The 144,179-nt window shown below is 38.7% G+C and overlaps 2 protein-coding genes and 1 pseudogene across 6 annotated transcripts; 2 read left to right on the top strand and 1 right to left on the bottom strand.

Moving 5' to 3' along the window:
- Nucleotides 1-42,182: 42,182 nt before the first annotated feature.
- Nucleotides 42,183-47,305, bottom strand: AARD (alanine and arginine rich domain containing protein). The gene is made up of 2 exons (XM_059042832.2): nt 46,963-47,305; nt 42,183-43,357 (listed from the first exon to the last, which is right to left on the bottom strand). Exons 1-2 carry the CDS (start codon nt 47,287-47,289, stop codon nt 43,217-43,219), a joined length of 468 nt encoding a protein of 155 aa, XP_058898815.1. The 5' UTR covers nt 47,290-47,305; the 3' UTR covers nt 42,183-43,216.
- Nucleotides 47,052-131,801, top strand: RAD21 (RAD21 cohesin complex component). 5 transcript variants are annotated; one of them, XM_067017425.1, is made up of 19 exons: nt 47,052-47,318; nt 47,491-47,598; nt 69,923-70,031; nt 76,105-76,979; nt 78,285-78,372; nt 82,154-82,232; nt 110,506-110,680; nt 115,802-115,931; nt 117,316-117,415; nt 119,393-119,499; nt 119,800-120,006; nt 120,455-120,580; nt 120,912-121,034; nt 122,809-123,032; nt 124,448-124,607; nt 125,043-125,188; nt 127,894-128,043; nt 129,344-129,427; nt 130,142-131,801. In XM_067017425.1, exons 7-19 carry the CDS (start codon nt 110,537-110,539, stop codon nt 130,331-130,333), a joined length of 1,893 nt encoding a protein of 630 aa, XP_066873526.1. In that variant the 5' UTR covers nt 47,052-47,318; nt 47,491-47,598; nt 69,923-70,031; nt 76,105-76,979; nt 78,285-78,372; nt 82,154-82,232; nt 110,506-110,536; the 3' UTR covers nt 130,334-131,801. The 5 variants fall into 5 exon arrangements, with proteins under 5 accessions (XP_066873526.1, XP_066873527.1, XP_058899571.1 ...); XM_067017426.1 differs by lacking the exon at nt 69,923-70,031 and having other exon boundaries at nt 47,127-47,318; XM_059043588.2 differs by lacking the exons at nt 47,052-47,318; nt 47,491-47,598; nt 69,923-70,031; ... (1 more) ...; nt 78,285-78,372; nt 82,154-82,232 and adding an exon at nt 103,416-103,727.
- LOC136792888 (tigger transposable element-derived protein 1-like) lies at nt 62,864-66,059 on the top strand (annotated as a pseudogene).
- Nucleotides 131,802-144,179: the final 12,378 nt, after the last annotated feature.

Raw genomic sequence — 144,179 nt, 5'->3', positions numbered from 1 at the left:
ATGCTCTCTCCTAAGAGAAGCTGAAAGGGTGAGCAAGTAAACTGATGGCAGGAAATATATCTTGTTCACTCTTCTAGCCCCAGCATCCAGCACAGGGTCTGGTTCACGATGATGCACAAGATTGTCTGAACGATTAACATATAAATCTTCATTTATTCATTGAGTTCCAGGTCAGAGATGAGATGCTCCATGAGTATTTCTGGAATCACTCCCCCAAGTCTCCCCAACCTGTGCACTTCTAGCTTATCTGTCTGCTATTTTAGCTGCCACTACCTTGTCTTCATCAATGGCAGTTTCAAATACTCTACAACCATGCTTGAAAAGTCCTGAAAGCCAAGAATGATTTCTAATACTTCCTCAGAGATCCCTTCAACCACAAGAGCAAAATGCTGGTGGAGTGATTGCAGTGACCGAATAACCTGCTGTCTTTTAGTTTAAGATCATTTGATTCACTGTACAGGGAAATTGTCTTGAAAAAATACAGAAGATGCAGAAAGAAAATAATTCTGGTCCATTGGGACAAAGTCATTTAAGGTTGGAAAACGTGTAGACCTTCATTCTCAAACATGATTGATAGAATAGCTTCATCATCCTGTTGCGAAGTTTTACTACAACTACTACAAATTTAAATTCATATGCCTTTTCATATTTCCACTTCTAGGAATTTTTTCTACAGTTATGCCCATGTGTGCAGTGATCTATGGACAAAGATAGCTATTGCAGCATTGCTTGTGGTAGCAAAATACTACATGTGCATTACTAAATGTGCATTAAGTAAATCAAAGTAAACTAAATGTGCATTACTATGAGAATGATTCAATGAGGTCTGGTATATTCATCTAGTAAAAGATGATGCAATCAAGAAAAGGAAGAAAACGAGCTCCAAGACACACTGTTAAATGAAAAGAAGTCAGAGTACAGAGCAGTAGACATCATTGATGGTTTCAAAGGAATGTTTGCAATACATAACTAATTATATGTGCATAGAATCTCTTTTAAAAGATGTACAATAAACTGGAAACAATAGTTGCCTCTTGTAAGGGAAACTTGGGAGTAATAGACACCCTTAAATTATCATGGAGACTTTTCTGTACCATTTGTATAGTTTTTTCCATGTAACCACTTTGGTTTTTAAAGTAAATTTTATAAAATTACTGTTTAGGAAAACAGAACAGCTTAAGGGTATTCCGATACTACAGTAGGTGCCAAATCAGGCTACGAACACTCCGGCAATACTCCAATCACTGTTTCTTAGCATTCTGCCTCAGGATGGCAGTCTAGTTCTTCCATTTTTTCTTTCTCCAGCAAAAATTTAATTTGGTTTCCTGTGTTCTCTGGCTTCACCTGCAACTTCGGAGTACACAGTGAATTGAATTATTAAGGAGCTCCTTCCCCCGAAAAGAAGACTTTGGTTTTATTATATTTAATTCACCTGATCTTTTTCTTGTCTAACTTTCTTTCTCTCTTAAATTCTCACCACACAGTCTGGCCTCCCCCCACCACAGAATGTGCAGTGGTGTTTTCCCCTTACCAGCTTGATAGGTGGTCAGCTTCCAGAATCTTGCCGTAGCTAAGGAATAACATTTAGATGCCCACCTTAGATGGTTTGTTTTCCTATTATTCTAAGTGATGTTTTTATTTTATTCCCTTCTAACCCCAGTTTCTCTGGTTCTATGTATTCTTCTTTACCCAATATGGTATTTTTTTCTTAATAAAATATTTTCTTCCTACAAAATACTGTGGGAAAATCTGTAGGGTCAACGTGGGCTTCTCTGGGTTAAGGAGAGATGCGGACGCGGACCCACCTGCATGTCTTTTCTTCCCCTTTTGCCCATTTGTCCCTGACTATCCACTCTCCTCACCCCCAAACCCTTCAGACAATTTTGAAATGTCACCAAGGGGACCTAAGGTTGCCCAGTAGAGTTTGAAAACCTCTCTGTAGAACAAGGAAAGCCAGCAGTAAGGGAAACTTAAGCTCAAGTCAATATTGTCAGAAAGAAGGCAAAGTTACTCTGGTGTGGTTGGAGAAGGAGTAGCTCCAGGACCCAGGTCTTCTAGTCTGAGCTACAGAAAATGCCTAAAAACACTTTGTGTGCCAGCCTTCCAGGAAAACCACAACACAAACAGTTAAAGGGCAGCTGAACAGATTTCTGCTTTCCAAAACCCTATATTTTTAAAGAGAAAATAAAAAGGATTTTAATTTTTTATGACTCCAAGAAAATACATTATCAAAAAAAATTAGACCTATAAAACCTGTTTTTCTGATATATTTTTTTAAGAACACATTTTTTTTTTAAATGATGTGCTAGAAAGCTCTGGTTTTTGTTTTTGTTTTTTCTAGAAAGCTCTAGAAAAAAAAAGCTCCAACTCTCCCTCACTAGTCCAAGGCAGGGTTAAGACAGCCATGGGTCCTATTCCTTCAGTGGACAGCCCCCTTCTGAGGCAAAAGATTCAGCAGAAAGCACCAGAGCCTTGGAGCCTAGCTGGGCTCAGATCCCAGCTTGGCCATGAACGTGGGCATATGCTGCTTGGCCACAGTGAGCCTCTTACAACAGAGCTAGTGTGGTGTCGTAGTTAACAGCATAGAGTCTGAGCCACGTGGTCCTAAATCCCAGTTCCAGCACCTTCTAGGTGTGTTATGTTGGGCAAGTCTTAACCACTCCATGCCTCAGTTTCCCCACCCGTAAAGTAGAGCAAATGCTAGTACCTACCTCATGGGGTTGTTATAAAGATTCAATGAGTTATTTTTGTAAAGCACTTGAGAAGTACCATATAAGTATTTGTTAAATATCAGTGCATAGTAACATTATACAGTAATATTTAAGGTATACCAGAAAGGGAAGAGGAACTAATAAGTGCAGTGGATCAGGACTGGGTTTGAGGTATATTAGAAGTGGATGGTTTTCATCGTAAGTCCTTCTGTCCTCTATGATGTGATTTTTTATTATTGTTCATGTGCCTTCATTACTTTGATATTTTTTAAATACTTAAGCAAAGAAAACTCACAGTATTAGATATGAAATGTTGGTCAAGTTACTTAATTTTAGTGAGTCTGTTTCTTCTCATAAAATTAGGACAGTAACCCCATTCAGTGTTTGTTCTCTTCCTATCTACTTTCGGAAGGAAACACTGTTTTTGAAGTAAATAGGACAACTAGCTATGTGATCTTGGAAAGGCGTGCAATCTTCCTCACCCTATTTTCATCATGATTGAACTAGAAGATCTCAGAAGTTCTTTGCAGCTGTGAAGCCAAGGCATGATATTTTGTTACCTTTTTTAGCTTTGAAAAATACAAACGTATTATTTTACAGTTCTGTAGGTTACAAGTCCAACACTGGTCTCACTGGGCTAAAATCAAGGTGATGACAGATCTGCATTCCTTCTTGGAGGCTCTCGGGGGGAAATTGTTACTTGCCTTTTCCAGCTTCTAGAGGCTGCTCTCATTCCTTGCCTCTGATCTTCCTACATCTTCAAAACCAGTATTATCTGGGCAAGCCCTTCTCACAGCATAACACTCTGACCTCCTTTTCTACCATTTTTTTTTTCTTTAACCCCCTCCCACTTTATTTCTTTTAATTGAGGTCAAATTCATGTCATGTAAGCTTAACCATTTGGGGTGTTTTTTAATTGAAGTATAGTTGATTTACAATGTTTCAGGTGTCCAGCAGAGTAATTTAGATATAGACATACTCTTTTTCACATTCTTTTCCATTATAGGTTTTTATAAGATATTAACTATAGTTACCTGTGCTATACAATAGGTCCTTGTTGTTTATCTATTTTATATATAGTAGTGTGTATCTGTTAACCCCAAATTCCTAATTATCCTCGCCACCCCAGGGTGTTTTTTTTAAAATATTATTGAAGTATAGTTGATTTACAATGTTGTGTTAATTTCTTCTGTACGGCAGAGTGACTCAGTTATACATATATATTCTTTTTCATATTCATTTCCATTATGTTTTGTCATAGGATATTGAATATAGTTCCCTGTGCTATACGGTAGGACCTTGTTATTTATCCATCCTATATAGAATAGTTTACCTCTGCTAATCCCAACTCCCAATCCTTCCCTCGCCTACCCACCCATCTTGCCAACCACTAAAATTAACCATTTTAATGTAAACAATTCAGTGGCATTTCATGCATTCACAATGTTTTGCAATCACCACTTCTATCTAGTTCCAAAACATTTCATCCCCCAAAAGGAAATCCCATGCTTATTGAGCGGTTGCTTCCCACTTTCTGCTCTCTCTACCCTTTGCAACCATCAGTCTGGTTTCTATCTCTATGGATTTACCTATACTGATACTTCATATAAATGGCATCATATAATATTTGACCTTTTGTGTCTGGCTTCTTTCACTTAATATTTTTGAGCTTCATCCTGTATTACCATGTACAAGCATTAATTCCTTTTCCTGGTTGAATAATATTTCATTGCATGAGTATACTACAGTTTGTTTACCCATTTTTCAATTGATGGACATTTGGACTGTTTCCACCTTTTAGCTATTGTGAATAATGCTGCTGTGAAAATACTTGTGCATGTGTTTGAGTACCTGTCTTCAGTTCTTTCGGATAGCTACCAAGGAGTAGAATTGTTGGGTCACATGGTAATTATATGTTTAACTTTTTAATGAACCACCAAACTGTTTTGCACAGCAGCTGAACCAAGTTACCCTTAATTTTAATACATCTCCAGAGAACTACACTCCCTCGCTTTCATGGGACCCCCTTCAGCTAACACCTCCCAGGATTGCAGGGGTTCCTCTGACATTTACTAAAGCAGGAAGCCACCTAAAGAACGTTCTGCATGTTAAAAACTGCCAGAAACTCCCAGGAGACTGGCAAGGCTTTCTAAAGAGCTGTAGACCTTTGGAAACTCTGATGAAGCTGCCCTATGCTGTCACAGACACAGGCTCAAAATATGGTAGATGTTTTGTAAATGTGAGAAGTAGTGTAAGGTCAAATGAGCCAGATGGCTTTTAGAAGTTGGAAAGAAAAGCAATTGCAATTCCACTGTCTTCATAAAGTATTTCTTTATATCGACCTTTTATTCATTTGAGAAAAGCATGTTAACTGCCTGCTATGTGCCTAGCAACATGCCCTGATTAAATAACGTGATCCCTGTTATCAGAGAGCCTGTGAGCTGGCTAGGAAAACAGATGGTAAACAAATAATCATGTTAGAGCCTGACAAGTGCTAAGAACAGGGCTGGGCAAAGTATAATGGAGATGGAAGAGTTAATCATACCTAAGAAGGTGAAAAAGACTTGACAGGAAAAATTTTCAGCTCAGCCATCAGGCATGAGTAGGAAGGTGGTCCTCAGAGATGGGCTGAGGCCTAGGCTGCTATGATCAAAGGCTTGGGAGTACGCAACTGCAGGACACAGTTAAGGGAATCTTTAAACAATCAAGTATATCTAAAAATAATAGGGTGTGTGAGGGTGGGTATGAGAGGGTGAAATTGGAAAGTAAATTTGTCTTATTCCCAGCCAAAATGAAGTGACCCTGCCAGCATGAGACTGACCCCTTAGAAAGCAGCCCACTCCTGGCAATGGGAGTCCTCTGGGGTACCACTTAGCCACACTGGCTAAGTGTTAGCATCAAGCACATGCAGCGATGTGTGCCTTACTTCTGGGGGTACCATTTAGACGATTTCAAGACCTCAGAAGGGCATTTCTCTGAATTTCTAAATGTATTTGTCAAAATCCTAGAGAGCTCTATTGTATAGTATATAAGCATATAAGCTTTGCAATAAAATAGCCTTGGGTGACTGTTTTTTCCCTCTAAGTATCAGTTTTCTTACCTATAAAATGGGCCTCATGAAAATATCTGCCTTGTGAAGTTTTGAGAGGATTAAATGACCAAAATGTGCGTGCAGTTCTTAATATAGTACTAAGTACATAGTAAGCATTTATAAATGTGACTTAAGATTATTCTTAATGAGAAGCTCTAGGGATTCAAACTGACTTGGTATCTAAGGAAAACTGTATACTTCAGCTTCCTCTTATGAAACATTTGGGTCAAGGGGTCAGTTAAAGCGACAAAATCTTTATCACCAAAATCCTGAAAAGATCTGGACTTTTTTGTTAGTTGGCTTGGAAAGGAAAAAAGTGTATGCTTTCTGGTTCTTGGTTGTACCCTAAACGGATTGCTTCTCTTGGGAATTTCCCAAGAAGTGATCTCAGCAGAGACAGCACACATCTCTGTGATGATATTTCCCTATACTTCTTGAACATGTCCCTGGGAAAAAAGGTCAAGAGTGACTAAGGGAGAGAACTCAAGATTTTAATAACAGTAGTCTCCTACTGGCTGACAGCATTTCATGTATATTACATGAGTGCTTGCTATTCAAAACCTTGCAACTTCTCCAAGTTTTACATTCCGGACTGTCTATATAACTCAGCAAAAGCTGAACCTACCTTGACGATGCTCTATCCTGAGGTGAAATTACGTTTAGAGAAATGGAGATTATTCTGACACAGCTTAAAGACTTTTCTTCGAAATCTGTCGCATTTAACAACTGTGTCCGGGCAGATGTTTACACTTTTCAGCATGACAAAGAGGAAGACAGACCAAAGTGATCAGACATTGAGCATGCCTTGGCTTCACTCAAAAAAAAAAAGAACTGGTAAGAACATTGGAAATATTATTAAATGTACATAAAGAGAAATATGGGAGGCAACATAAACAGATCAGGGAAACCATACCTGGGAATTTGGAAACATGCCTGGTGAAGAATTCACAATAAGTTTGAGAGAGCAGAAAACACTGTATTTTTACATGCAGAGCATCTTTTCCTAAGGAAAGGTTTTTCTCTTTTTTTTTTTTTTTTTGGTCTTTGTTTTGTTTTTAACAAAAGCAAGAAATGCCTACCATAATGGCAGTGTATGACTGATTTGCTTAAAATCTGACAATTTATATAGTCATTAGCAATTATTTGCCATATAACTACATTTCCTCTGATAAACCAATGAGTGACTCAGGATCACTTCTTCATGTGCTCTACTGCTGCTTCTAGGCTATTCTTAGGTCTGTAATCTGTAGGGAACTTCCTGTGCTCTGAAAATGTCTAAGATCTGCCCTTATTAGATGCTGCATTTTCATCAAACTTAAAAAAATGAGGCATATGGACTTCAGTTTAGAAATCAAACAAACGTTGTAACCTTCTGGAACTTCCCTACTTTAAATCTTGCCATTGTATTTGGAAAATCATCGCCTTCATCTTGTTTAATGATTGGTTTCCAAATGACTGCTCAAAGAGTGATTTTTTTCCTTCAATGTCAAATACTCTTGACATTGGACTGGGTCATTTTGAATCTGTTTGTGGTGTTAGGTGACTCCAAACAAACAAAAAAAACTTTGTACAGAAGAAAAACTGTGTCCTAAAGTTGGTTTTCCATTCCATTCCAATAATTTACTTCTTTATAATTATCGTTCCATTACATCGGCTCTTTGTCTTTATGTGAGAGACACTGAACTTCATTAGCTATCACAGTGAGTAAAGAAAATGTAGGACTATTGATCCACCAGCAAAGCATCGGAGTGCTGAGGGGGGTGTTATGACTGTGGGTTGATGAATCTTTAAACTTTCACTTTAGTTTTCAAAGCAAGTCAAAAATTGTTAAATGCAATAGTTTCTGTGGTTGTCTTTTTTTTTTAAGCTTTGCTCTGATGTCCTAACCTTGAATATTTATCTCTGACACTAAATTTCTGATCATACTCTAATTCTCTTTTTAAAAAACTAAAATAGTCTATGCGCTAGGTGCACTGAAATCTCACAACTGAAAGGAGAATAGATTACCAGAATACAGCGTTAAATTTCCTATGACAATTGCAAGGGCCTGAGTATCAGAAATCTGTAATATGTCCACCTTTTAGCTGATAGAAACATTCATGTCTTATCTATAATTCTTATCTATCTTATAAAGGTTCACATCTTATAATTAAGATAATTAAATCATTGGATGTTGCTACCTGTAAATAAATGGAGAAAACAGTAATTGTGGCAGAGCCAATGCAATTTACCTTAGAAAAATGAATAAGCTCAACACCACGGGCAAAGGATACCCACCCCATTTAAAAATGTTGGAAATAGCAGTTTTGCCCTTACTTGGCATTGCTATCTGGTATTCCTTGAAACGAATGTGTTTTTTCCATCAACACTGATTTCTTTTCCAGTAGGTTATAGGGGATAAAATAAAACAATACTGACATTATTTTCTCAAGAGGAAGTAATGAGGCAAATGAAAACTAGTTCTGATTATCTTCTAAGTTGATACTATGTCAGCTTGTCCTTAACAATGTCCTCTACTATTACCTTAGACAAAGTTACCAGTAATTTATAACCTTTATCTATTAATTATATTTGTTCTTTATTATTTATAAACACATATCATCTGCATCTTTCTTTATATATGTCTATATAAAGACATGTCTATCATGTATAATTCTTTCACCTGCTGATTTAAGCGAAGAGAAAAGGATTCAGACGCTCAAAGACTTGAGGTTTTTATAGGTTCAATGTTGGAAGAATTATCATTTTTCTACTTCAACAAAAAGAACATCTCTCTCTTTAATAGTCTTCCTAATCTAGTACTACGTACAGGAAAAACAAACAATGTGTTAGGAAGACGCAGAGATCCATACGTGTCAGAAAACCCCAGGAAAGCATTAAAACTGGCTCAAGTTTTTTGTTTAAGTTTTATCAAGGTATAATTGATATACAAAAAATATTGTATGCATGTAATGTATGTATCTTGATGAGTTTGGACATATGCATATACCTGTGATACCTAATTCCAAGGTTTCCAGTACTATACAGCAACCCTTTGGGATCTAAAGACTGTCCCCCAAAACTGGGAACAGTAATGCTGTGTTTGTACTTCTTAAGCTTTTTTTTGAAGCCATTTCATAAAATCTTTGTTGTATTCATATTTTAGGGCAGCAGTTTAAGTGGTTCCTTACACAAAAGATTTGAAATTTTAAGGGTTTAAAAAAAAATCACTATCTAAATCTCTCACTGTCTATTTTTCCATAACTACTAATAGCCTAAGTGGTATCGGAGATGTTGATATGAGGGCAGACAAAAAACCTTGCCCTCGGGCTTCCCTGGTGGCGCAGTGGTTGAGAGTCCGCCTGCCGATGCAGGGGACACGGGTTCGTGCCCCGGTCCGGGAAGATCCCACGTGCCGCGGAGCGGCTGGGCCCGTGAGCCATGGCCGCTGCGCCTGTGCATCCGGAGCCTGTGCTCCGCGGCGGGAGAGGCCACAACAGTTGAGAGGCCCGCGTACCACCAAAAAAAAAAAAAAAAAAAAAAAACCTTGCCCTCCAGAAGATCATGGTATCATCTAAAATTATTCATCTGCTCTTCCTCCACTTTTTGTTCCCCTCCAACATTAACAAATTAAACAGTAGCCAACTAACAGGCAGCATCCTTCAAGATCAAAATTTATTTTCAAGCAAGTTAAATTCATTGGGAAAAAGAAGAAAAAAAACGGTTTGCCAGACACCATTATGATTGCTTTGCAAACATCTTATTTAAGCAAAAATATTCCTATGAAGTATTTTATACATGAAGAAACTTAGGCTCAAAGAACTTGAGTGACATACCCAAGTTCACACACGGTCAAGGATAGAATTAGGATTTGACCCCAGTTCCATGTAACTTCAAAGACCCTACTACTCTCTCCTATAACTTACACCTGCTCCAAGGACAGTGGCAGGAAGCAGGTGGCACGTGAACATTAGAACGGAAGGAGAATCTATTCAGAAGTGAAGAAATGAGAATTCCTTATCTTGTTCTTCAAATAGAAATGACGAGTAGGAATCCCAGTGAGACTGAAGAGTACAGGTTAGCGTGCCCCAGGCCCCAGGTTTCACTGGTCTCCTCTAAAGCGGTCATTAATTTCTGCACTCAACACTAGTTTACCGGGTGCCTAATAAAGGCCTAACACTGTGCAGGTCACCAATGTAGCACAGTGAACAAGAGTCTCTGTTCAGAATACCCAAACAATTAGCAGGTAGACAAACAAAACGTAAACAAAATAATTGGGTTATCTGGGTTTCTCTATGAAGTTGACTTTTTTTTTTTTTGCGGTACGCGGGCCTCTGACTGTTGTGGCCTCTCCCGTTGCAGAGCACAGGCTCCGGACGCGCAGGCTCAGTGGCCATGGCTCACGGGCCTAGCCGCTCCGCGGCCTGTGGGATCCTCCCGGACCGGGGCACGAATGCGCGTCCCCTGCATCGGCAGGCACACTCTCAACCACTGCGCCACCAGGGAAGCCCTATGAAGTTGACTTTTGGTTTGAGATCCGAAGACTGGGAAGGAACAGCTGTAGGTAGAATTTCCTGGGCAGAAAGAAGAGCAAATGCAAAGGCCCTGGGGCAGGAAAGAGCTTGACTTAGAAGAAACTGAAAAGCAGGCTACTAATGTAGCCGTGTGAGCACCAGGGTGGGTGATACGAGATGGTGCTGGAGTGAAAGATGGGTGCTGACTAGGCAGGGCTTCAGGCTAAGATGAGGGTGTTGTTCCTCTCCCTGTATTCTACTGTCTTCCTTTTGTCAACAGCCAAGCACAAAGCTCTTTATTCTGTACAATGCCCCCAGTCAGGAAGCACACTGTACTCATTCTTAATACCTCCTGTAGGACCAAGCCCTCAGTAACCACTATGAATGCTACTCAGTGATAATGCCTCATATTTTGTTGGATTTGTAAATTTCAGTGAACTTCCTGGCATCCTTTTTTCTTCCTCATGACAAACAGAACATTAGTGTAGTGTAGGAGCCATGCACCTGGCTGTCACACCTGGGCACAAAGCAAAGTTCTGCTACTTCATAGCTGTGTGACTTCAGACACGTCACCTCACCTTTCTAGGTCCCAGGTTCCTCATTTCAAAAAAGGAAACAACTATCTTGAGGCATTCATTCTGTGAGGAGGAAGCAAGATAAAGTATCAAGATTGCATGGTGTAGGGCCTGGCAGGTAGTCAGTGCACAATACTTGTACATATTTCCACTCCATCCCACCCCATCTGCAGATAGTGACTTGTCTAAGCTTGCACACTTAGGAGATGCTAGAACCAAAACTTTGGATACTTCATCTAAGTGCTTTTTTCCCCTCTACTGCCGTGAATCACTGCAAAGTGAAAGAAGGTTAATAAAGCTTTTTTCACCCTATAGGAGAAGGTATCATGTACAGCGAGAGGAAGGTCAATTTCTGGAAGCATGGGATTAGTTTGAGCATTGATCTAAAAACTCTTACACAAGAACTTCTTAAGGGCATACTTCTATTAAACATTTCTCTTTGCTATTTCTGCTGAGCAAAAGAAGAAGAAAAAGAAAAAAAATCCTGCCCTATGCTTCCTTAAAAGGAAAAAACAAATGGAAGTTTGATGAAATCATGTGGGTGCCCTTGACTTATCTTTATCCATCACCGTAAAATGTGCCCACGTGGAAGATAAATAGTGTTATTATATCCAGTGCTCAGTACCAAGTTCCAGAAATGCCGACAAGACACTAATCCCAACAAAATGTATGGAAGTTAATTATAACTGGAGCACACAGAAGTCAGCCAGAAGATTGCAGTCACCGAGATTCACTGAATGAACACTTTGTTCTTTGCTGTGAAGGAGATGTGCACATCTCTCTCCTCATTCCCTTTCTGCATCTCCCTTCTGCCTTGCCTACATAACTCCTAAAGTGCACCTCCATGCTGGGAACAAGTGTGCTGTAAGCCTGAGAAGGAAAGGAAACCGTCTCAGTGGCTCATGCCCAGGGGACATTTGGAAAGCCCAGGGACTGCAGAGAGCCTGGTGCTATCTCTGTAACCTTAAGCTTGAGGCTGTTCACTGATACTTTCTTCTCCCAAGAAGGGTATCCATCAGGCATTCAGCATAGTACCATCTTTCCCTGAAATATGATTGGCTGTAAGGCCACCAGAAGCTCAGGTTTGCTATTAAAGCCTTATTAGGAAAGCTAGTCAGATTTCAGAGGCTGTGGTTCTTGTGAAAAGGTAACTAAATTTTCTGCCATAGAGAGATAGGGTCAATCAGCCCTACATCAAAGAAAAGTATGGGCCCAGAAAATGTGAATGGAACTGGAAGTAGGTATTTGAGTTTCTGCTGCTTATTCCCTTTGACCCTCTGGAGGGAGAATAGTGATGCCATTGTCCCTAACTCACTATCAATTCATTCATTCATTCACTCAAAGTACATTTTATTACACGCCTAACTGTGCAAGGGTATCACAAAGAACATTAGTCATTCAAGAAATTCATTGAGAAATCTATTATTGTCATTTAAAAAATAAACTTGGCAATGCCGACTAGTCTCCTGTAGAGACTGGCGCAGTGGTTGAGAATCCACCTGCCCATGCAAGGGACGCGGGTTCGAGCCCTGGTCCGGGAAGATCCCACATGCCGTGGAGCAGCTAAGCCCGTGCGCCACAACTACTGAGTCTGTGCTCTAGAGCCCGTGAGCCGCAACTACTGAGCCCACATGCCACAACTACTGAAGCCCGCGTGCCTAGAGCCTGTGCTCCGCAACAAGAGAAACCACTGCAATGAGAAGCCCGTGCACCACAATGAAGACCCAACGCAGCCAAAAATTAAAAATAAAGAAAGAAATTTTTAAAAAACAAAAAACAAACCCTTATCTTTTCTGCATTCCCTCCGCAACCAAGAATCTTCTTAGCAAAGTTTTCCCTAGCCTGGGAAGCCAATCAAATTTGAACTTCTCTCTGTGGTTCAGTAACTGTCATATCATGTTTCTTTATTTTCTTCACAGATATTTCTGGAATTTTCATATTTTGGGGTTCCTTACTTATTCTCGGCCTCCCTGAATTAGAATGTCAATTCCACAAGACAATCTTTTTCACTATGGTTTTTCACTTTCCAATCTTCTTCACTATGGTTCCAGGTCAGGTTGGCCATCTGGTAATGCCTTTTGCCTTGCTTGCATTAGGTCTAAAACAATGCCAGAACAGAGTAAGTGTTTAGTAAATATTTTGATTGAATGAAAGAACTATAAACGTGGCAAATACAGAAATGAGATGCTGTTGAAGAGACTGAGATTAAAAATTAAGGGGAGGCATGAGGAAACCTTGCTTTCTAGTTATTATTTGGCAGCTTCAGAAACTGAAGCAAAGAGCTTGCAAGCAACTCGATATTAGAACACAAGACAAAGTTTACCCAAGCCATTGATCCTTATGACTATGTTCTTTAATAATAATAATAATAATAAAAAGCAACAACAACATTAGTACTCTGGCACATTTATTTTCTGCCAGACACAGTTCTAAGTGCTTTTCCTATGTTAAATAATTTAACCCCTAAACTATCCTGTAAGAGAGACACTATTATTACCTTCTTTTCACAGATGAAGTAACTGAGGCATAGAAAATGAAGTGATATTGTACAGCACAGGGAAATATAGCCATTAATTTGTAATAATGTTAAATAGAGTGTAATCTATAAAAATACTGAATCACTGTGTTGTACACCTGAAACTAACGTAATACTGTAAATCAACTATACTTCAACAAGAAAGTAAATAATAAATTGAAAAATAATTTTTAAAAGAGAAAGAAAGTAAAGTGACTTACCAAAGGTCACACAGCTTACACGTGTCAGAGGCAAGGTGTAAACCCAGGCACTCTGATTCTCTTAACCATCTGACTATACATTAAACCTCACTGTGTTTCCCTGATTGTATTGGCTTTATCCTATTGTGACCATGCTAAAAGAGTATTGCATAGCGTGGATTAGAAACATAGATCTTTTACAAATCTGTTTAAAAAGTGGATGGTACTATTATTGTAACAATGAACAGTAAAACTTCAGAATAAATGGAGAAAGAAGAATAACTGTTTTTCATATTGTCTTAAGCAGCCACCCTCATGACAGGGAGAAAATGAGGCACATTTTTTCTGTTTAGCCTTAAGTGTATTTATACACTTTAATCTCTTGCCTTGTATGCTCATCAGAGCAATTTGTCAGTTGGTTGTAAGCTTTCTACATAAATATATGTGAAACTTGTGGTATCTACAGATATCCCCTATTAAAATAATGAATATATCTGTTTTAAGTCTACCCAAAGTAGAAATTAAACTAGAGCTGCTGAGGCACATTTCAAGAGGAGAGAGGAGAGATTTATGCATTTGCAGGTACTTCAGCCTTGACGTTCAGTTGAGAGCCTCCTTGCTCCCTTCCCCTTTCCTCCCCGACTCAGTTGAGATAACCTGATTGTCCTCTTCCTGTAGAGCCCAGCCCACCCACAGTCTCATATCGACAGATGAATGGGTAAAGAAGATGTGGCACATATATACAGTGGAATATTACTCAGCCATAAAAAGAAATGAAATTGAGTTATTTGTAGTGAGGTGGATGGACCTGGAGTCTTTCATACAGAGTAAAGTAAGTCAGAAAGAGAAAGACAAATACCGTATGCTAACACATATATATCGAATCTAAAAAAAAAAAAAAAGGTTCTGAAGAACCTAGGGGCAGGACAGGAATAAAGACGCAGACGTAGAGAATGGACTTGAGGACAAGGGGAGGGAGAAGTGTAAGCTGGGACAAAGTGAGAGAGTGGCATGGACATATATACACTACCAAACGTAAAATCGATAGCTAGTGGGAAGCAGCCACATAGCACAGGGAGATCAGCTCGGTGCTTTGTGACCACCTAGAGGGTGGGATAGGGAGGGTGGGAGGGAGATGCAAGAGGGAGGAGATATGGGGATATATGTATATGGATAGCTGATTCACTTGTTATAAAGCAGAAACTAACACACCATTGTAGAGCAATTATACTCCAGTAAAGATGTTAAAAAAAAAAAAAAAAAAGCCTTCAGTTAAATATCAACTTCCATTAGCCGTCGGTGCCCATCCATTCAATGAATATACACTTAGCATGTGCTGTGCATGAGACTAAATTTGTTGCCTAGATTCTTAATCCCCAAACTATTTTCCTTGGCACCTATTCCTTTCTTTCTTCAGTATCCCAGCTTGGATTTCTGGTTTCTTCTCCCTGATCTGGACAGACAGCCTTGGGGGACTTCTCCAGGATGACTTTACCTGATTTAAGATGGTCTATACTCCCGGTATCATCTCCCTTCTCTTCCTGATGTCTGCTCCCGGTCCTTCTTTTTTCACCAATTTTTATTATTATTTTTTTTGCGGTACGCGGGCCTCTCACTGCTGTGGCCTCTCCCGTTGCGGAGCAGAGGCTCCGGACGCGCAGGCTCAGCGGCCATGTCTCACGGGCCCAGCCGCTCTGCGGCACGTGGGATCCTCCCGGACCGGGGCACGAACCCGCGTCCCCCGCATCGGCAGGCGGACTCTCAACCACTGCGCCACCAGGGAAGCCCCTCCCGGTCCTTCTTAACCAAGTGCATTCCATTTTCCTCCTTCCTCTTCACCAAAATCGTTACTCACCCATCACTTGGGCCCAAAGTTGACTTACTAAACAGTAAATATTTCTGTGTACTGTTCTGAATATTCTATTAACGACCCCATGGCTCCTCCAAATGTACCCATTTCTAGAACACCAGTGAAATAAAACGTAATACCAGTTAGGACCATTTGAGGAGAAGAATGTGGCTTAGAATCATCTGTGATCTTTAATATTTCCTGCTTAATGCAAATTATTCTACTTTAGGCATGTGTCCCAAAGTATATCCCAAGAAACTGATCCTAAGAGAGGTACCACATGAAAAAAAAAAAGGTCTGTGCAGGAAATCCTGTGTTCTACATTCCCGTCTTGTTTCACAAACTGATTTGACACAGGAAACCCATTTTTTAAAATAACATCCATAATGTCCCCATTGAATCCACTTTAGGAAATGCAGCTTTCCTAAAAGGAGACAAAGATGAACCAGAAATATTTTCCACCTTCAAAGGAACTTTACCTTGGAATGGTGCAGAGAGAAAGGTGCACAGCACAAAACAGAAGTAAACAAAGCACAAATGTGTGTGTTTGTATTTTTGAGTAGAAGGTAAAAAATAAGTATGAGCTGATTGCTTAGTTTCATGGTAAGGTGATGGGCCTTTCGTTGCAATAATGATGTAATATGTCCTGAATCCATATCCGGCCTAGGACATATAAAGAAAGTCAGATGCAGGGCAATTTTTTAGACGTTTTATGTGTGATAGAGAGATCCTTACTTCTGTTTGTGCTGCTCGCAGCTCCCCTAAGCTCCCCTCACTAACTTCTGATCCTTTTAATTGTTCCCAAGAATTTGTAGCTTCCTCCCAAAGTCTGGCTCCACGTCAGTATCTGTATGGTTGTGATACTGAATATTTATTTTGCAACCCATCCTCTCATAGACATGTGTTTTACTCTTAAGTCTGAAATGGCTTAAAAGACCATCCCATACTTGTATTTTATAGGCTCATCGTATTTATGTGACGTGGTCATGTTTAAACAGCTAAATCATGGCAGGTGAGGGAATAGGATGAAAGCATAGGGACTCCCAGCCATAGAGCTAGGCAAACATCGTCCTTCCTTGGCCAGCCCAGTGAGGATGTCCTCAAAGCTGATAGGCTGATTCTGTTTAAAGACTTCATTTGTCACACCCTCCTTACCCTCACCCACACTCTGGGAGCTAAGAAGGACTGGCCAGGAGCAAAAGGTCAATATGATCACACACATTCACTTCCAAAAAGAGCCCCACCAAGCTATCAATGTAGATATCAACTTATTCTAGCGGTCTGACCGCCTCTTCAGAATCATTCCTGGCCCCTGCATGCCCAGCTCTCACAAGCTCAGGTACAAGCTCAGGTACAGGTAGCAGTGCTTGAGCTCACCAGGAGGCAAATGAAAACATTGCTAGTCTGTACCATCCTTTTTTTCCCCAAATATTCTAGGCTAGAGATTCTGTAGCTATGAAGGCCCAAGGGTTTCATGAACTTAATTGCTAACAATTTATGCTTCCATCTACTGTCATGGAAAAATGGTGGATAATGAACTAATTCTCACGTGAACTTCAGTGAGGATTTGTTCTTTTTACACATCTATATAAAACTAAAATCTTTTAAAAATGAAACTAGGGCTTCCCTGGTGGCGCAGTGGTTGAGAGTCCGCCTGCCGATTCAGGGGACACGGGTTCGTGCCCCGGTCCGGGAAGATCCCACATGCCGCGGAGTGGCTGGGCCCGTGAGCCATGGCCGCTGAGCTTGCGCGTCCGGAGCCTGTGCTCCGCAACGGGAGAGGCCACAACAGTGAGAGGCCCGCGTAACGCAAAAAAAAAAAAAAATGAAACTAGATTAGGAAAGAAAAATTTAAAAAAGATTCAGGTTGGTTGGAAAGACAACGCTTCTCGTCTCCTCACCTCTATCCTTCCTTCCTAAGACAATTCTTATGTCTTTTTAATCTCCCCTAAGAAGGATTTCCAGTTTTACCAAAAAGTCTGGCTCCAACTCTAGGTATATTTATGATTGTAATTTTCAAGCTGTAAAGTGCTGTATAATACGCCTACCACATTATGGGCGACAGGTAAATATTTATGTAATGAAAAAAATGGGTGAACAGTATTATTATTTTCCTTCTTTACTTGTGTAATTTCTTCTTTTATCCTACCTAGAACAAGACTAGGGGCTGTTCAAAAAGGGAGACCTAAATGATTTGGTCATATTTCCTACTTAATGCCTCTGCTGCTCATTCCTTGTGTCCCAATTTTTGTTACTAAATACTTTGTGCTTTGCAAAAACTATGTCAGGTGTGGAAATGAGAAGGCATCATGCAGTGGAGACACTGCTTACTGAGTTCCTACAAAGTGCAAAGTCCATTTTTTGGCACTGGAGAGCCAAACGGTTACATGAAATCTGTGATTTCTGCCATCAAAGGTTTACAGTCTATTTGAGGATGGATCTTGTGTATATATAAGCGTATTATTATATTTAATTATATAATTATAATTATATAATTGGGATATATATGTGTGTGTGTATACGTGATGATAATTGGGAAAATTAAGTTTGGAATTAGAAAATTAGATTGGGAAGATTAACTAGTAAAATATTACAATAAGCTATCATTTTAAAAATAATATTAACAGAAAATACACAACAAAACAGTCTGTACAAATTAGAAATAAGAAATAAAGGAGCGGGCTTCCCTGGTGGCGCAGTGGTTGAGAGTCCGCCCGCCGATGCGGGGGACGCAGGTTCGTGCCCCGGTGCGGGAGGATCCCACATGCCGCAGAGCGGCCGGGCCCGTGAGCCATGGCCTCTGAGCCTGCGCGTCCGGAGCCTGTGCTCCGCAACGGGAAAGGCTGCAGCAGTGAGGGGCCCGCGTACCACAAAAAAAAAAAAAAAAAAAAAAAGAAATAAAGGAACTTATAGGAAAGGAACTCTATGTGTTTTCTGACTGCCTTTAATTTTATATATATTTTTCTTCACTATATACCCTTCAAATTTTTAAAAATAAGTTAAAAATGTAAGAAGCATATGCCAAATATAAAATGAGTGATACGTGTACAGGCAACTAGTACAAAAGTTCAGAAGAGAAAGCAGCCTGGGAATTATTCTTGATTCTCTCCAAAGTAAGCTAAGTACATACAATTTCTGCATGTTTTACAGAGAATGAAACTGTTTACTCCATACTTAGCCACTATGGAACCAGAAAACCTTCTGTTTTATTGAAATCTACATTGTACATAATCTTTTGAAATTATTCAATCTTAATACTTCCATAAATGTACATAAGCTAGAAGCTTTAAATATATTTACAAATGGTATCCTGTTTGTTTTATTGAATATTCAAAAAACATTTGCCATTAGATGATTATTAATATGCAACAAAATGCCATAAAACTTCTTTAAGAAGCTTTAGAGGATTGGGTATTTTATTTCTCCCAAAGAAGTCCAATATCAACATCATCCCTAGTTTTTTTCCCCCTCAATAAAATTGGGTACTGTTTTTTGCCCCAGGATAGTGCAGAGTTATCCACAATCCATCCCAAAGCTACACAGAGTCCACCCCAGACTCTGAATCAACAAGTCTGAAGCCCTGAGGCTGGCAAGGAGTGACTTCTGCTGTCAGCTCTTCAGACTTTTCTCTGTCCCAAACTTGGAATGTAGAGCAGGGTGGAAGTGTTTAATTTGGAAGCTATCTACTTCTTAGGAAGTTTACCTCGGGGGTCTCAGAAATATTGAGCTGCTTGGCACTCGAAGGAACTTCCCAGTAAGAGGGCAGACTAAAAAGATTAGTTTCATTCAGACAAGGAGGACAGAATCTGAAACATGAGACACTGGTCAAGACTCTTGATCTCAAGTGACAGAAACCCAATTAAAACTCATTTAATCACAGAAGGAAATAAAACAGCAAACCTTCATAAAACTTTCATTTCTTTTTAATCTCACAGAAAAAATATTTAATTATTTGTATAAAAAATAAAAACATTGCAAGTAAGAAAAAAAAAAAAAAAAGAAACTTGTTGAATCAGAAAGAGAACTGGTTCATGTCACTGAAAAGTCCAGGAGAGAATTTGGCTTCAGAGTCTCCAGATCATCAAAACTTTTGGCTCTCATTCTCTCTGGCTCTTTTCTTGCTCCTGTTCTCATAGCTATTTCTCCATATGAATTACCCACGTTCTCTTAGACCATAGCCTGAGGATAGAGTAGATAAAGAGTTGAGTATACGAGAGTGGAGTTTGAAGAAACTGTGGCACAACCAGATATAAGAAGTCAGTCAGTGATCCAATATATGAGTACAGAGCTCAAGACAAAGGGCTCAATTAATAATTTTCATAGAGTTCCATGAACTAATGATAGCAACATTTATGAGCATCACCTGTATGCCAGGCAGTTTACTAAGCAGTAAACCTCATTGAACCTTCAGAATTCTGTGAGAGAGTCTCAGAGATCTAAATGACTTGCCCAAATTCACATAACTACTAAACCATGGCGCTGCCATATTTGAAAACCCAGGTCAGTACATATGACTCCTGTGCAGGACACTCTGGACATTAACCAAAGTGTTGGCTGCTGGGGACACATAACTGTCCTCTCCCAAAATCTCCCTTCAGAAAGGGAGCTCCCTCAAGAAAGGGAGATGCTTCATCCAAGGTTGTGCCCCCTTCATAAAAGGTACCAAGACCCAATCACCTTGCCTCAGTTTAGGAGACGGCAGAGAACTTCCCATGGGATCGTTCGATGCCTCTGTTACAACTGCGTCACAGTTAAACTTGAGCTTCTGCCCAATTTTACTTCCCCCGCTTCCTTACATGTGTTGTTCCCAAGTGTACCCATGGCAAAACTCACAGGCACAAAACTCCATTTCATGTTCTGTTTCAAACAAACTCAAAGCCTGAGCTGTTGACCTTTATCATAAACTACCTCTTCAAATCAAGTTTGTTGGCTTTGCCTGCTTAACTCCAAAGAGATATTGTGAAATGATTCATGAAGTTTTGAAAATGAGCAATTTCCTAACAGGGAACAAAACGTATTCCCACGACATACTCAAAAAGGTAGCTTAATTTTATGTGAATTGCGGACCCAGTCAACAATTTTTCATGTTCTCTATTACAATATTTTATGTTCTCTATTACAAAGCTGAGCAGAATATTGTCTTACTCTTTCCTGTCTTCCTGGCAAATTCAACTGTTTGATGAACAGCCTGCATTTAGCAGTTTCTCCTTTATGGAGTTTTACAACGTGGAGCTTGCTTGCATGTGGGACACGGTTTAGATACAAATTGTTTCCTTGAGGAGTAACCATGGAGTCCTGCACTCCTAGGTCACCGGGAATTTGTTAATATTCATTGAGGCCTGTGGTGTGTCAAATAGACACAAAGTTGCCAATCCTCACCTTCAATTTGAGTTACAACAGAAACCACAGTAAGAAAGACAAGAAACAAAGACCACTTTGTCCATCCTTGAAGGATGCCTTAACTTCATCTAGTCCTTCTAGAAAATGGTAATATTTTTTCCTTCTCTCTCAATGTTTTTCAGTAGGAAAGACTGGCACCCATGTTACAGTTTCTGGAATTCCAGAAAGGCCCCCATGCTCTCCCAAATACATCCCCTCATTGACTTGAGGATATTTGCAATTCCACCATTAGAAATTCTTTCTCTAGTATCAGTCAAAGGTGGCCAAGGCAATAGCAAGCCTTAAACCTTTTCAGTCCACTGCAGTTCAGTATACGTATGACTGAGTTTGCCAACAACTTCTGAAAGCAGGTGGTTTTGATGACTAAGTTGTTGGGTAGGGAGATGGGGTAGGAAACCAGCGCTGGTAGAACAGTTATTTGTTCAAGACACTTTACAGGTACAACCTCATTTGGTCCTCATTTAACCCTATATTAGTCCTGTATCATCCCTCCTTTGTTGGTAAGGAAACTGAGTTTTAGAAAAGTAGATAGATCGTCCGATATCATGTACCTAGAAGGTACCAGACGTGGGCTCCACGTGTGGGCCTGCCCAACGGAACAGCACCACCCTCTAAAAACACCGGACTCATCAGGGGAGAAGGTCATGTCATTAGGGTAGAAAAGTGAAGAATGAAGAGGAAAAAGGAACGAAAACACAAGTGCTTAGCCTCACGATCATCACTGCACTAGGCCATGGGACCTAAGGTAACATGGTACTACACAAAGCATGACATGACCCTGAAGGGGCCCTGGGATAAAGGGCTCCTCCGCAACAAATAGATGAAGAGTCCCCGTGAAGTAGAAGGGCCACCTCCTCTGCAAACAAGGCCAAGAGCAGCTGTAAACTCATTACAACCTTTGGCGCCGGAGAACGTCCGCTCTGGACTGTAGCTTCTTAGCTGTTTGGTACACCAGTCTGACCAACGGTGTCCTCAGCCCACACTCAGATAGAGTCGGGTGGCTCTGAACAGGGCTTTTGGAGACCAGCAGAGAGCGGAGTCACCTGAATGTACTGTATATGTAGTTCTCTTTGTGAGGCTACAGATTGATTCCCCAATAAACCAGCATTCTCTTTGGGATTATCCACTGCTATAGATTGTCCACAGTGCTTCTCCCTGCAATACCAACAACTCTTAGGAGTTTGAAGTAGGAAATGTACTTCCAGGTACAACAATTTTAGGTCTCCAAGTATAACAGGGCTGCATTTGTATCACTGGGCTTAGACAAAGTTGATCCAAGTCCCCCCCCAGATTTATACTAAGTTATCTATTCATTAACCACAATTCTAGTACTAACCTTTTCTCATCTTGGAATGTTAGACATGGAGCTCAAAAGTATTATGATGTACTGGGAAAACAGCATAAGGTTAAGAACATGGATTTTGGAACCAGATAGTCTTTGATTCAAGTCCTAGTTCTAGTATTTTCTAGTGCATGGCCTTGAACAAGTGACTTACTCTCTCTGCACCTCAGTTTTAGTAAGGGTAAAATGGAGATCTATCCAGTAAGGCTGCTGTGAGGGTCAAATGAGATAACGTATGTAAAACCCTTATTGTTATCTCTTTATTAAGTTTCACATTATGACCCTGTATTTGAAGGAAGTCATTGAAAATGACTTACCATGAGATTTTGCCCATCTGCCAGGTGAACACATGGCTGTTTAGAAGGAAAATACATTAGTTTGGCTGAAAAAAAATACTAAAATCAACAACTTGTTGAAGTCAAGTGTTCAGAGAAGGATGGTATTTGGTGCTATTATATAGTTTGGCCAGAAAAATTACAGCAAAAAGAACATGAAAAGCAGTCAACATTCTTGTTTTAATTAGTACAGAGATTCATAACCTTCACTGTATTAGATGTAAGAGAAAACTCCCTTATTCACATAATTTTTGATCTCTGTTTAAAAATAACATTTCAATCAAACCTTTTGATGATTGATGATTGCTTATTCACCATCAAATATCGGTACCTTGTGAAATGGATTTGCTTTTAGAGCTCCTTTTCTGGCACCAGTTTTCCTCGGAAAAGAAGGAGTTTCTGTCCACTGAGATGGAGACGTATTTGTGGATGCTGTCAAAAGCTCTTTTACATTTGATGTCTCATGTCAGAGAAATCAAGGATCCTGAGAAGAATTACTTTCTACCAAGCGTCATATGTGCTCAGCTTAGTATATATTTTCCAGGACTTTCTTCAAAGACTGGGCATTATAATGGAACTATTTTGAAGAGGACTGAAAAAGATCCATTCAAAATGTATCTCCTAGCTCCTTGTCTAGTTAGCTTTATCGTACAATACCTTTTTTGACATTTTAAATCGCATATCCTTTAGCTGTGATGGGAATTTCATGAGGAAATCTCTCGAAGAACAAAGAAATGAGTATGTGTGACAATTGAAGAGGCAATTTAAAGGGCTATTGTGACCATGAATATCCCACTGAACTGGATACAGCTGTGTAAACCCAGGATGGGTTTCAATTCCCTGTAAACAGGGATTTGACAATGCTATGCCGCTGAGTTTGGCTAGAGCTCAGATCACACATGTCAGTCTTAATTATCAATATCTCCCACCATGTCTTTGACCTAAACAAAATATATAGTTGTCTCTTCAAACACATCTGTGTAAAGTCATGTTGGATAAAGCGGGTATTTTAACATACAACAACTGAAATTTTGGCTTTAATGGAGGCATTCTTCTAAGGCTCAAAGATTAACAAGAGGGGAAAAAAACTTGTAGAGAAGAGTGAGCAAAGGCAGAGATGCCGTAAATTTTCCTTCTGGTCCACTAATCGATACGAGCACTCTACCAGTGAATTACTGTAAATAACTTAATAGGGAAGCCCATTTGTCATCACTTTGTATGCTAGTGGAATTCTAAAGAGCCTGGAGGATAAAGTGCTGATTGATTTCATTTATAAAAATCCTACTCGTCCTTTAAGACCCAGATCAAACATCATCCCTTCCACGAAGCCCTGAAGGTCCATGCCCAGGGATGGGTTTCGCCTGCCCCAGATCCACCATGCCAGTTTTCTCTGTCATACGTAAGAAAATTGGCTGAATACAAAGGATATCTTAGGAGACTTTACAGCAGAGCTTGAGTCCTGGCTCTGCCACTCCTAGCTAAGTGACGTTAGGCAAATAAGTTTGCCTTTCAGATCTAATAATGACAACAAGGATGACATTTATTGAAACCTTACCATACACAATGTATGCGATCCAGTATTTCTAATCCTCACCACAACCTACAATGTGGTTATGATTGTTCCCCACTGTAAAGCCGAGGAAACTGAAGAGTTAAATAACTCAAGACAGCACATTTAATAAGCTAGTCTTCAAGCGTCAACAAATATGCATATTCCATTTCATTATCCTACCTTTCTCACTTCATCTACCACTTAGGAAGCACTTAACAGATAGTAGTTCTTATTACATACATGCCGACAATACCAGTTTATTGATTGACCATATAGGCCCTAATGGGAAGTTTTAAAGACCACATTAACCCCTGTGGCCTCAGAGGGCCTGGGTTTTTCATTTACTGTAGACAACCTGGACCTTGAATTTTACACTGAGCAGCAAAAGCTACAGCATAAAGTATCAAAGGCTATAAAATTCAACAAGATTTGATATATGCCATTTCTCTTTTTTTTTCTTGACAAAAATAAGGGCCACTCTCCGTAGACACAGAACACTTTTGACCATAATTTACTGTACGAGTTCCAAGTTGATTAATCTGAGCATGATAATATATTTCAAAATATTGCAGTCTCACAATGGATGCTAAAAAATAGAATATATCAATATCAACATTTATTAAAATGTTATAAATTGAATATTTTTATTCTAGATAATTTTTTTTTATTTTAAGAAAAATTGAAAGAAGAATTATATTTTTATAGTCATTTCAAAGTTGGGTAAGTATTCCAAAACTTTATTTGGAATAACCACTCTTCGGTCTGGAATACAAGTTTTCAGCTCTTTTGAGGACACGGGAGGGGTAAGGGTAAGCTGGGTCGAAGTGAGAGAGTGGCATGACATATAGACACTACCAAATGTAAAATAGCTAGCTAGTGGGAAGCAGCTGTATAGCACAGGGAGATCAGCTCGGTGCTTTGTGACCACCTAGAGGGGTGGGAGGGAGACGCAAGAGGGAAGAGATATGGGGATATATGTATATGTATAGCTGATTCACTTTGTTATACAGCAGAAACTAACACAACATTGTAAAGCAATTATACTCCAATAAAAATGTTAAAGTCTTTGGGGCAAGGTGTGAATGTCAATTTAAGACATGTAATTTGTAACAAAGAATTCCTTTGAGGGCTACAAAGTACTTGAGCTTAGCAACCTGGAGTTTATATATCTTATCTTGCTCTTGGCGATGATCTAAGAGTCTAGCTTCTGAAAAGGAGGTAAATGTGTTCAAATTAGGAATTGACCCTGATGAAGCTAAACTTTCTCAATTGACAGATACTTGCCTTAGGTACCAATCCAGTAAATTAGACCAGTAGACACACTTTTACTAATAACAGGACAGAACTGTTGATGCATGGAAGCAACGTGGTACAGTGACAGGAGCAAAGACTTTGAAAGAAAGAAGACAGGGGTCTGCACCCTGGCTTTACATGTACTTGGACAGTTAATTAGCATGCCACAGTGATTTATTGAGAGCTTGTCTTGTGCTGGGTACTATTTTAGGTGTTAGGCACTGAAACCACTCTCTAAGCTTCTGTTTTCTCACATTAAATCTAAGAAAGAATGAAAGAAAATATAAGCAAAGCACTTAGCAGGGTTTCTGGAATACAGTAGGTGACTGATACATAGTGGCTGATATAATATTATTGTTTCTATGTCAATGGAGTTTGGATAAATCTGACCTTTACAGTTTGATTTTCACTCTTCTTAAACTCCCAATCAATGTGGCTAAAGCTCAGTTTTATTATTTCAGAAATATGACTTTATTATTAAATTTAAATGCTCACATGAAAAAGGAAAAATTAGTCACCTGAATATTTTTCCAACAATATTAATCTGAAATAATATTTTGCCAATAGTTACCATCATTTTAGAATGAGTCAGTTATACGTCATGTTGCAATAATAATACTTGGATCAGGATGCTTTCAATTGCAATTAAGAGAAAAACTCCACTCAGAACAAACAATAAAGGAAATTTATTAGCTCATATCATTGAAAGGTAGAGACTAAACACTATATATTACTATCACATATAATTCTTACAATGTATCTATTATCATCTCCATTTTATATGAAATAAATGAAGCCTAGAGAGGTTAAATAACTTATCCAAAGTTCACACAGACACTGTGTGAGGAGTCAATATTTGAAACCAGGCCATCAGACTCCAAAGTCCATTCTACTTTTTAAACCATTTAGAACAATTCCTGGCATAGATTACCCAACCAACATCTACTTTTCACAATAACCACTAGGCTTTTTTACTTTCCAAAATATGGTGACTTTTTATTCCATTCTTCCATTTTCTATTTTAACATGAGAGTGTCATATAGATATAGCCAACGAATTTGGATTAATATACTACATCACAATCAGTTTCATTTTTCAGGTCACCAAATGCCTAGATCCAGGCACAAAGCCAAGTGCATTGAAGGAGATAAAATACTTGCTCTTCACTTTAAGTTTACAATGTATATAGTTCTATAGTTCTTCAGGGTTGACAAAGGTGTAGGGCCTGCATTAGCTCCCTTGGTCCTATAACAAACCTGGTCAGAATTTCTATAAGCCTCACCTGGACTGTCAGGGGTCAGGGCCCACCATAAGCATGGATGGCTAGAAATCCTTACACAAAATATGAATAGGTGCCGGAGCCCAGGACCAGTCCCCTGGGTCAGGGTAATTAATTTGAGCCAGTTTCCCTCACGCTACCCACCCCGCCTCATCGGCCCCACTCCTGTCTCTAAGGCTAGTGCTAAGTTCAAGAAATGCCAAGTGCTATCTGTTAACACAAGAGTAAAGCTAACACTCCTTGGGTCTGAGACAGACAGTTAAAATACAGCAACGTGTTCATGCAGCTTTAAATGGAAGCTTGTTTCATCATTTCTTTGCGTTGCTATGAAACCTTAGTTTGTCTCTTTAAGCATCCTAAACATAATTATTTTAAAGTCTAGATCAATATAAACGATCCCAGAATTTATGGTGTAAATGTGGAAAACCTCATATGTTAACAAGATAAATATAAGTAATGTCTTTGTCAGATACAGCTCTTGAATTCATTGCATCTGGAGTACATTGATGTCTCCATAGTTGATTCTGTTGCTGTTTTTCTTTTCTCTTTGCGGTACGCGGGCCTCTCACTGTCGCGGTCTCTCCCGTTGCGGAGCACAGGCTCCGGACGCGCAGGCTCAGCGGCCATGGCTCACGGGCCCAGCCGCTCCGCGGCACGTGGGATCTTCCCGGACCGGGGCGCGAACCCGCGTCCTCTGCATCGGCAGGCGGACTGTCAACCACTGCGCCACCAGGGAAGGGAAGCCCTGTTGCTGTTTTTCTTAAAGCTAGTTTTCTTCATGTGTGTATGGATTGGGGCTTGCAGGCACATTTTGAACGGAAGCCGTTTGGGTTTGGGTTTGGGTTTGGGCTTCGGTTCCCTGACATCTGCCTGTGAACACGCTCTTACCTTCCGTCTGTAGCCCCTGCTCTTGCTTCCTGTGCGCATCTCTCCACATGCCCCCCACGTGCCTCCCTCTGCAGTTGCCTCCATATGCCCCCCACACCCAGCCCACAGTCCAGAACCAGGTCTTTTAAGGTTTGGCAATTTGGGGTATTTATTCGTTTCCTCAGCGTGCCATAATAAATTACCACAAGCTTGCTGCCCTCAGACAACAGAAATTTACACTCTCATGGTTCTGGAGGCCAAAAGCCTGAAATCAAGGTGTCAGCAAGTCCATGCACCTTCTGAAGAGTTAGGCAAGAATCCTGCCTTGCCTCTTCCCAGCTTCTGGTGGCTCCTGGCATTCCTGGGCTTGTAGTAGCTGCGTCACTCCAGTCTCTGCCTCTGGCTTCACGTGGCCTTCTCCCCAGTTTGTCTCTACGTGTCCTGCTCATTTTATAAGGACATCTCGGTCATTGGGTTTAGGGACCACCCTAAATGCAGGATGATTTAGTGTCCAGATTCTTAACTAATTACATCTGCAAAGACCTTATTTCCAAATAAGGTCACATTCTGAGGTTCTGGATGGCCATGGATTTTTGCAGCGTTGGTGGGGGGGGGGGTGTCTATTCAACCCAAGGCAAGTCACAGACCCTATGATTATATGGAGGACAACAAAGACACAGTTACCAAGCCATTGGATGGTTTCATTCAGCTCCCAGTCACAAGGCTGTTTCTAAGTACCTTGACTCAGACAGTAATCTGCAGTATTTTTTCCCGCTTTATAAAAATGGTGTTGGAGGGACGTCTTCTCTCATGTAGAAGACCCTCAGTCCCTTGAAGAAACAAAATTCCTGGCCATCACTGCCAGTTGAGGGCACAGTGCATCTTCACTCTAGCCCTACCACCTGTTCATGTGTCTGTTTCATTTCTAGTTCTTAAAGATGTTTGCATTGTTTTTGAACCCAGCTATGCCTGCTGAGCTTTCTATTTTTACATTTTATCTCTCATTGCTATATGTTTGGGTACATCAAAGCATCAGTTGACTACATCATCTTGATGGGTTTCCACTTCCTTTTTTTTTTTAATGCATACTGTGTAAGTCAAACAAAGTAAGCATCTGTCACTTTGCAACATTTGCTTAGGTCAAGCGTCCCTATAAAATGGTAATGGGGCTGCATAGTTCTGACTTGGTAGACAGTGCAAAACAGTTTTCCAAAGCAATTGCATCAATTTACACTCCCACAAGCAGTATATAAGAGATCTAGCTGCTCTATATTCCCTCTATTTTATGTTCTCTTGAATAATTTCTGTAAGGTTAGTTTTATTTCTTCTTTAAAAGTTCTGAAGAATTCACTAGGGAAGCTATCTGGGCCTGGAGGATTTTTGCCTTGTTGTCTGAGGAAGATTTTTAATTACAGATTCAAGTTATTTAACAGATGTGGGGCTGTTAAGATTTTCTGTTTCTTCTATCAGTTTTGGCACATGGTGTTTTTCAAGAGATTTTTCCATTAACTCTAAATTTTAAATGTATTGGTACTACATTTTACACAATATCCTCTTATTATCTTGGTATTATCTGTAGGTTCTCTACTAATGTCCCTTCTTATTTCTGCTGTTCTAATTAGTTTTTTCTTATCAGTCTCAATTATTAATAAGATTTTCTGATTAAATTTTTACTTTATTGATATTCTCAGTTATGTGCCTTTTTTCTAGTACATTGATTTCTGCTCTTATTTTTATTATAGTCTATACTTATTTGCATTTAATTTATTATTTTCTAATTTCTCAAGTTGGATAATAGATGATTGGTTTTATGTTTCCTCTTTTATACTATGTACATTTAAAGCTATTCATTTCTCTTCATCACTGCTTTAGCTACATACTACTAGTTTTTATATATTGAGTTTGCATCATTATTTAGTTAAAACTCTTTTTCATTTCATTAATTTTTTTTTAAACATCTTTATTGGAATATAACTGTTTTACAATAGTGTGTTAGTTTTTCCTTTACAACAAAGTGAATCAGTTATACATATACATATGTTCCATATCTCTTCCCTCTTGCATCACCCTCTCTCCCACCCTCCCTATCCCACCCCTCTAGGTGGTCACAAAGCACAGAGGTGATCTCCCTGTGCTATGTGGCAGCTTCCCACTAGCTATCTAATTTACATTTGATAGTGTATGTATGTCCCTGCCACTCTCTCACTTCATCACAGCTTACCCTTCCCCCTCCCCATATCCTCAAGTCCATGCTCTAATAAGTCTGTGTTTTATTCCTGTCCTACCACTAATCTCTTCATGACATTTTTTTTTCTCAGAGTCCATATATATGTGTTAGCATAGGGTATTTGTTTTTCTCCTTCTGACTTACTTCACTCTGTATGACAGACTCCAGGTCTATCCACCTCATTACACATAACTCAGTTTCATTTCTTTTTATGGCTGAGTAATATTCCATTGTATATATGTGCCACATCTTCTTTATCCATTCATCTGTCAGTGGACACAGGTGGCTTCCATGTCCTGGCTATCATAAATAGAGCTGCAATGAACATTTTGGTACATGACTCTTTTTGAATTATGGTTTTCTGAGGGTATATGCCCAGTAGTGGGATTGCTGGGTCATATGGTAGTTCTATTTTTAGTTTTTTAAGGAACCTTCGTACTGTTCTCCATAGTGGCTGTATCAATTTACATTCCCACCAGCAGTGCAAGAGGGTTCCCTTTTCTCCACACCCTCTGCAGCATTTGGTTAATTTTTAACTTCATGTATTTTGAAGCTGTGTTATTAGGTGCATTCACATTTAACATGATTACATCTTTCTGTGAGTCAACTCTCTATTATTATCAAATATCTTTTATAATTTCTTATATTTCTCTGCCTTAAAGTCTACTTTGAGTGATATAAATGTAGACATAATATCTTTCTTCTGCTTAGTGTACTATATGTTTTTCCATGCTTTTAAACACAATCTATGTCCTGATTTTATGTGTGGTTCTTGTAAACTACATGTAGTTTGTCTTTTTCTTTCTTTTTGTTACTCAAATCTGACAATTTTTGTCGTTTAATTGGTGTGTCTTAGTCCATATACATTTAATGTAGTTACTGATATAGTTGAATTTATGTCTATCATATTGTTCTTTGTTCCTTTAGTTCTGCATGCTGTGTATTAATCAAGTCTTTTATGTGTTCTATTGTCTCATCTATTAGCTATTTTATTATACCTTCTAGTAGCATTCTTATAGTTGTAACACTAAAATTACAGTATACTTTCTTATTCTATTATAATATACTTTAAATTGTTACCTTTACCACTGCCCAAACAACACAAGAAATGTAAAGAGACTATCTCCATTTTTCTGTTCTCATGTCCTTTGTGCTATTGTTGTCACATATTTTACTTTTATTGATGTTATGAGTTGCAGAAGACTTTATTGTTTTATTGTTTTAAACAGTCAACATTCATTTATACTCACATTTTACCTTTTATGATATACTTTATTCCTTTCTGCACTTTTGTGCTTTCATCTGGGATCATTTTCCTTCAGCAAGAAGAATTCTCATAATATTTCTTGCAGTGTGAGTCTGCTGCTAATGAGGTTTTCAGTTTCACTTTGCCTAAAAATATGTTTATTTTGCTTTCAATTTTTCAGAAATATTTTCCCACATATGGCATTGTAGGTGATTTTTCCAGTACTTTACAAATGTTATTTGATTGTTTTCTGTCTTCTGTTATTTTCATTAGGAATTTAGCTATTAATTGTGATCTATTTTTTTCTCTCTGGCTGCTTTTAATATCTTCTCTTTGTTTTTGGATTTTAATATCTTGACTATAGTTTGCCAGGTGTGGTTTTTTTTGTATTTGTTCTGCTTGGTATTCACTCCATTTCTTAAATTAATGGGATAGTCTTTTTATCAGATTTGGGAAATTCTGGTCATTATTTCTTCAAGTATTGTTTCTGTTCTATTTTCTCTCTCTCCTCTTTTGGGGACTATTAGTACAGTTATGTAAACTTTTTTATTATATTCTCATTAATTTTATGTTTTATTCTTTTTTTACATACTGTCTTTTATTTCTATTTTTATTTTTTTTCTTTTTGTGGTACGCGGGCCTCTCACTGTTGTGGCCTCTCCCGTTGCGGAGCACAGGCTCCGGACACGCAGGCTCAGCGGCCATGGCTCACAGGCCCAGCCACTCCGCGGCATGTGGGATCTTCCCAGACCGGGGCACGAACCCGTGTCCCCTGCATCGGCAGGCGGATTCTCAACCACTGTGCCACCAGGGAAGCCCCATACTGTCTTTGAAATTGGGCGTTATCTGTTAACATGTCTTTGAGTTCTGTCCATTCTGCTTTTTAAAAAATTTTATTTTGTTGAAGTATAGTTGATTTACAATTTTGTGTTAACTTCTGCTGTACAGCAAAGTGATTCAGTTATACATATATATACATTATCTTTCATATTCTTTTCTGTTATGGTTTAACACAAGATGTTGAATTTAGTTCCTTGTGCTATACAGTGGGACCTTGTTGTTTATTCATTCTCTACATAATAGTTTGCATCTGCTAATCCCAAACTCCCAATCCATCCCTCCCCCATCTCCCCTCCCCCTTGGCAACCACAAGGCTCTTCTCTATGTCTGTGAGTCTGTTTCTGTTTTGTAGATAAGTTCATTTGCGCATATTTTAGATTCCACATATAAGTGATATCATATGGTATTTTGTCTTTCTCTTTCTGACTTGCTTCACTTAATATGATAATCCCTAGGTCCATCCATGTTGCTGCACATTCTGCTTTTAAATTCATTTAGTGAGTTCTCAATTTCAGATATCATGTTTTGCAGTTCTAGAATGTCAATTTGATTCCTTCTTTTATAGATTCTGATTATTTGTTTATAGTCTCCATATTGTCATACATTTTCCATCTTTTCTTCTATTTTTAACATAATATTTATAGCCATTTGATATGTTCAAATGCTAACTACAACATCTGGATTATTTCTGGTTCTAGTTCTGTCTTTTCTCTTGATTATTGATCACTTTTCATGCTTTTTTGCATGTCAGTAATTTTTTAGACATTGTAGATACTTTGAATTATGTTCTTTTCCTTTCAAGAGTATTAAGTTTTTTGGGTGTAGACAGTTACATGACAAGCAAATCATATAGATCTTATCAAGCTTAGTTTTAGGCTTCATCAGTGGGGGTCTTAGGTTTTAGTTTTGCCCATACTCTTAGGGCACTGTCCTTACTCTAAAATTTGACCTTCCTGATATCTAAACTGAAGTTCCAAGGTGCTCCTAAGGTCTCTCCACTCTGTCTCGGTTTTGACTCCAAACTCTGTCTCCATAGCGCTGAACAGCTTCTGAAAGTCTTTGCTGGGCTGTCAGCCTCACAACAAGTATTCTCAGCTAAGCATCGTAGAGTTGTACCCTGTGCCTGTAGTTTAGCTTCAACCCAAAGATACAAGGGGGTTTATTTACTCAGATTTGGGGAGCTTTCCCCCTAACAACTTGGCTGCCTTTCCTCTGGATCCATGTTCCCAAATCACAGTCACCTTGGCAGTCTAAAATTTCAATCTCTGTCTGTTTTTACTTAGCAATACCACAATTCTCTATTCAGGCTCCATGTTCTTGCTCTGTAAATTGGAAACTACTGTCAGGGAGAAAGCATCAGGAATATGGAGATTACCTCTTATGCTTTCCTTCTCTCAAGGATTAAAGCCCTATGTTGGTTGCTCTCCAATGGCTGCAAATAGTTATTTTACATACTTTATCCACCTTTTATATGCATTTATAACAATAGGGTGAGTCCAATACCAGATAAGAGATGTCTCTTCTCCTTAGGTATTAGCCTCTTAGCTGCCTCTCTTCTAGTTTCTGAGCATCTTGCCCCATGCATGCATCCTTTTATAACTAGTAGATGCTTCATGAGGAGACTGCATACATCTTTTGGGGCTCACATTTGTGTGACTGCCCTGGTAGGCTTGTTCTCCAATTTTTGTCTTCCCTACCTATGAGATTGACACAAGTTCTAGGACACCACTTTTTCTTAGCTTCTAAAGCTCATATTAAGTATAAGCAAATGCTCTTATGAGAGGATAAGACCATGATAAACTTAGGGCTTATAATGTATGTTCATTCTCTATTGAATCATGGCCCCATATTTCTTCTGGTCATCTTAGTTGATTTCTAATACTTACTTTCAAACATCTGCTTTTTCCTTTGTTTTGTGCTTTAACTCAACTTACGTAGTTATTCTCAGCAGAAGAGTTAGTCTGATAACAAGTTACTGTCAATGCAGAAATCCCTCGCTTGCATTTTCATTTTGACTGTCTACCAGAACCATTTTCTAGTTCTGGCCTGGAAGTTAAAATAAACTAAAATCAAATCAAGGGAAGAGATGGCGTGACTGGTTTTTCTAATCTTTGTCCTTTTGTTATTTTTGAATCTCCTCCTACATAATTTATACCGAGTTTCACCTATAATACAGTTCATTGATGCAAGTAATTTCAATGCATTTTAGTCAAATAAATCTCCCCAGTGAAATATTCTTAGTTAATAACTAACATATTAAAAGCCAGAAATACTTGCCAGAACCATAAATTTTGAATTAATTTTATAGCTGTTGAAGAGCAGGATGTTATTCTAGGCTATAGACCCTGCACTGCCAGTCTGCAGGGCCACAGGACACTTACTGTGGAATTAAATAGACTTTGATAAGCATTATCAAATGTGGCCTTTGTGTTCTCCTTTTTCCACATCAGCAGCAGACCCTTGAATGATTTCTCAGGCTACAAGTCAGAGGGAATATATTTTCTAGTCAGGGAAAGTCATTTAAATTCCAATATTATGAATCTGTACCAACAAATATCTGGAGGAAAATAAAGGATAAAAGGGCTGAATTTACATATCTGTTGTCCCACCAAATCTTTTATTTTGCTTAAAGATTAAGATTCACATCTGATGCCATGAGTGATAAAAGTGTGTCTGAGTTTTGCAAGTAAATTGGAAGAAAATAGAAAGTAAAGCAGTTCAGAAAAACATAAAAATTCAGGTAAACATCCAAAAAAGAGAAATTTTTTTTGAATTTAATTTATTTTTTTATACAGCAGGTTCTCATTAATTACCCATTTTATACATATGAGTGTACATTTGTCTATCCCAATCTCCCAGTTCATCCCACCACCACCAGCACCACCACCTCCCGCCACTTTCCCCCCTTGGTGTCCATACGTTTGTTCTCTACTTTTGTGTCTCAATTTCTGCCCTGCAAACCGGTTCATCTATACCATTTTTCTAGGTTCCACATATATGCATTAATATACGATATTTGTTTTTCTCTTTCTGACTTACTTCACTCTGTATGACAGTCTCTAGGTCCATCCATTCTCTACAAATGACCCAATTTCGTTCCTTTATATGGCTGAGTAATATTCCATTGTATATATGTACCACATCTTCTTTATCCATTTGTCTGTCGATGGGCACTTAAGTTGCTTCCATGTCCTGGCTATTGTAAATAATGCTGCAATGAACATTGGGTTGCATGTGTCTTTTTAAATTGTGGATTTCTCTGGGTATATGCTCAGTAGTGAGATTGCTGGGTCATATGGTAGTTCTATTTTTAGTTTTTTAAGGAAACTCCATACCATTCTCCATAGTGGCTGTATCAATTTACATTCCCACCAACAGTGCAAGAGGGTTCCCTCTTCTCCACACCCTCTCCAGCATTTGTTGTTTGTAGATTTTCTGATGATGCCCATTCTAACTGGTGTGAGGTGATACCTCATTGTAGTTTTGATTTGTATTTCTCTAATAACTAGTGATGTTGAGCAGGTTTTCATGTGCTTCTTGGCCATCTGTATATCTTCTTTCAAGAAATGTCTGTTTAGGTCTTCTGCCCATTTTTGGATTGGGTTGTTTGTTTTTTTAATATTGAGCAGCATGAGCTGTTTATGTATTTTGGAGATTAATCCTTTTTCCATTGATTCGTTTGCAAATAGTTTCCCCCATTCTGAGGGTTGTCTTCTCGTCTTCTTTGAAGTTTCCTTTGCTGTGCAAAAGCTTTTAAGTTTCATTAGGTCCCATTTGTTTATTTTTGTTTTTATTTCCATGACTCTAGCAGGTGGGTCAAAAAAGATCTAAGAGCAATCTAAGTGTCCATCGACAGATGAATGAATAAAGAAGATGTGGCACATATATAAAGTGGAATATTACTCAGCCGTAAAAAGAAACGAAATTGAGTTATTTGTAGTGAGGTGGAGGGACCTAGAGTCTGTCATACAGAGTGAAGTAAGTCAGAAAGAGAAAAACAAATACCGTATGCTAACACATATATATGGAATCTGAAAAAAAAAAAAAAAAAGGCATGAAGAACCTAGGGGCAAGATGGGAATAAAGACACAGGCCTACTAGGGATGGATTTGAGGATATGGGGAGGGGGAAGGGTAAGCTGTGACAAAGTGAGAGAGTGGCATGGACATATATACACTACCAAACATAAAATAGATAGCTAGTGGGAAGCAGCCGCATAGCACAGGGAGATCAGCTGTGTGCTTTGTGACCACCTAGAGGGGTGGGATAGGGAGGGTGGGAGGGAGGGAGATGCAAGAGGGAAGAGATATAGGAACATATGTATATGTATAACTGATTTACTTTGTTATAAAGCAGAAACTAATACACCATTGTAAAGCAATTATACTCCAATAAAGATGTTTAAAAAAAAGACAGGTTAGTAAAAAAAAGACTTGTGTCTAAAATAATACATGCAAATAATTTTATAATTTTGGGATAGAGAGGCCTTCCAGTGGAACCATAAATGAAAAGATAAGCATATTTGACCACACACATTTTATTTTAAAATTTTAATACAAGAAGAAAAAATTATAAAGTATTGTCCAAGTCTGGGTGAAGAGTTTTTAGAGATGACACCAAGAGAAAGATTCACAAAAGAAAAAAATGATAAATTGGTTTATATCAAGATTAAAAACTTCCTCTGTAAAACACCCAATGAAGATGAAAAGATTAGCAGTAGACTTGGAGGAAACATTTTCAAATTACATATAGGACAGAGATTGTATGTAGAACATATAAACGACCCTCCAAGCTCAACAGTTTTTTTTTAAGAAGAAAACACATAATCCAATTAGAAAATGAGCAAAAGATATAAACATATATTTCTCTGAAGAACTTACACATGAAAATAAATGCATGGAATATGTTCAACATCACTAGCCATTAGGGAATGCAAATTAGAACTGCAGTGAGATATCACTACATACCTATCAGAATGGCTAAAATAAAACATAGTGACAATACCAAAGTTGGTGAGGGCATGATGAAACTGAATTACTCTATTTCTAGTAGGAATGGAAAATGGGACTGCCATTATGTATGCCTCCATATTGTTTTCCATAGTGGCTACACCAATTTACATTCCCACCAAAAATGTAGGAGGGTCCCTTTTTCTCCACATCTTCACCAACATTTCGTATTTCTGGTCTTTTCGATGATAGCCATTCTGACATGTGTGAGGTGCTATATCATTGTGGTTTTGATTTTCATTTCTCTGATGGTTAGCAATGTTGAGCATCTTTTCATGTGCCTGTTGGCTATCTGTGTATCTTCTTGGAAAACTGTCTTTTCAGGTCTTCTGCCCGTTCCTTAATCCAGTTGTTTATTTTTTTTGATATTGAGTTGATAGCTAATTATATATTTTGAATATTAACCCATTATTGCAAATATTTTCTCTCATTCAATAGGCTGCCATTTCATTTTGTCAATGGTGTCCTTTGCAGTGCAAAAGGTTTTAAGTTTAATTAAGCTGCATTTGTTTATTTCTGCTTTTGTTTCCTTTGTCTTGGGAGGCAGATCCAAAAAAAATACTGCTACAATTTATGTCAAAGAGTGTTCTGCCTGTGTTATTGTTTCTGGTCTTACATTTAGGCCTTTAATCCATTTTGAGTTTCTTTTTGTATTCAGTTTGAGAAAATGTTCAAATTTCATTCTTTTACATATAACTGTCAAGTTTTCCCAGCACCACTTGTTGAGAAGAATATCTTTTCTCCATTGTGTATTCTTGCCTCCTTTGTCATAGATGAATTGACCATAAGTGTGTGAGTTTATTTCTGTTCCATTGATCTATGTGTCTGGGTGTTTTTTTTTGCCAGTGCCATACTGATTTGATTACTATAGCTTTGTAGTATAATCTGAAGTCAGGGCGCATGATACCTCCAGCTTTGTTTTCTTTCTCAAGATTGCTTTGGCTATTCAGGGTCTTTTGTGGTTCCATATAAATTTTAGGGTTGTTCTATTTATGTGAAAATGTCATAGGTATTTTGATAAGGATTGCAATTAATTTGTAGATTGCTTTGGGTAGTATGGACATTTTAACAATATTAATTCTTTCAGTCCATGAACATGAGATATCTTTCCATTTCTTTGTATCATCTTCAGTTTCCTTCATCAGTGTTTTATTGTTTTCAGAGTATAGGTCTTTCACCTCCTTGGTTAATTTTATTCCTAGATATTTTATTCTTTTTGATGTGATATTAAATGAGATTTATTACTTGCCTCTCTTTATGATAGTTCATTATTAGTGCATAGAAAAGCAACAGATTTCTGCACATTAATCCTGCATCCTGCAACTTTATTGAATTCATATATTAGTTTTGACAGTTTTTTGGTGGAGAGTTTAAGGGGTTTTCTTGATATAGTATCACGTCAACTGCAAATAGTGACAGTGTTACTTGTTCCCTTCCACCTTGGATGCCTTTTATTTCTTTTTCTTATCTGATTGCTGTGTTTAGGACTTCCAATACTGTCTTAAGAGAGTGGGCATTCTTGTCTTGTTCCTGATTTTAGAGGAAAATCTTTCAGTTTTTCACCATTGAGTATGATGTAAGCTGTGGGTTTGTCATAAATGGGCTTTATTATGTTGAGATATGTTCCCTCTATACCCACTTTAATGACAGTTTTTATCATGAATGGATGTTGATTTTGTCATTCGTGTGCCTCCTGTTTGCCCCCTTAGCACTCTGAATTTCCCCCCACTACAGCATTGATCACATTATATTAGAGTATCTTATTGACTTATCTGCCCCTCCTCCCATCCAGGGCATAAACACCATGAGAGCTAGAACCCCATCTTTCATGTTCATTGCAAGATGTTCACTTCAAAGTTGATGCTCAACACATGCCTAGAATATGCCTGACACCCAGGAGGCACAATAATAAAGCTGAATAAAAAGGGGAAGAAAAAAAGGGAAGGAGGAAGTGTGGGGAGAGGGGGCGGAGAGAGGAAGAAAGAGAGAAACAAAGAATGTTTGGGCTGTTAGATTCATGCTGCTAATTGAACTTAAGTCAGAGGTGAGCGATGGAGAGTCCAGTTACAAGCAGGCAGGATTGGAGTAGAATAGAGTTTCCAAGTTAGAGGAATGTTTTAGAGGCCACTCCACTCTTTCTCTCATTTTCAAATGAGTAAAATCAGGACCAAATAGAGTGGAGTAATGTGTTCCAGATCACCCAACTTGTCTACGTAGAATGTGAGGCACAAAATGAGGGCTTTTTTCCAGGTGAAACAGAAAGAACCTGGGGTCAGGTCCTCAAGGAAGCCTTCTTTGTCTGACGCTTGTAGAAAGCATCACTAGTGCTTCATACAGGCTTCTGTTACACTTTCTGTTATAATATCAAATTTATTCACTTATGTCTGGGTCTCCCTGATTACCTTGGGAGGGTCTCAAAAGCCAGACTACACTCAGCTCTGGACAAGAATCTTGACAGCTCCACTTGCATGGCCCCTTTGATTATCACTTCCTCCTTGATAAAATGGAAAAAGCAATAGTTCCAACCTCGCAGTGTTGCTGGGATGATGGAGTTTTAAGCGCACATGGCACTGTGTGCCAGGCAGATTCAGCGGTTGTTAAGTAGCAGTTACTGGCCATTTCATATCTCCCTGGTGCCTCCTCCCACGTTTAGTAAATCAATTTATCAACCAGCAGAAGAGTCAACATCACAACAGAGAGCAGGTGGCAGAACGTTAGAGAGACATAAAGACGCGATGAAGAGAGAAGCAGGCACAGGAAAGGTCTGAGTCCAGAAGTGTAGTGAGATCACATAGAACCGAAGGTGTAAAAGAAACACACAGAAAGTAGAAGAGCCTTCACCACGAACTCCGTCTCCCAAACCTGCTTCGAGGTTCTTCAGCTTGGGCTCCTCAAGATTTCAATAAGATGGGTACCATTTTGACTAGCTTCTTTACACAGATCTCAAGAGATTGAAGCAATTTGCTTTAGGTTATAAAGCTGGCAAGTGGCCAAGCCAGGACTAAATACGAATACAGATGACTTCAAAAGCATGTTCTACATGCATACAAATCATCATGGGATTAAATAAGCTAGTACATGTGGCATTCTTGGCTGAACATGGGGCACAGGAGAGGTGGCTCATGTCATTGCTGGTTTATCATTACGTTCCAAGGGTCCCCCCCCTTCACTGGTCCCAGAAGAGAAGGATGGTGTCACTGTGGTTCCTAAGGAAGAAGTGGAGCCTCGTAAGCCCCAGCATTTATTGGAGGCAGGACCCAGAAGCACTGATGGTACCTGGCCCCCTTGCTCCAGGTGAAACAAGAGGCTGCCAGACCCAGATGTAGGCAGAGTGGCATAGGTTCAACCCGAAACCTCCCCATATTTCTAATCCTTCCCTAACCCTCATTAATAATACAGCCAAAGAGGCAGGAGAGGCAGTGGCAGTTATGGCAGCAGCCAAAATGAAAGAGAGGAAGCAGCTGGCACCGGAGGGCCTCGTGCCAGACTCACGGCCGGGAGGGACTCCAGCAGTGATGACAGAGGTAAATAAACAGAATTGATGGCTGCAGTGGGGCCCCGTTCCCTGCCTGGGAAGGGACCAGGGGAGATGGGATTCTTGTGCCTCCCACCCCACTGGTGCAGGCTCAGCCATCACGGGTTTACCCACATCAGACTCTGATCCGTCCCCCGGCTGGGCGCTCCAGAATCACCTGTTACAGCAGAAGTGGTTTGGCAGGCCAAACAAAACGTGGATTCCTCCAGGCCCCCTGTAAAGGGATGTAAAGCCTCACAACCTGTGCAAAGCTCCTAGTTGTCATAATTAATTTGGCACCTCTTCAGTGGTAGATGCTAACCAAGTGAAAGCCCATTCCCTGCTAACATGGTTAGCCCCCCTCATAATTAAAGCTGTGAGAAATCGTCATTTGAAAAACCTAAATGCATATTTTCCTCGCTAAACTGTTTTTGTCATTTTCTCTCCTTTGGTCCTCTCTGTCCACTACCAGGGTGAACATTTTACTTTCTTCCACTTATCCAGTTACTGCTTCCCTCTTGCATACTTTAGGTTATAATTATTTTCTCATTTTCCCCTCCAGCTGGCAGTAGTTTGGTCCCTTCTACCTCGTATTTCTTTAAAATGTCACACTGTTGCTCTAGCTTATTTAAACACTCTAGAAAGTGAAGAAGTGTAGCCATTGGAAGTGCATTCCCACATCCCTTAGAAGAGAGTCCTGTTCTCTTTCCGTGTGCAGCAGACAGGACCAGGATCCAGCAAACTAACAAAAACAGCTGATTGCAGTCGCGGAAAAAAAAAAAAAAAAAAAAAAAAAAACCACAGTCTGGCTTCTACTTAAAAAAAAAAAAAAAAAAAAAAAAGATGAGGGATATGGTATGAGAGCAGAATTCACTTTATGAGGGGAAACAAAGCAAAAACATTTAATAGCAGTAGTGTCCCATGTATCAAGTTCTCACTGTATCTCTGTATAAACAGCTAATATCACAGGCCACCTCCACCGATGAGGGCTTCCAAACAAAGACTTTCTTATTCTGTTTCTCCATTTGTCACTCCTAAAAGATACAGTGATCCAAAGTTTATCGCTGAAAGATAGGACAAAAAACTGGTAACAAAAACTTTACGATAAATGGTGGACTTTTTTTTTTTTCGTCTGAAAAAGGGGAAAAATAATGCGTCCATTTTCAGAAGTTCTTTTGTTTCTTTTGAGTCCCAAGAGAGCACATTTTTAGTAGAATTGAATTATTCACATGAATGCTAACCAATGTCAGCTACTCTGTATTCTGTAAGGAATTGAGCTTATAAAATGAATCATCTTCAGTATTTGCTATACACAATATCACAAGAATTTGTAAATAATAAATTGTAAAATGTACTTTAGAATGACTGCTCCAACATTTGAGTAGACTCTTTTTCGAAGAACAGATCACAGGAATTCCACTGCCTCTTTCCTCAGAATTTCTATAACTTTGAGGAAGAGACTTATAGGAAATCTCTTTTACAAGTATAAGTTAAGAAACCAGTCTGTATGTTTATAAGCCAAGGGCTTATATGCAGAATTTCTCAAAAAACCCAGGGGTTAGATATCAGGATATCGCCAACAGCTCATTGACAATGTCCTGTAAGTTGAACATAGTGATACCTCCGTTGTACAGAGGGAAGAAATTAAGTACCAAAGAGCTGAAATAATTCACTTAGAGTGATCAAAAAAAGTTAAGGACAAACTAAACTTGGTTCAGATAATCCTCAAACCCTCACACACATAAAACAACTTGTATTTAAGAGAAAGACCATGTCCATTCTGTTCTCCTTTGTCTTCCAGAGCTAATTTTTCTTGTTAATTAAATATGCAAATGACTTATTTTATAAATTAATATTTATTTTTACAGACAATGACCATTATGAATATCGCTGAGATCTGCAACTATTTTTTTATGAACTTTATTTTTTACATTAAGAAGGAACCACTTTTAAGGTAGAGGTAGATATTCTAATTCAACATGAACCACTGTAACTCCTAAAAGCTTAGCAAAGGAATTGTGTTAGTTGGGAACCTTTTGAGTACAAGTCATAAAACTCCAACTCAATTGACTTAGGCAAAAGGAGATGGTATTAGGAGACTATTAGAGGATTTTCATGTATCCAAATGACAGCAAGGGCTGGGGATTTAAGCAGCTGCACCCCTGAGACAAGGAAGAGCAGCTCCCTCCCTCTCCTTTTGGGCTCTCAGTAGTGCTGTTTCTGCCTCTTGTATTAGAGATTCCATTCTCTCACATGGTGGCCACCAGCAGCTTCCAAGCCCCTCTGTTCCACAGCTTCTACCATCAGCTTCTAATACTCATCTGCTCCCTTAGTTCCAGTTCAAAAACTCCTGAGGACAAGTTGATCAAACTGCCTCGATCTGCGTGACTATATCCAATGAGGTGAGCCACCCTTAATAGTAGACTCTACCTGAAGGGTATGGTTGGAATCTAGGCAGAAGTAATTCTCCAAAAAGGGGATAGGGCGGGAAGGAAAGGCTACTGAACAGCTAACTGGGCAGACAAACCAAGAATAATCAAGCAGAACAAACACAGATTCTGAAAGTTCAGATAACATCAGAAAGTTAAGATGGCACAAGATAGAATGCTGGAAATTGGCCTTAAGGCATTCTTCAGTACATTCTTTTTACTTCTATTTCTCAGCCAAAACAACGAATATGTAACTTTAAAACTTGACAACGTACCATCTTCTCTCCCCCTCTTGTAGATGTTTTCTGTCACTTCCCCATGGCATCGGAGTTTTTGGCCTAAAAATTGCCCCTAAAGTCTTACACAAAGCATCCATAATGTTACTGTCAGAACTGTTTCGGAGCTGTCTATGTTATTTTTAGGGTTCAGATCTTCTTCTGTGCGTTTCCTCATTCCATATTCACGACATTATCTTCCGAGCTTTGCAATTCTGATGCAATTTCCAGTTCATACTTTTTCAATTGCTGCATTTTCATGTTTAAATCCAGCAAAGTTCTGGCCAGCTGGCAATTTTGGAAACGCATTTCCAGCTAAAAGTTAGAAAAAAATAAGGATTTTTATTAGCCTGAGATATGGATCAAATAAAACTGCTCTCTGCACAGGAAAAATAAGAACTTTGTAGGAAAGGAAAATAAGATATCAAGAAAGATGTATTTCTCATCTTATTCTCCAGTTCTGTTTGGCCTGACTATAAAACTGACTTTCTATACTACAAGGTAAAATCCAGATATGCAAATAGCTTTTGAAATGGCCTTGCAATGAAAACAAAAAAAAGCTCATGCACAGAGCTGTCCATTTGAAAAATTCCTGTGCATAGAAGGCTGTTTCCAAGCAATGACATGTGATCTGCGAGGAAATCATTTATCTTTATGAGCTTTCTGAGCTCCAGGATAACTGCACAGAGCCACCTGAGCTTTCAGGACCTGGGCCTATTTACTTGATCACTGGTCATTTCAAGTTTTTAGGATTTTAAATGGTCTCCCTGCTGAGCAAAACATTTAACGACACCTTTATGTGTACTTATAGAATCTAACAATTTTCACTGTAGGGTGAAATCTGTTATACAGCAAGGCTGATTTATACCCTCCCTCCAGTGGCAGTTTATGAAGGTCCTCGTGTATTAAGAAATAGATCGATCTCTCGGGCAATGTAGCTAAGAGGCAGTCCGACAAAGCTTAGTCCAACATAATCTTTGCATTATAGTTGAAAACTAGTAATCAGCTATTTGCATATTTCTTCAATTAGGGTCTTGTTTAATGCAGTTCATGAGAACCCTCTTCTCTCTGCTGAAAACCCCTCATCAACTCAGCAAAAGAAACCACCCCAGGGTGAACCAGGACATTCCCCTGGTAAAAAGCAAATATGGGTGGTCCCCTCCTAATTTGCAAAACAAAGTCACTGGATAACATTTCTTTCAGTTCTCCCCTGACATATTCTTCTTCATCCTTCAGCACCTGGAACCCTTTCTTTGATAGCAAGAATTTGAAAAGAATAAAGTAAATGAACATCCAGCAAACAGACAGTAACAACACAGCCACTAGCACAAGAAGCCCTGGCACCTTGCCTGCAGGAAGCTTCTGTTCTCCGTGTGGCATGGACGCCCTATAAACCCGCGCTACTCTTCCAGCTTTACTTCCTGGCCCTCCTCCCACACCAGCTCCCACTGCAGCTGGTCAGAAACGTGGCCTGTCCCGGAATAAACAGGTCGTACTGAGCCACATCTTCTGCCCGTTCTGCCCCTGCCACCCACTTCCTGTTGAGCTCAGCCAGATGCCAGCTCTTCTTAGCGGCCTCCTCTGTCTCGCCTTATCTGTGCTTCCACAGCGTTCTGTACGTGTGCCTCTCCTAGCGCACAGCCTACACTAGACTGATGATTTTGAGCATAGTTTGTTCCTATCCATAACTGTATCCCCAACTAGGGGTGCACGGCCTGCTCACGCAACATGGAGGGTTCTCTGTGTGTTTGTTAAAAGACTGAGTGAAGGAATGATTAAATGGAGAAACTGATGAACACCCGTCCTATACTTTCATGCCAAGAATCAGGCAGTTAAATTATTGATAATGGCTCACCATCTGAGTAAAAAAAGTATGTGTAATTCACACCTGTTTTGGAAACACCAATGATTCCTTAATTTTCTTTCCTCCCGGATCCCACTGAGAATCTAATGAAAGCTATGAACCCACTCTGGGGAAAGAAGTGCATTGTATGTGCATACAAAATTTGGCATACAATTTTAGGCATATAGAACCCCTGGAATTTACTCACAGGCCCTGGAATTCAATGCAAGCCACTAAGAAGACCAATTCAAACAACAAATAATAGCATAAATAACACTTCATAAATAGCAACGTGTCTCTAAATTAACTGAACCTGTTCATCATTGTTCCTTGCACAAATACCACCCTAACAGATGATGTGTGGACCTACATGTATGGATGGGTGCCAGTTCCTACAGAAAACTGGCTAATGGCCCATTATCAAAAACGGTTTCTTCTAGTGGTGATGGTGTTAAGGCTCCATACTCTTCTGCTTCTTCATGACTGGTCACACACAATGGTGAAATGGTTGGCCAAGATGTTGACCGTGGTCTATATCTCAGGAGCACAGCATCTGTGTACGTGTGACATTCTTTGCCTCCTTTCCAGAAAAACCCTTGATCTTCCATGCCTATGTATCTGTCACTTTGGGGGCACAACCAAAAAACAGTAAGAGCCACTGAGTAATGTCTTATGTTCTGTGCACTTCATATATAACATTGTCTCATATAATACTTACAGTGATCCTATGAGTTTATTTTTTACAGAGGAAACCCAAACTTGCTAACTAGCATTCCTAAAGTAATAGGAACAGTGAGAGCAGAGCCTGTAAATGTTAACGCTGGGATTTGAACCCTCATCTAGTTGGAATTTTATTCTCCACCTCCTCCCCACCCCCAGTACATTACTTGCTTAAAACTCCTACTAGTGGAACGACTAGTTAGAATGTGAAGGTTCAAGTGCCTCGGAGCTTACTGAATATAGTTTCTTCACTTGATTTAAATGAGTCAGCTGAGGTACCGGAGGGATGGTGGGGTCAGCAGCACAGGGTGACTAGGCCCGATGTCAGCCTTCCAGTGGTCATCCTGATCCACAGCACACCCCTCAGGCCATCTCTACTAATGAGGGGTCTCGCCCAGCCACTGCTCAGGTATCTGAAGAAAACCATGTGTTTCTCCGATATGGCTGGGTCAGAATTAATACATACCTTGTCAAATTCAAATTGTTAACACACGTAAAATTAAATCTACTACCTTCTTGCCCTTCTTAAACTCAGAAACACGATAAACTGTTAAGGTTCTTAAATCAGACAACTGACTGATGGTGGAATCCATTCTAAAGTAGTGGTTAACATTTTATTAGTATTCAATGCAAAAGACTAGAACCTTCCAAATCTCCACTACACATATTCATAGGCAGCACCGTTTTAAAGCTTATATTGCTCTTATTCATTTTGTCCCTTTCAAATTTTACCTAACTTGGAAATTGTTTAAATCACAAAACAGTAACTGAAATATTTACCTATAGTTCCTCCTGCCTAATGTTAAAAAGCTACAATTTTACAAAATACCTTATCATTTCCTGTTTTCTGAATTCTTACCCAGGGGAAAGGTAAAACTTGGAGAATAAAAGAAACAGTTGCTGATGGACTCGCTCCATCCATCCCGTGAGTTCATTTCATTGAAACTTCTGCCTCCGAGCCCCGTAACATGCACGTGCTATGAGTTCCCCAGAGGGAACTTTCTACGTGGTAGAAAAATATAGAACAAGTTGGGGAGGGGTGGTGACGGAGGTCTCGGGTGTGTCACTGGTAGTCTCAGCCCTCGACAGCCAGCCAGCACCTTGGGTCCTACCGGACCCCTCCCCTCCCCCGCTTCCCTCCTGGATGCTGCCTGGGAGGCAGGCGCATCGGCACGGTCGGGGAAGATCGACGGCCGGCGCCCAGCTCGCCCACGCTGTACGGCCTCACCCTCTCCCTGGGAAAAGCGGCGCTCGGCCTCCCAAGCCCTCGGTGGGACACGTGCGCGGCCCGCGACCGGGGGCCCCGGGGGAGGACGAAGGAGAGGCGGCCCCGAGAGCCGGCCGCCAGAGCGCTCACCAGCTCGGCGCGCAGCCCGGCCAGGGCGCTCTCGACGCGCGCCCGGCTCCGCTCCTCCCGCGCCGCCTCCGCCGCCTCCTCCTCCCGCGAGAGCCTCGAGCCGCCGCGCGGCACCGCCCGCTGGAAGGCGCGCGCCAGCCGCCGCCTGAGGTCTTCCAGCAGCGGGCTGGCAGCTGGGGCCTCCTCCGGGCCGGCCACGCTCTCGCCGCCTCCGGGGAAGCCTCGTGAGGGAGGCAGGGTTGAGGGCCCGAGCCCGGCGCCAACTAGGATGCCGTGGGGCCCCCGGGAAGTTCCCTCTCTGCGGTGGCTGGAGTCCCCCAGGGACATCTCGGAGACGCCGGGTTCCAGGCTTCCAGGCTTGTATTGCTAAGGGTTTGTTTCCAAGTGCGAGATGCGGGCGGCTGAGGTTGGGGGCGGGGTGACTCATGGAACCGGCGGGACCACTGCCAAGTGGGACGGGGCTATTGCTCCGCCGTACAGAGGCGCTCCTTTCCCCCAGCCTCATCTCTGTCCTTCTTCCCTCCTTAGCAACAGACGAAGGAAGTGGTTCCCATAACTCCGAGAAGAGGTTTCAACTGGCTCCCTTTTTCTTGCTCCTTGGAGTGTCGTTCTAAGGGAAGACTTGGGTCCATCCAGGTAAGTGGAAGTTGAGGTACAGATGGAGACTTTGAGGTCCTGGTTGCCTCGATTATTAATATTTCACCCCTGTAAAATAGTTTTCTTTGGCTCTCTACCGACTGTGAGGCACTGTGACAGGTGTTGTGGATATAAAGTGTGATCAGGCCTCGTACCAATCCCAGGCGTTGCCCGCAGTCAAGTGGGAGAAGCTTGGCCCTGTTTTAAACTTAGAGAGAGTGATCTTTCCACAAGCCCAACAATGCAGAAGACACTTCGATCGATTCTGAAACTCCGTGTTCTTTTCTATACTTGACACCTTTCTGCCACTTTCACATTGTGAAGGGGTTAAAAAGAAAAATAAAAATTCCTCTTACTCCAGAGTGTGTTATTTTCTAATTCCCAATTCAGTGTAATCAGGTGCCAGTATTACTTGTATATCCTTTATCAATGAACAGAATCAGCTGCCTCTTTTGGATCTAATCGAGAATTTCTAGAAAGGAATAAACAATCAAAATTTTTGTGTGATCATAGAATGCAAATACCTACCCCTCCATCCAGAAAGGGAGCAGAGATTGTCCATACAGTACTCCCAGAATTAATCATTTGTTTAGTAAAGATTTACAAGTCACCTGCAATGTTCCAAGTCCGTGATTGGCATTGAGGGCAGTAAGAGCTAATTGTGATTAGTGTTTACTGTGTGTCAGGCACTTTTCATATATTAACCCATTTTGTCTTCACAGTAACCCTGTGAGGAAGGTACTATTAGTTTCTGTATTTTACAGGTGAGGAAACTAAGGCAGATGTTAAGCTGTAAGGCAAAGATCACAAAACTGGTAAATGGTGGGCCTAGGATTTGCACCTAGGAAGTCTGGCTGGTGCTCTGAACCACTGAGACACACCTTGGATACACACGACCTCCCAAAGAGGAAAAGAAATTGCTCAGTTGTATGACTGAATGTTCAAATTCCCTGTGCTCATAAAATTCAACTCTACAGAAATGGCTTAAGGCTCAACTGAATAAGGAGGAGTGCAGGTTACCAATTCTGCCGACATCGGCCAAATTCAATCTGCCACCTTACAATAGTTTACAACCTAAGCACAGTCATATACCTATCATTGTATATTTGTCATAAAGATTCTCTAGAAACATTTGAAGATGTGATCTATTGGTGGAAATTATGAAAATCCATATGGTCTACTAGGAACTAACAATATAAATTTAAATATTTAAGTTTTTAAAATTTCTGGGTTTTATGCATGTATGTGATAGGTGGTGGGGCTTGAAAACCAGCACCAGTCAATGTGCAGTAGAAATATTTTTTATATATAAATTTATGTATTTATTTTTGGCTGCATTGGGTCTTCGTTGCTGCGCATGGGCTTTCTCTAGTTGGCAGCGAGAGGGGGCTACTCTTTGTTGCGGTGCGTTGGCTTCTCATTGTGGTGGCTTCTCCTGTTGCGGAGCATGGGCTCTAGGCGTGTGGGCTTCAGTAGTTGTGGCACGCGGGCTCAGTAGTTGTGGCTCACGGGCTCTAGAGCACAGGCTCAGCAGTTGTGGCGCACAGGCTTATTTGCTCCACGGCATGTGGGATCTTCCCGGACCAGGGCTCGAACCCATGTCCCCTGCATTGGCAGGTGGATTCTTAACCACTGCGCCCCCAGGGAAGTCCAGAAATATTTAAAATTAGTTTTCTGCCATGATTTTTCACTTCTGTTTCCAGATCATTTTCTTCAACAAGAATTTCAGTTAAGTTTGATTTAATTCAACAAACAGTGAACGGTACATGTTCATTTAAGCACTGTCCCATGTAAGAGAGATAAAAAGGTGAATAAAGCACAGTTTTTGTCCTCCAGAAGCTTAAAGCCTGAAAGAACAAATTTATTCATTCATTCAGCAGTAGTTATTTAATGTCTTATTTATATACCAAGTAATATACAGAGTGCTCAGGCTGTGAAAGTAAACCAGTAAGACAAAATGGTGTTTTAGAATAGATTGGTATTATCACAAATTAATTTTTTTCCATAGATCAATTTTTGCAGCTGCGGTGCATCTTGAATTTTACAATTTTTTTTCTTTTATACAAGTAAAATGAATGGAAGCATTGGTGAATCAGAGTGAATATAATATGCAGAGACATTTGCGTTAGGAAATGTAGTAGTTATCCATTGCTGCATAACAAATTATCCCCAAATTTAGTGGCTTAAAACAACAATAAACATCATTTCTTATGGTTTCTGTGGACAAGAGTTTGGGAACAGCTTAGATTATGATCTGGGACTTTCATGACATTGTAGTCAAATGTTATCCGAAGCTGGATGTGATTGCAGCTGGAGGGTCTGCTTGCAAGGTGGACCATTCACCTAGCTGGCAAATTGGTGCTGGTGTTTGGTGGGAAGCCTTAGTTTCTCTCCATGTGGACCCTTCACCAGGACTGCTTGAGTGCCCTCATGATGTAGTGGCCAGCCTACCTCAGAACAAGACAGAGAGAGAGAGAGAGAGAGAGAGAGAGAGAGAGAGAGAGAGAGAGAGCCAGATGGAAGCTCTTTATATGTGTTCTGAACAATATTTTTATGATCTAGTCTTGGAAGTCACACGTTATCACCACATTCTGTTTATTAGAATCAAGTATCTAAGTCTGGACCCCATTTAAGTGGAGGGGAATTAGGCTCTGCCTTTTGAAGTAAGGAGTATCAAAAAATTTGCAGACAGATTTTTAATCTGCCACAGGAAGAATATGGTACATACATGTAAACAATGAATCAAATGACTGCTGACTTCCTGTCAGAAATAAAAAAATGAAGGCCAGAAGATATTAGAACAATATTTTTTTAGATTCAGGAAGAAAAAAATTAACGTAGATTTCTATATCCAGCAAAAATATCCTTCAAAGGCAAAATAAACGTGTTATGACATAAGAGAAAATTAGAAGAACTTGTTACCTGCCAACTTATACTGTTAGAAATACTAAAGGAAACACCTCAGGCTAAAGTAAAATGGTAATAGAGGGAAACGCAAATCTTTAGGAAGGAATGAGGGGTATAGGAAATTGTAAATACCTAGATATATACATATAAATGACTTACAGTCCTCTTAATTTGTTTAAAAAACATGACTGTTTAATGAAAAAATTATAACATTGTTTTCTGTGCTTTATAATGAATTTACATGTATCAATATAATATAGTAACTATAGAATAAGTAATCTTGAGGATGAATGGAGCTATACATTTTATATGAAGTGGTAAGGTATTAACCCTAAGTATACTGTAAAAGATTAAGGGTATATATAATTTAAAGCCTAGAGCAATCACTAAAAAAAAAATGGTGCAAAGAGGTATAGCTAAAAAGCCATTAGAATGAGTGTCTATGTAGAAAATCTGAAACAATTAACAAAAAACTCCCTTCTGGTACTAATAAACAATTATATCAAAGTTTCAGGATACAAGTTGAATATACAAAGCTAATCACTTTCCTATATACCAGCAATAAGCAAGTGGAATTTGATTTTTTTGTGGGGGGGCCACACTGCATGGCTTGTGGAATCTTAGTTCCCCTACCAGGGATTGAACCCAGGCCCTCAGCAGTGAGAGCACAGAGTCCTAACCACTGGACCGCCAGGGAATTCCCTGGAATTTGATATTTAAAACACACGTTACCTTTTACATTAGCACCCCAAAAAGAAAAACACTTAGGTATAAATCTAACAAAATATCCATATGGGGAAAACTACAAAATTCTGCTGAAAGAACTCACAGCTAAGTAAATGGAAGGATACTCCATGTTCATAGATAGGAAGACTCAGTATTGTCAAGATATCAGTTCTTCCCAACTTGACCTATAGGTTCAATGCAATGCCAATCAAAATGCCAGCAAGTTTTTTGTGGATATACACAAACTGATTTTAAAGTTTATGTAGAGAGGCAAAACGCCCAGAATAGCCAACATAATATTAAAGGAGAAGAGCATTGAGGACTGACAGTACTTGACTACAAGGCTTACTATAAAGCTACAGTAATCAAGGCAATGTGGTATTGGCAAAAGAATGGACATATAGATCAATGGACCAGAATAGCCCAGAGATATACCCACATAACTGATCTTTGACAAACGAGCAAAGGCAACACAATGGAGAAAAGACATACACACAAGTGGTGTTGGAATGACTGGACATCTGTATGCAAAAAAAAAAAAAAAAAAAAAAAGAGTCTAAACACAGACACCCTTCACAAAAATTAATTCAAAACGGATCATAGACCAAAATGCATAACTATAACTCCTGGAAGATAATGTAAGAGAAATTTACATGACTTTGGGTATGTTGATGACATTTTGGATACAACACCAAAGGCATGATCCATGAAAGAAATAATAACTTGCACTTCATTAAAACAGAAAACTTCTGCGAAATACACTGTCAAGTAAATGAGAAGACAAGCCACAGACTAGGAGAAAATATTTGCCAAAGACATATCTAACAAAGGACGGTTATCGAAAATATACAAACTACTCTTAAAGCTCAGCAGTAAGAGAATAACCCAATTGAAATGTGAGCAAATGAACTGGACACCAGACACCATCAACATATATGAAAAACAAGCACATGAAAAGATGCTCAACATCACATGTCAGTAGGGAAATGCAAATTAAAACAATAATGAGGTATCATTACATGTCTATTTGGCCATTCTGTGGCCAAAATTTAAAACACTGACAACACCAAATGTTATCAGGGAAGTGGAGCAATAGGAACTCATTCTTTGCTGGTGGGAATGTAAAATGGTATAGCTACTTTGGAGGACACTTTGGCAGTTTCTTAAAAACTAAACATACTCCTACCTTCTGATATAACAATCATGCTCCTTGGTATTATATCTAAAGGAGTTGAAAACTTATGTCCACATGAAAACCTGAACACAAATGTTTATAGCAGATTTCTTCATAATTGCCAAAACTTGGAAACAGCCAAGATGTCCTTTAGTAGGTGGATACATAAACGGTGGTACATCCAGACAATTGGATATTATTCAGCTAAAAACAAATGTGCTATCAAGCCATGGAAAAACATAGAGGAATCTTAAATGCATATTGCTAATTGAGAGAAGCCAATCTGAAAATTGTTCATGCTGTATAATCCCAATTATATGACTTTCTAGAAAAGGCAAAACTATGGTGACAGTAAACAGATCAGTGGTTACCAGGATTGGGGGGTGGGGAGGGATGAATAGCCAGAGCACAGGATTTTTAGAGCAGTAAAACTATTCTGTATGTTACTGAAATGGTGGAAACGTGTCATTATATATTTGTCAAAACTCATGGAATGTATAACACCAAAAATGAACCCTAATGTAAACTATGGACTTTGAGTGATAATGATATGCCAATATAGGTTCATCGATTATAACACATGTACCACTCTGCTCCAAGATGTTGATAGTGGGAGAGGTTATGTGGTTGGGGAGAGGCAGGGGGTAATGGGAACTCTCTGTACTTCCAGCTTAATTTTTCTCTGACCCTAAAACTGCTCTAAAAATAAAGTCTATCTTTTAAAACCAGTAGATAAACTAAAATGTGCTTCTAAAAACATTAAGTTAATCCAAAATGAAGCAGGAAAAGAGATACAGATTAAAACGCAGAGAGAGCAAATATAAAACATTTGGTAAATGGTAGGCCTAAATTAGATCATATCAAAAATTACATTAAGCCTTAATGTACTAAATATTCCAGTTAAAAGGAAGAGATATTCAACTGGATTAAGCAAAAGCAAGAACCAAATATATTCTTCCTAAAAAAGATATACTTTAAATACAAATACAGGACTTCTGTGACCTGTAAAGGTGGAGTAACATGAACTGGATTTATCCTCCTATCTGAAACAGCCAAGAAGCACTAAATATATTATTGAACTGACTTCAAAACACTGAACATCAGGTGATGAAAGACAGTGATCCCTGAAAGAATTTTTTTCAAGCAGGCTTGTCAGTCTTGTTTACTGATTCCTCTCATCCTTGAGGACTTTAGAATTCAAAACACTGAACAACAGGCAGTGAAAGACAGTGATCCCTGAAAGAACTTTTTTCAAACAGCCTTCTCCGTCTTGTTTACTGATTCCTCTCATCCTTGAGGACTTTAGAATTCAAAACACTGAACACTAGGCAATGAAAGAGTGATTCCTGAAAGCTTTTTGTCAAACAGCCTTCTCAGTCTTGTTTACGGATTCCTCTCATCCTTGAGGACTTTAGAACGTCTCAGGCTGTGTCCTTGGACCACTTCTCTCCTTTATCTCCCTTTACTTCAAAGTGATTTCGTCTTGTTCCATGGCTTTTTATTTTTGGTTACTGAGTTGTTTGAGTTCTTTATATATTTTCAATATTAACCCTTTATCAGGTTTATGATTTGCAAGTATTTTATTTCTTTTTTATTGAAGTATAGTTGATTTACAATATTGTGTTAGTTTCAAGTGTACGGCAATGTGATTTGGTTATACATATATGTATATATCTATATTCTTGTTTTTCCATGGCTTTTATTATGATCTATATGAAATGCTGACATCTCAAAATCTTATCTTTAGGTCAGGCCTCCCTTCTAACTCTATCTCTACTTGGATGTTCAACTTAATATATCTCATTCTTAAACATTGATTACCTGCATCCCTTAATATATTCTTTTTTCAGTACCCCCCACCCAATTCAGTAAATGGAAATTCTATTCTGTCAGTTATCCAAACCATAAATCTTGGAATCACCCACAATTTTCTTCTCCCTCTTTCGCCCTACGTGCAATTCATCAGCATATCTGTAGGCTCTGCCTTGCAGTATATCCAGAATCAAAGAGCATCTAACGCCTATCATCCTAATCTTCCCACTCCCTGTCCCCTAGACTATTGTCATAGCCTCCAACACATCTCCCTACTCCATAATTGCCCTCTTTTTCTTCCCTATTTATTCTCCTCGTGGCAGATCATGCCATTTCTTCATTCAAGATCCTCCAGTGTGTTCCCACCTTACTTAGAACAAAATCCAATGTTCTACCATAGCCTGCAAAGCCCTTTAGAATTCATCGCAAATGGCATTCCCTCCATTTCTCTGATCTCATCTCCTTCCTCTCCTTTACTTACTCCATCTTGCCACCCTGGTCTCTTTACTGTTCTCATTTCAGGGCCTTTTCTTTGTTATTCCTTTTTCCTAGGATTCTCTTCTCCCAGATACATGAGTGGCTAGTTCCCTTACTGTGTTCAAGTCCCTGCTCAAATGTCACTCATCAGGTAGACCTCCCTTGATCTAAATTAGCATATATACACCCCTCCACTCCCATCATTCTCTGTGTTTTTGCCCTTCATTGTATTCCTTAATACTTACACCAACTGTCATACTGTATATTTATTTGTTTTCTCATCTGTTTTCTATTGTATGTTAATAGAATATAATCTCCATGAGAACAGGTACTTTCTTTTGTTAACTGCTATATCCCTAAAATAGTGCCTAAAATGGTATCTGGCATTTAGGAGGCAGTACATAAAACTTTGTAAAATTAATGTAAAGAAGAGAGAGAAAGAAACAGAAGGCATCAGGACAAAGAGAAGGATGAAGGGGAGAGAGATAAGGAGGAAGGAGCTGAGTAGACCAGCCAGGCAGCTGAAACAAACGTGGAATATCATGTCAGTTTATGAAATTCTCCGGAGTGACTCCAAAATGATAAATCAGGCCTGCTTGAAAAGAGCACAGTATCTGCTAATGAAAAGAAAAATAACTCCTGTCCTTGTAGCATATTTCTTCAATGCATTTGTGCAAAGTGCACGTGATGCAATGACAGGTCATGACATCAACCCCAAGTCCAGCCAGCTGACAGTGCCTGAACCCAGCAGTCTCAGCTAAGTTTCTGAAACCATGTGATTTCTGGAATCATGTGGTCTGTATGTCTGTTTCTCTCTTTAGCTTCTTAAGGACAGCGTCTGGGTCTTCATCACCTTTTTATCACCTCCATGCTGGCATGAAACAAACACTTAACAAATACTGGTTAAATTCATTAATAAATTGATGAATACAGCAAGGCAGAAGACAATTAACATTCATAGAGCACCTCTTAAATACTATATAGCTATAGATATAGACATGGACTCAATTATAGATGCAGATATAGATATATTTATAGATATAGACAAAAATATAGATACAGATATAAATTGTATACAATTTACTTAATCGTCAAGAAAATCCTGTGTTGTTTGTTTTGTTCTGTTTTTCTTATGGGAACCTGAAGTTCAAAGAAAGTAAGAGACTTGCTTAAGGTCATATAGTAGACAAGGAAATGGCTGAGAGAAGAGTTGATTCCAGATCTATATGTCTCCAAGGGTTTTGCTCTTTCCTTTATACCATATCAGTCAGTATACAGTTGCAGAATCATTAAAAATGAGCTAAAGAAGGTTAAAACTTTGTATTTCTTTTATTCCAGTTACCTAAACCAATTCTTCCCTAACCTAAGTGTCATTCTGCTTCCACCCTTACGTTTAGCAAGGACACCTTCTCTCAGTCCTTTTGAAAAACAGAAGGAGGTTTAATGCACATGTCATACTCCTAATTCATGCAGAACAGCAGCAAAACAAAAGTCTGGAATTCCTTACACAGAATCCTAATCTCTCTAAATGTTTTTACATATATTCATCAGTTAATATCTACCTTTGTTGCAACTCATTTCTACTTTTTTTTTTTTCCTGCCTGTTCACTGGGAAACCTGGATCCCAATTCTTTTACGTGTTCTTGTTGTTTTTTGTTGTTTTTTTTTTTTGCGGTATGCGGGCCTCTCACTGTTGTGGCCTCTCCCGTTGCGGAGCACAGGCTCCGGACACGCAGGCCTAGCGGCCATGGCTCACGGGCTTAGTTACTCCGCGGCATGTGGGATCTTCCCGGACCAGGGCACGAACCCGTGTCTCCTGCATCGGCAGGCGGATTCTCAACCACTGCGCCACCAGGGAAGCCCCTTTTACGTGTTCTTTAGCTGTACCTTGGGAACCTTAGCTTTAATTCCACTTCGCTTCCTCTTCAGCCATCCACTCTGAACAATTATTCTTTTAAGCAATGGGTTCCATGTGTTCCCACTGCAAACAGAATGCCCCCGAGTGTTCTGTGCAAAAAAGAAACAAATATTTCTCTAGGCTTCAGAGAATGGAGATTTTTCCTTATAAGCCTTAAAATAAATATTTGTAATTTTTTCAGTGAACAGCTTAGTGATTTGAATCATTTGAGAGTCTGTGGGGAGCATGGTCATTCTGTTTTCTGGCTGATAGTTGGCAAAAAGTCCTTTTTGGTTATGGAATGTCCAAGATGTAGTCATTGTCTTTCTAGCTTAATTTGCCAGAACGCTGGAGTCAAAATGCTGGTTTCAAATCCCAGCTTCACTCCTTGCTGGCTATTTGACTTTGTGTTAGCTCTCTGGGTCAGTCTGTTCACAAGTAAAATGAAAATAATCTTTTCCTCCTCACTCAGTTGCTGAGTAAATTAACTGAAGCACACAGGAGTGCACTGAACCAAGTAGACCCTTCATAAATGTTATCTCTGCTGTCATGTAAGGGATGTGATGGGGTTCTTGCTGTAGAGACATGTTTCTAAGCATCGCATTAGTGAACATCATAGTACTGTGTATCTAAAAGATACAGGAGAATTGGTTAGGATTGCAAGGGAAACTCAGTCAAGTCTGAACTACATCAGTGAATCCAGGCTGGACAGTGCTCATTCCAATAGGTTGGATGACCATTTAAAATTGTCAGTGATCATATGGAACAAGTATAATCATTTCAATCACATCTTCTAAGTGTGTATGGTGAGTTGTATTATTGTTCACAATATTCTCTGCCTCTTGGCAGTGGGGAGATTATATTTCTCCGCTCCACTGGCCTCAGGCTTGGCCATAGGACTTGCTTAAGCCAATGAACTGTGAGCAGATGGGGTAAGTGTGATTTCCCAGCGAAATCTGTAGGTGCCATCACACAGTCTACCCTCTTCTGTTTTCCAGCAATGTCCCAGGGCAGGCAGTTCCTTCACCCTGGCTCCTAGAATAAAGATATCATGGAGCAGAGAGGAAGCTGGGCTATCTTGGGTGTGTTGTTTGATTGAGAAATAAATGCAGAAATCCAAAAAGACTAGTGTGTTTGCTGTTTTGAAAGCCTTGATATCTGATTATCCTTTTGATTTATTTCCTTTTTCTAAAAATAGAATGCATATGTAAGCATCCAGAGGACTAAGAGTTCTGGTAAATTGAAATTTTACTGTATCGTTTCTGAGCAGAGATGTACAGAAGCTTACTTGCCTCTAACAAGAAAAATTTAGTTGTTGGAAGGTACAAAAAATTTCTAGTAACTGTCCAAATACATTTGCTCTTTCATTAGATTAAATGAATTATGAGTATATATGAAATATAGATAATAGTAACTTTTTTATTGACAGAATATATAAAAGCAGATATACAGGACACTGTATAATTTTAGACTATCAGTTTTTAGTCTGAGAAGAACATCACAGCTTTATTTCCACACTAAATATAAAAGGAGATATGTTTACTTTAATATAGTTTTGACTATTTTGTCTTCATGTTTTGTATCTTGAAGACATTTCAGTTACAACCTTCTTTTAAGATTCAACTAAACATGACACCAGGAAAATGCAGAAACTAGAAAACTTATGGCACTTTTCTGCAGGACCTTTTATGTACTGTGATATTCAAGAGTTTTGAAAAATAGAATAAATGTCAAATTTGCCCAGACAGCAACTTTGAAACCCATTCCAGTAGATACATTTATATTTTAACATAAGATACACAAGTGAACTATTTTCTTTGGCAATTTCAATTATAAGAATAGTTATAAGTACCCAGGAAGTACTCAGGAAGCAATATCTGCAGGAGAGTACTATTACCGTCTTTTAAGATTGAACTTTCCAGTAAAATTGAAATATTATCCAGTCAGTCAGCATGTTTGTTGAACTTAGTGCAATGCGCTGTTCAAAGAACACCCAAGCAGTGAAGTATGTTCACAGATGCATTCTTTTTGGGACTGACGACACAGATTTAAATTGAAATGCTGGTAATTGCCAGAAACATTTTTAGTATTTGGGGGTAGGTAGCCTCTAAACTGGCCCCTTGAAATAGGATGTCACTTCTTAGATTAGGTATAGAAAGACTGTGAGTTTCATCTTGCTCACTCTTTCTTGCTTTCTTGCTTGCTTGTTCTGAAGGAAGCCAACTGCTATGCCATGAGTTGACCTATGGAGAGCGCCATGGAGCAAGGGATAGAGAGAGGCCCCCAGACAGCAGTGAGCCCTCAGTCCAGTAGCCCATGAGAAACTGAATCTTGACACAACCATGTGAGTGAGCCTCAATGAGAATCCTCCCTTAGTCAAGCTTTCACATGGCACTGCAGCCCCATCCAACACTTCGCTTGCATCCTCATGAGAAACCTAGAGGCAGAGGACCTAGATAAGCTACACCAGATTCCTGAACACAGAAATTTTGAGATAATAATGCTTGTTATTTTAAGCTTATAAGATTTTTAAACTTTCTTTTATTTAAAAAAAAAAAGATTTTATTGTGGTGTGATTCACATACAAAAAGCTGTATACAACTTGGTGAGTTTAGAGATAAACATATACTCTTGAGATGATCACCATGATCTATGCCATAAACATATCCATCACCTCCAAAAGATTTCTCCTTGACATAAATTTCAGCAATATTTTTTGGATCCATCTCCTAGAATAATGAAACAAAAGCAAAAATAGACAAATGGGACCTAATTAAACTTAAAAACTTTTGCACAGCAAAGGAACAATAAACAAAATGAAAAGACAACCTATGGAATGGAAGAAGATATTTGCAAACAATATTGACAAGGGATTAATTTCCAAACTATACAGCTTATGTAGCTCAATGTTAAAAAAAAAAAAATCCAATCAAAAAATGGGCAGAAGACCTAAATAGACATTTCTCCAAAAAAGACATACAGATGGCCAACAGGCACATGAAAAATGCTCAACATCACTAATTATTAGAGAAATGCAAATCAGAACTACAATATGGTATCACCTCACACTGGTCAAAATGTCCATCATCAAAAAGTCTATAAACAGTAAATGCTGGAGAGGGTGTGAAGAAAAGGGGACCCTCCTACACTGTTGGTGGGAATGTAGATTTGTGCAGCCACTGTGGAAAACAGTATGGAGTTTCCTTATCAAAACAAAAATAGAACTACCATATGATCCAGCAATCCCACTTCTGGGCATATATCTGGAAAAGACGAAAACTCTAATTCGAAAAGATACATGTACCACAACGTTCGTAGCAGCACTATGTACAATAGCCAAGACATGAAAGCAACCTAAATGTCCATCGAGAGAGGAATGGGTAAAGAAGCTATGGTATATACATATATATATATACAATGGACTATTAGCCGTAAAAAAGAAGGAAAGAATGCCATTTACAGCAAAATGGATGGGCATAGAGATTATCATACTAAGTGAAGTAAAACAGAGAAAGACAAATATATGATATCACTTATTTGTGGAATCTAAAAAATGATACAAATGAACTTACACAACAAAAATAGTCTCAGAAATAGGAAACAAACTTACTGTTACCAAAGGGGAAAGGAGTGGAGGAGGGATAAATTAGGAATTTGGGATTAACAGGTACACACTACTATGTATAAAATAGATAAGCAATAGGGACCTACTGTATAGCAAAGGGAACTATATTCAATATCTTGTAATAACATAATAGAAAAGAATTTGAAAAAGAATACATGTATATATAGCTGAATATAGAAATATATAGGTAACTGAATCACTTTGCTGTACACCTGAAATGTTGTAAGTCAACTATACTACAACAAAAAAAGATTGTCATCTGCAAACAGATAATTTTAATTCTTCCTTTCTAATTTGGATTATTTTCTTTCTTTTTCTTGCATAATTTCTCTGGCTAGGACTTCCAGTATGATGTTGAATAGAAGTGCTAAGAGTGGGCATATTTGCCTTTTTCCAGATCCTACAGGAAAAGTTTTCAGTTTTTCACCATTGAGTATCTTGTTAGCTGTGGGCTTTACATATGTAGCCTTTATTATATTCAGATGAGTTCCTTCCTTGTTGAGATCTTTTATCATGGAAGAGTTTCAAATTTTATCAAATGCTTTCTCTGCATCTATTGAAATGATCATGTGATTTTTATCCATTCTGTTAATGTGGTGTATCACATTGATTGATTTGCATATGTTGAACCATCCTTGCATCCCAGGGATAAATCTGCTTGGTCATGGTATATGACCCTTTTAATGTGCTCTTCGATTCAGTTTGCTTATATTTTGTTGAGGATTTTTTGCATCCTTGTTTATCAGAGATATTGCTCTGTAATTTTCTTTTTTTGTGGTGTCTTTGTCTGGCTTTGATATCAGGGTGATGCTGACCTCATAAAGTGAATTTGGAAGTGTTCCCTCTTCTTCTGTATTTTGTAAGAGTTTAAAAAGGATTGGTATTAATTCTTTAAGCATTTGATAGAATTCAGCTGTAAAGCCATCTGGTCTTGGGTTTTCTTTGTTGCGAGCCTTTTGATTACTGTTTTAATCTCCATATTTGTTGTTGGTCTGTTCAGGCTTTCTATTTCTTCTTGATTCGGTTTTGGTAGATTGTATGTTTCTAGGAATTTAACCATTTCTTCTAGGTTGTCAAATTTGTTGGCATATATTTGTTCATAATAGTCACTTATGATATTTTATTTCTGTGTTATTTGTTGTAATGTTTCTTCTTCCATTTCTGACTTATTTATTTGAGTCGTCTCTCATTTTTCCTTAGTCTAGCTATATTGTTGACTTTGTCTTTTTTAAAAACCCGCTCAGATTTGCTAATTTTTTTCAATTTTTTTTCCTGTTTTCTCTCTCTCTTTTTTTTTTTTTTGTTTGCTTTAATCTTTAATGTTTCCTTCCTTCTGCTTAATTTGGGCTTAATTTGCTTTTTTTCCTAGTTCCTTGAGGTATTGATATAATTTTAGGTTGTTTATTTGTCTGTCTTCTTTTTTAATGTGGGGATTTGTTGCTATCAAATTCCCTCTTAGTACTGCTTTTGCTACATCCCATAAGTTTTGATATGCTGTAGTTTTTTTTCCATTCGTGTTGATTCATTTATTGGCATTCCATTCATTTTCATTTCTCTTTGGAGCTTCATTAAATATTATATATAGATGGACATAAAATACAAATATTCAAACTATTCATTAATCTGTATTTTTTATCCTTATTTCTAGAATGGTTTCTAAATGTATGTATTTTAAATAGGTATGATCCAGAAACTTGCAGCTATATTCTGCAAAACTGCTTTTCTACTGAATCATTCCTCTTTGGCATGGACACCAGTGTAAACAATAGGAGAGATTTACCTGACTTGGAAAATTCAGCCAAAATGCTGTGGGCTTGGTAGAAAATATATGTAAATGCATCCCTTTTGAATTTTTGGTAAATACAAGAAGCAATTAGAAACTTTCAATTTCATTAGTGCCAAGCATGTAATGTCTCCATTGTTTAATTCAAACACAGAACCTGCAAAATTTATGAGTTGATTTTTTTTAAGGCAATACCAAATATACTCTGTATGTTTGTCTCCATAAAAACATTCTCAAAATTCCTTTACCATGTAACAAAAGGACTTGAGGAACCTCAAGATCTGAGGTTCTCTTTTTAAAGCCCTTAATAGAGAGGGAAACATACCTTGTATTTTTTTTTAATTTTTCCTCTTTATAGAATGCATCCTGACTGAGAAAATCAAATTATAAAGATCCTAAACATCAGATTTTATCCAAAAAATATATATATTTCTTATCATTAATATAACATAAACATTAAATTAAAATTAAATGCAGGCATACCTCATTTCAGTGTACTTTATTGGGCTTTACAGATACTGCGTTTTTTACAAATTGAAGGTTTGTGGCAACCGTGCATCAAACAAGACTATCAGCACCATTTGTCCAACAGCATTTGCTCACTTCTTGTCTCTCTGTCACATTTTGGTTATTCTCACAATATTTCAAACTTTTTATTATCAGTATATTTGTTATGGTGATCTGTGATCAGTGATCTTTGATGTTACTATTGTAATTGTTTGGATTGCCACAAACCACACCTGTGTAAGACAGCAAACTTATTAAGTGTCGTGTGTTCTGACTGCTTGAATGACTGGCTGTTCCCCCATCTCTCTCCCTCTCCTCCGGCCTCCCTGTTCCTTGAGACACAACAATATTGCAATTATGCTAACTAATAACCCTACAGTAGCCTCTGAATATTCAAGTGAAAGGAAGAGTGGCATGTCTCTCTCTTTAAATCAAAAGTTAGAAATGGTTAAGCTTAGTGAGGAAGGCATGTCAAAAGCCAACATAGACCAAAAGTTAGGCCTCTTGCACCAAACGGTGAGCCCAGTTATGAATTCAAAGGAAAAGTTCTTGAAGGAAATTAAAAGTGCTACTATAGTGAACATAAGAATGATAAGAAAGGAAAACAGCCTTATTGCTTCCATGGAGAAAGTTTTAGTTGTCTGGATAGAAGATCAAAACAACCACAGTGTTCTCTTAAGCCAAAGCCTAATCCAGAGCAAGAACCTAATTCTCTTCAGTTCTAAGAAGGCTGAGAGAGGTGAGGAAGCTGCACAAAAAAGTTTGAAGCTAGCAGAGGTTGGCTTATCAGATATAAGGAAAGAAAACATCTCCATAACATAAAAGTACAACATGAAGCAGCAGGTGCTGATGTAGAAGCTGCAGCAAGTTATATAGAATATCTAGCAAAGATTGTTAGTGAAGGTGGCTACACTAAACAACACAATTTCATTGTAAATTAAACAGCCTTATATTGGAAGAAAATGTCATCTAAGACTTTCATAACTAGAGAGGAGAAGTCAATGCTTGGCTCCAGGCTGTGTTAGGGGCTAATGCAGCTGGTGATTTTAAGTTGAAGCCGGAGTTCATTTACCATTCCTAGGTAAAAATCCTAGGGCCTCTAAGAATTATGCTCAATCTACTCTGCTTGTGCTCTATAAATGGGACAACAAAGCCTGGATGACAGCACATCCAGTAAACATGGTTTACTGGATGTTTTAAGCCCACTGTTTAGAACTACTGCTTAGAAAAAAAGGAAAAAAGATCGCTTTCAAAATATTACTGCTCATTGACAATGCACCTGGTCACCCAAGAGCTCTGATGGAGATGAACAATGAGATTAATGTTGTTTTCATGCCTGCTAATATCACATCCATTCTGCAGCCCATAGATCTAGGAGTAATTTAGACTTCCAAGTCTTATTATTTAAGAGCTACATTTCGTAAAGCTAACACTACCATAGATAGTGATTCCTCTGATGAATCTGAGAAAAGTAAATTGAAAACCTTCTGGAAAGGATTCACCACTCTAGATGCCATTAAGAACATTTGCGATTCGTGGGAAGAGGTCAAAACATCAACATTAATAGGAATTTGGAAGAAGCTGATTCCACCCTTCATGGATAGGAAGAACACTCTTTGACATAAATCACAGCAAGATCTTTTTTGACCCGCCTGCTAGAGTAATGGAAATAAAAACAAAAATAAACAAATGGGACCTAATGAAATTTAAAAGCTTTTGCACAGCAAAGGAAACTATAAACAGAATGAAAAGACAACCCTCAGAATGGGAGAAAGTATTTGCAAACAAATCAACGGACAAAGGATTAATCTCCAAAATATATATACAGCTCATGCAGCTCAATATTAAAAAAAACAAATAACCCAATCCAAAAATGGGCAGAAGACCTAAATAGACATTTCTCCAAAGAAGACATACAGATGGCCAAGAAAGAGGCACATGAAAAGCTGCTCATCATCACTAATTATTAGAGAAATACAAATCAAAACTACAATGAGGTATCACCTCACACCAGTTAGAATGGGCATCATCAGAAAATCTACAAACAACAAATACTGGAGAGGGTGTGGAGAAAAGGGAACCCTCTTGCACTGTTGGTGGGAATGTAAATTGATACAGCCACTATGGAGAACAGTATGGAGGTTCCTTAAAAAACTAAAAATAGAATTACCATATGACCCAGCAATCCCACTACTGGGCATATACCCTGAGAAAACCATAATTCAAAAAGACACATGCACCCCAATGTTCATTGCAGCACAGTTTACAATAGCCAGGTCATGGAAGCAACCTAAATGCCCATCAACAGACGAATGGATAAAGAAGATGTGGCACATATATACAATGGAATATTACTCAGCCATAAAAAGGAATGAAACTGGGTCATTTGTAGAGACTGTCATACAGAGTGAAGTAAGCCAGAAAGAGAAAAATGTCATATATTAACACATATATGTGGAACCTAGAAAAATGGTACAGATGAACCGGTTTGCAGGGCACAAATAGAGACACAGATGTAGAGAACAAACGTATGGACACCAAGGGGGGAATTGGGTGGGGGGGTGAATTGGGATATTGGGATTGACATATATACACTGATATGTATAAAATAGATAACTAATAAGCTGCTGTATAAAAAAATAAGTAAATAAAAAATGTTTTTAAATATATTAGTACTCATTGACGATATACCTGGTCAGCCAAGGGCTCTGATGGAGATTTACAATGAGATTAGTGTTGTCATCATGCCTGCTAACTCAGCATTCATTCTGCAGCCCAAGGATCAAGGAGACTTTCAAGTCTTATTGTTTAAGAAATACATTTTATAAGTCTGTAGCTAACTTAGATAGTGATTCCTCAGGTAGATCTGGGAAAAATATATTGAAAACCTTCTGGAAAGGATTCACCTTTCTAGATGCCATTAAGATCATCCATGATTCATGGGAAGTGGTCAAAGTATCGACTTTAACAGGAATTTGGAAGAAGTTGATTCCATCCCTCATGGATAACTTTGATGGGTTCAAGACTTCAGTGAAAGAAGTACCTGAAGATGTGTTAGAAATAGCAGGACAACTAGAATTAGGAGTAGAGCCTGAAGATGTGACTGAGTTGCTGCAATCTCATGATAAAACTCTAATGCATGAAGAGTTGCTTTTTATGGGTGAGTAAAAAAGTGGTTTCTTGAGGCGGAATTTACTCCTGTTGAAGAAGGATGCTGTGAAGACTGTTGAAATGACAACAAAGGACTTAGAATATAACAAACTTAGTTAATAAAGCAGTGGCAGGGTTTGAGAGGATTGACTCCAATTTTGAAAGAAGTTCTACTGTGGGTAAAATGCTATCAAACAGCATTGCATGCTACAGAGAGATCATTCACGAAAGGAAGAGTCAATTGACATGGCAGATGTCCTTGGTGTCTTGCATTAAGAAACTGTCACAGCCCCCCCAGCCTTCAGCAACGACCACCCTGATCAGTCAGCAGCCATCAGCATCAAGGCAAGACCCTCCACCAGCCAAAAGATGACAACCTGCTGAAGGTTCAGGTGAAAGTTAGCATTTTTTAATTAAGGTGTGTACACTGTTTTTTTCAGACATAATGCTATTGCACACTTAATAGACTACAGTGCAGGGTAAGCATAACTTTTACATGCACTGGGAAATCAACAAATCCATGTGACTAGCTTTGCTGGGGTATTCACTTTATTGTGGTGGTCTGGAACCGAACTCACAGTATCTCTGAGGCATGCCTGTAACATTAAATGTTAAAAATATAACATTATGTTTCTAGTAAGGAAAAACCAACTGGTATGTAAGTGTAACTTATAGCAATGTTCATAGATCAATAACACGAAGTAAGGTTTATTAGGAGCACATGGGCTTTCTCCATTGGTCAGAAATGGACCATTTCTTCTGCCAGGAGACTACTTCTACCTGACTTATATCAAGTGGATCAGAAAGAGAACAAGAATTTCTAAAAGAATTATATTACACATTCTTTTCCTTCCTTTCTACTGAATGAAGAAATGAAAGGCATTGTTGCTTACAGTTAGTTTACACATCAATATTACTTTTTATGGGATCTCTCCATAAATTAAAAATTAACAGAGTTATAACAGCTGATAGCCTCTGGCAGGCACAGAATAGAAAAACACTTGAGAAAAGATGATGCATATAATAGAGGAAAAGAACCAGATATTTTAGATGGACATGAAGATAAGAAACAAGTTGTACTTCAAGTTACAGTTTGTGGTTCTAAAAAAAAAAAACACCAAGACTATCAAGTGGACTATCAAGACTATATTAGTCTCTATATAATATTGAAACAGTCTAGTATCTAAAATCACGTGCACCAACACACACTGAGTTTAATGTGTGTGGAAGTGAGGGGCAGAGCACCAACTTTCATTCATTCAACATTCATTCATTCATTCAAGAAGTATTTTGGAGTATTTATCTGTGTATTAATAGTGCCAGATGCTAGTGTGGACGTTTTTCTTGTTACTCTTGCCTTTTTTGCATTAGATTGTCCCTACTGACTTTATTTTCTTCCATCCTTTCAAATCCACATTCAATGAAGAACAAAGGAAATTCCAAAAAAATACTAATCCTGGAAATTAACGTACATGCCTGAAACGACTTCATTAATAAAACAAAACAATAACAACAACATCTCTTTTGCTTTTAAATTACTCTAATGATTAGAGACTAATTTTCATAGATACCTGGCTTCTTGGTTGAATTATGAATTTCTTTGACTACAGGTACACTCACATTGCTTAGGACAGTAAGTGCTAGGTGTGAACCAAGATGATGAAAAGTGAGTAGTACCTGGAGTGGATGCTGCTTGTTTGCTATTTTAGGGTAAAGATTACACAGATAGCCACTTTTCAAAGGACTCTTTTTTTAATTACGGAAAATTCTTTTTAAAAAAATAAATCAGAATTAGAGGAAGGAAAGTGACTTCTGAGATGTGATTCTTTGAAGAAAGAAAATAATTACTAACTAAAAAAATACACTGGTAGAAATACTACGTCTAGAAATTCCGGAATTAGTAACTTAATGACACAAAGCTCTATTACCCTATAGTAGGAAGAAGAACAGTGCGGTGAAGGGAGAAGTGTATTAGAAATCTATAGACATGCTCTTTACTCACTTGGATTTGACTTCTCTTTTCCTTGTTACTTTTCTACAAACAATATTTGCTGCTCCTGAATATTCCTCGGACACTTTCACTGCTCCATGACTTCACACGTGCAGTTCCTATGCATGGAATATCCTTCTCACCCTGCCAGCAATTCTAGTGAGTCTTCCCCAAATTCCCTAGGCAGGAATAGAACCTCTCTCCATTGTGTGTTCCCACTGCTGTGTCTATAACTCCAACTCTTAGTGCTTTTTATGCTAGATTTTTCTTTGTTATCTCCTTTAGTCCATGAGTTTCTGATGCCAACACCTTGTCTTATTTATGGGAGCTAGCCCACTGTTCCATAAATGCTGTGGGAAGGATGGATGAATGTTAAGCTAAAGACTGACATGTACCCCATCTCCATGGGATCTGAGTGGATTTCAAATACCTAGTAGAGAAAATTATACATTTATGATTCTAGGAATACAAACTTTTTTAAAAAAAATTCAAAGTTATCTATTTGCCTTGATTCCAACTTTGATTATTATTACTATTACTATTACCTCCTATTGAGAAAATACTGAAAGAAAACATGCCAAGACACATTGAAGCAGTAACACATAATTTTGAGTACAATGATTGTGGGGTATCAATGAGCATTATTAATATTTTGCACAATGAGGTAATTAATGATTTTTCTTTCATCCAGTATGTTTTTCTTAATGACAATGCTTTCTTTTTACATTTACAAAATAATGAAATTTTACGTTAAAAGTCAATGTGTGATTAATAATAAAATGTCTATTTACACAAATATATTGAGTTAAGAAGGAAAGATTCCTATGGGTTGTTTCTGTTGCAGTTTCATAAAAGAAGGGACTGGAAGGTATAATAGAAAAGTAAACACAAAAGTTCTGATATATGGAGGGCAATACACAACTTTTTGTAATACACAACTTTTTGTAATACACAACTTTTAAACCATGGCATCAAATGAGGCTAGCTCACTTTTGCCAGCAGTAAGAAAGTTAACTGAGCAAAGTACAGAAAACAGTAGGAGCCTTGCTCACTGCTTTCCAGTACCTGGGAGCCCCCTGCTGTCCACAAAAAGACACTGCAACCTCTCCCCAGGCTAATAGGGCAGCGTTAGGCACCTAACATGCAACCTTAAAAACTTACTTTTACCATTTCATACGCCAGATCATCATCATCATATGCTTTTATCATCCTTATTCTAAATCAACCAAGTCCTCTTTCTGGGTTTTCAGTTTTTCTTAATGGTACCACCATGATCTTTTACCACCATCCGGGCTCAAACTCTCCCCCCTGCTGCTGCTTCTCTTCTTTTTCAACAGTATCATTACCATGTATTGAACTTTTGCTGTGTCAGGCCCTGTGCTAAACTCTTCACATGCATTACATATCATTTAATCTCACAATAACCCTTATGAGGCAGGCAATTATGTTCCTTTTAGTGAAAGGTAATTTAACAAAAAAACAAAAGTTTTCCTTTTAGTGAAAGGAAAACTGAGGCTTAGGATGGTTAAGTAACTTGCCTTAAGTTTTTGAATGCTTAAACTGCTTTACTAGCAAAATGCATTAGTAAATGCATGCTGGTTGAATATAGATTGAACAATTATTCACTTTGTTAAATTTTAACCTAACATCTTTTAAAAGACAATTTCCAACAAAGGACTAGCACACACACTTGAGGAGCATTTTGATTTGATATTTTTTTATTTCTATAGAATATACATTTCAGTACACTTGGGAATGCTGAGCTAATTCTCCTTCCTCAGTCCCCAAATGACCTTCCCATTCCCATCACGCATACCAGCATGGCTCCAGATTTCTCACACCTAGCCAGGAAGAAGGGATGGGAGATAGGAAAGAAGGGAACAAGTGATGGACAAAGACGGTCTGAGCTCTCATGTAGCAGACCTCACATACCTTTCCTGGCAGCTGATACAGGTTTGTTTTAGAGGCAGAAACCAACCTGAGAACACCTCACTGATTCTCAGGTTGCTCAAATGTATTACAATGAAATTGCTAGTATTGAGGCTAGCTCTTACCTCTGTGGTTGTCGTGTGTGTGTGTGTGTGTGTGTGCGCGTGTGTGTGTGTGTGCGCGCGCGCGCTCTGCGACGTGTGGGATCTTCCCGGACCGGGGCACAAACCCGTGTGCCCTGCATCGGCAGGCGGACTCCCAACCACTGCGCCTCCAGGGAAGCCCTGGTTGTCTATTTTAAAGCACCTTTGGATAAAATTGTATAGCTAACTTTTGTTTTCTTATAGACTGACTCCAAAGAAAGAAGACTTGGATGAAGAGAATATTGGACAGGGACCCAGTATACATGTGCAAACTGTATTTGTTTGATGTTTATTATTGAGAAATACCTTCTTGGTGAGTGTGTTTTTGGAATGGGGACTGGAAAGTAGAACTGAATGTTCCATAAGTTGGAACTTGACTTGAAGCTTAGAGTCAAATATCATATGGTCCTTTTTTATCAAAAAAAAAAAAAACATGAAAAACAGTGTGAACTTTGGGTGATGTTTACTGCTCAGTAGTGATACCTATTCATCATTAAAACTCCATCTACTTCCAGAAAGAGGCAGCTTATGAAGTTGGTGAGTTTCCACCAATAGCGGTGTGAGAAATCTCTGATGGTAGTTCACTGGGTTCTAGGAAAATACAAGGAGGGAGGGAAACTAATGCAGACTGAATGAGGGTCAGGAACTTAGAAGAATTGTGAAGAAAAGTCAAGGCCAGAAGAGTAAGCAGAGGCCAATCATGAAGGGTCCTCTCTACCAAACCAGGAGAGTAACATAAATAAACAGTATGCAGAAAATGCTTTAATTAATAATCAGAAACCAACTGTGTTTGCCGCTTTATTTATTTTTTATTGAAGTGTAGTTGATTTACAATGTGTTAGTTTCTGGTGTACAGCAAAGTGACTCAGTTATACATATATATATTCTTTTTCATATTATTTTCCATTATGGTTTATTCCAAGATGTTAACTATAGTTCCCTGTGCTATACAATAGGACCTTGTTGTTTATCCATTCTATGTATAATGGATCTTGTTTGGATTTTAATTTTGTTTGCCACTTGGAATGATCCTCAAAACCGGCAAGTAGCAAGATAAAAGTATCTCCCAGTGGTCAGAAATGTCTTACTTTCCTAAATGTCCATATTGTGTCCTGATCATGCACAATCAGAAACCTAAGTTTCCACAGGCTCAAGGACTCCCCCCATCTTCAAAGAATACTAAAGCTGTTTTTATCTGCTCTGCCTGTTAACGTACTTCACCAAGGAGAGGGAAATTGGCTGATATATTTTCAAAAGATCTTCAACAAGGATTTTTTTTTTTTTTTTTTTTTTTTTTTTTTTTTTGTGTGTGGTAGGCGGGCCTCTCACTGTTGTGGCCTCTCCCATTGCGGAGCACAGGCTCCGGACGCGCAGGCTCAGCAGCCATGGCTCATGGGCCCAGCCGCTCCGCGGCACGTGGGATCCTCCCGGACCGGGGCACGAACCCGTGTCTCCTGCATCGGCAGGCGGACTCTCAACCACTGCGCCACCAGGGAAGCCCCAACAAGGATTTTTGAGTTTTCTAGTTAATTCTAAGTTAATAAAAAATGTTTCAAGGCAGGCGCAGCCGCTGATTCATCTGCAGCCAGGCCGGGAAGGAACTGCGCTCCAGCAAGTTGCAGGGGAACCCCTCCAGGCTAGTGGTTTCCCCCAGGACCATGTTCCCCCCCTTGGTCGTTTTAGATGTGTGTTCTCTTAGGTGCCGAGCAGTCGGCACACCACGGGAGAAAAAAAAAACGTACGGTTGCTCCCTTCTTAGACTGTTGACGCTGTTTTCCTTGTTTATTCATTTTAAGTCCTGTAATTGGAAAAAAACACCCAAGCTTTGTAAACTCTGGCCTTCTTCACTCTCGGGGCGGGGTTGTCTTTTTTGGGGGAGGGTGCGTGGGTGGGAGGCTGGCTTTAATTTTCAGTGTAATCCTAAAACAGAGGCTCCAAATCTAGTTAGTCATCGTTTGGCTGCCTTATTCCTCCTTGGGTTGAACCTTATTTCCACGGAGCTTCTGCCGGGTTCTTCACGGAGATTACAAAACAAAAACAGCACAGAGCAGAAACTGGAGGCCGGCTTGGGAGCTGACGTCTCTGTTCGGCTAAATTATTTACGTTTGGTTTTTTTGTTTTTTGTTTTTAAGTGATGGGGAAAGTCTTAGTGTGGCATGTGACAGTTCGTTTACTTCCAAACAACGAAGGGGACAAACACGCGAAAACTAGCACGCAGAGTTCTGAGAAGGCGGGGAGGGGGCACGCGTTTCTTGAAATGAGCATAAAGCATCTGGTCTTTTCAAAGGGTAATTTCATCTAGGAACTCCTACTGGAGTCCTCCTAACTCTCAACCAAAATAAAGCAACAGGAACTTGTATTTAAAAAAAAAAATGTTTCAAGGTATCTGGCTACCTTATTTTTCTAGAAGGAGTTCATCAAGGTTTTATTTCAATGATTCAAGGCTTTAAGCTGAAGCAGTAAATATTCATCTAAGCTAGAATAATGGGGAAGATTCTTCATTACAGGTTTCAGTGATCAAATAATTAGGAAGAAAATGTTATTAAAAAAGAAGTCAAGGTACAGACAGCATGGCGAATATAGTAATAATATTGTATATTTGAAAGTTCCTAAGAGAGTAGATCTTTTTTAAATTGAAGTACAGTTGATGTACAATATTTTATTAGTTTCAGGTGTACAACATAGTGATTCAACATTTTTATAGATTATACTCCATTTAAAGTTACTACAAAATCATGTCTATATTTCCCTGTGCTGTATACTATATCTTTGTTGCTTGTTTATTTTATGTGTAGTAGCTGCATCCTAGTCCCCTACCCCAGGGGTCCCCAACCCCTAGGCCATGGACCAATAGGAGTCTGCAGCCTGTTAGGGATGGGGCCACACAGGAGGAGGTGCGCGGTGAGTGAGTGAAGCGTCATCTGACGCTCCCCGCCGCCCCCCATCGCTCGCATTCCCGCCTGAACCGTCCTCCCACCCCAGCCAGTGGAAAAATTGTCTTCCAAGAAACTGGTCCCTGGTGCCAAAACGGTTGGGGACCGCTGCCCTACCCCTCTCTTGTCCCTCTCCTCTCCCCTCTCCCCTCTCCCCACTCCCCACTAATAAGTACTAGTTTGTCCTCTATATCTGTGAGTCTGTTTCTGTGTTGTTACATTCATTTGTTTTATTTTTTAAAATTCCACGTATAAGTGATAACATAGACTATTTATATTTCTCTGTCTGACTTATTTCAGTAGCATAATATCCTCTAGGTCCGTCCATGTTGTTGAAAATGGCAGAATTTCATTCTTTCTTATGACTGAGTAATATTGCATTGTGTGCACGTGTGTGTGTATATACATATATACACACATATACATATACAACAGTTCTCATCACGAGAAAAAAACTGTAACTAGACTTACTGTGGTGATCATTTTGCAATATATACAGATATCAAATCATTTCGTACATCCGAAATGAATACAGTGTTATATGTTAATTATACCTCAATTTAAAAAAAAAATTTTTTTTAAGTGCAATTTTTCCCCCAGTGGACGTTTTGCAATGTCATTTTTGATTGGCACAACTGGGAGAAATGAAGTACTACTGGCATCTAGTGAGTTAGAAGCTGGGGTGCTGCTAAACATCCTACAAAGCACAAGACAATCTCCCACCACAAAGAATTCTACAGCCCAAAATATCAAAATGCTGCCATTGAGAAACCCAAAAATGTGTCAGGACTTTTTTTTTTGAACCAAGCCATTCTTAGTCAACATTTAAATAATTTTTTATTATTGTACGTAACACTGGAATGAAAATCATGGTAGTTCCTATTTGCTGAGGCTGTTCTGTGGTCTGCATGATAATTTATGTTAAGTTGCATCAATATAAGCATTTTGGGGTGTGTGTGCGTGTGTGCGTCTGTATGTAGGCTTGTACGTGAGGCCATAATGCACATTATCCCTAATCCACATCCTAGGGACAGTTAAATAGCACTTGAAATGTCCTAAAAAAGATCAACATTTTTAGAGTAGATTATCTGGTACTTAAAGTAGTCTTATTGATATCTACACCAGAGGGTGTGTTAATTAGCATAAGTGACATTAAAAAAATTTTTCATTCATCTAATGAGTGATGTTTCCTATAAGTGACTGATAAAAGGAGTAAATTAGAAGACACACTGCTCTTGGATGCCAGAAGTATAGGAATAGGACACAGCCAGGAATCCAATGCCATCAGTAAAGTATTTCAGGTCAAGGTTCCCTTTGGTCACTAGTCCCTCCATCCATGACAGACCTTGAAGTCTGATGTACTCTACACTCACAGTCCTGCCTTCAGGCCATTGTCTTGTTAGCCTTTCAAGCAAGTGCTGGTGACCATACATAAAACAAAGAGCTGGCCTCTCCGAGAAGATTGTAGATGGAATGTGTTCAAACTGGTTTTGGGGAAATATAACTGACATTCAAACCATGATTTCCCTGATATTGTTGCTTGGCACAAAATTACTTTGAAACACACACAGACACAGACACACACAAAGGTAGAACCCAAAAGACTGCTCTTTGTGAAAAAACTGGGCATAGGCAAGGTCATCAGACAGATTTTGCGTTGATCTAGACTCTGCCTTCCTAGATTCATGTCTTGGGGCAAGCTCCAGCTCTGAGCCTCCGTTTCCCTTGTAAAATGAGGATTATATCACCAATCTCAGTAAGTACATTAACTACGTAGCAGAATAGCTGGCACATTGTGAGCATGCTACAGATGTTTGTATTATTTGCATGTCTTTATACCCAGCTCTACTTCATTCCTTAGGACAGATTTCTAGAAATGCAATTTCTGGTCAGTATATCACCTTTGAATGTAACATGATCACCAGTGTTTTCTCAATAAAGCACTCATTGCTTCAGCGATTTAATGATTTTTTTCTTTTTTTTTTTTTTCCTTCATTTTGTTCTTTTAGGGGAAGAAAAGGCCAGTCTTTGGTTTGTTCTTCTCTTTTGATGGGAGTCAACTCTTCTATTTGATTTCAAGAATGTATTTTGGGAGCCTGGTATTCCCAGTTGCCTGTCACCCTCCCAGTATTCAAGTACAACCACTCCCACCTGGTGCCCTTCCACCAGCTTCCTAGAATAATTCTAGAAAAGTCTCACACCAAGCCTTGCCCTTAGCAGGATTAGAGTTCCTGGGACTAAGAGAAGCCAATCCTCAGAAACGACAGATTGTTTGCCTTTTATAACTAGGAAGACAAGACACATTATACAGTTCTTGAAAGTCACGAAGCTAGTAATGAAAATGTTAAGGTATGTAAGTGTATAATAATGTGTCAGTGTAGGTTCATCCATTGTAACAGATGTACTCCTCTAGTAGGGGACCGTGATAGTGCAGGAGGCTGTGCGAATGTGGAGTAGTGGGCGGTGGGGTAAAGCGTATATGGCATCTCTCTGTACCTTCTGCTCCATTTGCTGTGAACCTAAAACTTCTCTAAGAGCTAAAATCTATTTTTTATAAAAGTGAGCAATACTACCTCCATTGCAGGCTTTGGGAAAAATTGAATGCAATTAAATATGGGCAAAACTCTTAGCATAATGCCAGGCATGTAACTGCTCAAGCAATGTTTATCACTGTTGTAAGAGCAAACATAAACGATGGCAGGAGTTGCTTTAATCTCTACATCTATTTCCCCATAATAATAATGAAATAATCTATATACTTGTTTAAAAAAAAAAAAGAAGGGGAAGGAGAGGGCACTACGTGGAGTACTTGGTACTAAAACTCACGTGCCCTGCCTTCAAATGCCTCTATCCTTTAACTGGTTCTTCATTCAGTAGACATTTGTGGCCTCTCTGCAATGTCTAAGGCACCCTGGCCGGTACTGGGAATACAAAGATGAGTGAGACCTAACCAGCCCACAAGGCAAACGCGTATGGGTAATCAAGAGTCACAGGGAGGGGCGTCTATATTAGATCAACTACACGTTCAGAGACTAATCATTTTAAAATATCAAGGGAGAAAAATCTGATTCAAGTAACTTAGTAAGAAACGGGGAGAAAGCTCATACTTTACTAAGGGATATAAAAGAAGACAAATGCATGGCCATCAGCACTCCCTGAATTAATCCATAAAGTCGATGTAATCCAGTTAAAATATGCCCAGTGGATTGGGGTATTTTTAACTAAACCAGTTTTCGAGTTCAAATGGAATCATAAACCTGTGAAATGTCTAGAAAAAATTAAAACAAGCATTGAGATAAGTTTAGCTGTTATTAAATATACACTGTATTCCATTCAAAAAAAAAAAAAGGCTGAAGCCACATGGATGTAGCCATGTGGATTTATGCACTGTCTTGATTGTCTTGATTAATCTTTAAAGCAGGCTTCCTAGTTTGTTTTCTCTTTTTACCCTAGGGGCATTGCAACATAGTATGATTTGGAATGGATGGAAAATATGACTCTCCGACTTCCCTGGTGGCTCAGTGGATAAGAATCTGTCTGCCAGTGCAGGGGACATGGGTTCGAGCCCTGGTCAGGGAAGATCCCACATGCCGCGGAGCAACTAAGCCCGTGCGCCACAACTACTGAGCTTGCGCACTACAGCCCGTGAACCACGACTACTGAGCCCGCGTGCCGCACCTGCTGAAGCCTGAGCGTCTAGAGCCCGTGCTCCACAACAAGAGAAGCCACCGCAATGAGAAGCCCACACACCTCAACGAAGAGTAGCCGCCGCTCGCCACAACTAGAGAAAGCCCGCGTGCAGCAACGAAGACCCAACGCGGCCAAAAAGAAATAAAATTAAATCTTTAAAAAAAAAAGAAAAGAAAAATATGCCTCTCTCTTCCCCCTTCCCACTCCTCCCCCTCCTCCTTCTTCTAATGTAGAAGTATTATTTTGAACTTGGGCATGTTATCCAGAAGATGAGCTTGAGGATCTGGACTCTGACCATCAATAAATGTTCCCCAGTTTGAGGACTGTTAACTTAGATGAAAGAGAGGCTGCTGTGCCGAGCAAAGGGATTTTCAATTTATCCCATTTACAAAGGTTTCTGAAACCCCACACTATAGACATTTTGGAAATTGGGGGAAATTCTTTGTTGTTTGTGGAGGTCATCCTCTGCACCGCAGTGAAGAATGTTCAGCGGCACCCCTAGACTTTAACCACTAGATGTGTCAGCAGCAGCGCTCCACCCCCTCCAGTTGCAACAACCAAAATGCCTCCAGATACGGCTAGATTTCCCCTGGGGGACAGGATCGCCCCCAATTGAGCACCACTGTCCTAGACAACAGGTAAGTCATTGAAGGGCTTGAAGCAATAAGACAACCAAAATTGCAAGATCATTTTTATTGCTTGTAGAAGTAATTGCAATACTAATATGGGGGAAGGCTTAATAAACTTTTTATAGACCTGGTGAAAAAGGAGGAATCTTTGGGGACATTTGCTGTCCAATATCAAAACACACTCTAAAGCTTTGTTATTTAAACTGTGGTACTTGTGTAGGAATTGATAAAGAGATCCAAGAAATGGAACAAACAGTCCAGAAATAGACTAATGTTAGAAGAGTGAAATAAGCACTCTCACACAGTATGATGGTGTCATCATGGTGTAAATTGGTACAATCCTTGGAAAGCTATTTGTTTGTATCACGTTGAGAAAAATTTTTATATCTTTTGGGACTGTATACAGTTGCCAGAATACTGTGAACTTACTAAGAATTATCTTTATCAAGAGTGTGTTATAACATGCAAGCATGCTTATGTTATACTAAGTGAATAAAAATATAAATGACAATATGCATATATACATATATATTGAATACAGAATACAATATACATTTTGAATGTATATTCAATATAGGCACAATTAAGTTAAAAAAACAAAAGTTTAAGAGGGTGTAGAATAAGTGCTTTTCTCTAAGTAGTAAACATTTCTCAGGCTATTTTTCTGCTTTTGATTTCTCTTTATTTTAAATTTTTTTCTATAATCATATAATTTCCCATTATTAATTAAGGGAAAATTTTGCAAAAAAAAAAAAATATATATATATATATGTTTGTTTGTTTTTTTTTTTTTTTTTTTTTTTTTGCGGTACGCGGGCCTCTCACTGCTGTGGCCTCTCCCATTGCGGAGCACAGGCTCCGGACGCGCAGGCTCAGCGGCCATGGCTCACAGGCCCAGCCGCTCCGTGGCATGTGGTATCCTCCTGGACCGGGGCACGAACCCGTGTCCCCTGCATCGGCAGGTGGACTCCCAACCACTGCGCCACCAGGGAAGCCCTTGCAAAATATTTGAAATAAATTATAATTTAAAATTGAATGAAAAAAATTAAATAAAAATAGCCCAGTGTAATTTTTTTGCTTTCATTGAATGTATCTTTTGACAATTTACCATTACTACAATAACCTGCTTGGAGAGACATTAGTTTTCTGTTGTAAAAACCCCATGTTTGCTGACAATTGAAAATTGAAAAATATATAACACACAGTTTACTTCAGCCTGATTATGAGTCAGTGTTTTGAGAATGCTGGTGATGTGCATTAATTTTAGACTGAATTTGTCTTCTTTTCCCTCACATGCATTGCATCCTATCCTAGAAGGAGTGTCCTGATGGTTTAATTCATCTTCCCTTGTCATTCTTGACAGTAGTCATCATGAAATGGAGACATATTGCTGCAGCTCAGGGTAAGAAAAAGTCTAAATTGAAATTTGTTCATTTTGAAGTTAAGTCTAGTAATAGTTATGAGTTTAAAACTTTCTTTATCTGGATCTCAACTCTATTCATCCACCTTGCTAGATATAGAATGCAATTCCTCTTCTTTATTTGACATTCACATTTTTTTTAACCCATGTAATTTATTTTTATGTTTGGCATCTTGGTTAGATTAATTTTTTTCATTTACTCTCAGATGTGTTAATGCTTACACATAACTTTATTATTTCCTGCCTTGACATAGTACAATTTATACTTAATTAATGAAATATCCTACCTAGGCTAAATGATATTCATAGAGAATCATAATAAAAGTATCAGAGAAATGAAATATATCAAGAGTTATTTTTAGAAAGTGAATCAAGATAAATTTTAGTCATGAAAAGCATTATTTTATATATCCACCTCATCCTTAATAATACTGTCTGATTCCTGTTACTATATAGCATGTCACTATAGTGTCTCTTAATTAATATAATAAATTATTTCTACTGGAATTCATAATCTCAAGTAGTTATTAGAAAGACAAAATTTGATTCCATAGTCCAAGAACCATAAATATCTACTGAAAGGTGCTTAGTAATTAAAATAACTCCTGGAAGAATATCTTTGGCTTTTAGCTTTTCTATTTAAGTAGAAATGTTCCCATTCTGGTGAAAATGTTTAAAATATAAAATAGAGCCTTTTATAATCCTGGCAGTGGAAGAAAGACTCACAATTAATAAGTTTATGTATCATGTTTAGAGAGAGATGCTGCACAAAAGGAAATTTATTTGATCCTCAAACTGATTCCATAAAATATGAGCTACATTTTTGCTTTCTGATTTGATAAACCAAGTCACCTGTTAATTTGCAATAAGAAATACAACTATCAAACCAATTAGAATGTTCTTATCAGTTAATTTGTCATTTTCCAAGAAGAAAAAGGTCTAACCAGGAAACCAAACTATCAGATCTTTTCTACCCCACACAGCAGCCTTGTAGTGAAGTTTTAAGAGTCCAATAAATGTCACTACTTTCTTCCAACTCTTGAGCCTGGCGCCCACTAAGAGACGGGATTACTGACAAAAACTTTATTGGAGGACAGGGCTTGGAAGTGCAGCCACGATGATCTTCCTTAAACTGCACTTTTCAGTGCTCACAAGCACCCTATAAGGTGGTCACTATTACTCCCCTCATTTTATAGATGAGGAAACTGAAGCAGAGAGAAGTCAGGAAATCTGCTCATGTTCAAAGATGTACCAGTTGGTGGGCTGTAAATGTGAAGCCAGGCATTTTGACTCTAGAACCTACATTTAAAACTACTGGCTGCCTGACTTCACAGTCTTTTCTTGGTGTGGCAGGGATTCCAGTGGCTTGAGAGGTACAAGCATTAAGTTCTTCCACTGCACCACGGGGTCTCAGACATTGTGACAGTTGACATTTCCTCTGAGAGAGTCACTTTCATTCAGTGGTAACAACTCAAGCCAGGAGTTATGAGAGCCACCAGGTCTAAATTGACCACGTTATGACCATAGCCATCTGTGACTCTGGCTACATGTTTGTACAGGTTCCTTTCCCTTAATCTGGACTGAACCCTCCTCCCTTGTGTACCTCACAACTCTCAACCCTTCAAGACTCAGTTTAAGAGGATACAGTTGCCTATTTTTAAAAGCATGCTCTGATCCTCTTGGGAGATGAAATGTGTCACACCATCCACTTGACTCCATAGAACTTCAGGAACTTCCCTCATCTAGCACGCACTACACGTATTTTAGACGATATACCTACTTGCCTACATATAAGCTCCATGGAGACAATACCGGCATTTTATTTATCTTGCTCTTCCTAGGATTTAGCCAGTTATGAACCTTAAAAGAATGTAGGCTCTATACTAAATGTTGTAGAATCATAAAGGCTAGTCCAGTCTTATTCTGTTTTAATTCCTTCTACAGCTCTACAATTCTAGTATATCTCTTGCAAGCTAAGTGTGGGCTTAGGGTTTGACGATTAGGTATTTAGCTTTGGGTATGAGAAAACTTAGGAACTGAAAAGCAACTAAACTTCAGGTGTAAGATAGTTTTACAAATTTTTATATAAAGAGTAACGTAGTCTAGCTGTAGAAAAATATAAAAATCATAAAACACAACTTTAATCGCATCACCTTGCTTTAACATCAATATATTCCTCTAATCTTCTTAGCAGCTGTTGTTAAGCCATTAAAAAAATAGAAAAGGGGAAGTAATATAGAAAGTATCATTAAAATATTTTAGTTAAAATGATATATTAAAAAGAGAACAGGAAATGTAAAATGTTACGGCACCTGAAACAGGAATAAGGAATGTTTGATTTAAATCAGCAAAAAAGTATTGAGTGGTAACTAAAGATAAGACAAATACAGTAATAGTGATGCAACAACCTTTGTGACCCCAGAATCCTCATCTCTCAGATGGTGACCAACAGATAATTCTATTCATTCATTTATTCATTCACTCATTCATCAGAAGACTCGCCACAGTAGCACATACTGGGTAGCCCCTAATAGATCAAACAGACCTGCAGAACACTCACATTTTATCCTTTATCCAGTAAGTTCACCCAACAAAAATTTCCAACTGCCTACTATGTAAAAACAAACTAAGAGTGATCCAGGCCCTGCATAGTAATATCTTGTCAATCTTGGGGTCTACCTTCCTGAAAATTCTTACTTAATCAAACTGTAGGTTGGCACAAATTAAGGTCTCATATAAAATAGGGAATTAAAATGATTTAAATGTCATTACATATATTTTTTAAAGAATAAATAAATATTCCAAAAGAGATCTTCTTCCAAAACAAATCAGATTCATAGAATTAAAACCCAGTCATATTGGATAACCCTTCTTATTAATAGCCTTCTTCTCTGGTTCAGGATACATTGCTGTGGTATTGTTTTCTTAAGGCAAAATTGATTTCCCCACAGTTTTAATATCGTGCAGGTCTTTCAGGTCTTCATATTTTTGAACTAGTCCTTACTGGCTTGAAATGTAATGCTATTAACACTTGAATTCTTTTCTGTTTTGTTTCTACATGCTCTGTAACACCTGCTTTGTCATAAATGATCATAGTGCTTGAGGGCACAGTCTTCCTGATCTTGATTCCATAGATAGAAAGGGTGTAGCATCCACACACACACAAATTCTCTCTGTGTAATATCCTCATAAATACATACCTATGACCACCAAGAGTGGGGAGCTAAATTTGGGTTCATTAACAAGACTGAACCAAACCACATATTTTTTTAAAATCAGGGTTGTTTATATATACAAGACCCCATTATGTCTGTAAAAAAAAATTGTCCGAAACCTGGTATGGTACAGAACCCTATTTTGTTATATTATTACAACCCTTCCTCTGGGAAGAAGTTAGCCCTCCTGATAAAATGCATAAGCAATTTTAGGGCTTAAAGGGTTTAATACTGAGAAACCAGTCATCTACCCTCCCAGCTGACTCTCACTTGGTGATTGTTGTGAAACATTATTTTCTATAGTTCAGCAAATATTAGACAACCATCCTCTTTTCCTATAAGTGTTCTTGCCAAGAGTGAATCTCTTAATTGGCCTTCTAGAGGCCTTTTTGCTTGCATCATGCTCATAGTTAAGTCCTCCAAAACCTTTTTTTTAATGTCTCAAAACCTCCATTAGCAAGTCATAGTTTACAGAAGATTCTTCTAGTAAGGAAGAGAGCAAAATAAGTTGATAATTACAGCGCACTGTAATAAATTCCACTTCGTAGGTATACCCCGTGTGCCATGAGGATGGAGCAAAACTGTTGAAAGCAGACTGGGACCAGCTTACCACAAGAGAAATTAAAGGTAGGAGAATTTTTGTGAATATTTTATGAACAAGTTTTCATTCAATGTGTTTATTTTGTTTAATTATTAGTTTTAAGACAGCTACCATTTCCTATCTGTTTTTGCTAAAAGTACATTGCTTTATCCACATTACAGCTCAAACAAGTTTTATTGGAATAGCTGGGAATTTAACCACCATGGTAATATCATTACTAGGGGAAAATAGGTTACAAATTCTAACCAAAAAAATCCCAAATTGACATATGATACACAACCAATTGGTAAATCAAGATTTCTTGATAATCCATATGGATGAATACAAAAACATGAAATAATTCTTAGGTCAGTTCAGCTTGACTTAGCTCTGCAAGATCATTCCCAGGAAGCTGTCTTCTGATTATTGAGTTGGAGTCCCAGATATCTTGACAATAGGAAGAAAAATTTCAGCTGGTGGATATGATGATAGCATTAGTCACAGCAGTTAAATCTTCTGTTACAAATTAATCCGTTGGCCTTCTGGGGTATGAATTAGTCTTTTGTGAGAAAAGTGTACATCAATGCTAAAGTTGAGTCCATGTAAATATACACATGGTAACAGAATCAATCCAACTGCTCTAACTATATATTGACTCTGTCCTTGGTGCTGGCTGGTTAATATTTATATGCTTCATTGTTTATTGTTAATGACTTGGATAAAGTTATACCCCCCAAATTTCCAGATGACACTGTTGACAAAATCAAAACTAAAAAAATATCTCCATGTACTGAGATGAACCAAAAATACACCAATAAGAAATTTACTAAGGGTGACTGTAAGAAACAATTGCACAAATATAGGATGATGTGACTTAGCAGCAGGTATGATAATAAATTTTTTAAAATCAGAAGGGCTTTTATTGACAGTAAGCTTAGTGTGGGTTAAAAGTGGTCCAAAAAACTAATATGAACACAACCTATTTTCAAATGCAATCAACATTCAGTCAGTTCTTATTTTTCACTATGTCTGGGTCGTCCATATCATCATTAAAGATTTATAATGAGAGGGGGGATCAATAAGGTTTATTCTGTGAAGGATGGACCCCATCTGGAGAACAGTGCTATGTTTAGAACAAAAGGGAACAGTTTTGTATGTTGGAGTTGCATATTTGGGCTTGCAAGTTTTTAGTGAAATAAATTTTCCAGAGAAAATTTTTAACAGAGTATATATTATAGAAAGTTTTTAATAGAGAATTTCACATTTACCATTTGTTTTGAATTCTAAAATGTGAAATTGTAATATAAAGGGAAGAACTCATATGGAACATTGTTCAATTTTTACCGTCTGAAGAGTGCTCTTGAAAAGTATCTCTTTTTTTTTTTTTTTTTTTTTGTGGTACGCGGGCCTCTCACTGTTGTGGCCTCTCCCATTGCGGAGCACAGGCTCCGGACGCGCAGGCTCAGCGGCCATGGCTCACGGGCCCAGCCGCTCCGCAGCATGTGGGATCTTCCCGGACCGGGGCACGAACCCGTGTCCCCTGCATCGGCAGGCGGATTCCCAACCGCTGCGCCACCAGGGAAGCCCGAAAAGTATCTCTTAATCTCGGTCACTTCAGCCTGGCAGTCTAATGACTGGATCAACAATCTCTGATATTAGCTAATAACTAATTCTTGTCTGCATCATATCTCTGTGAAAAAACATTCACTTCATCCCATAGAGACATCATCTTAAAGTAAAACAGAATGAGAATCACCTCATTAAATCAATGTGCAAAATGCAATCTTGGGCAAAACCAATCTCAGCACAGCAGTGAAAGTTTTTCCATCAGAGAGAAGGACTTTCATTCTACCGTGAATTTAGGACAAACTCTACAGTGCATGGAATTCCGTGAACTATTAATTTAACAGATAAGAACTAACTCCCAGATGTTTCATGCTGTTTAAAGTGAAAGATTCATTTGCCTCTGAGCTACACTCAGAAAACTTCAGAGAGTAAAAGGCTCCTCAACCAAAATGAGCTAAGAAAATTACGTGAAAGTCAATTTGCTTTCCTACTTGGAACCTTCTGATTTCTGAGATGAAGAAAATGAGTATAATTTTCTATAAATGTATGGATTCAATTCTATGAATGCAAGCACCAATAATACATCTTAATGGAAACATGGGAAGTTATTGCTGGCATCCTCCACTTCCCCATTAGAAAACCAAAAGTCTCCTTCTGCCACCCCATATTTCATGAAGCAGACTACTTGGTCTCTGTGGCCTGTATTTAAAACAAGAGTAATAAATGCAATCTGGAATGGGTTGAACAATTAAAGGAGACATTGGGATTTTGATCCTATCTTTGGACTCAGGCAAAGAGTTGTTTTAGTTCCCTTTCTTAGGAAGGACCTGTAGGATGCAGCAGACACCACTGGCAAAACTAAATTTCCAGAAGTTAGGTAAGTTATTAGCTGACAGTTGAACCGATGGACTAGGGAGTCAGACAGACCTCTGTTCAAAGAGTGCGTCTGCCACTTACTAGCAGGTACTAAATCTCCCTAAGTCTTAGTTTCTCCATCTGTGAAATGGGATAAAAAATATTACCTATAGCATAATAAATAATATATATGCAAATATAATATTTATTTCTAGAAACTAAAGGGTACCATGTCTAATTTCACTCACCGCCTATCAAAATGCCTTTAATATAGCAAATGCTCAAGAAATAGCAGTGATTATCAATATCATTATTATAATTATTGGCAAGAATTACCAACATTAGCCCAGCAGGTAAAAGTACAGTCTACATGGGACTTCCCTGGTGCAGCAGTGGTTAAGAATCCGCCTGCCAGTGCAGGGGACACAGGTTCAATCCCTGGTCCAGGAAGATCCCACATGCTGTGGAGCAACTAAACCCATGCGCCACAACTACTGAAGCCCGCGCACCTAGAGCCCGTGTTCCACAACAAGACAAGCCACCACAATGAGGAGCCCACGCACTGCAATGAAGAGTAGACCCTGCTCACTGCAACTAGAGAAAGCCCACCTGCAGCAACGAAGACCCACTGCAGCCATAAAAAAAAAAAAAGTACAATCTTCAAAGCTAGACTTTCAGGGTTTAAAAATAACTTCTGGGACTTCCCTGAAGGTCCAGCGGTTAAGACTCTGAACTCCCAATGCAGGGGGCCCAGGTTCAATCCCTGGTCAGGGAACTAGAGAACCCATGCCACAACTGAGAGCCCACATGCCGCAACGAAGATCCTGCATGTGTTAACGAAGATCCCGCGTGCTGCAACTAAGACCTGGCGTGGCCAAATGAATAAATAAATAAAATTTTTAAAATAAATAAGTATATATATAAATAAATAAATATAAATTCTACCCTTTCCTAGTGATCTTGGATATTACTAAGCCTCTCTGCTGTCAATTTTCACCATTCAACAAATGGTGCTGGAACAACTGGATACTGTATCCACATGCCAAAAAAAAAAGTTAAGTTAGACACAGACCTCACACTCTGCACAAAAATTAACTCAAAATGGATCACAGGGCTTCCCTGGTGGCGCAGTGGTTGAGAGCCTGCCAATGCAGGGGACACGGGTTCATGCCCTGCTCCAGGAAGATCCCACATGCCGCAGAGCAGCTGGGCCCATGAGCCACGGCCTCTGAGCCTGTGCATCTGGAGCCTGTGCTCCGCAATGGGAGAGGCCACAACAGAGAGAGGCCCGCGTACCGCAAAAAAAAAAAGGATCACAGACTTAAATGCAAAACACAAAACTATGAAACTCCTGGAAGATAACATAGAAGAAAATTAAATGACCTTAGGTTTGGTGATGACTTTTTAAAGATTTATTTATTATTTTATTTAGATAGTTAGTTTTAAAATTTTGGGCTGCGTCGGGTCTTAGTTGTGGCACACCAGATCTTCGTTGAGGCATGTGGGATCTTTCTTTGCAGTACACAGGCTTCTCTAGAGTTGTGGCATGTGGGTTTTCTCTTCTCTATCTGTGGCGCGCAGGTGCCAGGGCACATGGGCTCTGTAGTTGTGGCGCTCGGGCTCCAGAGCGCGTGGCTCTGTAGTTTGTGGCACGTGGGTTCTAGTTGAGGCGCACGAGCTCAATAGTTGTGGCGCGTGGGCTTAGTTGCCCCATGGCATGTGGGATCTTGGTTCCCCGACCAGGGATCGAACCTGTGTCCCCTGCATTCTAAGGCAGATTCTTCACCACTGGACCACCAGGGGAGTCCTGGTGATAACTTTTTAGATAAAGCAACAAAACACAATCCATGAAAGAAATAATCGATAAGCTGGACTTCATTAAAATTAAAGATTTCTGCTCTGCAAAAGATATTATTAAGAAAATTAAAAAGACTAGGAGAAAATGCTTGCAAAATACATATCTGATAAAGGGCTTTTATCCAAAATATACAGAGAACTTTAAAGTCAACAATAAAAGACTACTCAATTAGAAAATGAGCCAAAGACCTTAACAGATACTTTACCAAAGAAGATATATAGATGGCAAATAAGCATATGAAAAAATGCTCCACGTCATATGTCATCAGGAAAATGCAAATTAAAACACCAATGAGACACCACTACACGCCTATTAGAGTGGCCAAAATCTACAACATTGACCTCACCAAATGCTGGTGAGGATGTGGAGCAACAGGAACTTTCATTGGTGATAGGAATGCAAAATGGTACACCCACTTTGGAAGACAGTTTGGCGACTTCTTACAAAACTAAACACATTCTACCATATGATCCAGAAATCCTACTCCCCTGGTATTTACTCAAAAGAGTTAAAAACTTATGTCTACACAAAAACTTGTGTACATATTAAACTAATGATTATTACCAATAATTATTTAACTGGAGTTGCAAATCATACTAAAATTGCCTCTAAGATTTAATTTTAAATTCTTTAAGTCTCCGTTCAGTGAGTCCTTTTGTTCCCAGATCCATAGGTGGAGCTGTCTCTTCCAGATTTCAAGCTCAGATCAGTTTTTTTTTTAATTTTTTTTTTTTTTTCGGTACGCGGGCCTCTCACTGTTGTGGCGTCTCCCGTTGCGGAGCACAGGCTCCGGACGCACAGGCTCAGCGGCCATGGCTCACGGCGGCATATGGGATCTTCCCAGACCCGGGCACGAACCCATGTCTTCTGCATTGGCAGGCGGATTCTCAACCACTGCGCCACCAGGGAAGCCCTCAGATCAGTTTTTTAAGTTGTTTCACTCTTCTGATTCTAAGTCAGTGGTCCTCAATCTGGAGACGTTTTGGGTTGCAACATAAGTAGTAGGAGGAAGATGTTACCAGTAGACAGAGGCCAGAGATGCTGCTAAATATCCTGGATACCGGACAGCTGCCACAAATGGCACAATGATAATTATGCCAAGTTTCAGAAACCATGCTCTAACACCTTCTGTCTCTTAGACGTCTTTTGTGTAGTTTTCCCCTCAGCCCACCTTCCATGTGTTCCTCTAAATCCCTAGGGTAACACGTGATTATAATGGCAGTGCAATGGTTTTTACAATAAGATCAGTTGTGTCTCAGACAAAAACCAGTATTCTTAGAATATGCAAATTATTTGTGAGGGTAAAGTATTTTGTCAAAGGAAGGTAAATGTAAGTTGCTATCTCCCACAGAAATGAGTTTATTTTGTTCACTTTTAGCCTTCCATTGAAAAGAAGTATTTGTCAAAGCCAGCCTACTCATTATTCTCCATCCTTAAGATGTGTTTCAGTGAGGCATCTGACAACTGAGTATAAGTTGAGTATAAGAATCTTCCAAAATGTAGAATTCAATCATGTAACTCATTAATTCTTCACACAAACATGTTGCATCAAAGACAGATATGTGTTTTTAAATTTTTTATGATGATAAAAATCTAAAAAATGTAAAGAAACAATGCCAAACTAGATATGACATCTTTAATAGCACAGAATATTATTTGAAAGCAGTAGCTTCAAATATATTAGTATTAATAGATCTATTCTTTCATCTCAAGAAGCATGTATTAGTTTAAATTCTATTCAAGTCTTTGAATAGCCTAGTTCAAAATATATACATGGGGCTTCCCTGGTGGCGCAGTGGTTGAGAGTCCGCCTGCCGCTGCAGGGGACGCAGGTTCGTGCCCCGGTCCGGGAAGATCCCACATGCCGCGGAGCGGCTGGGCCCGTGAGCCATGGCCGCTGGGCCTGCGCGTCCGGAGCCTGTGCTCCGCAACGGGAGAGGCCACAACAGTGAGAGGCCCACGTACCACAAAACAAACAAACAAACCAAAATATATACATGGTCTATATAGCAAACCAAGCAATAAATTACTTAAGAAACCTCTTAAGAAATTTGTACTTTGGAATAAGTGTAATCTCTGATAGAGGGCTCATCCCTTAACTGACTCCACTTCAGCCAAGCAGATCTCCTTTCTGTTCCTTGAAACTTCCAGGGAACCTCTTGTCTCGGAGCCTTTGTACTTTCTGTTCCCTCTCGCAGACACTTCTTCCCTAGAGACTCACAGGGCTCATCATATCTTCACATCAATATCATTTTCTCAGGGAGACTTCCTTCACCCCCTCAATACTCTCTACTCCCATCGTGTACACTAATTTTCTCCTTGGCGGTTGTCACCTTCTACTGTACTATATATTTTACTCATTTGTTGTAATAAGTACTCAGCAAATATGTGTTGTGTTTAGTAAATAAAAGGAAGGAAAGGTGGGGATGCCAATAACATGATTTTGCTGGAGGGGGGTTAGTAGGCATGGTCTGTCTCTGGAGCTCTGATGCTGGTGGAAGCTTCTAACACCGGTCCATAGCTAAGGTAGTGTGATTCTGGAACAAAGTGTACCAGCAACGCCTTCCTGATTCCCCAGCTTCCTGACAGTTGCCGAGGTAGCCCTTTCTTTAGAAGGTGGCTCTCAGTTGATATTCTGGGAGTCTCTCCTGGAGACCCAGAGAGAGAGTCAGATCTTCTTCACAATCTATCTCATTCATCTTAGTTTACTCAAATGTTTCCTGTTATCTACAGCTGAGCCCTGACTATACCCCCATTTTACATCAAGAAAACTGATCATCAGGAACACTAAATGACAGCAATAAGTCAAGCCTGAGTTTATATGATCCCACAAACTAAGTGAACAATTCTAGATTCCTCTTCCAATGACTCAGAAACACCTACACATTTCTAGAAATTTCTCCTCCTAATCCCTCAGAGAGATAGATTTCTGGAACTGATGAAAAAATATATTCTTTCCAGCCCAACCCTCTGCCTGGAATAGTTTGCACCTGGTACGGATGACTGTTAAGACTGCTCCCAAGAGGGAAGAACATCTTGCATCTCAGTATTTGAGCATTTTGCATAATATATTCTGTATGAGATTTTTGTGTAATTTTCAAGATATGTTGTACCGGGAAGCTCAAATTAAGTCACAAAAATCGGCTGTTTGGTTATAAACCATCCATTGTGGGCTTACAGTGCATATTATGGATTCAAATCTTCTTTCAAGTAAAAATGGCTTGTTTTCCTTTTCTGATTACTCAGTTGATGACTTGTGTGATTTGGGACAGTCAGAGCCTGAGAGTCTGGCTGTTGCTTCCTGTCTTTTGCACATTCTGTTGAAGCAGCTAAACTCTGTGTCTAGTTGGTTTTTTGGGGGCTTTTTTGGGTACATCTGTGGAGTTTGCTTTTGAAACTGAAAACATTTTTCAAAGAGAAAACCATCTCAGAAAAACATCATAGAGGGAAAATCCTCTCCATTATTTGTATGATATTATATAGGCAAGCCAAGGACAGGCTACTCCTCTGAAAAGACAAACCTGGTAAGAGGAGATTCCATAATATAGAAAGCAGATGAAGCTGAAGGGATCAGAGGATGAAAAGGACCAACATATTTTCAGGGGTATGAAAGTTAGTAATACAAAGCTATTAAATAACCTGTGAGTTAATTATATTGCACTTTTTTCTTTATATATTGCAGTTTTAACACATTGTGGGTTTTTTTCCATATATTTAAAGAGTTATTCCATGAGTTTTTAGGAATTGGTTCATTGGTTCCCAGGGAATTCCTGGGTGGTCCAGTGGTTAGGACTTGGTGCTTTCACTGCCAAGGGCCCAGGTTCAATCTCTGGTTGAGGAACTAAGAACCCACAAGCCATGTGGTGTGGCAAAAAAAAAAAAAAAAAAAAAAAAAGAATTGGGTCCCAAAACATACAGAAGGAACTGTCCCTTCCAAAGTTGTAAGTTAGATCATGAGAAATTGTCAATATTATTGAAAGTTATTTTTAAAAAGAGAGTTTCTCTCTTGGTTGTTGAAGTCAATACATTTCCCACTACTCAGGTGGAAATCAGACCTTTACCACAAAGAGAATGCTCCTTAAAAATGGCGGTCTCATGGCATCTAACATAATAGCTTATTAGGTTTAAAAGAGAGAAGAAGAGAGAAAGAGGGAAAGAGAGAATAAATACCTTGGCTACCATCAATAAAAATTATATCTTTAAAAAAGGTTTTATATTAGAGAGTTCTGTCACAAAGCACCATTAGATAAAATACTATCCTAAACATATGATATTGTAAGTATAAATAAATAGGGTAACTCCCAGAATGTACCAGGTGGACTCAGGGCAGAGGAACTACGGCGAGTGTGCAGGGGTTGGAGAAAGATTCTCCTTTGTGCAGAGTCAGGCATGAGCATTAGGGAAAAGGAAACCCTAGGAAGGAGAAGTCTCATATTTGAGTCTGTAGGATTTGCTATAGGGCCCGGAATATACATTTTTAAGTTAATCATTAAATTCCACAGCCTGACACATTGCCACACACATGATGGTTCAATTAGTATTTGTCAAGCAGTTTGATACCAATGATGTCTGTTGAGCACGTACATAAGATGTCAACTCCTTTCTTGCTTCTTCTTGTCTTAAATGGTGAAATGATACCTAGAGCAACAGGCATCATGTTCCAACCATGAAGCCAGTATTCCAAGGATGATAGGGCAGGAAGATATAAAAAATGTTGGTCTTTGAGGTTATCAAGGAGCTCTTTCCTCCAGATGTTTTGTTATGTGAGTACTTAAATGTTTTATTCCCCCTATTTTTTTTCCTTTGGAGTGCAAATTTATATTTGGGGTTTTTTCCCTCTTTTTTATTGCAGTATAGTCGCTGTACAGTATTACATGTTAAGGTGTACAATATAGTGATTCACAAATTTTAAGGGTTATACTTCCTTTATAGTTATTATAGTTTTATGATATATTATAAAATATTGACACTATTCCCTATGTTGTACAATATATCCTTGTAGCTTATTTTATACCTAACAGTTTGTGCCCCTTAATTCCCTACCCCTATATTGCCCCTCCCCTCTTCCCTCTCCCCATTGGTAAGCACTAGTCTGTTCTCTATATTTGTGAGTCTGCTTCTTTTTTGTTAATATTCACTATTTTGTTGTATTTTTTAGATTTCACATATAAGTGATATCACATAGTATTTATCTTTCTGAGTTATTTCACTTAGCATAAAGTGCATCCATGTTGCTGCAAATGGCAAAAGTACATTCTTTTTTATGACTGAGTAGTATTCCAGTGTGTGTGTGTGTGTGTGTGTGTGTGTGTGTGTGTGTGTGTGTGTGAGAGACATCTTTTTTATCCATTCATCTGTTGATGGACACTTAGGTTGCTTCCATATCTTGGCAATTATAAATAGTGCTGCTATGAACATTGGGGTGCATGTATCTTTTTGAAATACTGTTTTTGTTTTTTTTTGGATGTATACCCAGGAGTGGAATTGCTGGGTCATATGGTAGTTCTATTTTTAGTCTTTTAAGAAACCTCCATACTGTTGTTCACAGTGGCTGCACCAATTTACATTCCTACCAACATCATACAAGTTTTCCCTTTTCTCCACATTCTCACCAACACTTGTTATTTGTAGACTTTTTTATGATAGCCATTCTGACAGGGATGATTTGATATCTCATTGTCATTTTGATTTGCATTTCCCTGCTAATTAGTGATGTTGAGCACCTTTTCATGTGCCTGTTAGCCATCTACATTTCTTCTTTGGAAAAATATCTATTCAGTTCTTCTGCCCATTTTTTAATTGGGTTGTTTGTTTTTTTGATGTTGAGCTGTATGAGCTGTGGAGGTAAAAGACCTGTGCTCAGAAAACTGTAAGACACTGATGAAAGAGAAATTGAAGACGATACAAATAGATGGAAAGATATACCATGCTCTTGCCCTGGAAGAATCAGTATTATTCAAATGACCATACTACCCAAGGCAATCTACAGATTCAGTGCAATCAAAATACCAATGGCATTTTTCACAGAACTAGAACAAATAATTTTAAAATATGTTTGGAAACACAAAAGACCCCGAATAGCCAAAACAATCTTGAGAAAGCAGAACAGATCTGAAGCAATCACACTTCCTGGCTTCAGACTATACTACAAAACTACAGCATGGTACTGGAACAAAAACTACCACATAGATCAATGGAACAGGATAGAGAGCCCCCAAAAATAAACCCACACACTTATGGTCAATTAATCTATGATGAAGGAGGCAAGAATACACAATGGAGAAAAGACAGATTCTTCAACAAGTGATGCTGGGAAAATGGGACAGCTACATGTAAAATAATGAAATTAGAACATTCTATACCGCCATATACCAAAATAAATTCAAAATGGATTGAAGACCTAAATGTAAGACCAGATACTATAAAACTCCTAGAGGAAAACATAGGCAGAACACTCTTTGAGATAAATTGTAGCAATATTTTTTTGGATCCATCTCCTAAAGCAAAGGAAATAAAAACAAAAATAAACAAATGGGACCTAATTAAACTTAAAAGCTTTTATGCAACAAAAGAAACCATCAGCAAAATGAAAAGACAAACTACTGAATGGGAGAAAATATTTGCAAATTATATGACCCATAAGGGATTAATATCTAACATAAATGTTTTATTCGTTGTCCCTGAAACCACTATTATTTATTACTCGTAGGAAAAAAAAAGGTTATTTATTACTTGCAGAAAAAAGCATTCTTCATTGATACACCCCTAAAAGGAAAACTGTATCTTTTTTCCAGGTTCTAAAAAATAGGCCTGGTCTGATTTCACAGCAGCACCCCCAGATAAACAAACAAATAAACAAAATCACCTGTTTGCTGATGTCTGCAATTCTTCATGCAACAGAACACTTTATCTAGAACATGTGATATTGACTCATACTTAATTGTTTAGCACCTGCTTTTGGCATTATCTTTGGGTCTGCTCCAAGGGAGAATTTCCTGTTTTAGGAACTTCTGGGCTCGCAAATTCAGATAACCCTCAACATATCTATTTTTCAGTTACTACAGGTTTCCTGGTTCAGCCATTGCTAAGCTTTTGTTCTCAAACTAATCACTCTGCTTCTTTGTATTACATAAATAACCACCTCTAAAACTTTTCCTCATAAACCATAAACCTGGGTTCTTCCCTCAAATATAGTCATAGATCACCATCTGTGCCAGTTATCAATTTATTGTCTCTGAGCTCCAAGTTCACCTTTGTTTTGCTTTGTGATACAGGAGCTAGACCATGCAAATATTTCCCCTTGTCAATGAGTGCAGTGTTAGGCTTTGTCAGCAGGGGGCGTGGAACAGAAAGCAGCATATGGGACACCCAGTGGCACTCATGCACCAACAAGTTTAGCCAACACCATGCAGAATCTCACTAGCAGCTCAGAAAGTGACTTCCCAGTGAGCTTTACCAGCATCGCAGAGGGCTGATTCCCAACTAGTTTTACTAGGGCCCCAACAGCTGGTTTCCAGCCAGACCTGGCTGGTGGCACTTCAGCAAATTCTCTGTTATTAAGTAGGCCACAGCCACACCCTCTCCAACAGGGTCTGGATATCAGTGTTGGCCTCCTTCCATGGGTATTAGACTCGGCTGTAGAAGTAGTAGCTCCTCCCTACCTCTGCTATTCTTGAGTTCTCTTGAATTCACTTTATTGCTAAGCTGTAGTCTCCTGTTATTTAGTTAACTATTAATTATTTATACCTTAGTAGTTACTCCCTGCTATTAGTTCATTATTAGATAATAATTCTTTATATTGAAATGTTCCACTCAATTTACTGAGCGATTTCTGTCTCCTGGCTAGACCCTGACTGACGCATCTTCTTTAGGTCATTCATAGGAATTCTTCATGGGCTATCTTTATTTTACAAAAATGTCAGGAGTCTACTGACTTCCAAAATAAATCAACCTGTCAGTTGTAATGTTAAACATGTAAGGCCATGTTTCCAAGCCTGGTAATCCAGTACATTAAAATTAAATAATATATATTATTTTGCAAAGGTCCAGCAATCAGGAAAGATTCAAAGACATTGAATTTCTGTTGTGGTAGCCTTCCTTAAACATTAACATTTATTTTAATTGTGATTCAAGTTAATATTTCAAATAGTCTGAGAACGAAATTGCACATGTAAATACTTCAATGTTTAGGGAAGTATTTGGGTATTAAAAATGGGCTCTAGTATTGCCTACAATTCAAGGATTTGAAATTTTTTATCTCTACTAATAATGAGCCTATAGACAAACTAGATTTTTTAAAAGCTATACTTTCAACCCACAAAATTGAATATCAGAACATTTGAGACTTTTAGGTTTTGTGCTATCCTTTGTCAAGAATGACCCAAGTAGAGAAAATATTTACAAGTAATATACCTGATAAGAGTTGTGTCCATAATATATTAAGAATTCATACAATTCAACAACAAAAGGTAAACAACCCAATTAAAAGTGGACAAAGTATTTGAATAGACATTCTCCAAAGAGGAGACATAAATGGCCAACAAGCATATGAAAAAATGCTCAATGCCATTAAAGAAATACAAATCAAAACCACAATGAGATACCATTTCACACCCACTTGGATGGATAGAATTAAGAAATAATAATGACAGAAAATAACTAGTTGTGGTGAGGATCTAGAGAACTTGGAACCCTCATACATTGCTGGTAGGAATACAAAATAGCACAGACACTGGATAAAGAGTTTGGCTATTACTCAGTAATTACCATATGACTTAGTAACTCCACTCCTAGGTATAAACCCCAGAGAATTGAAAACAGGTGTTCAAACAAATACCTGTATGCAGATGTTCATAGCAACACTATTCACAATAGCCGAAAGGTAGAAACAACCCAAATGTCCATGAGCTGATGAATGGTTAAACAAATGTGGTATATCCATACAATGGAATATTATATATCCAGAAAAAGGAATGAAATACAGCTGTACACTACAATGTGGATGAATCTAGAAAACATTATGCTAAGTTAAAGAATTAGGCACAAAAGGTCACATATTGTATAATTCCATTTATATAAAATATCCAGAACAGGAAAATCTAGAGATGAGTGGTGTCCAGGGGCTGGAGGGAGTATGGAATAGGGAGAGATAACTGAATGGGTATAAGTTTTCCTTTTTGTGTGATAAGAATGTTCTAGAATTAGATAGTAGTGATAGTTGCACAACATTGTAAATATACTAAATGCCACTGAACTGTATACTTTAAAGTGGTTAAAATGGTGAATTCTGTATAATATATGTTTTACTGCAATGAAAAGATCATGGAAGGGAGGGAACTGGAGGTAGAAAACATGAACAATTCTTTAAAGAAATTTTGCTGTAAAGGATAGTTGAGAAGTGGTGCCGTAGCTGGAAGTGGATGTAGAGTGAAAGGAAAGTTTTTAAAATATTGAAAATAGTGTTATATAATAATTATCAAATAGGTCCTTGGTGAATGGTAATGTGGTGTATGGTTATCAGACAGACATAGAGGGTGGCAGCATTGGATTAATAGCTATTGATCTGTTAGAAACTAAACAGAAGATACCATGACCCACCTTTGCCTCTGATACTCATGGTCTCACTGTGTGAAAGAAATGAATGATGATAGTCAGGAAGCAAGATAAAATATGGAGACCATAGAGACTAACTGATGTGTTGCTTAAAATATTAATTAGATTTCACCTCAGTTTGTCTTTCCAAGTGAGATAGTGGATAAAGCTCACTGATTTTGTGCTACCAGTAAGATGTATGAATGAGAAATCCCATTTCCAATTGATTAATCATTGCCAAATAGAACAGATGAATAACTTGGAGAATTGGATGGTTACATATAAATATACTTCATAAATTCCAAATTTTCTAGAATAAATGCTGGTTAAAAAACGTTCTGTGAATCTTTGGAAATTTGCTTATTTAAGATTAAAATTATTCTTCATGTCTTGATTTCATTTAAAAATTATTTAAATGTTTTGTTTTGGAAAGTTTCAAACATATGCAAAGGTAAAGAGAGTGATTTCCTCATGTACACTTCACCCACCTTCAACAGTTGTCAACTCACTGCTAATCCTGTTTCTATCCCCTCACCCACTCCTCTTTCCACTTCTTAAGGATTATTTATAATACATCCCAAACATCTTATGATTTAATCTGTGAATATTTTAGTATGAATCTCTAAAGGATAATGGCACTCTTTTAAAATATAACCACAATACCATTTCACACCTAAAATAAACAATTCCTTGGTATCATCTTTTTGAACCCTACCTTCCATTAGCTAGTGGATAAAGAGTTTGTCCAGTTGGAAAACGCTGCTCTTTTTAAGAAATCTAGGAATTCCCACATAACACTGAGCAAGACATATTAACCTGGCCACACCTAGATGCAGAGGAGGTTGGTAAATGTAATCTTTTAGCTGGGTGCCATATGCCAATCTAAAGAAAAAGGGAAAGATATTGGGAAGTAATACACAGTTTTTGTCATGGAACTCAATACAGAATAAAGATAAACAGTGAAGGAGAAAATCAGATCTCAGGAGAAATGCATGGTGAATGTGTTGAGGAAAATAAGTATGTCATTAGATATCCAAATATCACTAATAGTAACTACAATAATATTAAAAGAATAACTACTATTTACTGAGCTCAAACAATGTGCCAAGCACCATTCTAGATGCTCTAGATATGTCATCTCATGTAATGAACACCACAGCTGTGAAGGTGTAGATATAAGTAGCCTGATGTTACAGATGAAAAAAACTGAGCCTCATGAAGTTAAGCAATTTGCTCGAGGTCACACAGCTGCTAAATGGGAAGAGCCGTGATGCAAACCCAGGTCTACCTGGTTCCAAAGTCTGTTCTCTAAAAATCCTTTCCGCTTGGTGTGGTCCACGTACCAACAGCTTCTGAATTACCTGGAAGCTTGCTAAAGGAAGGAAAAAAAAAAACAAAGCAAAATCTTGGGCCCCATCCCAAGCAGCTGAATGCAAATCTGCAGTTTAACAGAATACGGAGATGAGTTTTAAACCCATTAAAATTGGAAAATCACTCTCTTCCACCCTACTATGAATATACCAGGCCTCACTGATAATAAAACATCAACTCTAGTCTTAGGGAAAGAATTTTGATCTATTTTCTTACAGTATGAGTTTCTATAATAATATTAATTCCTCACTTAAAATTAGCAGATAGGGGAATGATTTCCAAATGACACGGAAGTTACATTAGTTCAGATGTGATTTCTTTTTTCCCTAACACATTAAATTTTTGCCCCCATCAAGTTAATGCAAAGCCCATTAACACAGGACTGTACATGATGCCCATTTCCTTCCACTCGGCTCTTGGCTCTGTTGAGCCCCGCACTGTGTCTTTCAAGTGCTTACTGCAGGGGTTTCCCTTATCTCATAACCTAGCAGCTTCTACCTTTCTTTACACCTTTTCCATCAAGCTACTTTCACCTACTTTTTTTTTTTTTTTTTTGGTGGTACGCGGGCCTCTCACCATTGTGGCCTCTCCCGTTGCGGAGCACAGGCTCCGGACGCACAGGCTCAGTGGCCATGGCTCACGGGCCTAGCCGCTCTGCGGCATGTGGGATCTTCGCGGACTGGGGCACGAACCCGTGTCCCCTGCATCAGCAGGTGGACTCTCAACCACTGCGCCACAAGGGAAGCCCTCACCTACGTTTTAAGTACAGTATCTGCTATATTACTTCCTTGATTAGTGGTAATTTAACATCTTTGAAGTTTGCAAGTATTTTTTATTAAGATGTTACAATTTTTGTTCTCTGCATTGGTTTTAAGAGCTCTACCCCAGCCCTATTTTCCTGCAGTTTGCCCTACTATTTTTAGTAAGCAATTTGCAGGATGAAAAGAACAATGTATATTATGTTATAACAAAACACCTGCATTCTGGAATGACTGGAGAGGTTCAGAGGAAACACTATCCATCTGCTTTTGGGTAAGCACCCATTATTGTCAAAGATGCCTCATTATTACAGAAAAGATCATGGGCTTGAAAGTAGAGGAAATGCATCAAAATAGTCAATGACAAAAACGTCCAGCTAAGGCGTTAAAAGTGCTCCCAGCATGGAAATGTTGTTAGCATAATGAAATTTTCTGAGAAAAGTCAAAGTAATTATCATAGACCCTGACCCAGCCTCTGCCTCTGCAGCTTCCACTGGCCTCAACCTCAGTCGTTGACAAATTCACATTCCCATCAGGCCCAGAGAACTGCTGCATCCCTGAGGCCACTCCTGGCCCCTGGTGATTTTTCTTTGCTGACACCTACCTGTCTGAACAGACCGTAAGTGCAGCCTTGACAGGGATGTTTGCAGCCCCTCTCCAGAGCAGAATCCTGATTCAAAATGACATGCCTGAAGCTGAGCATGTGACTGTGAATGAAATCTACCATTTCTATGATTTATAAAACCCTCTCTCACACATGCCGTTATCACTAACTTACTTAATATCTAGAATATTAAGAATTGAATACCAATGTTTTGTCCTTAATCCCGCTGCTTCTTAAATATAATGCATCTGATCATAACATTTTTGACTATGACTGTTGTTCTTAAAATGTGTTCCTTTTTTGGTCAAAATATTACCATCCTTTTTAGGGATAAAAAAAGTATTGTTGACAGTAGAAGAAAAGTAAGAATCTACAATTTTTTTCAGTCATTTTCTGTCCATTTTTCTCTATTTAGCCCAAAATCTGAAAGGGGCTAGTCACTCTTCCTGGACTTTTCTTTAATGAACTTTAGAAACCACATGCAACAAATATTTTATACTTTGATTTTTCTTTATTTAAATAATTTTTAAATTCTGGTTCAACATACTTAATACTCATCCATTATTAATATTGAAATATTCCTGAAAATCTATCCATTTGCCTTATACCTCTCTTAATCTAACCCCTCCTACTTAACAATATATTTTTTATGTCATAGAGCATTATGTTTTGAAAGTTTAGCAATTCAGAGAAACAAATCTATGAAATTGTGTTTAAATCTTAAACAACTCTGTTACTATGTGTTGATCATCTATTTCTGTAACAGTTTTTATCTCATGAAAATTCTCAGTTGTGTGAATGTGTGTGAATGTTCCTGAAATAATAAGACATAGAAAGAACACAGCTGCTTTATAAACATGCTTAAGACAGAGGCAGCATCCAGTTCTTCAGACAGTGATTATCCCAAATCATACAAGTCATCAACTGAGAAAGCAATAAAGAAAAGCAGAGTATTCCAACTGGAGGAAGATTAGATCTGCAATTTAAATCTGTCCTGCCACGGTTTTAGTCAAACAAATTCACAATTATTAAAATTGCAGGGCTTCCCTGGTGGCGCAGTGGTTGAGAATCTGCCTGCCGATGCAGGGAACACGGGTTCGTGCCCAGGTCTGGGAAGATCCCACATGCCGCGGAGTGGCTGGGCCCGTGAGCCATGGCCGCTGAGCCTGCGCGTCCGGAGCCTGTGCTCCGCAATGGGAGAGGCCACAACGTGAGAGGTCCGTGTACGGCAAAAAAACAAAAAACAAAAAAATTGCAAAATTTTTCATTGCAAAATTGCATACTCACCAAATAAGTATTTCCAGGTAAAGGAGATATTAACTGCAGCTAACTTCTTTAGCAAGAAAAATTAACTAGCTCAATGTTGTGTATAAGGAAATGAATGAATGTGTTGATAGGATGGGACTTCGAGCCAGAACAGAACATATACCTTGTTCAAAAGAATCAAATCCACAGATTTAGGGAATTAGGGTTGTATGTGAAGAAAATATTAAAGAAATCCATGAAAGGGAAAGTGGGCTCCAGTGGAGAGCTACTGGGTAAGAATAAATGGTTCAAGAGAAAAGAAGAGATAGTACCTTGGGAGTTCAGTACTGGAGAGAGAGAGAGAGATTACAATTGTAATCAAATAAGGATTACAAAATGGGCGTAGAGCAAAATATAGTTAAAAGAGGGGCATTTAGAGTATGCAGGTATTTACTGATGTTCTTAAAAGCTGAATATTTGATAAATATTTGCCATACCTTGCCAGCTATTTCATTACTCAGAAGCTAGAAGGTTCAAGAGTAATAGTCACAATTTATTGAGTAATTACTCAGTTTCAGCCACTATGCTAAGTATTTCATACATATGATCTTATTTAATTCTTTCATCAGTCATAAAGAGTATGGCCTCCATTTTTGTAGATAAAGAAATCAAAACCCAGAAAAGTATAATAAATTGCATATGGTAAAACAGCTGGGAGGTAGAAGAGATAGATTTGAACACAAAGCCCATATTCATAACCATCCTTCAAAGATAGAGGGAAAAAAGGCTTAGATAAAAATGTAAGCTGTTGATTTAAATGTTAGATTTGTAATTAGAAATTAGTAAAACAATTGTTTTTTGTTTTGTTTTGTTTTGTTTTTTGCGGTACGCGGGCCTCTAACTGTTGTGGCCTCTCCCGTTGCCTAGCACAGGCTCCGGACGTGCTGGCTCAGCAGCCATGGCTCACGGGCCTAGCAGCTCCACAGCATGTGGGATCTTCCCGGACCAGGGCACGAACCCGTGTAGGCGGACTTGCAACCACTGCGCCACCAGGGAAGCCCAAAACAATTGTTTTTATTCAAATTAAGAGGAAATGTATGTGGTCCCACTGACAGAAACTCTAAAAACTAATGTAATATAAGAAAGACAGGAAGTGGCAATGCATATTCATCTGACCATATTTTGAAATGGAGACAGATTTAAACTGAAATTGAATATTAACAATGAAGAAGGATTCACCATGTAATGTAGTCTTGTCCATGTAATCCTTAACCTGGCTCAAGACTCTTCCCAGACGATTAGTTTTAGATCACTTTGTAGCTGATACACTTAAATTATTAAGAAGTGTTGAATTAAATCATTCACTGGCAGAAATTGAATTTTTCTATTGTAAAGAGTTTGTTAATGAACGACTGTGTGCTTTTGTTTGTTTGGTTGGTTGGATTTTTGTTTTTGTTTTTTTGGAGATGATGACACAACTGCCAGAGTTGAGTTTATGAAAAGCCATACCAGCAGGAAGGATTTAAATGTTTTAAACATTTAATCTGTATTGGTTGAGGGAAATCACAATGAAAATCATAAATGTGCTTGCACCCCTTCCCTACTTAGCTTGGGATTTCAACAATTATCCTTCATGGCAGCCCCTTAAAGTGCCCATTAAAAAAACAAAAGAACAAATAAACAAAAAATTGCCCAACTAAAATAGGATAGTCACTTGATGAAGCTTTGAGTTCCAGCTGCCATGAGCACTTGGGTAATGGACTCCAGCCTGTGAGTTGAACCCTCTGCCCAAGCAAAAATCAGGTGACCCAGACTAAGTGGAGCACGAGGCTGCCCACTTTCTTATCCACCTGTTGCTACAACATAAGAAGGTTAAAAGTGAGTTGTGTTGTATAGTGTTAAAACCCTCGAAGGGTCCAGGGCAGTTGAAAAACTAGCATACAACTGGACCGGTTTAAAACTGCTAGGTGTGGGGCTTCGCTGGTGGCGCAGTGGTTTAGAGTCCGCCTGCCAATGCGGGGGACCTGGGTTCAGGCCCTGGGCCGGGAGGATCCCGCATCCCGCACGACGCAGAGCAGCTGGGCCCGTGCGCCACAATTGCCAAGCCTGCACTCTAGAGCTCACGAGCCGCAGCTGCTGAGGCCTGGGTGCCCAGAGCCCGTGCTCCGCAGTAGGAGAGGCCACCGCAGTGAGAGGCCTGCGCGCTGCAACCAAGAGTAGCCCCTGCTCACCACAGCCAGAGAAAGCCCGTGTGCATCAACGAAGACCCAATGCAGCAAAAAATAAATAAATAAAGTAAATTTATTAAAATAAATAAAATGTGAGCCAGTATAGAATGAGTCAGTGATTTAAGTACTTTAAAAAAAAAACAAACTGCTAGGTGTCCACGTCAAACAATGGTAATCTTATCCTCTCCTCTGTCTAGGAGCATTTTGTCTAGCTCGGGGTGCCATTCTTTAGGGAAAAAACAAAATTTATAGGGGAGAATAATTGTGATAATGACAATGAAGATAGTAATAAAAATAACTTAGATTACTTGTAACATGCTATGCACCATTCCAAATGCTTCTACACGTATTAATTCATGAATCCTCGCAACAATCCTCAGGTGAGAAACCGAAAGCACAGAGAGGCTGTTACTCATGGTCATACAGGAAGAAATTGGCAGGGCCGTTTTGTAAAGCCCTTAAGTTTGGGGCGGGATGGGGACCTTTTTTTTTTTTACATTAGTAGTGTTATCCTAAATATCAATAATACAGAGGATCAGGGAAGACTCTCTTGTGGAAGTGACTTTTGAGCTAAGAGTGTAAGATTAAGAATTAGACAAAAGGAGAAGGGATGGAAATGCAAGACTATTCTAAGCATAGATAGTGGGTGCAAAACTCTTGAGCTCTCTTGGTGCGTTTGATGACTGGAGCACAGTGAGGAAGACAGGGGCGATCATTGTATCATCTTAAGTACTTTGGGTAATAGCACATAGGCAGATACTGCCTCACTATACCGTCATTGTATCCCAGACCCTAGCTATCATAGTATGTGGTTCAGAGAAGACCGTCTATAAATATAGGTTGACTGAATGAATGAACCCCTACATTTTAGAGATCTTATTTAAGGGCTTTATGTTACATTCGTTGCTACAGAACCATTTAAATGAATTTTTATGTAAGGGTCACACAAAACTACACAAAGACAGCTTTTTTTCCTTTAAAACAAGCCCAAGAATAAAGTTACATCCAATCAGCGCTTCCTTGGCAAGTACTGCGCGCGCGCCGCTTGCCAGTTCCGCGACGCTAGAAGACCCTCTAGCAAGAGAATCACCTTTGCGCTTGCTCAGTTCAGCAGCTTGCTTTGGGCTGCTCAACCAGAGGGCGGGTTCCAAAGTAAAGGAAATGGTCGCTGCGCCTGCATCGCTCCTTCTGGGTCTTAGGCTGGCTGCGCAGGCGCACAGTTACCATTTTGACCGTAAACATCCTGCCGATTTGAACCGAGAATTTGGGCGGCAGGAAGAGCCGCGGCGTAACGGCAGCCATCTTGTTTGTTTGAGTGAATCGGGAAGGAGGCGGCGGCCCTGGCAGCGGCGGGAGCTGCTCCGAAGCTACAGCTCACAAGGACTCCCCCCTTTCCCCGCCCCCTCCCCCGACCCTTTTCCCCTCCCCAGGCCACCCAGCCCGCCCAACTCCCGGCGGAGAACAAGGTAAGATAGTTGGCCGACCCCTTCTTTTCCTCCGGCTCTCTTCCCCCCACCCGTTCCCCGCCGTCTTGCCGTCGGGGAGTCGGACTCCGGAGGGGGAGGGGGGGCGGGAGGGCGAGGGAGACGTCGGCACTGCCTGCGCCCCGGGTCGGGGCAGTGCTGCCACCCTCCGAGCTCCCGAACCGCAGCGCCGCCCGCCCAGGCCCCTTGCCCAGGTGCCTGCCCTCGGCCGGGACCCGCGTAGCCTGGGCCCGCATTATCTTCTATTGGGTAACAAATGGTTGAGGTCTATTCCAAGGCCAAAGAAGCAGTTAGTTACTCGGTCGTTCTCTCGGGGAGACGCGGCTCCCCAAGGAGGCAGAAGAAACCCCGGGCCGCGGAGGGCGAGGATGAGGTTTGAACGAGCCCGCTCTGGGCACCGGGCCGCCTACTCTTTGGGTGAAAATGGCTGTCTGGGAAGACGCGGGATTCGGGGCGGGAGACGGCGGCGGCGGCGGGCTGGCCGCCGGCGACGCCAGCTCCGAGGGGCCGCAGCCGTCCGCCGAGCTTGGGTGCGGGGGTAGGAGACACGCGGGCCCTGCCATCGCGGCCACGGTGGGGCCGGAGGACGGGGCGGGCCCCTCGCCAGGGACCGGTGTTTCTCCCCCTTCCCTTTTTTTTTTTTTTTAAAGGAAGATGGTTACGCTGGAGATATCAAATATTGGCCAGATCCATAGAAAGCGAGACCAAGGGAAGTTGCTTCTGATTCTTAGGAAATTAGCATAATTGGTTTCCTCCCTGGCTTTCCTAGCGATTGAGGATATTGAGTGTTATATTGGGGGGGGGGGGTTAGGGGGCGTTTCTGACAAATGCCTGGTGTCTCTTTCCTCGCTGAGAAAGGCTTTGAGAATGATCTACTGTGATAGTGTGGGGTGACACTGTCGAGCTGTGCTGCTGCCAGACTTAGCGGCCTTTGAAATTTGAAAGAGGGAAACGCTGCTGGAGGGTTTGGCCACCTTACGATTTGTTAGGCTTTCAGTGTTCAAAAACGCGCTTGAGTTTTTAAGGGTTTCTGGTAAAGGCTACTGTTCATCGGCTTCCCTTTGCAAGCGAAAGTTAACATCTGCTCTCCGTATATTGTTTAGGATGATCATTGAATTCCAGAAACAAATTCCCATTTTCTTCCAACGAATGTAAATGCCAGGGAGCTGTGTGGTTGTGCGGAATGTTGAAGACAGGCTGGAGAAGCTTTCCTAAGTTGTTGAGTCATTAAATTTCTTTGTTTCATGTTGGAAGCGACTAATCAATTACTTTTAAAAGGGCATTGATGAGGACGTATGCCATACCCAATGATTAAGTTATTACCAGTTTGTAGATGAGGTGACAGCAGTGCATAACTCAGTGGACATAGTGGCTTTTTATATACAAGTCAGAACTACATTGTTAGAGCATAGCTTTTACCTTTTTTATGTTTATAGAGGCAACACATTAGTACAATCTAGGATTAACTTTTCTTAAGGATGAGAATTTCTTTCCTGGTGAGTACCTATTTATTGGAACATAAAGATTCCGAGAAGTTTTATCTTTTATAGTTTGGTACAGAAGGGGAATTTCTAATATCAGAAATGAAGATTTTGTGGTTTTTGTTTATATGCTGTGATGTCAGAATTCAGAATTGTTAGGCATGATCATGATAGCTGGTATGTGCTCTGTGGGAGATTTTTTTTCCAAAGTAACTATTTGTGTCTATAGTGGTATTGTGTTGGGTATGATGTTCTGTTTAATTCTCATAATACTGTTCGGGAAACATCCCCATTTTGTAGATGAGAAGGCTAAGACTCAGATGTTAATTCACTTTTAACTCTTACAAAACAACTGTAGAGGGAGCTGAGTTTGAACCTAGGACTGTCTGATTGTAAAACTCTCCTTCAAAGAACATTAGTATCAAAAGGGAGGGGAGCTCTAGGGTGCAGGGTTGCAAGTACCTTCTGTCCCTGAGACACTCCCCAAGCACTCCCGAAGAGATGGTTCCATTCTTATCTGAGTTCGATGTTGATGTTTTCTAAGGTTAATAATCACTGAATTTCCACCTTCCAGTTTTTTATAGTTAGGAAAAGTGAACTACACAGATTAAGCAACTTAACATTCTAGTTACTGGCAAAGCACTCCCAAAATAATTGTTTTTACTTTGAATAGATGACGTTTGTGTATGCCATAAGTTAAAAACAGAAAAAGAAAAGAAGTCCAACAGTACAGAAGGGTTCCTCACTTTCTCACTGGACCCAGGTTCCAAAGGTGACCGGTGTCATCAGTTTTATTTGCACTCCATAGATTTTTTTTTTGCTCATGCAAGTGCATGTTTGTATACATGTATAGAGAGAGCTCTCTTTTATCATTGTTTAAGAGTGCATGGGAATTCTATTGTATGATTGTGTTAATTTGCTAAAAGTCACTTATTAAGGGCTAGATAGGTTATTTCTCATGCTTTGCTATTAAAAGTCATGCTGGCAAGGCAACATAGTGTTGTGGGCTCTGAAGTTCAAGTTCCACTTGCATTAAATACTGGTGAGCTTTGCCACATCCTTATCCTCTCCTTTTCTCTTTTTCCTGGTCTGTAAAATGGGCCAGTATTTATCTTCTAAGACTATCACGAAGAGGATGGACACATAAAATACTTTGAGCTTAGTAAGTTTTTGGTTTTTTTTTAAATTGTTATTATTATACATCCTCAAGTATACTTTTGGTTTATTACTGGAAGTGCAGTTTCCTGCTGGAAAGTATGAGATGTTGCCACATTGCCCTTCAAAGAGGTCATACCAATTTATGCAACCAGTATCCTGCCCTGCTTTTTAACAGATGAGTGAAATATTATAATGATTTAACATCATTGTAGAAACATGAACTGTAATTTGACTTTGGTTTTTTAGAAACATCTTAAAGAAATTGCCGTTTTTGCGTTCCTGAATATGTTCTAAATTATCAGTCTGTCATCTCACATCAGATTTAAATTACTTTTTAGGATCAATTTTTTAAAGTTGTTTGCTGCTTTAGAAAAAAATTGATTGAGCAATCATGAAATTGTTAAGCTATGCTTTTTCACCAAATGCAGACTTTCTGCTAAGATCTTTTGTAAAGAGTTAGCAAAATTTAGAATCTTTAAAACTTTCAACCAATCTTCTTTAAAGATTGGTTAAAGGTTTGGTATTACTAGGGAAAAAAATGGTTTAAAAGGCAACAGTGATTACACTTTATTCTTATTTAGGTACAAGCCAATAGTTGATCCACTGCTGTACATCAGGCTTCCTTTAGTTATTAAGGTGATTTCCTCTTGCTAATTGTTTCCCAGATTAATTTTAGCACCACTCTGCTTTAGTTACTCCCCATCCGATGCCAAGAAAGCGTCCGTTTAGGAATCTCTGCCTGGGCATAGCTGGGATATTTTAGGCATGGTACTCTTGACTAGCAGCTGAAGTGCTGGCCATGAGCTGCTGACACCTGTTGAGACGTGCCAGTTTCAATTTCTAAAATTTCCAGAATTTTTTACATGTATCAATTATGAGATCACTTGGTGTATTTCATTTCCTTATTCATTAAGCACTTATTTAGTAGTTGACACACAGCAGGGAGTATTCTAGGAGCTAAATAGTAAGAATTTTTTTTACTTACTTTGGAACATGACTATCTTCTATAGTGATCCTTGGAGCTTATTGTGTATGACAGTGATTGTATCTCTGAGAACACACAGCTATATTGGATTTCTACAAAATCCTGTAGAGTATATTTATAATGCTGTAGAGGCAGCTTAATTTTTATGCTAACAAACTTTAAGGCTTGAAGTAGAAGCACTGCAACATAGGAGGCTCTCTTTGATTATGGGAAGCAAATTTTGATCTGCTAAGTGGAATAGAAGGTGCACTTGAGGTGTTGTTATTTAATGCTTTTACCTTAGAGCATTTGGTCCAAATTCTTCCTGGTTTAGTATTCCTTAGTTCTTTTCTTAACTCCACATTTGAGAGAAAAAGTTCACATCATTAGGCAGTTGATGAAGTCTATTTTATTTTTTTCTTTAGAGAAAATTTTCCTAGTGTGAATTAATGATCCCCTGGAAGCGTCTGGTTCAGAGATTGAAAATTCCATTAAGTGATGGAAACCAGAGATGAGGCAAACCTGACTGAATTACTCTTGCACCCTCCCAAACATTTTTGACAGGCATAAAATCTCTTGCCTGGGGTACATTAACTAATATGTATGTATTTTCTGTACCTTGTTGGAAAGAATGAGCATAGTTTTTAATTGAAAGTACAATAAGCAAACTTCTTGTTTAAAATTTACAGTCACTTTGTAAAAACATGAAAATTCGAGTTAACTTACTCTGGATCTTTTTTCTTAAGTTAATTCAAAAGAAATTTTGCATTCCCAATAGCCGTGTGTGAGAAATGCAGCGTGTCTGTATCGCCACCAGCATTTGCTTCCTGTTGCCATTATTTTTTATTTTAGTTCGTATAAGAGGTGTGCAGTGATATCTTATTGGATCCTAATTTGCATTTTCCTAATGACTAGTGGTGCTGAGCATCTTTCTTGTTTTTAATTTGCCATTGGTATATTCTCTTCCTTAAAATGTCCTTTTTTTTTTTGCCCATTTCTAGTTGGATTTTTCTTTAACTCTTTAATTTTGAGAGTTCTTTTATATATTCTGGATCCAGGTCCTTTTCAGATATGTGGTTGGCAAATATTTTTTCCCATCTTCTGTCTTGTCTTTGCATCCTCGATGGGTTCCTTCATGTTAGGTTCTTTTCCTTTACAGGACATGTTTTTGCTACAATGTCTAAAAATTCTTACCAAAGGTATTCCCTTGTGATTTTCTCCTTAAAATGTTATAGTTTTACATTTAAGTCTGTGATTTATTTTGACTTAATTTTTATATAATGTGTGAGGTTTGGGTTGAGGTCTTTTTTTTTTTTTTTGCCAATGGGTGATGTCTAATCGCTCAAGCGCCATTTGTCAAATACTAAACGACTACCTTCCTCCTTTGAATTGCTTCTGCATCTTTGTGAAAAATCAGTTGGACTTAATTGTGTGGATCTATTTCTGGGTTCTCTACTCTGTTCCATTGATCTGTGTGTCTTTCTCTTCACACAGTATTGACTGTTGTAGCAATATAGTAAGTCTTAAAATTGGGTAGGCTGATTCTTCCCACTTTATTTTTCTTTTTCAAAATACTTTTAGCTCTTCTAGGTCTTTTGCCTTCCCTTACGAGTTTTAGAAAAATCTTGTCAGCTATTAAAAAACCTCATTAGAGTTTTGATAGGAGCAGTGTTAAAGTTTCTTTAAAAGCAAAAGGAACACATCATGCTGTCCAATAACACTGCAGAACATTTGTCTTGGAAAAATGAAAAATTAACATTCACCAAAAGTCTGTATACACTAATATTTACAGCAGCTTTATTTGAAATAGTGAAAAACTGGAAACAACCCAATGTCCTTCAGTAGGTAAATGGCTAAGCAAATTGTGGTACTATAACTGCCCCCATGGAATGCTACTCAGCAATGAAAGGGAACATACTGTTAAGACATGCATCAAACACCTGGATGAATTTGTAGCATGATGCTGAATCCAAGAAGCTGTCCCAAAAAGTCACATACTGTATGATTCCATTTATATAACATTCTCAAAGTGATAAAATTTGAGTAAAGAACAGAGCGGTGGTTGCCAGGACTTAGAAATGGTAGGGAGCAAGGGATAGGTGTGACATAAGTTTTTAAGTTTTTAAATTTTAATTAGTTTTCATGTGTTTTGGGTGTGCTTGAGTTTCTTTCTGTAAAAGCATGACTTACCTTTTTCTAGTGTTATGGACATTTTAGAAAAAATTCAGTTGGCAAAATAGATTTTCTAAAGTTTTCTGTGGAAAAGGGAGAATACATGATATAAGGGAAATTATCTTTTTACACAGTTCACGTGCTCTCCAAGCTGGAGTTTTTCAGGCTGCCTTTTTTTTTCTTAGGTATTAATACATTAGCTTACTAAAAGGAACATAAAAGAATAACATACTTGTGTTTCTACTAAGACTATTTCAGTCATGAGATAAATTGTATACTGTATCATTGTCCTTAATTTAGTAATCAAGTGCTTTTCAGATTCCTGAGTTGAGAAAATTATACAGTGTTTCATCTTTTTAAGGCTCAGCTTTTCTAAACTACTTACCTGTAAAATGGGGCCAACCCACTTACTTATCTGCTTGGTGAAATATGAAATGCTTGTCATGAAGTAGCAATTATTATATAATGCATTTGGCTAAGAGTCTCAGTTTTTAATGGGGTTCTAAACATGGAAATTTCCTCATTGATTAATATCTGTGCCTGAGTGTTTTTCTTCTTGGACATTCTTGTCATGAAGAATATATTTTCTGGCTTTTGGCCAGAAGCAGACTTATTTTTATAGTTAGTAATCAGGATAGGAATGGAATTAACACTTGATGGAACTTCAAAAAGAATGAGAGTTTTCTGAAGACCGTTTTTACTTAAAGGAAAAAAAAACAAACTGGCACTTTTATTTTACGATGACAATAGGGCATGGAAGTGACTTGACTTGTCCCCTTTCAGCTTAGTGTTTGGGGGGATCTTTTCTTACCCTCTCAAAATTAAACAATAGATTGTTTTTTATATGCATACTATACTTCACTCAAGCCTTTCATAGTTTTCATATTTAGAAGAATAGGAGACTTTTATTCTCAGATTTCTTGTATGTCTTGATAAATAATTCAGTTCTCATGTGGTGTTTGCATTAACTTTTTGTCCCCTTCAGGTTTCCTCCTGTTTCATAGTCAACCAGAACAATGTTCTACGCACATTTTGTCCTCAGTAAAAGAGGGCCCCTGGCCAAAATTTGGCTAGCGGCCCACTGGGATAAGAAGCTAACCAAAGCCCACGTGTTTGAGTGTAATTTAGAGAGCAGTGTGGAGAGTATCATCTCACCGAAGGTATGTTTGATGTTGATATTTTTATTCACTTTGTTGATTGTTCATTGATGTGTGAAATAGAATTCTATAAAAACAGCTTCTTAGGTAGGCACTGATGTATATTGCATGTAAAGAAAATCCATAGATTAGCCAAAGTTTCAATTTGATACTCTCTTCTCTTTAAAAATTCTGTTGAGTACACAGATATCTTCATTTGCCTCTTTTAATGGCAGGTAAACGTGGTCGGGCAGTACCCAAATATTTTATATTTAACTTTGTAGATGTTTTTATATTAAATATGTGTATAGATATTCCTGATTGAGGAATTTACAAACTTTTCAAAATAAGGACCCAGTAATTAGAAAATGTTGCAGGGGCCAGATCTAACTATTGAGACTTTTTCCATGTAGCAAATAGTGTCCGGAACACTTGCTCCACCTCAGCTTCGCAGGCCTCCTTGCCGCGTCTTGAAGATACCAGAACTTTTTCCCATCGTAAAACTTTTGTACTTGGCCATGCGCTTTCCCTAAATATTTAATTACTGTGTTCCCCTAGAATGGAAGCCTCATGAATGTCCTTACCTTATCTGCCTTGCTTACTACTCTGTTTCTAGAGGAGATTTTATTGATATCCTCTGAAACTTCTGAAGCAGTGGTTTCCACCCTTGGATTTCACAAATAGTATGACTTAATATGTGTTTGTTGTGTTGCCAAGGAAAGACCATTCAAACAAACAGACACAATTATAGCTACTAACATCATGAGCATTTCATTGAGGAACAGACAGGTTGACTTTAAAAACGTATGAAGGGCTAATCTCAAAATAAAGGTATAATCCTTGAATATAACTGTTATGTATTCACACACACACATACATATCACATCTGTGTTTTAAAGGTCCTTTCCTGGGCTTTGTATTTATGCGTATGCATACTCACATACATGTATCAGTTTTCCTATTTTGAAAGCATTCCAGCTTGCAGCTCCCTGGATCAGCATTGGGAGCTACTCTAGAATTAACAGTTTGGACAGTGCTGGTGTAGCGTGTTAAATAAGAGTAGTTCTTTACCGCTGAAAGAGCGAGGGGTTCCAGCAATAAAGCTGGGACGTAGCAGAGACTTGTTCAGAAAAGTTATCTGGGCAAACAAATGTTTTACAGGAGAGAAGTGAAAGTTTGTATTTGGAATTAGAGTAAATTATAAAATTTCTATCTGTATATGGAAATTCAACTGGTTTTAGAGTTACAGTGTAGGATTTATTGGTGTTAAAGATGTTTTTATTATGTTATTTCTAAGACAATACTAATTAGAAAACTTTACAAACGGGAGAATAAGTGACCTGTAGTTCTCCCACCTAGAGACACCTTTAGTATTTTGGTATGTCTTCTAGACTTTTATTGGGTGCATGTGATATACATATAATTTTTCTCCTTTTTAATGTATGTATAAAAAAACTGCATTGTAAGTTTTCTAACAGGACTGCATTCAGGAAAAGCTCTGTTCATAACTCTGCCATCATTTTTAATGGTTGCATTGTACATTGTCATATAGTCTCTTAACCACAGAACTTAAATACACAAAAAAAACTAGAAACACAGCTTGACCAAAATTGAAGTGAGGTCATTTGTGTTTTCATAAATTCACTGTAGAAATACTAATGTGTATGGTTATGGGGAGCTGCTGCAGACACTCTTGGGAATGTTTTAATAAACGGCATGTGCACTGCATTACCTTTATAATATTCAAAAAGCTCTGAATTCCAAAACACATTTGGCCCCTAGGACTTCATATAAAGGAGTATCGACCTGAAATTTATCATTTTGATTGTGTATGATTTATTTTACCAGCTTCTTTTGGGAGGGAGCGAAATAATCCATATTTTTTCAAAATTTTTTGAATTTAATTCCTCTGGTCTGTATAATGCAACCATTAAAAATTATGGTAGGGCTTCCCTGGTGGCGCAGTGGTTGAAAATCCGCCTGCCGATGCAGGGGACCACGGGTTCGTGCCCCAGTCCAGGAAGATCCCACATGCCGCGGAGCAGCTGGGCCCGTGAGCCATGGCCGCTGGGCCTGCGCGTCCGGAGCCTGTGCTCCGCAACGGGAGGGAGGGGCCACAGCAGTGAGAGGCCAGCGAACCGCAAAAAAAAAAAGTAAGGGGGCTTCCCTGGTGGCTCAGTGGTTGAGAGTCTGCCTGCTGATGCAGGGGACGCGGGTTTGTGCCCCAGTCTGGGAAGATCCCACATGCCGCGGAGCGGCTGGGCCCGTGAGCCATGGCCACTGAGCCTGCGCGACCAGAGCCTGTGCTCCGCAACGGGAGAGGCCACAACAGTGAGAGGCCCGCATACCGCAAAAAAAAAATGATAATGCTATGAACATAGCTTCTCCTGGATGCAGGCTCATTACAAAACAGTATAATACAGTTTTTTGTGTACACATGCACACAAAAAGAAAAATTGTGTTTATGCATATATAAAAGCCTAGAAAGCATATTAAAATATTATTAAAGGTTTCTCTAGGTGGTAGGATTACAAGTTTTTGTTCTCCTCTTTTTTAAAAACAGCCATTTAGTAACTGTTACTTGTAAAATCTTTTGTTCTGTGTCTTTCCTTAATGTTGATGTTTAGGAATATAATTATTGGAGCAGGTGATATACTTATCTTAAGATTTCTGATGTGCATTAACGATTCGCTCTGTGGGGAAATTGCACCAGTGTGCACTGCTGGTCGAATTGTTTGAGGTGTTATTTTCTTTTTATAGGTATGCTTACTGAGTTAAGTGAATGGAGAAAGGAGAAATTGAACTCTTTTCTTGAAATTGATATGTGTGGCTAATCTTGTAACATCCATAAGCAAGTATTGAGGGTGATCTGGCTTAAAAGGATAACAAAGTTTTTCATAATATGTGCAGAGTACTGTGTACCCCATTAGGGGCACTACGACTTTAAACACCATTTCTAAGTGTGTTTTTATTTGATTGATTGATTTTGTTTTATTGTGATAGAATATATCACAACAGATATCTCCACAGGGTGAACTGACCTGAAAATTTCTAACGTCTGCTCTTGTTGTGCAGTTCGTGTGGTGAAATGTTGGTTTAGTCGTTTAGAACAAGTGTCAGACAAATTGCTCCTTGCAGCTGCATGCGTTCTCTCCCCCCTTCCCCTCTCCCTCTCTGGTTGGAACAGCCCCTCTTAATCCCTGCAGAGTTTTCCTTGGATGCATAGCCTGTGTTCTTGATTATACCTCCATTCTTAACATGAGCTAGCTCAACAGCAAAAATGCCACACCTCATTTTACCGATTCCTGGACTAAACTCTGAACCAAACTAATCCAGAAAGAAAGACTTTGCCCAAACACCACCTTTTTATTTAATGAGGTGACTACTTTATTATCTGCATTTTTAAGGAATTTACTTTGTTGAGTTATAACATTATATAGGTTCTATATTTACTTCTGTATACCCCACACTGTGCTCGCCACCAGAATTTTAGTTTCCATCCGTTACCATACAGTCGATGCCCTTGAGCCATTTGCCTTTCTCCCATCCCCGTCTCCTAAGGTGACCACTACTCTCTTCTCTGTATCGCCATGTTTTTGTTTAAAGACCACTTTTTAAAAGTTGCTAATTCAGGACAAGATAATGGCATGCCAAGATTGGGGTTTTTTTCCCCTCCTTTTTTCTGAGGTGAAGGTGCAGTCAGTAGTAATTTTAAATTTCCTAAGACTACACCATAAAGGGAGATTCTCATTTTCCATTAGGAGCAGTAGTTTAATTGGGTATTATTTTTCATATCAGGAATTTATCATCAGATAAGTCCTAGATTTAGTTATAAATTTATTACAGTTTTAGATACTTAAGAATTTATAACACTAAACTTCATAATTTATGCTGTTATGTTACCGTAAATATAGAGCCTGAGAGTTACTGTAAATAAGATTCTAGACTGCTGTAGAGAGCATCCATGTTAAAGAAGACAACACATTGTATTTGTAAGTTATAAGTAACATAGTGTACTAAGCACGATTTAAACTTCAGGCAAATATTTAACAGCTTTCTTTGCTACTTAAAAATTTGATGTTTTTATGGTGTGATCTGGAAAACAATCTGGTAAAGTTGAGCTCATGTTTTCTTGTTCTTTAAAAAAAAAAAAATCTTATTATTACCAGAGGAATTTTGAATCATTCTATTTAAATTGGGTATTTACTTCTCTCATTCTTTTCCCAACTACTCTGTCTCATCCCACGTGTTGGATCCCCCATAAACACTGATCAAGATCTACCTTGATAAAATACAGGCTGAGTAATGTATTTTCTTGTGAAGAAAGATGGATGCCATTATCCTTTGTCAGTATGCTTTCCAATCGGGTAATAAAAACTCAGTGAAAAGTGGCTTAAACAATAAGGAAATTAAGTCTTATTTAACTAGAAGTTTAGAAATAGGAAGATCTAGAATTGGCTCAGCCATTCGAAGACATCATCCAAGGACTCACCTTTCTTAGTTTGTTGGTTTCTTGTCCTCATGTATACGGCCTCGCAGTTACGGGGGTATTGCAGGCAGCTAGAAGCCCCACCTACTCATGGTGCAGGAAGGGGGGGAAGGAAGAGAGGGGTGTTCGTTGTTTTGTTTTGTTTTAATTGGGAAAATCTTTCTCAGAAATTCTCTGACCTACTTGACACTTTGCATTGGCTGAACTGGGTTACATGCCCACTCAAAAACAGGCACCAGCAGAGAAGAATGAGACAGTCGTCCTTCAAGACTCGGGGCATTCACTTCCCAAATAAAATTACAATTCAGTTAGCCAGCCACGAGCAATGACTCTAGATTGGCGACCAAAAGTGCCACATACTTCTTAATGTGCTAATGACAACAATTCGTGGATTGCCTTACTACTTGCTTCATAGCTACCTTCACATCTATATTAATTCATGAATTTCTGCCAGTCTCTTCTTTGGGTATACTCAGGAAATGTAAAGGTAAAGGCAGTGAGAAATAAAATATACATGATTGTGAGGTAACTTCAAATAACTGGTTAAAAGTATGGAGAGGTACAAATTGCCTATGAATTGCACAACATACAAGCTTTGAAGTAGTCTCTAAATCCAGAAAATTAACTTTATAAATTAGAGTAATGTTAATTCACAGGTGAAGATGGCACTCCGAACGTCAGGACATCTCTTACTGGGAGTAGTTCGAATCTATCACAGAAAAGCCAAATATCTCCTGGCAGATTGTAATGAAGCGTTCATTAAGATAAAGATGGCTTTTCGGCCAGGTATTGTTGACTTTTTTGTTTTGTTTTTAACTTTGGAGTTAATCCTGTTTAGTTTAAAAACTGCTAAGCAAATATGCTAGTTGAGCGTAGTTTGTTTTGTTTTAATTGCAGTACAGGGAACCCTTTAAAAACGGGGCAGAGCTTAGAGAGGTAGTGTTTCAAGGGAGAAAACCGATTTTATTTTTGTTCTACATGTGGAATTATGACAGTTACACCTTTCTTGTTATTCCTTTGGAGCTGCCTTTTTCTTTTAACCCCTTTTTCAGCAGTCATCAGAGGTTGAAGTGTGGAATACTAATTGTTCTATGATTTTTAAAAATAAAGCTCAGGAAAGAAAATCTTAGAATTTTAATTTTTTCCTGAATGATTTTAGTCTAGTCTTAAAATCAAATTCACTTTTAGCTTAAGTTGTTGAGACTTTATTAAATGTTCTCTATAGTTCTTCGTTGTTGTTTTGTTTTAGGTAATGGTTGATTCTAAAATTGGACTCTAGCAACCAAACTTGCATCTGTATACATAATTACTATTGTATAATTTTTTAAAGCATTGACGAAATTTTATTCTGATTAAAATAATCTCAATGTGTAGGAGAGATGCCTTATACCGTAATTTCTACTGTTGTTGTATTCTTATACTTCCATTTATTTTAATATATAAATAGTGAAATCTTTGAGATCTAAGACTTGGTTAAAAGTAAAATATTTAGGCGGGGGCCATGACACTTGAGGCGGAGGCCGATGATTTCTTATATATGGCTACTAAGTGTATTTTGCTTAAATAACATGTTTTGTTTTTATCTTTTAAAGCAATGCATTTTTATTATAGACCACGTGAAAAATATAGGGGAAAATGTAAAGAAAATGGAAATAATTTAATCCCACTTTCCTAAAATAACCAGTTCCTCTTACCATTGGGGGTATTGTTTTGCAGTCGTTCCTTTTCCTCATAAATTTCATGCTTATTTAGAAAACTGTTATTAATACTTATTTGTTGATACGTCCTTTTAAAGACTTCTCAGTTTAATGCATAATTAGTGCTTTGATCTCTTGTAACACAAGTAGTGTGGCTAATGATTATTAAAAAAACAAAAGTACTTGAGCTTCAGTGGTACTTTGCAAATATTATCAACCCTTCTGGAATATAACCTTAGGAAATTATACTGACCTTTTTTTTTTTTTAACATCTTTATTGGAGTATAATTGCTTTACCAGTGGTGTGTTAGTTTCTGCTTTATAACAAAGTGAATTAGTTATACATATACATATGTCCCCATATCTCTTCCCTTTTGTGTCTCCCTCCCTCCCTATACTGACTTTTTACCTTCCCTGACCCCTTCATAATCTTTGGTGTAGCCAGGTCTTCAAGCTTACCGTTTCTTTTCCAGGTGTTGTTGACCTGCCTGAGGAGAATCGAGAAGCTGCTTACAATGCTATTACTTTACCTGAAGAATTTCATGATTTTGATCAGCCACTGCCTGACTTAGAGTATGTCTCTCTCTTTCTCTCTGTCTCTTCTTCTTCTTCTTTTTTATTTATTAATTTTTTTGACTTGGTGTACAAAAAACATTTTTGGCTTACAAATGCATAGTTTTCTTGGGATGTTTTGACATTGCGTTAACATGTAGCTAGAACTCACGTACTTTCATTTAGGGTAGTATATGAAACACATAACCTAGAAGTGTTTCTTCTGTAAGATCATGTAGAAGATGCCAGCTTTAACACAGCTAAGAGAATTCTGATTGCTTAGGCAGTTGTGTAAACTGAACAGCAGTCTAGCTGTTTGCTTTACATAATGATATCAGTAAACTTGAACTGTTGCTTCATGATTTTTTTCAGAGGTATATACTAAAGTCATCTACCAGTTTATCATCTTGGCCAAGCTATACTCAGCCACAATTTTTGTTCTTTTCTTTTTTTTTTAATAAACATATGAGATAACTTTCTATAAAGAGCAAGAAAGGGTCATTGTCACACAACATTTAAGAAGAGAAAGTTGTACAGAGATGGCCATTACAGCAGAATACTGTGGTATGTTGTTTCCCTCTTCTCAAGTCTTCAGAATTCAGCTATGATTACCTTGACAGGGAATGTGACTGTCACTTTCCAAGTGACTGAGTAGCACAGTTATCCAAGGAACCTACACCAACCCCCATTTATTTTTTGACAAATTTGTCTGCTTTTTAGAAAAATGATCTTTGACTTATAATTATAGGAGTAAATTTATGATTTATTTTGAATTTATTGTGTTAATTAGTGCTAGGCACTATTTGGCTGCTTTACTTTTTCCTCCTTTTATACTTCTATTTTATTTTTAAAAAATTTTTATGTTGGAATTTTTTAACATAGCTAAACAGTAGAGAGATTAGTAAATATTATGAACCCCAGGTACTGATCATCCAGCTTCTTTCATTATCAGTATATTGGCCAGTTTTATTTCATGTGTACAATTGACCCTTAACACAGGTTTCATCTGGGAGGGTCTACTTATGTGCAGATTTTTTTTTCACTAAATACATGCTACAGTACTACACAATCTGAGGTTGGTTAAATTAGTGGATACAGAACCACAGTTACAGAGGGCTGACTAAAGTTATATGTGGATTTTTGACTTCATGGGGAGGGGTGGGTAGGTGCCCCTAAATCGCACGTTGCTCAAGGTTTCAGCTGTGTTTCCCCAGTTGACCTTCTAACAACAGATTATTTTAAAGCAAATAACAAATATTTTATTTCATTTGTAAATACCTCGGAATGTGTCTCTTTAGAGGAAGGAATTTTTAAAACAAAGCCATAACAATATCACAGTTTTTTAAATATTACAATAATTCCTTAATATAATATATAATCAGCAGTCAAGTGTCCCCAGTTGATGCATGGGCTCCCCCTGCCCTGCTTTGTTTCAGCTACAGTGTATACAGAGTTTCCAGACTGCATTTGGTTGATATGTCTCATAAGTCTCTCTTAAGAACCTGTAACAGAGCTACATGTTTTTTGTATGTTTGTCCTTGCCATTTATTTGCTGAACAAACCTGGTGATTTGTTTGGAAGTATTTACATTCTGAATTTGGTCGATGGTATTCCACATTTGTACTAAACAGTCTCCGAAAAGCCAGTTAACTTCAGTGTTCACATAGCCTGTAAGTTGCAGGGCCCTGATGAAAACCCATGCCTATCTAGCCCATGCATCTCTAAGTTTTTGCTCTGTATACCATGTTGCCTTATGTAGTGGTTTCAGCATATTATAGTTTGCTCGCTGGTCATTAACAGTTTTAAAATTTAAATACAAATTAACTTCCACATCATTTAGATTCTTGGATTGTATTTATTTAATATTAAATATTTAGGCTCCATAGGTTGTATGTATGGTTTTTTTTCTTGCTTATATAAAGAATTGAGATGTGTTTTCCCTTATAAATACATTACAATGAGACTTGAGACTACAATGTATTTGAAATTCTTTTAAAGTGACATCGATGTGGCCCAGCAGTTCAGCCTGAACCAGAGTAGAGTGGAAGAGATAACCATGAGAGAAGAAGTTGGAAACATCAATATTCTACAAGAAAATGATTTTGGTAATAGAGAAACAAATCATTAGCCACTAGCTATAATGTTAAAATTATGTTACTTAATATATTTAGGGTAACCTAAATTTGGATCTTATATTTGAATTTTCTCATTATGCCCCAGAATCAGTTTATGGAATATAATAGATGCTAAAGATTTAAAGTTTAAACTAGATGTTTTAATATTCAAAGATAAGACTTCAGTAAGCAAATGTGACATTATAATTAAAATAAATCATTAGCCATTTTCTTTTGATTCAGTGATGTTTCTAACTTTTTTCAACTAATGACCAACTAAAATTTGTTTAGGTGACTTTGGAATGGATGATCGTGAAATAATGAGAGAAGGTAGTGCTTTCGAGGACGATGACATGTTAGTGAGCACTGGTGCCTCTAACCTCCTATTAGAGCCTGAACAGAGCACCAGCAATCTGAATGAGAAAATTAACCATTTAGAATATGAAGACCAGTATAAGGATGACAACTTTGGAGAAGGAAATGATGGTGGTATATTAGGTAAGTCACAACAAGGTGATTATTCTAACATAATTTCTTTATTTAGTTGTGGGGTTTTAGAGCAGTTGCTAATTCTTAGTCTTGAGCATCTCTCTAGGTATATATGTGTGAATTGTCACCAGTTCAGTAAAAGTTTTCTGTAAACCTGTAGCCTAAAAATGTTTTAACAATACCAATTTTGTTTAAAACTGCTTGTCTTGGAGTTTTAAGCTTTACTAATTCTTCGAAGTTGTGTTTAAGTAAATATATGTTTTAAAATTAAGAAGAGATTTTTTTCATATGTTAAGTGTTTTATACTTCTGTATAAAAGAGAAGAGAACAGATGCATATTGAATACAGATTAAAATTTCTAAATTTAATCCATTTAACATTATTTTTCCAGTGATTGGCTATTGTTCTTTTAGCATTTCTTTTTTAAATTGTAACTAAATTACATTCCCTATTTCAGATGACAAACTTATTAGTAACAATGACGGCGGTATCTTCGACGATCCGCCTGCCCTGTCTGACGCGGGGGTGATATTGCCAGAGCAGCCTGCACATGATGATATGGATGAGGATGACAACGTATCAAGTAAGCGTTTCATGTTCAGTGATCCTGGGCATGAGGTATGGCATCCAGAAAGATATTTACTGTAGAAGACCAAAAACTAAACGTTCCCGCTTTTAATGAACTGTAAATCTCCTTAAAAACAGTGCTTAGGATTGATTCTCTTTAACCCTGTGCTCCTCCCCCTTTTTTGGGCAATAGGTCAACTGGAGAGACCTCCTTATAACTAGAAAAGTGTTTTTTCTTTGGAACCAGTGGCTTTCTTTCAGTGACTCAAAGGGATTTTTTTTCCCTTCATTTGATGGATATATATTAAATACCCAAGCCTTTTGTGACCAAATTTCTGCTTTTATAGTGGGTGGGCCTGATAGTCCTGATTCAGTGGATCCTGTTGAACCGATGCCAACTATGACTGATCAAACAACACTTGTTCCAAATGAGGAAGAAGCATTTGCTTTGGAACCTATTGATATCACTGGTGAGCAAACAAACTTTTTGACTTGGAACTTTTTCTGGTTCTGGCTCATGTACACTAATCTGCTGCTCATTTTAAATATAACTAAACTTCTTTTCTTCTTTGTTAGTCATCTATTATAGAAACTTCAATTCACTTATAATTCGAGTATCTCACAGAATATCTTTACAAGTTGCTGTGAGATAAAAGTGTGGAACAAGCTTTCTGCTAATAAATATCTTAGTCTTTGGGGTTTACAAAAATGCCAACAGGTCACATGTGTAACAAAGCATTGCAAGGCGTTTTTCAGTAAAGTACAAGATTGACTAATCTGTTATCTTCCAAAATTCTAGATTCTGTATGGTTTGGGCTACAACCTGGGAAAATCTAAAAATACTTTTATTTTTAACTGGAAATATCAAAGGTTCTAAAATCAGTATTTTTCTTATACTGCTTATTAAGAAACACAGCAAAGTGTATTTAGTTGAGGGTGCTGCTTCTGAGTAAAAGAGGCAGTTACGTAATTTGGATGTGAAACTTTAAAATTTCTAGATGGTGTATGGGTACAATGGGGTAGAATACTTTAAGTCATTTACAGTATAGTTCAAGATACTTTATGACTTCTAAGTAAAACAAGATTAACTTTTTGGGTTTCCTACGTAGAATCTGATCACCAAAAATTCTGATTTGGGCTTCTGGTTTAAAAAGAGTACTTACTGTGTAGCTATATTTAGGAACTAAAAATATAAAAATGAACAAGTCTTTATCCTCGTGGAACTTAAATAGTAGGGGAACATGGGTAATTAAGTAAATTATATATTATATTATTGACAGATATTACAGAGATCTGTAAACAAGGTAAGAGGGACATATATACTGCAGTGTTTAAAATAGGATAATTGAGCTTAGCCAGCTGTTACCAAAACTTGAACTTTTTAATTTCAAGGAAGGGAACTCAGTAGCTAGAGGATAGGGCCTGGACAGAGGCTGTCACTGTGTAACATCTTTTTGAATCTTGAATTTTGAACCACGTGAATATTTTATCTATAAAAACCTATGGGGTATATAACATGTATTGACAATGAAATCTTGAGGAATTTAATACCATGAGCTTTTCTGTATCTTAAGAAATTGAGATAATGTTACCTCTTTGTAAGAGTTTAGTAAGGATTAGAAATGAGGATACAAAATGTATAGGATGGAGTTCCGGGTTCATCTGACTGGGTTTGGGCTTGTTTCACTTCATCAAGCTGCTTCTGCAGCTGCCATACATGAATTGTAACTTTTCCAATAAAAATCATAGTCGTTGCAACCATTTATGGAGTCCTCAATCTATGTCAGACATCATACTAAATATTTTACAATCCCCTGTAAGTGGTTGGCCATATTTTAAATGAGAAAATGAAGAGGTTAGCAAAAGGAAGTTAACTTTTCTTAATGGTCACTCACTTAATAAGTGGCAGAACCTAGGACTTGAGCCCAATTCTGAATCAAGTGTGATGTGTTTACAATATAAAGCTACATGGGCAAAAATGAATTGGCTCTTGCCATCATTTTGCTCATTTTGTGCTAAAAGTCAATATTCATTCATTCAGCAGATTTTTATTGAAGACCTATTGTACACTAGCCTCTATATGGTACATGGGAAACATCACTTAAAACAGATTCTGCCCTCATGAAAGCATAACTTCTCTTCTAAGTGTTTAGAAAAGCAAGAATATAATGAGACCAAATCTGGTAGTTGTATGTTTCATGCTGGCCTCAGAAAAAATGACCTTATCTTCTTTTATCATGCCAGTCAAAGAAACAAAAGCCAAGAGGAAGAGGAAGCTAATTGTTGACAGTGTCAAAGAGTTGGATAGCAAGACAATTAGAGCCCAGCTTAGTGATTACTCTGATATTGTTACTACTTTGGATCTGGCACCACCCACCAAGAAATTGATGATGTGGAAAGAGACCGGGGGAGTAGAAAAACTTTTCTCTTTACCTGCTCAGCCTTTGTGGAATAACAGACTACTGAAGGTAATAGAGTTTGCAGAATTTAAAATTTCATATTGATTTCGATCATTTTTAAAAATAAACTTTAAGGACTTCCCCGGTGGCGCAGTGGTTGAGAGTCCGCCTGCCGATGCAGGGGACAGAGGTTCGTGCCCCAGTCTGGGAAGATCCCACATTCCGCGGAGTGGCTGGGCCCGTGAGCCATGGCCGCTGAGCCTGCGCGTCCGGAGCCTGTGCTCCGCAACGGGAGGGAGAGGTCACAACAGTGAGAGGCCTGCGTACCACAAAAAAAAAAAAAAAAAAAAAAATTTTGTTTGATCAGGTATTTTTCAGTGATATAGCATCTTCTCTTTTTTTTTCTTCCGTTAAACCACAGTATACTGAACATAAACCTTATCTGAAAGATCATGATAAGTGACGCCTGCATTTCTAAAAGATGTAGAATTAATCTTCACTATTCTAAAAAGCTACTGATGTTTTTAATAATAGTTCTCTCTCCTCAACTTGCTATGATACATTACCAGTTCTGTTGCCTTAGTGTGTACTGTGGTTCCAGTCTGCAATCTTTAGATGTTGCTTTCTGGCTAAAACAAGGGGTGGTTCTACTTTTCCCACAGTACAGGAATCTGGCTTTATGAGAATCTTTTTTCACTTACAGGCCTTTTCTGCTCACCTTAGGTTCCAGAGTATTCTAAAGCAAAGTTCTGAGGCATCATAGAACCAATTGATTTTTACTATAAAGTGTTTAAAGCAGCAAGGCTTTGGTAAAACTGTATATTGGAAGCACAATCGTAGAATCATTTGGAAGATGGTCTTTAAGTGGTTTTTTTTTTTTGACTCAGTGGTCTCATTGTTAGGAATTTTTCTTAAGGAGGTAATTCAAAATATGGAAAAGGCCACATAAAGATGTTCATTAGTTATTATTTAGTTAAATTTTTTAAAAGAAAGTTAAAATATTGAATCATTCAAGTGTGGCATATATATACATGCACATATATATTTACTTCCACTCAGTGGAATATTCAATCATTAAAAATACTAGAAATGATAGTTAATGAAGTTACTGTACAATATTAAGTGAAAAAGGCAGTATGCAAAGCCGTTGGGTATGATTTCAGTTAGATTCAGTGTATGAATATGAAAATAAACTGCAGGTAAATTTAGAACTTTAGTGTTATCTCCAAGTTATGAGACAATGGTTAAAAATTTCATTCTCAGCTTTTCCAAAATTGCTGCAGTGAAAATAATTTTTACATAGAGGATTTCAAATTATAAAGTAGAATGAAGCATGAACATGATATAACATTAAGTAGAAATCATGCTAAATTATATTACTGATTGTTAAAACATACTTATGGAAAATAGTAATGCCATTGGTAGCTTTTCGGTTCATGTGATTTATAGTAGAGATTTTATAACTGATATATTTTTTTTAATAGCTGTTTACACGCTGTCTTACACCACTAGTACCAGAAGATCTTAGAAAAAGGAGGAAAGGAGGAGAGGCTGATAATTTGGATGAATTCCTCAAAGAATTCGAAAATCCGGAGGTTCCCAGAGAGGACCAGCAGCAGCGACATCAGCAGCGTGACGTTATCGGTCTGTTCCAGTGGCGTAGTCCCTGATAAAATCTAAATGAGCATTTGGCTTAGAATTTACCTATATATTGCCGAAGTAAAAGAGATCAGGAACAAAGACGTATTCTCAAATTTTTGGACAGGGAAATACATGCCTTGTATTCTCTGATTCCTTTGTTAGATGGGAAGTTTTCTGTTTTCAGAAAGGTCTATGGTTTAGGACTTGGCTGAGTGATAGGCTGCTAAAGGATTGTCCTGCCTTGGATTGGAGATGGGACATGTCCTTTTAAAAACCTCTTCCCACCTTTAAATGTATTATAAATTTAGTAACCTTTGTAGAGGTAACATTTTATTCAGCCTTCATTAGGGAAAGTCTTAGCATATTAGTATTAAATGGTTCTAAAATGTTGTTGAGGACTGTATGACCGTAATCCCCTCTTCATATGATCGATTGCAGATGAGCCCATTTTGGAGGAGCCAAGCCGCCTCCAAGAGTCAATGGAGGCCAGCAGAACAAACCTGGATGAGTCAGCCATGCCTCCACCACCACCTCAGGGAGTTAAGCGAAAAGTGGGACAGATGGACCCAGAACCCATGATCCCTGTAAGCACAGCCCTCCAAGATGTTTGGGGTGTGGGTGTGTGGGCAGTGTTTTAGATCCCTAGTAATAGCAAGTGTTATTTAAGGAGACCTTTTGAAGTATCTTGGTTTGGGCAGAAAATAGTTAGGAATGGGTCCAGAAAGAATGACAGCCGAGGATCAAAACACAATGTGCTGTAAGTGGGAGGTGTTCTTAGGAGTTTTTGATTTTTCTGACTCTCGGATAGAGTCTTGCTTCACAGTGGCCTAAAGTGAGCATCCTTGGCTAATGTGGAATCCTTGACTCTGAACTTGGGTCTGGTTCGTTCTTCTCAAACATTAGCCCATGTTGAGTCTGACCGTTGTAGAGAGAATAAGTGGAGCAGCCTGTGGAACCTGTTAAGTACGTTGTGAGTAAAATGAAACAAACTTCCTGCTAATGAATTTGTCAGCAAGATGGAACATTTTTTCCTCCGGTTTTATTGAGATACAATTGACATATATAAATTGTATTAGTTTCGGGTGTACAATATATATAATGATTTGATAGACATATATATTGTGAAATGATTACCATGATAAGTTTAGTTAACATCCATCACCTCACAGAATTAGATTTTTTGCTTGTCACGAGAAATTTTAAGATCTACTCTTAGCACCTTTCAAGTACAGAGTATATAGTTGAACCTCCTTATCCATGGATGTATACTGAGGGCTGGCTGCAGTACATTGTTTTATGTAAGAGACTTGAGCATCTGTAAATTTTAGTATTCAGAGGGGATCCTGAAACCAATCCCCTGCAGATACTGAGGGACCAGCTGTATTGTTAATTGTAATATTAGATCCCCAAAACTGACTTTGACCAACACCTAACTCATTTCCCCCAGTAACCACCATTCTACTCTCTGCTGAGTGTGAGCTTTTTAATTTTAAGCTGCTTAAGGTTCCACATGTAAGTGATAGATCTATCATACAGGATTCGGCTTTCTCTGATTTATCTCACTTAGCATAATGTACTCCAGGTCCATCCATGTTGTCACAAAAGGCAGGATTTCCTTATGGTGAATAATAGTTCATTGTGTGTGTATATCATATCATATTTTCTTTATCCATTTATGTGTTGATGGATACTTAGGTTGTTTCATAGCTTAGCTATTATAAATAATGCTGCAGTGAACATGGAAGTGCAGATATCTTTTCCAGATAGTAATTTTATTTCCTTTGGATAAACAGTGGCTGCAGCAACATACATTCCCACCAACAGTGCAAGAGGGTTCCCCTTTTCTCCTCTTCCTTGCCAACACTTACCTGTTTTGGGGCTGATGCTTTATTGTGGTTTTTACATGCCCCTGTCGGCCATCAGTATTGCTGTCTTTGGGAAAATGTTCAGATCCTCTGCCCATTTTAATCGGTTTGTTTTGCTCTTGAATTGTGTTGCGTTCTTTATATGTTTTGGATATTAATCTCGTACAAGTGATTTGCAGATATATTAGTTTGATGAAGTCCTACTTGTTTATTTTTGCTTTTGGTGTCAAATCCAAAAAGTCATCAGGGCCAGTGAGCTTATCACTATGGTTTCAGGTCTTAGATTCAAGTCTTTAATCCATTATAGTCTTTTGCATGTGTCTGTCCAGTTTTCCCAACAGGATTTATTGAAGAGATTGTCCTTTCCTCATTTTATGCTGCTTTGTGCTAAATTAGTTGACCATATATGCATAGGTTTATTCCTAGACTCTCTATTCTCTTCTAGGATCTGGTTTATTCTTTATAAATATTCCTGTATATCTTTAATACTAAGCAGTTTTAGGCTCTCATTAAGAAATCAGAATATACTCATCCAGTTGCTGAAAAAAGGTAAAGGCAACGTCTTGCTACTTCATTTAGACCGGCTACCATTCAGTTCAGTTAGTGTCCTATCCTGAGTATAAAGGAAAGAGGTGGTCTGGTTTCAGGCTTCCCAAGCTTAAGTCTATAGAATAAATTAATTCTGGGCAAAGGGAGGCTTTTTGGTGCCTTAGGCTCTTGGTTCAGCCTCCATCATCAAAACATTGGCAAAAGAACATTCTTTGCCAATTTTAACAACTAGTTCTCTATGCCCTCTGATGGTAAGGAGTTGTAAAAAGCGTTTTTGAGTTCAGGAATGGGAACAAGTAATTAGTGGGTTCCTTTAGTACCACCCTCTGGGTAATTGTTCCCTTGTCACTCTTTTAATGTTCTCATGTGTTAGTATTAAGTCAGAGAAGAAAGAAATTCTAGAAATGGACCCAGAAAAATAGTCTCCTCCTTCCTAATATTTGCTGCTGGAAGAGCACAAAGGCTCTTATTTAGAGCTCAAGCTGAGTTGCAGTAGCCTTATATAGCAGTGGTCAACAGTACCAGGCTAATTAATGTTAGAGCCTTTTTGAATTGCCCAGGAGTCAGTGGGTTCTGTTTAGTCCTAAAATGCTAATACAGAAAGTGGTGAGGGTTTTTTTTCTTGTTTGCAAATTCCTCACATAGACTTAAACAAAACACTTTTGTTCTAGGATAATAAGATAATGAATGGATTAATTTCCTTTGTAAAGTACTGTAATGTTGTGGCTTTACAGTAAAAGAACAAGTTATGAGGAGGTGTGAAGATAAAGTATTTCTTTCCATTTTGAAAACTGCAGCAACTACATGTTTGCATAGTTAAGAGAAGCTACCCTTAAAATGTGCATCTTAAATTGCCTTATCTTTATTGCTTTAAGCCTCAGCAGGTAGAGCAGATGGAAATACCTCCTGTAGAGCTGCCCCCAGAAGAGCCTCCAAATATTTGTCAATTAATTCCAGAGTTAGAACTTTTACCAGAAAAAGAAAAGGAGAAAGAGAAGGAGAAAGAAGATGATGAAGAGGAGGAGGTAAGGAAACGTTGTAAAAAAAAAAAAAAGATCTGATGAATAAATTCCCATTATAGGTTTAGCGAAACTCTTTTTCATCTTGGAGCCGAGTTCATTGTGGTTGAGCATCAGAGTGATGAAAAATGTTTGAATATAAGCAAAACTTAGCCACATTCTTAGTGATCTAGACCATCATTAAGAACTTCAGATGTGCTGTGTTCTCTCTCATTTGGTCCCTTGGGGCCTTTTCAAGGACATGGGACTTGCCCTTTCACTGATTATTGGTTTGTGACTTTGCTAAAATTGATTTTTATTTTTACTTTGGGAATGGCTTTTCCTAATGGGTTTTCATTTTCCTGGGGCATGCTTTGGCTGTTCAAGTTTTTTCTTTCCCTCTTTTCCTGGATCTTTAAGGTTGATACGTATTCTTCTATTTGATGTTCTGTCAAATATGTAATATTTTCATTACCATCTCTGGTCGTGTTTGTAACTTATGCCAGCATAGATTTCATAACCAGTTAGTGCTTAACATGAGCCTTACACTGTTTTAAAGTCAGAATGTAGCCCCTAGAGCTCTTCCAGCCTGTGTGCTAGAGTATCTCAGCCTTAGTGTTCAATTAGCATTTAAAATTATACTTTCTAATATATGTTAAGTTGTTATTAACTCCTGGTTCTTTGGATGTGGTGATAGTTGCAGCATAGCCTGGAAGCGTCTCAGCGGTTGCTCCATGCCAACTGAAGACGGTCTTGTAGGTGGCAGGTGACTGGCAGCCAGGCCCCTCCAGTTAAAAGAAATGGGCTATAATTTATAATATATATATATTTAAAACACTGTACGGAACAGTATTACTTACTCATCTTTGCTAGTCTGCAGGCTCTTTGGTAGTGGTCCACAGTGATATTAGGAATTTTCTGGAATACCATCGTCCAGAAAATCATGCTACCTAAAAAACACATAAGTATACATTCAGTTAAAATAAACAGTATGCTTGGTGACATAGTTGGTTTATTTCCTTGCTTCAGTTTCTTACCTTAGCAAGGGCCAGTAACGCAGAGCTCGCCAACCAGCAATAGTCCATGGACCAGACAGTGTAGATCACACACTTAGAGACCAGTACAGAGTCATATATTCAGCTAAATGCTTGCAGGTACAGAGGATTTTCTTTTGTAATCTAAGAAGGATGTCGAACTAGATGCTAAGTGATTTCTCCATTAGTCAAAATACACACAATTTAGAGCTTTCAGGAGATACGGAAATGCTTCATTTTGTAGCAGTTTCGCCAGTTTTGTGTTTTTGTGCGGGGGGGTCATTTTCACTCAGGATGAAGATGCCTCAGGGGGTGATCAGGATCAAGAGGAAAGAAGATGGAACAAGAGGACTCAGCAGATGCTTCATGGTCTTCAGGTATGCCTGTAAAGTCTTCGAGAAAAAATGTCACCAAAGGCTTTTGGCAGTGTTTCCTTAAAAAAAATAATAATAATAATAACCAGAAAGTCTACCTTTTGTGAAACTTTTTCCAAAACTGCACACCTTAAACTATTTTAACACATAAGCTGTTGGGCTCAGAGTTAATTAAGCCTGGAAAGCATCCAGGTGAACACTTGCCCGTGGCTACCCTGCAAAGCAGAACTCCTTTGTGGGTGTACATTTTCTTACTTTTGGTTGAGCAGATTTAATGGGTGGAATCATTAAATTTGTCACATCATTGTACAGTGTCATTTATCCTTGGGCCTTAATGTGTCAGATACAGGGGAGATATCTTGAGTGTCTATGAAATACCAAGGCAAGGTGCCCACCAGGTCTCCTAAAATAAATTCAAAGGAAAGTTGACAGTTTTCAGAACTGTAAGTGCTAGATTTTACTATTTTATCAATTTGTTGAAATTGATAGATGAATTAATTAGAAAAAATGAGTTGTCTATATTAGGTTGTCCCAACAAATGTTAACTTTGTCCCCTTGCCTTTTTTAGTGTGAGAAACACTCGTGCTGTTCAAAAACCTACTCCTGGCCCCCAACAAAATATACAGTATACTTTTTCAGTATCCAAAAGTAGTGTCCTTTTAAAATTACTACCTTCTTGTGTAGATTATTTTCATTTAATTCTTCCTTTTATTTCAGCGAGCTCTTGCTAAAACTGGAGCTGAATCTATCAGTTTGCTTGAGTTGTGTCGAAACACGAACAGAAAGCAAGCTGCAGCAAAGTTCTACAGCTTCTTGGTTCTTAAAAAGCAGCAAGCTATTGAGCTGACACAGGAAGAACCATACAGTGATATCATTGCAACACCTGGACCAAGGTTCCACATTATTTGAGCAGCTAGAAGCATTATAGCTAGTGTTCATTTCACTAGTGTGTACAAATTGCCCCCATGTGTAGGGCACACAGAACCCTTCAAGAAAATTTAGATTTTTGTGTGTACAAAGTCTCTGCCTCTTTCTTCATGTTTTCCGGTATTTTAAATTTGTCAATTTCATCTTTAAGGGAAACTGCTTGTATGGTGTTTGTGTTCTGATGGAGAAAACAAGTACCCCAGGTTTCTTTTAACAGTCCAGAACAGCTTTGTGCAATAGTGGTGCATATGCTAATGTTGAGTGGCAGTGGAGAGTCGGGGGTTTTATCTTAGTTCTCCATTACCGCATCGTGAAGGAGAACTTTTCAGGAAAATAACTATAGTGTGAATCGTCTTTTTTCCCATCAGCACCTGGCAGTCTTCGTAACCATTGTGCTTTAGGGATGGTGCCCAAAGCAGAGATTGTCCTCTTAAAGTATAATTCCACACTTGATCATGGGGTTGTGTGAAATTGTACTGTAACTAATCCCTTTCAGCTACAAAAAAATAGGGCTTGGTTTAAAGTGCCCTATTTTGTAAATCATTCCATTTGAAACTTTTTAATGAATCTTACTATCCTGAAATCTGTTGTTTTAGTGAGGCTCTAAAATGAGCAGAAATAGACTTTTTAGAGTAGAATGAATATAAAAAGCATTTATAACTTTCCAGGAGCTATAAATCAAAGTTTTGGATATATTTGAGTATTCAGATCATGAAAATAGAAATTGCTATGCCAACTGAAAGGACAGACTGATGGGAAATCGTACAACTGGTTGACTTTTAACCTTTAAGCAGACAGTGCTGTAAAAACTAATGGCTTCTCTGATATTTATTATGTTTTAGTACCTGATCATTTTTTCCAGTGCTGCACACTCCTGTGTTTGGAACTCTAATAGCTTTGCGACAGAAATCCAGTATCCGGTTTCCTATAATTTAAGTGAAGAAAAACACATCCGAATAAAGGCTTTAATATTAACAGATCAGATAGCACCAGAAATTATGTGACTGTTATGATTATCAATACATGTCTTAACATTTTAGGGCAAAATTACACACTGAAAGTTCTAGCTTTTAAGTGTTGGCACTTTTGTGGAAAACAAAAATCACTCAGACTTCAGTGTATACCCAATAATTTTAAATTATGTGAGATGTTTTAAATTTGTGAACTCGTAATTACTGTTTTGATGATTCTTGAGAATGGTAATTGTATAAAATTGCTGTTGCCGCTTTATTTTCCATATGATGTGCCTGTAAACCATGGTGTTTCTCCCTTTTTGTATAAAGACAGTGTAGATAATTGAATGTTTGATTATAGAAAGGTCATTAGTTTCTTGTTACACATTTTGTTAGTCTGGTTTTTGTTGCTTTTCAGGTTTAATATTGTTATTGAAAATAGTTGATGCTATGTTATGTATAACTTTTCTAATAAAAGTTGTGTTATACGCTGTAAATTTTTGGAGTATTGGTATTCAGTTGGTGGCACTCCCAAGAAAACATTGCTTCATCTTTTTTGCCTTATCTTGAATAATTATCCATACAAATAGTAAGTGAACTTTTCAAGAGGTCTTAGAGTAAAAAATAAATCTTTACAATGTATATTAGAATGTATTAAGATTAAAATGAGCCCAGTAAATTGGCTGGTGCTGAGAAATCTTTGGGGCATAGATACAGCCCTGTAACTGCTAAGTACATACAAATTACAACATGCCTATGGGTTCTTGGGGCCCTAAACAATTGTAGCCCATGAGCAATGTCCTGGAGATTTTCTGGGTCCATCTGAGACGCCTACTTTAGCCAGGGCTTTCGGTAGTTACTTGGTTTTTTTTTTTTTTGCGGTATGCGGGCCTCTCACTGCTGTGGCCTCTCCCGTTGCGGAGCACAGGCTCCGGACGCGCAGGCTCAGCGGCCATGGCTCACGGGCTTAGTTGCTCCGCGGCACGTGGGATCTTCCCGGACCAGGGCACGAACCCGTGTCTCCTGCATCGGCAGGCGGATTCTCAACCACTGCGCCACCAGGGAAGCCCCTCGGTAGTTACTTGGAATGTATCCACCTTTGCATTCAAGCACCTGACTTGTCCTGCCACCAGCTATGAGCTTTAAGACATTCAAGATTTTATGGTTTAAGTAAGCCCTGCTGTATCTTCTGCATAAATAGTTTAATACTGTTTATAATAGAAAATCCAGTGTTTACTAAACACCAATTAGCCTCAAACCCGAAGATGCTTTAATTTGGGGCTCACCACCTGTGGTAAAGACAGCCTAGTAAAGAATTGCAGTCTAATATGAAAGTAATGGGAGCCTAGAGTACAGCATGCCAAAGTACCTGCAGGTAGTCCAACGAGAAAAAGCTTTTGCTAAGATTTGAAAGATAACTCAGTGTGGTAATGGCTTTATTTCAGGTATAGCAGAACCATGAGTGTTCAACTTGGGACTAAAAAGCCTAGGTAGAGATGTGAGAGTGGAATCCTGCCCCTTGACTTCCTTCCTCAACTTAGAGCTAACAAAAGGGTGCAGTAGGGCTTTTCTGGTGGCACAGTGGTTCACCTGCCGATGCAGGGGACACAGGTTCAAACCCTGCTCTGGGAAGATCCCGCATGCCGCGGAGCTACTAAGCCGGTGCGCCACAACTACTGAACCTGTGCTCTAGAGCCCACATGCCACAACTACTGAAGCCCACGCGCCTAGAGCCCGTGCTCCGCAGCAAGAGAAGCCACCGCAATGAGAAGCCCGCGCACCGCAACGAAGAGTCGCCCCTGCTCGCCGCAACTAGAGGAAGCCCGTGCGCACCAACAAAGACCCAACGCAGCCAAAAATTAATTAATTTTTAAAAAGGGGGTGGTGCATTAGAGCAATGGGCCAGGGGTGTAGAAACGCAGCTTCAAAATCTTAATTTGATTATGGAGCCTAAAGCTCAAGATGCTTTATTCTCTATCTGGGCCAGATTGTATACAAGCAGAGGTTCTCAACCTTGCTGCCCTTCGTGGGTCACCTGAGGAGCTTTAAAAAATACTGGATGTCTGGGTCCTATTTCCTGCAGAACGTTTTTCTGGATTGCTAATGCCCACTGAATACAAAATAACTGAATGGATGGAAGGAAATAAAGTAATAGATCTCCCACAACAATCTTGAGTAAACATTAGTGCTCCTGCAAGGCATATCTTATTTACTGTGTGGTTTGGAGTAATGCCTGACATACTGCCACCGGTGCCAGAATTTGAGAAAAATCAGTCAAGTGAAAAGTAAACTGGTATTTACAGTTAAATAGCCTAGGGTTGCCTTGAGACTCCATTTACTCAACTCTCAGTCTGGGTGGTTGGTACAGAACTTGAAGAGTGTTTGTGAAGGGTCCCTAAAAGTGGGCACTCAGTAAATGGTGGCTGTTGTAAAAATGTTTAAAGCAAGGGATCCATATTAGAAAATGGGAGTTTTCAGGATATGAATCTGATACAGTGGGATGCAAAATAGGATTATGAAGAGACTATAAAGGTCTCTGTAAACACTAGGGAATCTGAGTAAGATGCCAGAAGGAACCTAGAAGATGGTCTCTCTCTGAACGTGCCCTCCCTTTCAGCACATTATCTTCCTTCTGCCTTCAGTGCCCTATGACATGAGCAATCCTGGCTGCAAAGATGGTGACATAGGAGGCTCCTGAACTCCCCTCCTCCCATGGACATACCAAATGTACAGCTGCACATGGAGCAATTTCCTTTGAAAGAAATCCAGAAAACCTAAGCGACTCCTATACATTGGGTAAAGCCAGAACATAACCCACATCAAAGGAGGTAGGAAAGACTTGAGACATGCTTGACATAAACCTCACCCCCAGCACAGCAATATATATTATCAGGAGAGAACTCCGACTTCCAACTTCTCCCTGAAGAGTGGAGGGCTTGGACCACACATTCACCACCCCACGCAAGGAACAGGCCCCCAAAATACCTAATTCTAAAAGCCAATGGGGCTTGCATCCGGGAGACCCACAAGACTAGCAAACGTTTTTAACAGGTGTGCAAGCACTCGCCACAGCTATCCTCCCAGTGTTCAATGCAAAGGGAGCAAAGAGAGGCTCTTATTTGTGTACTTTAAAAGCTGATTCCTAAGGGTCAGGTTTCTAAGTGAGCACACTTAACGAGCACGCTTAACAGGGGCTGACTGCAATCCTCAGACTAGGGAAACCAGCAGACGCCTCCCCTGCTCTCTCCCTCTAGCTTGCTTCAAGTCTCCAGTATATCCCTGAAAGGCGCTTTTACAAGTGTCTTACGCCCCAGCTTTTACGGCTGCTGCCTGAGGGAAAGACCCCTGGATCACCTGACTGATAGCCAACAGGATTCACAAGTTGACATTCACAAGTCCCATAGGACTGTAGCAAACAACAAAGGAGTTCTTAGACTCGGGAGCACACACGCGCGCGCGCGCACACACACACACCCCCCACTGCCGTAGACCCAGGCCCAAATCGGAGGGAGCAGGCAAAACGCCCACCTGGAAGGTCTAAATACTTTACCAGCTGCTGCCTCAAGGTCCAGCTTCCAACCAGCCTGTACCTATGTGCTGATCACAGTCCTCCCCTTTGGGACACTCGTATCTGGGTACACCCTCAACTACTGAGAGCCACTAAGAACAGAGAAAGCAGCTTGGACAATCACAAAGGCTTGAGAGACAACTGCGCCAGGCTTATTGATGAGGTTCATCTCTTACACAAGACCACTTTGTCAAGACTGGGAGAGGTGACTGTTTTGTCTAAGCACAGAAACCAACACAGTCAGAAAATGAAGAAATAAATATGTTGCAAACAAAAGAACAAGACAAATATCCAGAAACAGATCTTAATGAAACAGATATAAGTGATTACCCAATAGACATTTCAAAATAATATCTAGATGTTCACTGAAGTCAGGAAAACATTGCATGAACAAAGTGAGAATTTCCATAAAGAGAAAATATTTTAAAGTACCAAATAGAAATCACAGAGTGTAAGAATACAATAACTGTACTGAAGAATTCAATAGAGGGGTTCAACAGCAGACTAGTCAAGCAGAAGGAAGAATCAGAAAACTCAAATCCAGGGAGTAGAATTCATCTGGGGTGGGGCTGGGGAACAGAAAGAGAAAGAGAGACATGAGTGTAAGGGACTTATGGGAAATCATTAAGAGGATCAATATACATATTATAGGGGTCCCAAAAAAAAGAAGAGAGAGAGAGAGAGAGAGAGGCAGAAAGCTTGTTCAAAGAAGTCATGGCTGAAAGCTTCCCTAACCTGGTCCCACTGGACTGTATACATTTGAATACTTTAAAAGCTGCTGCCTGAGTTTCTGGCTTCCAGTCAGCCTAAATCCAGATGCTGACTGAGATTCTCCTCTTTGGGACACTTACCGGTCTTGGCACACTCTCAACTACTGGAAGCCACTAAAAATAAATCTTCTTGGACAATCACAAAAGTTTGAAAGACAACAAAGAGCTAGACAGGGTTAAACGATAAGGTTCCTGTCCTACATGAGGCCACTCCTTCAAGACTAGGAGAAGTGACTCTTTTACCTAATGCACAGAAACCAACACAGAAAGTCAAGGAAAATGAAGAAAGAGAGAACTATGTTCCAAATGAAAGAACAAGATAAAAATCTCAGGAAAATATCCTTAATGAGACGAAAATAAGTGATTTATCTGATAAAGAGTTTAAAGTAATGGTCATAAAGGTGCTCACTGAACTCAGGAGAAGAATGGATGAACCCAGTGAGAACTTCAAAAAAAAAAAAAGACAGAAAATGCTGTATAAAAAAGTACCAAAGGACTTCCCTGGTGGCGCAGTGGTTGAGAGTCCGCCTGCCAATGCAGGGGACGTGGGTGCGTGCCCCGGTCCGGGAAGATCCCACATGCCGCGGAGCGGCTGGGCCCGTGAGCCGTGGCAGCTGAGCCTGCGCGTCCGGAGCCTGTGCTCCACAATGGGAGAGGCCACAACAGTGAGAGGCCCGCGTACCGCAAAAAAAAAGAAAGAAAAAAGTACCAAACATACGTCATATTAATGAAGAATACAATAACTGAACTGGAAAAAATGTACTAGAGGGGTCTAAGAGCAGACTATATGAAGCACAAAAACTCACCCAATCAGAGCAGGAATTAAAAAAAGAGAAAAAAAATGAAGATAGTTTAAGGGACTTATGGAACAACATCAAGCAGACCTACATTTGTATTATAGAAGTCTCAGAAGGGAAGAGAAAGAAAAAGTGGCAGAAAATGTATTTGGAGAAGTAATGGCTGAAAAATTTCCTAACCTAGTAGTGAAGGTTAAAAGACAAAAGTTTTAGTAAAAAACAATTATAACTACAATAATTAAGGGATACAAAAGATAAAAAGATGTAAAATGTGACATCAAAAATATAAAATTCAGAGGTGGGGGAGAGAATAAAAATGTAGAGCTTTAGAATGCACTCAAACTTGTTACCAAATTAAAATAGATTGCTATAGATATAAGGTGTTATATGTAAGGCTCATGGTAACCACAAGGCAAAAGTCTATAGCAGATACACAAAAGATAAAGGAATTGAAGCATACTACTAAAGAAAGTCAAACCACAAAGGAAGAGGACAAGAGAAAAAGAAAGGAACAGAGGAGCTACAAAACAGCCAGAAAACAATTACTACACAATAAACACACACATATCAATAATTTCTTCAAATGTAAATGGACTAAATTCTCCAGTAAAAAGAAATAGGTCTCTTTTTTTTTGTTTTTTGGTTTTTTTGTGTCTGTGTGGTACGTGGGCCTCTCACTGCTGTGGTCTCTCCCATTGCAGAGCACAGGCTCCGGACGCACAGGCTCAGTGGCCATGGCTCATGGGCCCAGCCGCTCCACGGCATGTGGGATCTTCCCAGACCAGGGCACGAACCCGTGTCCCCTGCATTGGCAGGCAGATTCTCAACCACTGCGCCACCAGGGAAGCCCTCTTTTTTTTTTTTTTTTTTTAATCCATTCAGCCACCCTATCTCTATAGTGCCTATAGGAGACTCCAGATATAAGGACACACACAGGCTAAAGTAAAGGGATGGTAAACGATATTCCATGCAAATGGAAACCAGAAGAAAGCTGGGATAGCTATACTTATATCAGACAAAATAGACTTTAAAATAAACACTTCATTAAGAGACAAAAAGGACATTACATAATGATAGAGGTCAATCCAACAAGAAGACAAAACATTTGTAAATATTTATGCACCCAAGATAGGAGTACCTAAATATATAAGAGAAATTAATTGAACTAAAAGGAGAAATAGACAGCAAAACAATAAAGGTAGAGACTTTAATACCCTGCTTGCACAAATAAATGGGAAGATATTTCATGCTCATGGACTGGAATAATTAATACTGTTAAAATGTCCATACTACCCAAAGCAATCTACAGATTCAATGCAATCCCTATCAAAATTCTGCTGCCTTTTTTTTTTAAACAGAAATAGAACAATCCTAAAATTTGCATGGAACCACAAAAACCCTGAATAGCCAAAGCAATCTTGATAAAGAATAAAGCTGGAGGCATCACACTTTATGATTTCAAACTATATTACAAAGCTATAGCAATCAGAGCAATATGGTATTGTCATAACAACAGACACATAGATCAATGGAACAGGATAGAGAGCCCAAAATTAAACCCATGCATATATGGCCAATTAACTTATGACAAAGGAGTCACGAATATACAATTGGGAAAGGGCAGTGTCTTCAAAAATGGTATTGGGAAAACTGGACAATCACATACAAAAGAATGAAGCTGGAAATTACATGATAATTAACTATAAATCAATTAAAGTTTGAGTGTAAGACCTGAAACCATAAAACTCCTGGAAGAAAACATAGGTGATAAGCTCCTTGACATCAGTCTTGGCTAAGATTTTTTAGATCTGACCTTAAAAGCAAAGGCAACAAGCAATACTAACAAGGAGGACTACATCAAATCAAAAGGCTTCTGCACAGCAAAGGAAACCATGAACAAAATGAAAACAAAAGAATGGGAGAAAATATTTGCAAATTATATATCTGATAAGGTATTAATATCTGAAACATGAAGAAATCATATAACTCAATATCAAAACAAACAATCTAATTTTAAAATGGGCAAGTGTCTGAATAGATATTTTTCCAAAAAAGAAATACAGATGGCCAACAGGTACATGAAAAGATGCTCATCATCACTAATGATCAGGGGAATGAAAATCAAAACCACAATGAGGTACCACCTCACACCTGTCAGAATGGCTATTATCAAAAAGACAAGAAATAACAAATGTTGGTGAAGATGTGGAGAAAAGGGAATACTGTGTACACTGTTAGTGAGAATGTGAATTGGTGCAGCCACTATGAAAAACAGTATGGAGGTTCCTAAGAAAATTAAAAATAAAGTTTCCATATGATCCAGCAAGTCTGCCTCTGGTTATTTATGTGAAGAAATCGAAAACATTAACTCAAGAAGATACACACACATCCAAATTCACTGCAGAATTATTTACAATAGCCAACATATGGAAACAACCTAAGTGTCTATGATGGATGAATAGATAAAGAAGATATGGTGTGTATGTGTATATTTTATACACAAACACACACAATGGAATATTATTCTGCCATAAAAAAAGAAATGACATGAAATCTCACCATTTGAGAAAACACGGATGGAACTTGAGGACATTATGCTAAATGAAATAAGTCAGAGAAAATCAAATACCATGTGACATCACTTATATGTGGAATCTAAACTGATAAGCAAACAAAAACTCACAAATTCACAGATATAGGGAACAGATTAGTGGTTGCCAGAGGTAGGTGGCAGGGAGGGGTTGGTAAAATGGATGAAGGAGGTCAACATGTACAAACTTTGAGTTATAAAATAAATAAGTCATGGGGATGTAACATACAGCATGGTGACTATAGTTGTTAATACTGTATCGCATAATGGAAAGTTGCTAAGAGAGTATATCTTAAAAGTTCTCATCACAAGAAAAAAATTTGTAACTGCATATGGTGACGGATGTTAACTTGTGGTGATCATTTTGCAATATATACAAATACCAAATCATTATGTTGTACCCCTGAAACTAATACAATGATATATGTCAATTATACTTCAATTTAAAATAAAGAAATAATAGCTGAGAACTTTCCAAACTTGGGGAGAGAATTATACATCCAAGTTCACAAAGCTAGTATAACCCTATTATCTCAGTGCAAATAAAACTTATCCAAGACACAGTATAATGAACCTGTCAAAAATCAAAAATAAAGAGATAATCCTAACAACAGCCAAGGAAAAAAAGATAGTAACCTATAAAGAAAGTCCCATTAGGCCTGCTCTCAGCAGATTTCTCAGCTAAAACTCTAGGTCAGGAGAGCAGCAATGATATATTCAAAGTGTTGAAAGAAAAAAATTGCCAGCCCAAAATATTCCATCCAGCAAAGTTATCTTTCAGATATGAAGGAGACATAAAGATTTTCCTAGAGCAGAAAAAAAAAAAATCTGAAGGAGTTCATCACCACTAGACCTGCTTTGCAAGACATGCTAAAAGGAGTTTTTCAAGCTGAAATTTAAAGGTGCCAATTAGTAACATGAAAGCATACAAAAGTATACAGCATATGGGTAAAAGTATTCAGTCAAACTTAAAATACTAATTCTGTAGTAGGATAGTTTGTTAACCACTTAACTACAGTATAAACATCAAAAGAAAAGAGTATTAAAAATAATTATAGCTACTATAATTTGTTAATGAATACACAATATAAAAAGTAAATAATGCATCAAAATCTTAAAAGAGGGAAAGTAAAAGGGGGACGCTCTTGTAGAAAATTGAAGTTGCTATCAGCTTAAAATAGACTGTTTTATCTATCAGATGTCTTACGTAAGCATCATAATAACCACAAGGCAAAAACCTATATAAAAGCACAAAAGATAAAGAAAGGGGAAACAGAATATACTATCATAAACAATCACCAATTTACAAAGGTAGCCAGAAACAGAGGTTAAAAATAAACAACGGAAATATAAAACAAACAGAGAACTATTAATAAGATTGCATTAGTTAAGTCCTTACATATCAGTAATAACTCTAAATATGTGTGGGTTGAATTCACCAATGAAAAGACCCAGAATGGCTGGATGGATTAAAATCAAGACCCAACTATATGCTGCCTACAAGAGACTCACTTCAGGTTTAAGGACACACATAGGCTCAGAGTGAAGGGATGGAAAAATATATTCCTTGCCAGTGGAAACAAAAAGTATGTGGAGGTAGCTATACTTGTATCAAACACAATAGACTTTAAGCCAAAAACATTAATAAGAGACGAAGAAGGTCAATATGTAAGCATAAAGGGGCTCGATTCATCAAGAAGATATAGCAATTATAAATACACATAGACCAACATTAAAGCACCCAAATATATATATTGCTATATAGCAAATATAAACATCTCTGAAGGGAGAAAGAGACAGTAATAGTAGTGGAGCTTTAGTATCCCACATTCAACATTGGATAGATCATCTAGACCAAAATTCAAAAATGAAACATTGGACTTAAGCTATACATTAGACCAGATGGACTTAGACATTTACAGAACATTCCATCCAAAAACAGCAGAATACACATTCTTCTCAAATACACATGGAACATACTTCAAGGATAGCTATATATTAGGCCATTAAACAAGTCAATAACTTTAAGAAGACTGAAATTGTATCAATCATCTTTTCTGACCACAGTGGTATGAAACTAGAAATCCATTACAAGAGGAAAACTACAATATGCACAAATACGTGGAGATAAAACAAAATGCTCCTAAGCAATCAATGGGTTGAAAAAGAAATTGAAAGAGAAATCAAAAATACGTTGGGGCAAATAAAAATTGGAAATACAACATACCCAAACTTACGGGATGCAGCAGAAGCAGTTATAAGAGGGAAGTTTACAACAGTAAACACTTACATAAAGAAAAAAGAAAGGGCTTCCCTGGTGGCACAGTGGTTAAGAATCTGCCTGCCACTGCAGGGGACACAGGTTCAATCCCTGGTCTGGGAAGATCCCCCACGCTGTGGAGCAACTAATCCTGTGCACCACAACTATTGAGCCTGTGCTCTAGAGCCTGTGAACCACAACTACTGAGCCCATGTACCACAACTACTGAAGCCCACATGCCTAGAGCCTATTCTCTGCACCAAGAGAAGCCATGACAATGCGAAGTCCGCGCACTGCAACGGAGAGTAACGCTCACTCGCTGCCAACTAGAGAAAGCCTGCGCACAGCAACAAGGACCCAACACAGCCAAAAATAAAAACAAATAAATGAATTAATTTTTTTAAAAAAGAAAAAAGAAAGATCTCAAATAGCTAACCTAAGTTTACACATTAAGGAACAAGAAAAAACTAAGTCTGAGGTTAGTAGAAGGAAGGAAATAACAAATTCAAGTGGAAATCAATGAAACAGAAACTAAAAAAGACATTAGGAAAAATCACTGAAGCTAAGAGCTGTTTTTTTGAAAAGATAAATGAAATAGACAAACCTTTAGGTAGGCTAACTAATAAAAAAGAACTTATTAGAAATAATATAAATAATATTAGAAATGAAAGGGGAGATATTACAATTGATAACACAGAAATACAAAGTATTATAAGAGAACATTGTGAATAATAAATACATGCCAACTTAGAATAGTGTATAAATTTCTACAACCTACCAAGACTGAATTATGAATAAATAGAAAATCTGAACAGAAAAATCATGAGTGGTGAGATTGAGTCAGTAATCAAAAACCATCCAATAACAAAAAAAAAGCCCAGGAGCAAATGAATTCACTGGTGAATTCCACCAAACATCTGAAGAGGAATTAAAACCAATCTTTCTCGGGCTTCCCTGGTGGCGCAGTGGTTGAGAGTCCGCCTGCCGATGCACGGGACAAGGGTTCGTGCCCCGGTCCGGGAAGATCCCACATGCCGCGGAGCGGCTGGGCCCGTGAGCCATGGCCGCTGAGCCTGCGCGTCCGGAGCCTGTGCCCCGCAACGGGAGAGGCCACAGCAGTGAGAGGCCCGCGTACCACAAAAAAAAAAAAAAAAAAAAAAAAAAAAAAAAAAAAAAAAAAAAAAAAAAACCAATCTTTCTCAACCTTTCCAAAAAATAGAAGAGGAGGGAACATGTGCAAATTCATCTTCCAGGCCAGCATTACCCAGATACCAAAACCAGACACGGATACTACAAGAAAACTATAGACCAATAACCCTGAGCAACATAAACACAAAAATCCACAACAAAATATTAGCAAACTGATTATAACAGCATATTAAAAGGATCATAGGCCATAATCAAGTGAGATTTACTCCAGGGACGTAAGGATGGAGCCACATCTGCAAATCAATTAATGTGATACACTTCGTTAACAAAAGGATAAAAGTCGGTACAGAGAAAGCATTTGACAAAATTCAACATCTTTCATCATAAAAACTCTCAACAAAAGGGTATGGAGGCAATGTACCTCAACATAATAAAGGCCATATATGACAGGCCCACAGCTAACATCATACTAAATGGTGAAAGGCTGAAAATGTTTTTCTCTAAGATCAGGAACAAGGCAAGAATGCCCTTACTTTAATTACTTACTTACTTAACTTCCTTCCTTTGCTTACTTACTTATTTTACTTTACTTCCTTCCTTCCCTTCCTTCCTTCCTTTACTTACTTCCCTTCCTTTCTTCCTCCCTCCTTCCTTCCTGCATTGGGTCTTCATTACCATGCACGGGCTTTCTCTAGTTGCGGTGAGCAGGGGCTACTTTTCATTGCAGTGGCCAGGCTTCTCACTGCAGTGGCTTCTCTTGTTGCAGAGCACGGGCTCTAGGCGCATGGGCTTCAGTAGTTGTGGCTCGTGGGCTCTAGAGTGCAGGCTCAGTAGTTGTGGCACATGGGCTTAGTTGCTCCGCAGCATGTGGGATCTTCCCAGACCATGTCTCGAACCCGTGCCCGCTGCATTGGCAGGCGGATTCTTAACCACTGCGCCACCAGGGAAGCCCTCTTTTAAAAAAAAAATTTTTTACTAATTTTTATTTTATGTTTGGCTGCATTGGGTCTTTGTTGCTGTGCACGGGCTTTCTCTAGTTGCAGCTAGTGGGAGCTACTCTTCATTGTGTGGGCTTCTCATTGCGGTGGCTTCTCCTGTTGCAGAGCACAGGCTCTAGGCGCGTGGGCTTTAGTAGTTGCAATGCGCAGGCTCAGTAGTTGTGGCTCAGGGGCTCTAGAGCGCAGTTTCAGTAGTTGTGGTGCATGGGCTTAGTTGCTCCACGGCATGTGGGATCTTCCCGGACCAGGGCTTGAACCCATGTCCCCGACATTGGCAGGCGGATTCTTAACCACTGCGCCACCAGGGAAGCCCTCTTTAAACTTTTGTTAAAAATAGTACTAGAGGGCTTCCCTGGTGGCGCAGTGGTTAAGAATCCGCCTGCCGATGCAGGGGACACGGGTTTGTGCCCCGGGGTCCGGGAAGATCCCACATGCCGCGGAGCAGCTGGGCCCGTGAGCCATGGCCGCTGCGCCTGCGCGTCCGGAGCCTGTGCTCCGCAACGAGAGAGGCCACAACAGTGAGAGACCCGCGTACCGCAAAAAAAAAAAAAAAGTACTGTAAGTCCTACCCGGGGCATTTAGGCAAGAAAAAGAAAGAAAAGGCATCCAAATCAGAAAATAAGTTTTATCTATTTACAGGTGACATGATATTATATATAGAAAACCCTAAAGATTCTTCCCCCAAAATATTGTTAGAATAAACAAATTTAGTAAAGTTGCAGGATACAAAATCAGCTGTGTTT

The sequence above is a fragment of the Kogia breviceps genome, chromosome 17 (assembly GCF_026419965.1).
Source record: "Kogia breviceps isolate mKogBre1 chromosome 17, mKogBre1 haplotype 1, whole genome shotgun sequence".
Taxonomy (NCBI): domain Eukaryota; kingdom Metazoa; phylum Chordata; class Mammalia; order Artiodactyla; family Physeteridae; genus Kogia; species Kogia breviceps.
The sequence above is the reverse complement of the archived record's forward strand: the minus strand, read 5'-3'. Positions and strand labels throughout refer to the sequence as shown.

Coding starts and splice junctions, on each gene's coding strand:
- AARD (XM_059042832.2), bottom strand. CDS start 47,289: ATGTCCCTGGGGGACTCCAGCCACCGCAGAGAGGGAACTTCCCGGGGG. Junction 43,358..46,962: donor CCGGGCTGCGCGCCGAGCTG/GTGAGCGCTCTG, acceptor TCTAACTTTTAG/CTGGAAATGCGTTTCCAAAA.
- RAD21 (XM_067017425.1), top strand. CDS start 110,537: ATGTTCTACGCACATTTTGTCCTCAGTAAAAGAGGGCCCCTGGCCAAA. Junction 120,007..120,454: donor AAATGATGGTGGTATATTAG/GTAAGTCACAAC, acceptor TCCCTATTTCAG/ATGACAAACTTATTAGTAAC. Junction 121,035..122,808: donor GGAACCTATTGATATCACTG/GTGAGCAAACAA, acceptor TTATCATGCCAG/TCAAAGAAACAAAAGCCAAG.